This window comes from Phyllobates terribilis, unplaced genomic scaffold (genome assembly GCF_046119375.1).
Source record: "Phyllobates terribilis strain yellow unplaced genomic scaffold, ASM4611937v1 Scaffold_7__3_contigs__length_470593459, whole genome shotgun sequence".
NCBI lineage: Eukaryota > Metazoa > Chordata > Amphibia > Anura > Dendrobatidae > Phyllobates > Phyllobates terribilis.
In genome coordinates, this window is record NW_027362767.1 from 431,536,451 (window position 1) to 431,680,629 (window position 144,179).

General features: G+C 46.8%; 2 protein-coding genes and 1 long non-coding RNA gene across 5 annotated transcripts; 2 read left to right on the top strand and 1 right to left on the bottom strand.

Moving 5' to 3' along the window:
* Nucleotides 1-18,788: 18,788 nt before the first annotated feature.
* On the bottom strand, nt 18,789-38,099 carry LOC141155247 (uncharacterized). 2 transcript variants are annotated; one of them, XR_012247528.1, is made up of 3 exons: nt 37,785-38,099; nt 36,309-36,488; nt 18,789-19,042 (listed from the first exon to the last, which is right to left on the bottom strand). It is a non-coding gene; the product is annotated as an uncharacterized lncRNA (long non-coding RNA). The 2 variants fall into 2 exon arrangements; XR_012247527.1 differs by lacking the exon at nt 18,789-19,042 and adding an exon at nt 21,666-22,499.
* Nucleotides 38,100-48,859: 10,760 nt separating this feature from the next.
* On the top strand, nt 48,860-69,259 carry LOC141155246 (class I histocompatibility antigen, F10 alpha chain-like). Its single transcript, XM_073642047.1, has 5 exons — nt 48,860-49,493; nt 60,275-60,544; nt 61,824-61,913; nt 68,449-68,486; nt 68,599-69,259. Exons 1-5 carry the CDS (start codon nt 49,235-49,237, stop codon nt 68,776-68,778), a joined length of 837 nt encoding a protein of 278 aa, XP_073498148.1. The 5' UTR covers nt 48,860-49,234; the 3' UTR covers nt 68,779-69,259.
* A 6,519-nt stretch (nt 69,260-75,778) lies between these two features.
* On the top strand, nt 75,779-108,137 carry LOC141155249 (class I histocompatibility antigen, F10 alpha chain-like). Of its 2 annotated transcripts, XM_073642048.1 has the most exons (8): nt 75,779-75,921; nt 82,199-82,462; nt 92,101-92,379; nt 95,667-95,939; nt 98,653-98,748; nt 105,924-105,950; nt 106,869-106,900; nt 106,985-108,137. In XM_073642048.1, exons 1-7 carry the CDS (start codon nt 75,852-75,854, stop codon nt 106,892-106,894), a joined length of 1,035 nt encoding a protein of 344 aa, XP_073498149.1. In that variant the 5' UTR covers nt 75,779-75,851; the 3' UTR covers nt 106,895-106,900; nt 106,985-108,137. The 2 variants fall into 2 exon arrangements, with proteins under 2 accessions (XP_073498149.1, XP_073498150.1); XM_073642049.1 differs by lacking the exons at nt 105,924-105,950; nt 106,869-106,900; nt 106,985-108,137 and adding an exon at nt 97,818-97,952.
* The last annotated feature ends 36,042 nt before the right edge of the window (nt 108,138-144,179 follow it).

Consider the following 144,179-nt stretch of genomic DNA (forward strand, 5'->3'; position numbering starts at 1 on the left):
GGCACCAGGAACCACTCAGAGACGGTGCGGTGTAGTTCAGGGTCTTTACTGGTGGCAAAGGTAGACCCTCCCGGGAGTACTGGCTAGCGATCGGGGCCTGGTCAGTCCGTGAGCAGATAGGATCTCCCCCGGCCAGGCGGAGTTGTAGGCCTCCCCAACTTATTGTACTCTCCCTGGCTACCTTGCTAGAAGCGGGTAAAAGTAGCCCACGTCCCTGAGTGTACCGTGTGGTGCTCACCCGTATGGCCGGTGACTCGGGGCCTTCTGGTAGCCTCCGCTCCACAACGGCGGTGCTGGTCCCTTGCGTGTGACCGTGCCTTCGGGTTTCTTGGCCAGAGGACCTGAAATCCCCTGCCGGTCGGTTTCTGCTGCTGGGTATGGATCAGTCCCCACTGCCTCGGACTCCGTGTCCGGTGAGATCTCTTCAGTCAGGACGAGCTCTACAGCTTCCAGTCTCTGACCCCTTTTATCACTGCTCCCACATAGCTCCTGATCTTGCTCTCTCTGTATCTGCTCCACTCCAGACCAGACTGTGTCTCTGTCTGGGACTCCTCTTCCTCTCTCTTAACCCCGCCTCAGCCCTAGTTTATATAGGGGAAGTTCTTCCCCTCCCAGGACTGGGCAGGAAGTGTTGCATGCTTAGGGTTCCTGACCAGGAGACCTCCCACCTGCTCTCAGACGTAATATTGCTATTACTGTGGTAACCAGACGCCTGGGGTGCCACATATACACACACACATTATATACATACACACATTATATTATATACACACGCACATATATATATCGGCAGAGCGGCCCCGGGGAAAATTGAGTAGGCGGTGGGAACGGACCTCGCACCGAGTGAAGCGCAGGATTGGCGCTGAAGGACCTGTGTATGAAGTTCAACCCGAGGGGGCTGAAGGAGCCCCTACCAGAGTGGTTCATCGTAGTATGCTGCGACCCTGTCTGTCTAAAGATGACGAGGATGGAGAAGAATCACCTGCTTCTAGAGAGGGACCTGCCACAGTTGCCCCAAGCCACGATGTGGACGAAGAAGAGTTGTTCTACCTCCGAGCCCCAGCACTCGATTACCTGCAGTCCCCAGTGCAGGCGGCGAGGGAACAACATCGGTTGAAGCCACTGGGCAGGCGGAGATTGGAAATCCGAGTGACCCTGCACCCCACATCGGTCAAACTGAGTTACGCCGGTCAGAACGGACAACAGCAGGAGTGCCTCCTCAACGTTACGAACAAGATCAATTCATATGGTACCGTATCTTCCAAGAATGTGAACATTTGATGAAGGAACTCTCGCCCGTGGAATGGCGAGTAAAAGGAGAGCGGAAGTGTAAGGGGAAGACCGGGGTGTAAGTGCTTTCAGAGCAAAGGATCCGGAACTGCCGGGGCCGTACCTCTTGTTGCAGGAGGAAGACAGACTGCAAGCAGAGGAGTCATGTGACAGGGAAGCAGGGGGTGTGTCGAGAGAGAGCTGGGAGGTCAGGTGACAGAAGGACTCCTGGTGTGATGAGAGAGAGGGAGAGACGAGGACGTTTGCGTGGGAAAGCGGAGCTGAGTCCTGCGGAGCAGAGCAGTGTGAGAGGGTCCAGGCTCCTGGCTACAGGACTTGGAGCAAGGGATCCGAGTGCAGTTGACCGGAGGAGACAAGCTGACTGTAGGGAGAAGAGACGCAGGGTCTGTGGAGCTGAGCACGTGAGGTGCCGTGTTATGGACTAGGGGCTCAGCGGGTAAAATCGGAGACCGCCCGCTGCCGCCAGCACACGGAGCATTGTTTGGGCGGGGAAGCCTGAAGACAGCGTCACCAGCACCAGCTGGCAACTGCCTTGTAGAGGATACAATCAGCTAAGTGAAAAAACTGTCGTTTATTACCCGTTTGACTCTGAAACATCTAGTTAAACTGTAAACTGTCAGTTACAGACTAATACCTGCTATTTCCCCATATTTCCCCCTGTTACTCCCTGCGCAGAGATTCACCTTGTTATCATAAACTTTCCCTGTTTATTAACCCTGTATTGGCTGCTGTGTGCTTCTGTGTCACTGCATCTAAAGTACCTGTGTTACATTATGTCCGCATTGCTTCTGTTGCTACTGTCTTTGTGCTTAGAGCAAGAGCAGCAAGAATCCATCATATCCATGTACGGTATAGACATCATAGTAGCTAATCTCCACCCACTAGCTCAGAGAGGACTGAAAATCAGAGATAGAGCCTGCAGAGGGGAAACTGATGAAAACACACGATTCAAGTCATATAATAACCAGAAATAGTGACAGCCTGTTCTGACTAGTCACCTGAAAGGACAGGTACCCTTTAAAAGGAATCTGTCAGAAGGATTACACGCCTCAAAACTATTTATATGCACATGTAACTCTTGCAAATACAATTACAGTCATTCCTTTTGCTAGAGTTTATTCCTCCGTTACAGAGAAAGCTGCATTTGAATGGATAAGCAAACGAGGCTGAAGCACTTTGGGTGTGTGGAAGCACTTCCCATGCCTCTGCTCTTCCCAGCTGTATTTCCCACCTATTGATGCCTTTTGCTTAACTGTCTCCTTTTGGATTCTGGTCGATCAGATGCCCCTGCAGAGCAGACCCTGGTACATGTGAGTAATTGGTAAAGAGATTACTCACTATTAAAAATCCTGCATACTTAGTATCTTCCCCATTCTTACAATTCTAGGACAAGGGCGCCTCTGCTGCACCAGTATCTGCACCCAAAAGGGCTGTCAAGGTCTCAGGGAAATCTAGAAGCTGTGCTCTCTGCAGTATAAAATTGCCTGGGAAACAGCTATGTGAGAGGTGTACCTCTAAAATCATCAGGGATGAACAGTCTACTTTTCTATCTGACATGAGGTCCATGATTAGAGAGGAGGTGCAAACTTCAATCTCTAATTTCGTTCCCCCACAGACATCTCAGCCAGGTCCCCGTGCTAAGAGACCAAGATGGGAGCCGGAGCTAAGCTCAGAAGAGGACATACAATCCCTTGATTCTGATCAGGATGAGGAAGGCAAGATCTGCTCAGAATACCCACAAGAAGGGAAAAAAGATATTTTTTCTCCTCTGACAACACAGACAAGATCCTACGGGCAGCGCCGGACTGGGGTGTCTGGGGCCCACCAGGGAAATTAACTCCAGGGGCCCACCCCCACCAGGGAAATAAACTCCAGGGGCCCACCCACGGGGCCCACCCCCACCCACCCGGGCCCACCCTTCAGCTATTTGCAGATACCTGTTAGCCGTTATACCCATTATATTGGCGGCTCCTGGCCATCACTGTGCGCTCACCAGAACTGCGATGTACAATTTCTGTAGTTTGCATTAAAGTGTTTTTATTGGTGAAAGCAAGTTCTGAGCGATGCACAGGTTGGGAAGGGGATCACTTATTTATTGGTGGAATCCGCACTGTCAGAAGATTGTGGCACTTTGAGTATTTGGTGAGATTCTTACCTCAGTATTTGTAAGACAAAACCAGGAGTGGAGCAATCTGAGGTAATGTTTTATGCATTTCTCACCCACTCCTGGTTTCGTCTTATAAATACAGAGGTGAAAATCTCACCAAATGCCAACTTGCTTTCTCTGGTGAACCTCTGTAACTGCATCTCTGCTGCTGTGTAATAGTCACAGGACAGGGAGGGGTTAAACATCCAAGTATTTAATATCTATTGGAAATAAAGAGGTTTCCCCTTATTGATATCAGATAAAACAAATGACCAACCACAATCCACTCTACCAAGACCAATATTACCAGATAGAAGGCAGAAATACCACCACACCGTGACCAGATCACATATTACCACCACATAGTGCCCAAATAATGCCACATACAAGACACAAATACCGCCACACCATGACCAAAGCACATAATACCACCACATAGTGATCAAATTCTACCAGATACAAGGTATAAATACTGACACACCATGAGACCACATATTACCACCACATAGTGACCGAATAATACCACATACAAGGGACAAATATCGTCATGTCATGACCAAAGCAGATAATGGCACCACATAGTGACAAATAATACTAAAATAATAAAAATGTAAAAAAGGTTCTGTATATTGGGTCAGTGTACAGGTTACACAGTGATCACCACTGACATTATACACAGGAGCTCTGTATATAGTGTACAGGTTATACAGTCATCACCAGTGACATTATACACAGAAGCTCTGTATATAGTGTCAGTGCACAGGTAATACAGGGATCACCAGTGACATTATACACAGAAGCTCTGTATATAGTGTCAGTGTACAGGTAATGCAATGATCACCAGTGACATTATACATAGGAGCTCTGTATATAGTGTCAGTGTACAGGTAATGCAATGATCACCATTGATATTATACACAGGAGCTCTGTATATAGTGTCAGTGTGCGTGTGTAGGTAATACACATACTCACAAGTTCTTTATCTGTCGCAGACCTATATCACATCTTCTATGCAGGACTTATCTCTGCAGAAAATAACATAGTTAGCTATAACTGATCACTTCCAGAGCACAATCCACACTTTTCCCAAGACTTCTACACTACATGAAATGACAAAAAAGCAACATAGTGCGGCACTACACAGTAACAGAGCTCCAGCGTCATTCTGTGCCTGCTCATCTGTCAGCAGACATATTTGTCTGATGGTAAAGATGTAACAGAGCTGAAGACAGAAGACCCATGGATTACGTCGGAGCGAGGATTTTTTTTCTATTAAAGATGGAGTCCCTTAGGCTACGTTCCCACGCGGCATAATAGCCGCATATTCCTGCTTTTATGCAGCGCTCCTGTCATCAGGATTTTGATAAGTAAACTACAGGCAGTGAAAGGTTGGCACTGTTACACTGATTAAACAAGAACCATAAGACAGATTTCTTCAACCCAGGTATCATTTTAATCTGTGTTTGCAGTTAATGAGATGCTCGTGCTCTGGGCTTAAATAACCTTCCATGACCTTCCTCCTATTTTAAATACTGCACATTTAATATTGTGGTCTTAAAAAAAAAATTTGGCTCCAACAAAATGGCGCCGGTGCATGGACAGTAGCATCTATCTGTACAAGCGCAGTATTTAAAGGTTCAGTGACCTGTCATTTAAGCCCAGAATGATGACAATGAGGCCAGAGAACCCAAAAAAGACCTGCCCACAGGCCGGTCTCGAAGCACAAGCATCTCATTAACTCCAAACTGCAAACACATTAAACAAGAACCACTAGACAGATTTCTTCAAACTGGATATCATTTTAATCAGTGCAACAGAACCAACCTGACAGTGCCTATAGTTTACTTAACAAAATCCTGATGACAGGTTTCCTTTAACGGTAGGGATAAACCTTCTAACAATCTCCCAATAGCTGCCAAAGTCAAACATTAAGCGTTTATGCTACACAGTGTTGAAGCATGGATGTACCTACTTTCAATCAAAGGTGACAAGAGAAACTTTTCTGTTTTACCAACATCTAACCTGTGGTATGTCATTTACTGTTTACCTGTTGAAATGTGGGTGCGGTCTCCAATATGTGAGACGCAACACTCAACAGGTTCACATCAGGTGATGGAGGGGATGTTACACAGATCAGCATTGATAGTGAAGTATACAGTCACCGTGTTCCCACCGCCATCACCCTTGTTATAAGATACCACACAGTGGTTTATATAGAAGCTGGACACTGCACCTCTCATTCATGTCCACTACCAACATTTCTGTACACTGAGGAAGGTCTTACATGACCGAAACGTTTATTTTGTACTACTTTTTCTACTATTAAATTCTCAAAATTCATTGAGTCATCTTGAGTGCCAAGTTTTTCATCTTATTGCAGTCACACAGAGTGACTGCATGTTACGCTCGCGCCCGGACTGACTAGCGTGAGTGTGATTAGTGATCCCACTGTACCACGAACTGATCAGTGCCTGGAGGGGCGTGACTAACTATCAACCCGATCCGACCAAGGTCGCACGGTGGCTCAGTCGACACCGTGAACCAGGGAGGAACCGAGCAGAGGGACCAGGTGCTACTCCAGGTCAGACCCCGGTCACAGCTGTTGACCCACACCGGGAAATGCAGGAACAGGCAGGTTAAACTGGCATATTGACTGGTGGGTACTGGCAGGCACGGCTGGTATGCAGACAGATGGATATTGACAGGCACGGCTGGTATGCAGACAGGTGGGCACTGGCAGGCATGGCTGGCATGCAGACAGGTGGGCACAGGCGGGCACGGCTGACATGCAGACAGGCGGGTACTGGCAAGTAGGAACATAGGCAGGATAGGGACCAGTACAGACTGGGATACAGGAACAGAGCTGCAGGTGCGGTAGACAAGCAGAGCGGAGCAAAACCCGCAGATGCGGTGAACATGCAAAGCAGAGCAAAACCGCAGATGCGGTGAACAAGCAAAGCAGAGCAAAACCCGCAGATGCGGTGAACAAGCAAAGCAGAGCAAAACCGCAGATGCGGTGAGCTAGCAAAGCAGAGCAAAACCCGCAGATGCGGTGAACAAGTAAAGCAGAGCAAAACCGCAGGTGCAGTGAACAAGCAGAGCAAAGCAAAACCCGCAGATGCTTTAGACAGGACAGGGCTCTGTTCACATGGAACATTCTGGAGAACACAAGAAGATAGCTGGAACACAGGAGTTAGATACAGAGGCAGGGAAACAGAACCAGATACACACAAAGTACTTGCAATGAAGTAGCGAGTGGACACAAAACTCACAAACAAAAGTACAGAGACGAGTTGGAGTTAGGTGCAGGTTAAGATACTGCAGGAAAAGGGTAAGGTGCAGACTTAGAGACAAACAGGTAACGGACTAGGACACTGTTCAGACAGAAACTGAACCGGGAACAAGATACAGGAACGAGCCTGGGAACTCAGCCCCCAGGGTGGCGGAAACTGACTAAGGTCACAGGTACAGGTAACAGGCCTGGGTATACAGCCCCCAGGGTGGCAGAAACAGACTAGATACAGGACAGGACCTGGCAACTAAGTTGCAAGAAACACACAGATGGAAAGTGTTGCTCAGGCACCTCCTACTGGGTGGAGGGGGTTTAAGTATCCAGTGACTCACAGCAATAGGCTGGGGACGCATTAGGACTGTGCACACTCAGTAGCTATAAGAAACAAGCAGAAAGCCGCACCGACGCCCTAAGCAATCAGACAAGAGACATGGACACAGCAGGTACTGGAGCAAAGAGTTCAGCATGGACTGACAGGTAAGATTGCGGTCTTGCATGGTGGGGGGTGGTGCACCATGCAAGCACGCTGCCAGGGATGTTACACTGCAGACTTATCAATTTAGACCAGACAATTCCTGTAAAGGGTAAAAAGTAGTCTCTGTGCTGCTTGGTATCATGGTGTGTACCACACTGAACATGGACCAAAGAAATGTAAGGAGAGAGCTGTCTCAGGAAATTAGAAAGAAAACTATAGACAAACATGTTAAACGTAGATGCTATAAGACCATCTCCAAACAAATGTTCCTGTTACAACATTTGTACATATTATTCAGAGCTTTAAGGTCTATGAGGCTGCAGCCAATGTCCCTGGATGTGGCCACAAGAGTAAATTAATGACAAATTGAAGAGATGGATAATTTGAATGGTTACAAAAGAGCCCAGAACAACTTTCAAAGAGATTAAAGGTGAACTCCAAGGTCAGGGTACATTAGTGTCAGATCGCACCGTTTGTCGCTGTCTTGACCAAAGTGAAATTCATGGAAGAAGAGGAGGAGGAAACCATTGTTCAAAGCAAATCAGAAAAAAAGCAAGACAGGAATTTTCCAAAGTTTCTGGGAGAATGTCCTTTGGACAGATGAAACAAACCTGTGCTTTTTGGCAAGTCACATCAGCTCTATGCTCACAGACAGGAAAATGAGAAAATAAAGCAAAAAGTGAAGGCGCGCCATGTGAAGAATGTCCCAGCATATAGATGGAGGGGTGAGAGGTATTCCACTCACCTCTGGTAGTTGTGCATGCCAGACACAAAGCTGATAATAAGCGGTAAATGACTGCGGTCCTGGAGCATTGCAGCACCTTCTGCCCTCTCCGGCATCATGCTCAGGAGCCATGATACAGTGAAAGATAATGAATAGTGGGTGGTAGAGATCCACAGGTCACCACGCTCTGAGTTAGGAACCACCAGGTTAGGCTAGAGAAGTCGATTTATTCAACACATAACGCGTTTCAGAGACGATCTGTCCCCTTCATCAGGTGATTCCAGAATGTATACCACGCTGAGTGCTTTAAATAGATAGGCACTGATGTGATTGATAATTGCATACAGGCTTTAGAAATAAATAAATCTACATATAATTTTCATGATTACAAATAATTAAAACCAATAATACACTAAAAATTAACTCCTTTCTGACGTGTGACCTAATAGTACGTCATGGTGACCCGGGCCGATTGGACCAATGACATACTATTAGGTCATATGGCCATCGCGCCCGCACACAAGCGGTGCAGGGCGATCGCCGCCGGGTGTCAGCTGATAGCACCGGGTATTAGCTGTGACTATGTGCAGCGAGTGGTCCCTCACTGCTCCCGGCACATTAACCCCCTCAATGCTGCGATCGAAGTCGATCGCAGCATTGCGGGGGAAAGGGGAGGTGATCGCATTACTCACCTCGTCTTCCGGCCTCCAGCGCTGTCTACCGCAGCTTCCCGGATGTCGTCATGACAACATCCAGGTCACCAGAAAGCAGGAAGATATTTTGGTCATGCGCAGTACATGACCAAAGTGTCTTCTGCATCTGCAGCGCTGACAGCCTGTATAGCACAGGGATGGTGCTCCATCCCTGTGCTATACCAGTGATCAGAATAAAAAAAGTGAAAGTCCCATAGTGGGAAACAGAATAAAAGTTCAAAAAGTGTTAAAAAATGAAAAAAAATAATTGTAAAAATATTTTAAAAAAATAATCCACCAAAAAAAAAAATATAATGTACCCATCAATAAATATTATTATGAAAAAAACAAAAAAAACAATAAAAGAACACATATTTGGTATCGCCGCGTCCAAAATGACCTGACCTATAAAACTGTCCCACTAGTTAACCCTTTTAGTGAACATGGTAAAAAAAAAAAAAAATCAAAGCAAAAAACAATGCTTTATCATCATACCGCCAAACAAAAAATGGAATAACACGCGATCAAAAAGACAAATGTAAATAAAAATGGTACCACTGAAAACCGTCATCTTGTGCCGCAAAAAACAAGCCGCCATACAGCTCCATCAGCCGGAAAAAAAAAAAAAGTTATAGCTCTCAATATAAAGCGATGCAAAAAAATATTTTTTCTGTAAAATAGCTTTTATTGTGTAAAAACACCAAAACATAGAAATACGATATAAATGTGGTAACACTGTAAACGTACTGACCCGAATAATAAAGCTGCCTTATCAATTTTACCACACGCGGAACAGCAAAAAAAAAACCCCATAAGAACTATTCCGGAATTGCTGGTTTTTGTTTATTCTGCCTCCCAAAAATCGGAATAGAAAGCGATCAAAAAATGTCAAGTGCCTGAAAATGGCACCAATAAAAACGTCAACTCGTCCCGCAAAAAACAAGTTGTCACATGACTCTGTCGGCCAAAATATGGAAAAATTATAGCTCTCAAAATATGGCGATGCAAAAACTAGATTTTACAAAAAAAATTGTCGTTTAGTGTGTGACAGCTGTCAATCATAAAAACCTGATATGATTCTGGTATCACTGTAATCGCACCGACTCGAAGAATAAAGTCGTCTAATCACTTATACCGCACGAGGAACGGCGTGAAAAATAAACTCTAGGGTTAGGGTTGTGTTAGGGTTAGGATTGGGGTTAGGGTTGGGCTAGGGTTAGGGTTGGGCTAGGGTTGGGGTTAGGGTTGGGGTTAGGTTTGGGGCTAGGGTTGGGTCTAGGGTTGGGCTAGGGTTATTGTTGTATTAGGGTTAGGGTTGGGACTAGGGTTAGGGTTGGGCTAGGGTTGGGGTTAGGGTTGGGGTTGGGCTAGGGTTAGGGTTGGGTTGGGGTTGTATTAGAGTTGGGTTTAGGGTTGGCACTAGGGTTGTATTAGGGTTGGGATGTTTTTCAAAAGGAAAAAAAAAAAGATGATGATATGGTGACTAGTAGCATTGAGCGAGCATGCTCGACACTGCTCGGTACTCGCCCGAGCATCTTGCTACTCGAGATGTTCGGCGAGCACCGAGCATTTCCGGGTTACTTGGGCGGGAGCTCGGGTCTCCGTCCTGCACGTCTGGCGCTCTTTACAGAGCCAATGAACATGCAGGGATTGCCAGCCAGTCACTGTAATGCCGCAGCCATGTTGTTTGTGGGCATTACAGTGATTGGCTGGCCGCACAGCGTCAACTCGAGTATTTAAAACCGGGCGCCGCCATCTTGGACACAGTCGCTCCAGATCAGACAGTGTAGGGAGAGTGCTGCTAAGTTCGGGGGAGATATATAGTGTGAAATAGTTAGTGTAGGGTCTGTAAAGCCTGCCAAATCAAACAAACAGTCCTTCTCAGGACTAAGATCCATCCCAGATATCAGGCAGGCAGGCTGTATAGGAGACAGAGTGGTTATACCAGCAAACAGTGCATTACAGTCCTGTGTGCTCCTGCTGGTCAAATTGCTAGACTTATCCCCCGGTCTCAGGGGCCAGGAAAAATCCTTTTTTCATCTAAATCCTGTATTTTTTTTTCCTCAGTCAGACTGTACAAATACGCATCTTATTAACCTTTTAGTATCCCCCCCCCCAAAAAAAAAAAGAAAAATTGAGTGTGTCTGTGACTGTTCAGACACAAATATATCTGTTTAAAATATTCTGGTGTAGGCCAGATAACTAGAAGTTTGGTTTTGCAGTTCCACGGTTCAAATCTCTGTATTATCCAGCTTTTGGCCTTGTTTACATAAAAAAAAACAGTAATAGTGTCTCCCTGACTGTTCAGACACAAATATATCTGTTTAAAAGATTCTGGTGTAGGCCAGAGAAATAGAACTGTGGTTTTCCTCTTCCACGGTTCTAATCTCCTTTCTATTACCCTTCTTCTATTGATAGTGCGAGTGTAAGCTATTTTACTTCATTTACAATGGGCAAGGCGCGTGGCAAGGGACGTGGAACTGGACGTTCTGGTGATGGTGCGTGTAGAGGACGGGGCTGTGGCCAAGGTGAAAATGTGCCACAACTAACAGCCACATCTTCTCGCTCCCACTTCTTGACCGAATTACTAGGGAAGCACACTACAACACCAGTATTGTGAACTGATCAGTGTGAACAGATTATTAATTGGATAGCAGATAATACTTCCAGTTACCTGGGCACCACCACCACCGGTCCGTCTTCCACACGGTCAAGTTTTAGTAGCCGTGAGTCTCAACCGCATACTCCTCCTCACCCTGATGCTCCTTCCTCCCACCATGCCGAGTGTCGTCAGACAGCAACTGTTCCCACAGTTGGACACTCTGAAGAGCTGTTCACTGGTCCATTTCTATATTTGTGCCCCTCGCCTGCTCCACTTGAAGTGGTGGAAGAGGAGATCCCATGTAGCGATGCCCAAATATTTGAACAGCTACGGCCACAGGAAGTCGACGCTGGCAATTTGTCACAAGAGGTGGACGATGACGAGGCACAATTGCCACGAAGTGGGGAGGAGGATCGTGGTGCACAAGTGGAAGAGGAGGATGTGGTGGATGATCTAGTAACTGACCCAACATGGCAGGAGGACACGCAGAGCGAGGCCAGCAGCACACAGGGGGAGGGAGGCAGAGTACCCAAACAGGCAGGAAGAAGCAGTGTGCTGGCCACACACAGAAGGCGGGCAACAGTTCCCCGTAACACCAACACGAGGGACGTTGCCAGTACAACCGGTAGGTCTTCCAGTGTCTGGAATTTTTTTAAACACTCTGCTGATAACCCCAAAAAGGCGATTTATACCACCTGTCATGCCAGCATCAGCCGGGGGGGACAAAACTACCAGCCTGACCACCACCAGCATGATCAGGCACATGTCAGCAAAGCACCGCAGGGTCGAACCGCAGGGTCCACGACCAGTGTCAGCGGGTGTCACCATTGCTTTTTCCGCTGTTGTGCTTGTAAGAGAACCCCCTGTTGTGTGTGCAAGGCAATCCCCTGTCCATACTGCATGCAAAGATGCCCCCTCCTCTCAGTCTTCACTTGTTAAGGCAGTTTCTCAAGAAACAGCATCAACGTCCACGTCCACGTCCCACCGCAGCGTTCAGTTGTCCATATCCCAGACCTTTGAACAAAAGCGCAAATTTGCAGCGAAAGCCCCGCAGGCCACAGTCCTAAATTCGCATATTTCGCGACTGCTTGCGTTAGAAATGCTGCCTTTTAGGCTGGTGGAGACGGAATCCTTCCGCAACCTTATGGTGGTGGCCATACTCGATCCCCAGCCGACACTATTTTGCCTGGGTGTGCCATCCCCGCACTACACAATCACGTGTCCCAAAACATCTGCCGTGCCCTCAACAATGCAGTTACTGGGAGAGTCCACCTGACAACGGACACGTGGACAAGTGCTTGTGGCCAGGGATGGTACATCTACCTGACGGCACACTGGGTAATCATAGTGGAAGCCGGGACCCAGTCGGACCTTGGGACGGAACACATCCTCCCCACACCGAGTATTTCGGGCCCTATGTCAGTCAGAGTTGCCCCCACAGTGTACAGCTCCTGTGTATCATCCTCCTACTCCTCCTCATGTTCAGCCTCCATCTCAGATATCACCACATCAGTTACAAGCTGGAAGCACTGCAGTACTACCTCAGCCAAGCGGCAACAGGCTGTGCTGAAACTCATAAGCTTAGGTGATAAACCTCACACTGCTTGTGAGTTGTGGACAGCTGTGAAAGAGCAGGCAGATCTGTGGCTGAGACCGCTGAACCTACATCCAGGCATGGTCATGTGTGACAATGGTCATAACCTGGTGGCGGCTCTGAGGCGAGGCGAGATCACACACGTACCATGCCTGGCTCATGTGCTTAACCTCGTGGTTCAGCGGTTTCTTAAATCGTACCCCGAGTTGCCAGATCTGCTCGTCAAAGTACGCCGCCTGTCAGCTCATTTTCGGAAGTCGGCTACAGCTTCTGCCGCCCTTGCTGTGTTGCAGCAGCGTTTGCAGCTTCTGGCACACCGACTGGTGTGTGATGTCCCCACACGTTGGAACTCTACCCTCCACATGTTGCAAAGGATTTGTGAGCAGAAGAGAGCAGTTGTGAAGTACCAGCTGCAACAAGGCCGTCGATATTCAGGTCAGACTCCACACATAAGACCTCAGGAGTGGACCTGGATGTCTGACATATGTACCATCCTGACAAACTTTGAGGAGTCCACCAAGATGGTGAGTAGCGATGATGCCATCATTACCGTCAGCATCCCACTTGTCTGTCTTTTGCAACGCTCTCTGCAGAGAATTAAAGAGGAGGCATTGCAGCCAGAGTATGATGAGATGGATCAAGAAGCCGTAACGGGCGATTACACACAGCCCAGCCTCATCTCATCCCAACGTGCATTGGGGGACAATGAGGGAGAGGAGGATGAGGAAGAACAGGAGCTAGTATCATGCGCTGTAGACGGTAGTACCTGTACAACTGTCATACCGTCGGTTCAGCGTGGGTGGCCTGAGGACAGGAGGGAGGAGGAGGAGGAGGAGAGCATGGTCAGTTGTCATCTTGGTGAGGACACGGAAGTCTTGCCCGTTACGTCTGGCACGCATGTCTGACTTTATGTTACGCTGCCTTAACCGTGACCCTTGCGTTGTCAAAATGTTGGGTGACAGTCATTACTGGTTGGTGACACTTTTAGACCCCCGCTACAAGGAGAACTTTCACTCTCTTATTCCTGAGGTGGAGAGGTCTACAAAAATGTAGCAGTACCAGAAGGCCCTTGCAGCAGAACTGTTAAAAAAATTCCCATCTGAACATGCTAGCGGCAGAGGTCACAGTTCGTTGACCAACCAAGGCGTACAGGCGAGAGAAACGCAACTCCAATCCAGCAGAGGCAGGGGAACACTGTCAACATTGTGGGACAGTTTTCTGAGACCCGCCCAGCTTACAGGCCCTGAGGCGCAGGGTACTCTCACAAGGAGTGGAAAGTTTCAAAAGATGGTGAGGGAGTACCTTGCTGACCGTACCAGCGTCCTCCGTGATTCCTCTGTGCCTTTTAATTATTGGGTATCCAAGCTGCACACTTGGAATGAACTCGCTATGTACGCCTTGGAGGTCCTGGCCTGCCCTGCCGCTAGCGTGTTATCGGAGCGTGTTTTTAGTGCCGCTGGGGGAATTATAACTGATAAGCGCACTCGCCTGTCAACTGACAATGCTGGCAAGCTGACCCTTATCAAAATGAACAAGGGCTGGATTTGGCCAGACTTCTCATCACCACAAAATGACAGTAACAAAAAGTCAAATCCACTGTGTTATTTCGGGAGGTGTATTCCCATGCACCGCTTCACACCCACACATGGGTATACGCTTCCTCATTTCGGCTGTATTTTGCTCTTCTCCTTATCCTCAGCCTCCACCACCACTATACCACCAGACCAGAGTGACCGTGGTCCATGTTGCCAGCATTGCACTTCCTCCGTCCTAATTTTTGGCAGCTTTTTCTTGGAAGGCATATGACTAGCCCAGGAGATGGGGATGACTCGGTACCCGGGCCTTGGGGATGTCGCGGTGGTCGGCTCCCGGGCCCATACCCTGGGGTCACTCTTTGAAAGGGCGATTGTATATTAGTTTTAAGAAAGTTTGTGACGCCACCTGTGGCTTCTGGTGAGAACCACCAGCACTGCGCAGTCCACTGAGGCCGATGATAAGGCATCTTGATGGTATAGCTCCCCACAGGTGAAGCTAGGCCTCAGGGCAGTGTATGAAGGGGGATGCAGGACAGGCGAGACCCAGCCGGGTCAGAGCAAGAACAGCGACAGACACGAAAGTCACTTCAGTACCTTTTACTGATGGAAATTCAGGCACATCTGGGAGCACTGTAGGGTGAAGGATGCATATCAGGATCCTCCCCAATGAGCGGGTGTAGGGCCTCCTGTTTGTTGTCTCTGCGTAGTAAGCTTCTGACCTGCCTGGAGATAGGCCTAACTTTGTCTCTGTCTTGCGCTGGCTGACCTTGTGGTAGGGCCTTTTCTTGGAGTGCACGCTCCTCACCTTGCGGGGCCTATGTGTCTCCCGGCTCTGTTACGTATCAGCACTTTAGCGATCCTGGGACTTGTAGTTCTCCAGGGATTCCGGTTATGCCTTATTGGGTCATAGAGATCCTGGTAAGTTTCGGACCCGGTGTCCGGTAACTGCTTCGGGGTGAGCTAGTTAAGCTCCTCTGCCCCCTATGTACTGACTCTCCACTCGCCTTCGGCCTACTCGGGCCCTCACTAGGCTATACACACTAATGGCTGCTTGCCGCGCTTCACCGATCTTATAGCGCCGGCACACCTAAAGCTCACTACTCTGATCTACAACTGAGTCTGGACTGTGCTCAACTGCAGACTGATCTCTCTCAGGCTTCTCTACTGCAGGAACTCTCTCAACAGACTTGGCTCTCTGTCGACTCCAGACCAGACTAACTGCTGCCTGGCTCCACCTTCCCTATTTATCTATCCCTAACGGGCTCCCTCTGCTGGTCTGAGGTGGAAGGTGGAGATGTGTGAATGGTTATGGGGGCCTCTTGTGGAGGAATCCATCAATGCACTCTTCCAGGATCTGTGATGCCAAGCGCAGCTGGGTGTCACACATAGGCAAAGGCTATGGGAGACCCACTCCCCAATAATGGGAGTAATGTTTTGAATATGCTGTACTGCATGGCTCTTGTTTGCCAGCATTGCAAGTTCCTCTGTCCTAATTTTTGGCAGCTTTTGCTTGGAAGGCATAGGCAAAGACTATGGGAGACCCACTCCCCAATAATGGGAATAATGTTTTGAATATGCTGGCTCTTGTAAGGGACATTAAAATAGTCTTGTTAAGCTACTGCGACCTCCACCACTCTTCCAAGGGGCATTGATATTGTCTTTTTATTCCACTGTGACCTCCACGTCTCTTCCAAGGGGCATTAAAACCATCTTGTTAAGCTACTGCGACCTCCACCACTCTTCCAAGGGGCATTAAAACCATCTTGTTAAGCTACTGCGACCTCCACCACTCTTCCAAGGGGCATTGATATTGTTTTTTTATTCCACTGTGACCTCCACGTCTTTTCCAAGTGGCATTAAAACCGTCTTGTTAAGCTACTGCGACCTCCACCACTCTTCCAAGGGGCATTAAAACCGTCTTGTTAAGCTACTGCGACCTCCACCACTCTTCCAAGGGGCATTAAAACCGTCTTATTAAGCTACTGCGACCTCCACCACTCTTCCAAGGTGCATTGAAATTGTCTTTTTATTCCACTGTGACCTCCACGTCTCTTCCAAGGGGCATTAAAACCGTCTTGTTAAGCTACTGTGACCTCCACGTCTCTTCCAAGGGGCATTGAAATGTTGTTTTTAATTACCTCTAACCTCCACCATTCTTCCAACGGACATTGCATTTCCACCTAATTTTAGTCAGCTTTTGCTTTTCAATGCATAGGCGAACACTAAGGGAGACCCACTCCCCAATAATGGGTAGAAGGTTTTTAGTATGCTGTAATCTACTTCTGTTTCAAGGGGCATTGCAGTTCCTCATAATTTTTGGAAAGCCTTCCATTCACTGCTTAGGCCATCAGTGTACAGGAGACCCAGTTGCTATAAATGGAAAAAACATTGCACTCACTGTATGCCCTATAACTGTGTAGCCGAACCGCTCCTTTTGGTACAGAAACATATCCTACAAGACATGTGTGGTTGACTGGTCTGATATTGATGTGAATGGTCCCTGTTCCTCCTGCTCTTTCTCCTTTGCCACCACCTCATCCATCATTCATCACCTGAAGCTTTGTTTTAACAGGAGTCATAGAACTTGGATAGTAGCAGGAAAACATCCAGCAATCCTCGGAGGAAGTAGGATATGTACCAAAACACTGACCACCTCAGGCCTAGCCGCTACTACATACATGCCCTTGCATTCCAAGGAACAGAAAGCTAAGGAGATGGATGGCCTCATGATCATAAATAATTTACTCGTTGTGTAAGAGGCCGACCACTGCTGCTGTCTACTTTCTGAACTTTGTGTTGAAGCCTGATTAACCCAGGACCCGCGATCCTCTATGTCGTGAGGACGTGTTGCATCCCAGTATCCAACTGTGTCCCGGCTTCCACAACATTAACCCAATGTGAAGGCGTCAGTGAGATGGACCATCCCTGACCACATTGACTTGTACACATGTTTGTGGTTAGGCTGTCCTTCAAATAGGGGCGGCTGGGGACCGTTTATGAACAACCGGTCGCCCCCAGGTGGCTGGGGACCGTGTGTGGTCACCCGGCCGCCCCCTGGCGGCTGGGGACTAAGCGTGGACACCCGGCCCGCTGGCGGCTGGGGACTAAGCGTGGACACCCGGCCGCCGGGTGGCTGGGGACTAAGCGTGGACACCCGGCTGCCAGGCAGCTGGGGACTGAGTATGGATAACAGGCCGCCGACGCAGCCATGACACGGTGGCCAGATTCCGCATCCACATGCCTAAAAGGCCCAATTTCAAGTGCAAGCAAGCTAGCAGTATGGTATTGCAGCCTGGGGGTGGGTGGGTGGCAGGCTGCATACTTACACTTGCATTGCAAGGAATGGGGAGGTACAATTGAACACTGCCCTGGGACAAGGACTTGCACGAGGATAGTTGCAAGTCTGCATCTTCTGATGCGGCAAGGATCACTTCTGATGGACACACTTTTAGGCAGTGACCTGGGTGTCAGAAAGGCTTCCAGGGGTCTTCCCCATGCTGTTCCCATGTCTTTTCAGCACTGTATGCATGTGTCACACAGCACATGGCCAGATAAGATTGTAAAATGTTAAAATGACATTTCCCAGTGAATGCATTTGTCACGGTTGAAAGCAATACAAAAGTGCAAAAACGCATAAAAAATGCTACTTGTGAACATAGCCCAAGGTGTGGAGGTGTATTTTTGTTTTTGGTTATTTATTTTACCTTATACACAAGTCTTTACCCTGGAAAGGAAGTTCCTTAACATATTTCACAAGAAAGCAGTTTCAGTTTTGTTTTTGTGAGCCCATAAAAGTGGCTTAATACCTCTGACCATGTTGTTGACAGCAGTGACCTGTGGGTCAGAAATGCTTCCTGGGGCGATCCCCATGCTGTCCCCATGTCATTTGAGCACTGTCACTATCGTTTTGGACACTTTTTAGGCTTTCTACAGACTGCCGGGGGTGCCGCCGCAAAAATGCTTGGGTCTCCTATAGACTAATTGGGCTCGTTGCTCGGGTCGAGCACCCGAGTATCACGGTGAGCTCGGCCCGAGCTTCGAGCACCCGAGCATTTTGGTGCTCGCTCAGCACTAGTGACTAGTGTTGAGCGCAAGTGCTCGCTACTTGAGTTTGCATCGGGTGCTCGGGTATGCACTGAGTATCGCGGGTGCTCGAGTGACATGCTCGAGTCTCCGCCCCATATGCTTCGTGGCCAAAAAAAACTCGCAGGGATTGCCTGCCATGCACGAGCGATCCCCGGATGTTTTTTTTTGGGTGTCTGATAACCGTGAAGCATGCGAGCGGGGATTTGAGCATGTCACTCGAGCACGTGCGATACATGGTGCATACCCGAGTACCCAATGCAAACTCAAGTAGCGAGCACTTGCACTCAAGACTAATGACAACTTATTCAATATGATGACCTAATGTTATCAAATTCTGTGTCATACCTCCGCGTTCAAAATGTTCACTATACCCCTTGATAAAATCCTTGAGGGGTCTAGTTACCAAAATGGGGTCACTTGTGGGGGGTTTCCACTATTTAGGCACATCAGGGGCTCTTCAACTGCAACATGGCGTCCGCTCTCAATTCCAGCCAATTTTGCGTTCAAAAAGTCACACAGTGCTCCTTCCCTTCTGAACTCTGCCGTGCGCCCAAACACTGTATTTTCCTCACATATGGGGTATTGGCGCATTTTTTCCTGTTACCCCTGCGAAAATAAAAAAAATTGTGTCTAAAATAACATTTTTGTGAAAAAAGTTAAATGTTCATTTTTTTCTTCCACATTCCAAAAATTCCTGTGAAGCACCTGAAAGGTTAATAAATTTCTTGAATGGGGTTTTGAGCACCTTGAGGGGTGCAGTTTTTAGAATGGTGTCACTTTTGGGTATTTTCTGTCATAAAGGCCCCTCAAAGTGACTTCAAATGGTTTTGTAAATTTTGTTGGAAAAATGAGAAATCGCTGGTCAATTTTTAACCCTTATCGCTCTCTAATAAAAAAAAAATGTGGTTCCAAAATTGTGCTGATGTAAAGTAGACATGTGGGAAATGTTATTTATCAACTCTTTTGTGTGACATATCTCTCTGATTTAAGGGCATAAAAATTAAAATTTTGAAAATCGCAAAATTTTCAAAATTTTCACCAAATTTCCGTTCACAAATAAACGCAAGTAATATCGAAGAAATTTTACCACAATCATGAAGTACGTTATGTCACGAAAAAACAGTCTCAGAATCAGGGGGATCCATTGAAGTGTTCCAGAGTAATTACCTCATAAAGTGACAGTGGTCAGAATTGTAAAAATTGGCCCGGTCATTAACGTGCAAACCACCCTCGGGGGTAAAGGGGTTACCGTATTTTTCAGACTATAAGACGCACCGAACCATAAGACGCACCTAGGTTTTAAAGGAGGAAAATAGGAAAAAAAAATTAAGCAAAAAATGTGGTCATGATGCCCTGTTATGGGGAGGGGGTCTTCTGCTGACACTGGTATTGGGGTAATGTCCCCCAATTCTGTTAATATCCTCCATCCTGGTATGTATGGCCCCTCCTTCCTGATATAAGTGGCCCCCATCCCATCCTGGTATGCATGGCAGCCCTTTATCCCCCATCCTGGTATGCATGACACCCCTTTATACCCCATGTTGGTATGCATGGCGCCCCTCTGAGCCCCCATCCTGGTATGCATGGCACCACTCGGAGCCCTCATCCTTGTATGTATGGCAACTTCTGAGCCCCCATCCTGGTATGTATGGCACCTTCTGAGCCCCCATCCTGGTATGCATGGCACCCTCTGAGCCCCCATCTTGGTATGCATGGCACCCTCTGAGCCCCCATCCTGGTATGCATGGCACCCTCTGAGCCCCCATCCTGGTATGCATGGCACCCTCTGAGCGCCCATCCTGGTATGTATGGCACCTTCTGAGCACCCATCCTGGTATGCATGGCACCTTCTGAGCCCCCATCCTGGTATATATGGCACCTTCTGAGCCCAATCCTGGTATGTATGGCACCTTCTGAGCACCCATCATGGTATGTATGGCACATTCTGAGCCCCCATCCTGGTATGTATGGCACTCTCTGAGCCCCCATCATGCTTCCTACAAAAAAAAAAAAAAGAACAATCATACCTCCTCTCTCCTCCAGCACTGTCCCGCTCTGCTGCTGACACTCTCACTGTGTGAGCGGCGCATGGCAGGGCGCGCATGGCATCCCTGCCATGCGCCCTCACACAGTGTGAGACGCTGTGCTGGAATAGTCACTGCTCCCCACGCCGGGACTCTGTGTGTGGGTCAGCAGTCTGTTCAATAGCCGGCACACTGTACCGCAGCTATTAAAGACCATAGATATTCACTACAACCCATGGGAGTGGGTTGTAGCTAATATTCATGAGCTTTAATAGCAGGCACACTGACCGCAGAGCGCAGCAGGAGCCGCGCTGCGGCTACAGTGAGCCGGCTATTACGAGAAATGAATATTCATTGTGACGCGCCCCCTGGGCCATGGGATACCCGGTGCCGGGCTAGTAGATACTGGGGGATGTCACAGTGGCGGTGACCCGGTCCATGACCCGTGTCGGTCAATAAAAAGGAGATTATTTACAGGGGATTTATAGTTTATATATAAAGTTGATGACGCCACCTGTGGTATGTGGCTAAGGGAGCCACCGCTGCGGAGCAAGTCCTCTGAAGCTGATGTTACTGCAGCAGGGATTGTGTGGCTCTCCACAGGTAGAGCTTAGCTCCAGGGCAGTGTAGATGGGGTAGGTTGTGCTGGGCGTTGTAGTGCAGGGGTTGTGATGGCGCAGGCAATAATCACAGAGACAGTGGGATGTGACTCGCCCCCTGGGCCGTGGGGCACTCGGATCCGGGCCATAGGGGGAACGATGGGGGTAGTAGTGGCGACCCGGTACCGTGGCTCAGGGTGGTCAGGCCAATGGTAGTCTGCTATGTTCTGCTGATAATGTCCGACTACGCCACCCGTGGATTTGCGGTTATTAGGAACCGCCGCTGCATGCAGACCGCTGGGGCTGATGAGGTGTGCAGCTAGGGTAATGTGACTCCCCACGGGAAGAGTGCGGCCCCAGGGCAGTATAGTGGATGGTGGGAGTGATGATAGTGAGAGTCCCAGTGATGATAGTGCTGGAGGAGCAAGGAGCACACAGACAATAGGTTGTAGTCCAGGGTCTTTACTGAAACAGGTAAACTGACCCATAAACAGTCCCGGCTAGGAGGGGACCTGGATGTCTGAGAGCAACGGGGAAATTGGCCCTGGTCAGGGTGAGGGTGTAGGCCTACCGTGCTTTCTGCGCTCCTTCTGGCTATCTCCTCCTCATAGGATAACAGCCCACGTTTCCGAGCTTTCCGTGCTTTCTCGCCTGTATGGCCTGCGACATGGGTTCCTTTCTGCTCCCAGCCTTGTACGGCTTTACTGGTCCCTTCGGTTGTGGCAGGGCCTCCAGGCTTCTTAGGCCAAGGAATGTACAGTCCCTTGCGGACTGGTTCTCTGCTGGGGGATGTGGAATCCTTCCAGCCTCAGACACCAAAGTCTGGTTAAGTAAGTCTTTTCTCTGCCAAGACAGGCTCACTGCGCCTCTTGTCTCTGGCTTGTGGCTCTTCTCCTGCCACACTTCCTCTTAGGTTACAATGCAACTGTCCCTCTCTGCTCTGGGACCTGAATCCTCAGATAGGTCGTCCAGTTCTCTCTAACCCTGTCCCCAGTACCAGCTTTTTATAGGGGCAGCCTGCTCCCCCTACTGGCCTGAGACAGGAGGCATTGCATGCTAATGTTCCCCTAACCAGAGAACCTCCCCCTTGCTCTCAGACACAGCTTTATTACACTTGTGGCATCCAGGTAGGGTGACACATTCCCCCCTAGTGAAATTTAGTACTCCGGGACTAAACAATAAACAAAGACAATATGCACAACAATAAAACATTAATAGACAGACGACGCACAAATTGAGTTCTTTAGGTCACAGTGTGGTCTGTGACCGGGTGTCCATATCACCAGAACCAACGGGAGCCTTAACCAGGTGGGGGTCTGTCCTTCCCCAAGTCCTTCACAGTCTTAGTTCATTCCTGGGTTAGGCTCAGAATGCAGTCCACACAAGGTCCCGGTTATAAAAAGTCCATAACCTGTGAGTCCTTACGGTTGCTGCAAGAGACTGAAACACACTATTAATAAACATGCAGGTAACTTTGGCAAACATTTTAACATTTGGCAACAGGGTTATTTACAATTTAATACACTCTATATTCTCCAGCGAGCGGGCATCTGTCCCTTTGTGCTCCTGGTTGACCTCCTTAACCCACTGTCTGGTGGTGGACCAACCTGGCTTTCCCCACTAGCGTTAGGGGTACAGCTACCAGCTGGGTGTACAGGTAGGGCAGGCAGCTGTCTGCGGGTTCTTTGGCTTACCGCAGGCATGGCAGGCTCACTGTCAGCAGAGGGTTGACTCTCCTGGGCTGCTGGAACAGGCTCTTCTGCCTCTGGAACCGCTTGCTCCTCTTCACCTTCCGGCTCTGGTGTTGGTTGTTGCTGTGCCGGTTGCAGGAAATGCAGGATGGGTACCACTATGGCATCATTTATGCGAGTCCAGGACTGAGGGAACTCTCCGAGAACGGTGCTGATCATTTCTTCCTTGTCCTCGGCGGGTTCAAGGTCACTCTGATCCTCTTCTGCACTACGGAGTTGCTCGGGGCACCTTTTGAGGTGGTCTCTGGAGACGACACTAGTGGTTTCTCCTCCGTCCTTGGTGATTACGCACACCTTTGGGTTGTCATGGTCAGACTGCAGTACGGTGTAGGGTTCCCTTTCCCACTGGTCGTCCAACTTATGTAGCCTTCTTTTTCGCTTTAGGACTTGCTCACCAGGTTCTAGGGGACCAGCAGGGGCGTGTTGATTGAAGAGTCTTTCTTGCTTCTCTCTCACCTGGGCCAGGCTCTTCTCCACACTCTCCTGTACCTTCTTGTACTGCAGTTGCCTTTCCGTATCCCAGTCCGCATCCGGGGAGGTGTCCTCAGGTATTAGGACTCCCATCTCCAGGTCTACGGGCAGCTTACCTGGTCTAGCTCGCATCAGGTAAGCCGGGGTGCAGTTTGTAGCGTTCACCGGGATGTTGTTGTACATGTCTACCAGGTCCGGCAATTTTTCTGGCCACAGGCTGCGTTCCTCCAGGGGCAACGTCTTCAGGAGATCAATGACTATATTGTTCATCTTCTCACACATCCCGTTGGTTTGGGGGTGGTAAGGCGTTGTCCGAATCTTCTTACAGCCATAGAGGTTGCAGAACTCCTGGAAGATTTCAGCTTCGAACGCTGGACCCTGGTCTGTCAGGACCTGTTCCGGATACCCGTGTGGACGGCAGAAGTATTGCTGGAAGGCACGGGCCGCTGTTTGGGCTGTCAAGTCCTTTACCGGGACCACCACTAGAAAACGGGAATAGTGGTCCACGATTGTCAGGGCATAGATGTATCCGGACCGGCTTGGAGCCAATTTGACGTGGTCCAGAGCTACCAGCTCAAGAGGCTGCGTGGTGACGATGGGCCTCAAGGGTGTCTTCTGGCTGGTGCGGTCCTTCCTCCTCAGGTGACAAGGGCCACAGTCTCTGCACCACTTTTCTACTGCTCCTCTCATGCCGACCCAAAAGAACCTCCCTCTTAGTCGGAACTCCAGTTTCTTCCAACCGAAGTGTCCCGCTCTGTCATGGTAAGCTCCCAGGACCATAGCTGCATCTCGCCTTGGGACCACGACTTGCCAGGTCAGCTCGTGCATCCGGTGGTTGACAATCCTTCTGCACAACTTGCCTTCGTAGAGGAACAGCTTGCTCTTCTCCTTCCATAGCTGCTTGGCTTCCTCTGGGGCATCTGGATCTAGGCGGGCGTCTTCCCGGGTCAGCAGATCTTTCACCAGGCGGACAGCAGGGTCACTATCTTGGGTTTCGGCCCAGCTGTGGTGAGGTAGGGGATTCATCATCACAGTTGTTAGATCCTCCTCCTTCACGCGGTGAGAGTGTTGAGCGGCTCCATACCGGTGAAACGCGGGGAGTTCTACCTCTTCCAGCTCTTCTGGGTCTTCGTCACCTTCAGGTAAGTGAGGCATTCTTGATAGGGCGTCCGCGTTGGCGTTGGTTTTGCCTGCCCGGTACTTGATCACGAAGTCATAGTTGGAGAGACGGGCCATCCACCGCTGTTCCAGGGCACCCAGTCTTGCATTGTCCAGGTGTGTCAACGGGTTGTTGTCCGTGTACACGGTGAACTTTGCGGAGGCCAGGTAATGCTTGAAGCGTTCCGTCACGGCCCACACCACCGCCAAGAATTCTAGCTTGAAGGAGCTGTAATTCTCCGGGTTCCTTTCGGTGGGCCTCAGCTTCCGGCTGGCGTATGCGATCACCCGTTCTCTGCCCTGTTGGTTTTGGGACAGTACGGCTCCCAGTCCCACATTACTGGCATCTGTGTGCAGAATGAAAGGCTGGCCATAATCAGGGTAGGCCAGGATCTCATCCCCAGTGAGGGCCAACTTTAGCTGGCGGAAGGACTCCTCTTCCGGTTTATCCCACTTGAAGGGTGGCTTTTGACTTCTGGACTTGGACTGTCCGATCAGGAGGTCCTGCATAGGAGCTGCCATCTTAGTGAACCCGGGGATGAACCTTCGGTAGTAGCCTACCAACCCGAGAAACTGTCTCACCTCTTTGATGTTCGAGGGGCTTGGCCAGCTCTTGATTGCCGTGACCTTGTCAGGGTCGGGGGCCACTCCTTCCGCGCTTACCACGTGCCCTAGGTACTGGACCTTTGGTTTCAGCAGGTGGCACTTCGATGGTTTCACCTTCAGGCCATAGCCTGCCAGGGCTTCGAACACCTCAGCCAGGTGCTTGAGATGGTCCTCGTAGGTCTTCGAATAGACGATCACGTCGTCCAGGTAAAGGAGGACCGTCTCGAAGTTTCGGTGCCCTAGACAGCATTCCATCAGCCGCTGGAAGGTCCCTGGTGCGTTGCAGAGCCCGAAAGGCATACAGTTGAATTCGCTCAGTCCCATCGGGGTGGTGAAGGCGGTCTTCTCCTTGTCAGCCTCTGCCACAGGAACCTGCCAGTACCCGCTAGTAAGGTCCAAAGTAGAAAAGAAGTTAGCAGATTTTAGTGCGGCTAAAGACTCTTCTATTCTAGGCAGCGGATATGCGTCTTTGTGGGTGATACGGTTGATTTGTCTATAGTCCACGCACATTCTCATGGTGCCGTCTTTCTTTTTGACCAGAACCAAGGGGGCTGCCCAGGGGCTACAGCTGTCTCTAATGACCCCAGCTTCTTTCATCTCCCTTAGCATACCCTTGGCGTTCTGATAATGTGCAGGGGGTACAGGTCTGTGCCTCTCTTTTATTGGTGGGTGGCTCCCTGTGGGGATGTGGTGTTCTATCCCTTTTACTCTGCCGAAGTCTAGCGGGTGCTTACTAAAGACTCTCTCGTACTCCTGTACCACCCGGTAGACTCCTTGTTTTTGGTGCAGGGGAGTGGAGTCAGCACCCACGTGGAGTTTCTGGGAGCCATTACCCTCCGCCTGTGGAGATGGAGGCAAGGGTTCCACGGCCCTGATAGCTTGGTGTTCGACGACAAACAGTTTGGCGAGTGTAGCGTACCTGGGTAAGTGTACTTCCCTGTCCCCAATGTTGAGGATGCGGACGGGCACCCTCCCATGACGGACATCAACCACCCCCCGGGCTGTCAAAATGGTGGGCCTGCTGTCTGAGTACACGGGTTCTACCATGGCTTGGTAGTCTCTACCTCTCAACCCGATTGCAGTCCGACACCAGATCATCATTTCACTTTTGGGAGGCATGGAAATGGGGAATGGATCACTGAGTCTTACGCTACCGATCTCACCACCAGACAGTTCTACCTGCTGCCGTCTCATCAGGGCTTTTATCTCCTTGTTGAGGACTCTATGTTGGATGGAACTAGCATTCACCGCCACCTGTTGTAGAATTACAATTACCTCTGAAAGACAATTTTCAATTATGTTAGTACCCACAGTTATTTTAGGGTGACTTTCACGACGGTCAATGTCCACAATAATCACTCCCTGTGCCGGCAGTTCAACTTTACCAATTTTAATGGTCATCTCCTTGAACCCCATCTGCGGCACGGGTAAGCCATTACTGGCGATGATGCTCAAGTTACTGTCTGGATACCGTGTGATATCAGCATCAGTCCAATACTGCTTAAAAAGTACATAAGGGATTGTGGTTACTTGCGACCCAGTATCCAGCAAGGCGCTCATGGGGATACCGTCCAGTACCACGGGTAAAACCGGGCGCCCCCCAACGTACTTATCACGCCAATTATAAGGGCCTGGTGATCTTATGCCTGGGGGTCGGCCCTCTGCCCCAGGTTGGACCCGTTTAAATTACAGTACCTGGAAATGTGTCCGGGCTGGTTGCATCGACGGCAAATGGGCTGTCCATCCTCTGCGTAGCGGTCTGTGGGCCTCCCTCGGAACGACGGGATCCTCCTCTGTCGACGCCACGGGACATCCTCCGGACTTGAAGCCAGCTCGATGGGTCTTGACGGGTCCACTTGCAACGCCTGGACGGTCCTGGTCAACGCCGCGACGCTCCTGGTCAGCTCCTGGACTTGGTGCTGCAGGCCTTTCGACGGGGCTTGGTTCAGGGCCTGTGCATCAGCCTCCACGGAGTCCATAGAAGAGGGCGCCGCCTCCTGGTGGTGGGTGATAGCAGGGCGCCGGGGGTTTATAGCGCCACTGGTTGCAGATTCACGGAGCACCCTTATGGCCCTGTCCTTAAATTGGGCAAAGGTCAGGTCGGGGTTCTGGAAGAACATGAGGCGCAGCTGGGCCCTGTGGGCGCTGGACAGCAGACCTTCTATGAATTGTTCTGTTAGCAGTTTATCCGTTTCCTGCACACTGCCAGGGTCAGTTTGTTGAATAGCCCTCAAGGCTTCCTGCAAATTTAGGGCATAGTCTCTGATGCTGTCCTGTGCCCGCTGCTTACATCCATAGAACCTCATTTTAATTTCAGCGGAGGTACGCGTATCAAAGGTACCCCGCAGCCGGGCCAGAATACCCTTCACAGTCCCTTTCTCCTCAATGGGCCATGATTTTACCTCCCTTTGGGCTGCGCCAGTTAACTGTCCTGTCAATATGCTGACCTTCTGTCCCTCTGTCAGGGGGTAAACCTGGAACAAGCTGTACAGCCTTTCCTTAAAGTCAGTTAGGGCATGGGGCTCCCCTGAGTACTTGGGCAGCCAGGCCGCTCCCGGGATGTAGGGTAAGGAAAAGGGCATAACCGCTGCTGCAGCTGCGTTGGTGGTAGTGGGCGCCTCTGCGTCCGACATCTTCCTCCCCCCCTAGTGAAGTGTGGCCTACCTTCCGACGATCCTCTTCTGTAGGCCGCGGCTCCGCTGCTGCTCTGGACGAGGACCTGGCGTCGCACTCCGATGATGTCAGCGTCGCTCTCTCTCCCTTCCAGGACCTTGCGCAGCGTCGGTGCGTGGGGCGGAGCTTCGGATCTCGCGCGGTTTTGACGTCCACGCCCCTCTTCTTCCCGCGCGGCGTCCTGAAGATGGCGTCCGATGGCGGGAAACAGCTGCGGATGGCGGGAAGACGGCAGAAGACGGCGGGAAACGGTCCAAGATGGCGTCTGATGGCGGGAATCGGCTCCGGATGGCGGGAAACTTCTCCACAGGTAAGTTTACAACAGTCTTTTTCAGGCACGCAGTACCCGGTGGTTGCGGGCACGAAATCCTGCCGACTACGCCAAAGCTGACTCGCCCCCTGGGCCGTGGGGCACTCGGATCCGGGCCATAGGGGGAACGATGGGGGTAGTAGTGGCGACCCGGTTCCGTGGCTCAGGGTGGTCAGGCCAATGGTAGTCTGCTATGTTCTGCTGATAATGTCCGACTACGCCACCCGTGGATTTGCGGTTATTAGGAACCGCCGCTGCATGCAGACCGCTGGGGCTGATGAGGTGTGCAGCTAGGGTAATGTGACTCCCCACGGGAAGAGTGCGGCCCCAGGGCAGTATAGTGGATGGTGGGAGTGATGATAGTGAGAGTCCCAGTGATGATAGTGCTGGAGGAGCAAGGAGCACACAGACAATAGGTTGTAGTCCAGGGTTTTTACTGAAACAGGTAAACTGACCCATAAACAGTCCCGGCTAGGAGGGGACCTGGATGTCTGAGAGCAACGGGGAAATTGGCCCTGGTCAGGGTGAGGGTGTAGGCCTACCGTGCTTTCTGCGCTCCTTCTGGCTATCTCCTCCTCATAGGATAACAGCCCACATTTCCGAGCTTTCCGTGCTTTCTCGCCTGTATGGCCTGCGACATGGGTTCCTTTCTGCTCCCAGCCTTGTACGGCTTTACTGGTCCCTTCGGTTGTGGCAGGGCCTCCAGGCTTCTTAGGCCAAGGAATGTACAGTCCCTTGCGGACTGGTTCTCTGCTGGGGGATGTGGAATCCTTCCAGCCTCAGACACCAAAGTCTGGTTAAGTAAGTCTTTTCTCTGCCAAGACAGGCTCACTGCGCCTCTTGTCTCTGGCTTGTGGCTTTTCTCCTGCCACACTTCCTCTTAGGTTACAATGCAACTGTCCCTCTCTGCTCTGGGACCTGAATCCTCAGATAGGTCGTCCAGTTCTCTCTAACCCTGTCCCCAGTACCAGCTTTTTATAGGGGCAGCCAGCTCCCCCTACTGGCCTGAGACAGGAGGCATTGGATGCTAATGTTCCCCTGACCAGAGAACCTCCCCCTTGCTCTCAGACACAGCTTTATTACACTTGTGGCATCCAGGTAGGGTGACACAGATGCAGTCTTCCAAGCTTACTCACAGTTCTTAAGTTCTTCAGGCTGCACTGTACATGTACAGCCTCCCACGTCACGCTGCGTTCACCAAGCAGGGGCTCAGCAATCCCCCAGATAATTCAGGAGCACTTAACGGGACCCCTTTCTGTGTGCCTTTCTCAGTCGTCTTCCTGCGCTGGCTCTCGCCCTGCTGCCCTGCGCCTCGCAACCAGTGTCCCAGTCCGGTAGCCTCGGACCTTGTCGGGCGACCTGCAGTCCTCTGGACCCTCTGTGGCCACCTACTCGGCAATATAATTGCGGATGTGGCCATTACACCTTGCAAGTACAGCAGCCTCCAGTTCCTAGCTGAGCCTTGTAGTTCTCCACTAGTTAATGGGCCGGTCCCCTCTGCGGCTCGATCCCTCCACCGCCTGGCAGATTCGGACATACGGGTGGCCTCCAGCACTTCCCGTACCCCTGGGATCCCTTCTTTCCTTCTGGAGCCTTCCTCCCGCTCCTCTCTCTCTCTCTTCAGACTTGGGCCTCACCTCAGGTCCGCTCTGGAGCAGAGCTCCTGCAGAGCCTCTGCTCCCCTCACTTTCCTCCTCTGACTGGCTTGTCTTTCTAAGTTGGCTCCCCTCTTTATACAGCTACTGAAGTGCTCCCCCGATCTACGTCCTCCACCCACACCCACTACATGGTTCCCCCTCACTTGGTCCCCCCCCCCCCACTCCAGCCAGGGACCAGGGACTGTGCTCTCCTGTAGGAGCAATCTCGCCCTGCCCTCTGAAGTGTGGTGTAATGAATGCAGGTGTTAGGGTCCTGGGCAGTACTCCATCCTTAACATCTATTGTTCCTCCCTTATTAAATTTATAAATATCACATAGAGAAGTCATATAAATTAGTTTCATATAAATGCTTTATTTAGACACAGCAAGCAAAAAGTAAATATTTAAAATTTCATCATTCTACCCCTAAAAACACCTATTAAAAATTCCTGGCAGTGTGGTATACATATATCCTCATCCTACTAATATTATAAATGCGAAAGTTTGTGAGTATGTATGTTTGTTACTCTTTCACGAAAAAACTACTGGACGGATTTGCATGAAACTTTACAGTAATATAGATTATACATCGGAATAACATATAGGCTACAATTGGTAATGATTTTATGTAATTTTGGTCGTAATATAACGATACATGTCAATTAAGTCGAAAAAAATCTGGCCTCTGAGAGCTATCTTGGCGTACGCTGCCTAAACCGTTGGAGTTACACAAAGATGATGTACCGTAGAATTGTTTGTCTTGAATAGTTCTAAATAAAAGTCCGCGACAGCATATATCTACCTTTTATGTGGAAGCCACTATGACCAAAATTGTGAACCATAAATTTAATTAAATTAGATACTATTTTACAATTTTACAATGCACATTTTAGTATATTTATCAAACTCTTATATACTGTACACACATACACAGGTGATATTTAAATGGCTGATTTACATCAGTCAGAAGAGATTGATAATACAATAATTTGCCCATAGTGGATCATTGTATAGTGAGGTCACAGTTGTCGCCTGTCCACAGTCAGAATACAGGGGTCATCATATACCGTGGCCAGGTACAAGTGTGGCACAGGGGGTTCACACACGACCCCCAGGGACTGACATTTCCTAGAAACTTTGGCAGCTGTCAGTCATGAGCTCACCCTGATACATTACACTCTGGAAACAGCTGAAGGGAGAAGGATAATTTATGACATTTTCTCAGACTTAAAAAAAAAATAGCCCAGAAAACAGCCCATATGTCAGGAACAGGTTACTAGGGAACTACACGTCCCAGCACGGCCTGCCCGCACCCACAGCCCGGGGGGAGTGTGAAGCTGCTTCCTCCTGCAGGTTGCCCGGGGGCACCGGGCCGTCATTGTCCTCACACAGGGGGTCCCCGCCGCCATTGTCCCTCCACATAACACTCCATATAATAAAACATGCGCTCACCTGCGCCAGCTGCTGCAGCCGGGAAAGTTCCGAGCGCCTCACCTGGGCGGAGGGGAAGTGACTCACACACGGGGAGGGGCAGTAACCTGAGCGCGGCTCCATGGAGGATGCACACACTGCAGCCTGACAGCACCGGCAGCAGCGCTACACAAATGGCGTCCTCCCCTCCTGTGTGCAGCACAGCCCTGTGTGTGTGCAGCGCAGCATGTCACCCACAGCACCAGCAGGCTGCTCTCAGCTCCCACAGAGCACTGGGAATGGTTGCTATGGGTAACCGCGCCACAGCTGCTCCTCATAGACCAGTCATATACAACTGATATCGTCTGTACAGTGATCGTAATATAACTAATTAGATTGTTTTAGTATTTTGTTTGAGCTTTACTAAGTACCTATTTTGTAATTAGTACTTATAAAAATGCCGCGAAAGCGTAAGTCTAACATTTCGCAAAGCTTTAATAAAGCCCGAGCTATGAAAATAATTAGACGTTATGAGACGTCTCAACAAGCCGAGCAACGAAGGCTTGAGCAGGCGGTGCGTTGTGCGGCACATAGAGCTGCAGAGACTCCAGAACAATCCCAAGCCCTACGTGAACGGAATGCGGAGTTTTTGGCATCTCAACGGGCGGCTGAAACTCAAGAACAGTCCCAAGCCCAATGTGAACAGCATGCGGAGTATCTGGGGTCTCAACGGGCTGCTGAAACTCAAGAACAGTCCCAAGCCCGACGTGAACGGAATGCGGAGTTTTTGGCATCTCAACGGGCTGCTGAAACTCCAGAACAGTCCCAAGCCCAATGTGAACAGCATGCGGAGTATCTGGGGTCTCAACGGGCTGCTGAAACTCAAGAACAGTCCCAAGCCCGACGTGAACAGCATGCGGAGTATCTGGCGTCTCAACGGGCTGCTGAAACTCCAGAACAGTCCCAAGCCCAATGTGAACAGCATGCGGAGTATCTGGGGTCTCAACGGGCTGCTGAAACTCAAGAACAGTCCCAAGCCCAATGTGAACAGCATGCGGAGTATCTGGGGTCTCAACGGGCTGCTGAAACTCAAGAACAGTCCCAAGCCCGACGTGAACGGAATGCGGAGTTTTTGGCATCTCAACGGGCTGCTGAAACTCCAGAACAGTCCCAAGCTCGACGTCAGCAGCAAGCGACTTACATGGCGTCCCAAAGAGCCACTGAAACTTATGAAATGGCCGAATCTCGCAGACGCACTGTTGCTGAAAGGGCAGCACAGCGACGTCAAACATTTACAAGAAATACATGGATATTGTTTAATAAAGCTGCATTTGAGTATGACGAGACTCTTGATTATGAAACTCACAAGCTTATAAAAATAGAAGCAATGACCATAGATTGCAAATATTGCGGAGCTCTTAAGTGGAAAGAGGAAGCAGCAGGTATGTGTTGTTTGGGCGGGAAAGTAGCTCTTCCTTATATAGACGAGCCAGTTCAACCTTTAAAAGAGCTTTTCTCTAATGAAACTGATGAATTTCGCCTTTTTCTAAATAATATAAGAAAATACAACATGTGCTTTCATATGACGTCTTTTGGAGCAGATCAAATTGTCTCAATGCCAGGGTTTTGCCCGACCTTTACAATACAAGGACAAGTATACCACCGTATCGGTACTTTAATTCCTACGTCCATTTCGCAACCACAATTTTTACAAGTTTATTTCATAGGTGACGAAGAAGAACAAATCAACAGGCGTACTGAGTGTGTGCAAAGCGTAGAAAGAAACATAGTTAAAAAATTACAACGAGTACTTCACGACCACAACATTTTGGTGCATGAATTTAAAACAGCTAGAGACAGAATGATCAATGACGATCATTTCAAAGTAGTGATTCACCCAGACCGTGTACCACGTGGTCAACATGAGAGACGATTCAATGCCCCTACTACAAATGAAATAGCTGCTGTAATAGTTAGTAGCGAACAAACTATGTCTCGGGACATCGTTGTGCAGCCGCGCGATGGCATGCTCACTAGGGTTCCCGATACACATAGATTCTATGACGCTCTCGAGTACCCAATAATTTTTTGGAAAGGACAAGAGGGGTACAGCATTGATATTCCTCAGATAAATCCAATTACCAAACAAGCAATGCCAAGCAAAAAGGTGTCCTGCAAAGATTTTTATGCCTTTCACTTGATGGTCCGTCGCAGCGATTTTAATTTGATGCTTAAGTGTAGGCTCCTACTTCATCAGTTTCTGGTCGACATGTATGTAAAGATGGAAAGTGAGCGCTTAAGGTTCATTTCTTTAAATAAAAAAAAACTGCGCGCAGAAAATAATATTCACTTGCAAGATGCAATAAGAAATGATGCGGATTTGGATCCAAATAACTTAGGTCAGATGGTGATTCTCCCGTCATCATTTGTAAATAGCCCGAGATACCTACACGAATACACACAAGATGCGTTCACATACGTACGTAATTATGGGAGGCCTGATTTATTTATTACAATGACTTGCAACCCCGCTTGGCCAGAAATCACCAAAGAGCTTATGGCTGGTCAAAATTCAACGGACAGACATGACTTAACAGCCCGAGTATTTAGAATAAAAGTACAGAAGTTGGTAGCTCTACTTACAAAAGGTAACATTTTTGGTGATATGCAATGCTTCATGTACTCGATCGAGTGGCAAAAGCGAGGTTTGCCTCATGTGCACTTACTGCTGTGGTTAAAGGAAAAATTGCATCCGAACCAAATTAATGAAATCATATGTGCTGAGATACCAAACCCAGAAACCGATCAAAAGCTCTATGATACAGTGACAAAGAATATGATTCACGGGCCATGTGGTACATTCAATTCTTCATCGCCATGCATGAAGGAAGGAAAATGTACCAAAAATTATCCGAGGAAGCTTTTAAAAGATACTCAAACCAATGACAAAGGTTATCCTTTGTACAGGCGCAGAGCACCAGAGAATGGTGGACGCACGACGATTATAAAAACCCGTAGAGGAACACAGGAAATATTGGTGGACAATAGCTGGGTGGTCCCATATTCTCCACTCTTATCAAAAAATTTTAATTCTCATTTAAATGTAATACGGTACAGGCGATAAGATATATTTGTAAATATATTAATAAGGGTAGCGACCAGGCTATGTTTAACATCCGCCAGCAAGGGAATGTTAACATTGACCCAAGAGATGAGGTGCAGACCTTTAGAACCGGCCGATATGTTAGTAGTAACGAAGCAGCGTGGCGGATCTTAGGTCTGCCTCTGCACGAGAGACACCCAACCGTCACTCATCTCGCGATTCATTTACCCAATGGCGAGAGGGTTTACTTTACGGAAAATAATTTTAGAGAGAGATTAGAAGCACCACCTAAAACTACACTAACTGCATTTTTCCTGTTGTGCCAAAGTGATACGTTTGCAAAAACATTACTTTACATTGACGTGCCTTGCTGCTATACTTGGAATGTGGCACGGAAGCAATGGAAACGTCGTTTACAAGGAACACCTGTCGATGGCTGGCCAGATGTGAAGGCAGGAGACGCTCTAGGTCGCATTTACATGGTGCACGTTAGCAATTTTGAATGTTATGGCTTCTGAATGTAATAAGGGGTCCAACCAACTTCTCGAATTTAAAAACATTTGAAGGTCAAGAACTTGCTACTTTTCGGCAGGTGTGTGAGAAGATGGGGTTGTTGGAAGATGATAACCACTGGGATACCACCTTAGAAGAGGCCGTGCTATGTCGCTCACCGGCGCAAATAAGAGAGCTGTTTGCCATATTGATATGCACTTGCGGTTTATCCAATCCTCTACAACTCTGGCACAAGTATAAAACTGCGTTATCAGAGGATATCATGCACAGATTTGAAAGAATGGATCACGTTAACAATGATCTCTGTTTCAATGAGGCATTGGGGCTTATCGAGGACAAAATATTAATAATTTCTGGAAAGAAATTGTTCGATTTTGGTCTACCCTCACCGCGGCGTAGAGGAGAGCTGTCGAACGAGTTGATAAAAGAGCTAAGCTATGATACCAACAAGTTAGACGCTCATGTTTGCGAAACTGAGCCACCTTTGCTACCTGATCAAAGAGAGATTTATCACAAAATAGTAGGACGAGTTGAGAATGGTGAAGGCGGACTTTTTTTCCTTGATGCCCCGGGTGGTACAGGAAAAACTTTCTTGCTTAATTTACTTTTAGCAAAAATTCATAGCGGTCATAACGTTGCATTAGCTGTGGCTTCCTCTGGAATTGCTGCAACATTGCTAAGCGGTGGACAGACGGCACATTCAGTCTTTAAATTACCTCTTAATCTGGTGAACGAAGAAACCCCATCGTGTAATATCAGCAAGAGCAGCGCCCGTGGCCTCCTGTTGCAACAGTGCAAACTAATCGTGTGGGCGAGTGCACAATGTCACACAAACGCGCCATCGAAGCTTTTGATCGTTGTCTACAAGACTTACACAGTAAACAAACAATAATGGGTGGTGTGGTTGTTTTATTGGCTGGGGACTTTAGGCAAACTTTGCCTGTTATCGAGCGAGGCACTGCAGCAGACGAAATTAACGCATGTCTGAAATCCTCATATTTATGGACCAAAGTTGAAAAGCTGCACCTCACCACCAACATGCGTGTCCAGTTATTCAGTGATCTAGAGTCGGGCGCGTACGCTGAGAAACTGCTCGAGATCGGTGAAGGTCGAATCGAAACTGACGAAGAAGGTATGGTTCTATTCACTAACCAATTTTGTCATGTTGTGGATTCGGAAGACGCACTTATTGCTCAAGTTTTTCCAAATTTGCAACAAAACATCCACGATGAAAATTGGCTATGTGAAAGAACTATACTAGCACCTAGAAATGAAACAGTTGCAAAAATCAATAAAATTATCTTGGACCAAGTAACCAGCGATGCAACAACCTACAACTCCATCGACACAGTCATGTCATCTGAAGACTGTAAGAGCTACCCCGTGGAGTTTCTTAACTCTTTGGAGCTATCTGGGGTCCCATCTCATAAGCTCGATTAAAGGTCGGTATATCCGTTTTGTTAATGCGCAACTTGGACGCCCCGAGATTATGTAATGGCACTAGATTGCGAGTCACTGAACTAGGCAGGCACATTGTAAAGGCCACAATATTAACTGGAGAAACTAAGGGTGAAAATATTCTTATACCACGCATCCCAATAATACCCAATAACTTACCCTTTAATTTCAAACGTTTGCAGTTCCCACTTAAAGTTGCATTTTCAATGACCATCAATAAATCGCAAGGGCAAACTTTGAAGGTAGCGGGGATACATTTAGGCACGCCCTGTTTTTCCCACGGTCAGCTATACGTAGCTTGCTCACGTGTTTCTAAATCGCAAAATCTACATATTTTCGCTGAACGAAAGAAATGAAATAACATAGTTTACAGGAGTATATTGCAGTAAAAACACATAGATAAATTACCTGCAGATGTCCATTATTCCAATTACATACTAATTCTTTACTAACACGAACAATATTAAACGCAAGTAACTTCAGTCCGTCCTGTTTATTAATCAGTGTTTAGTAATCCGTTTGTGATGAAATTGGATATGGATAATTTCAAGCCTGGGGAAGGACATGGGGCTACTTTTTATAAACACACCATACAGGCGAAGATTATATAAAACTGTAAACCTGATTGACTGACACACCAAGCGGTCAACGCACAGCCGAAACCACTGAACTTAGCATCTTGAAATTTGCAGATAGGTTCTATTATAGCTTAAATGAGCACTAAGAAAGGAATTTTGATAATTCCACCCTCAAGAGTTTCCCTCTTCATATTATAGGGGTTCAAAGATTGTATGGAATCCGTCAGTTTTGAAGTTAGACATCTGAAATTTTGGATGTACGAGTAACTAAATAAGATTATTTTTTTTTACTATTAAAATGATCTGTCACGAAACTTAATGTGGCAGACCAAATTCCACGCAAGCGAAGCCGCGGGTAAAAGCTAGTACATTATATATGTACTCTATGTAACATGTCACACATCCTACATATCAATGTACATGTGTAAAGGTGGAGAAGTTGTTCTGACACCGTCTTTGAAGTTTTCTTGTATTAATGTATTACCATAACCTGTTTTGTATGTGATTCTTTATGTACTTTGCTCTGCAGCAGTTTGTTAGGCTGTGACAGGGTTAACAGTCAGTACCTGCCCAGGTGGGGAGGAGTTACATGGGCACATAGGCAGTTAGTTCCTGATTGTGATGCAGTTATTGTTAAGCTACTGAGGAGATAGGAAGCATTGTCTATTAGATGGTCACAAGTTGAAGAATGTGTAGCGACAGAAGAATTTAAGGGTTAAAGAAAGTTCTAGAATAAGTTCTACATCAAGTAATTACTACCTAAACAGCTGGAGTGCAGAGATAGAAGAAGTAGCAAGAAAGTATGGCCCGGACTGTATCCCCTCATAGGGGGCTTAAGGGGAGGGCCGCATGACTCAGGAGGTCTGCTAGGCCGTAATTTGGGGTGGTAAGGGGTTAATCTAAGGAATAGAGTTTTGGACGCAAATTTGTAGGGGAGGAGTATAGGGGCAGGGGGATAGTGCGGGGTTATCTGATTGGCTAGTGGGGGGTATCTCTGTGGGGGGTATATAAGGTGAGGGGTGGTAGGGGTAGTCCATTCGGGAAAAGTTTAACGTACGTGAATCTACGTCGGGTCCTGAGGAATGGAGGCTCTTTTCCAGGAGATCCGTTCCTTGGCTGAGAGCAGGGGACAGCTGTGGCTCGAGGATCAGCTGCAGCGATGGAAAACTGAAGGGATGGCCGGAGAGGTGGCTGCACCCGCAGCACCTCAGAGAGGTGCAAGGAGGTCCAGGCTGCCGGAGAGACTCAGCCCGGAAGGGACTCCCCGGACCAGGCGCCGGTTGCAAAGCCCCTCCAGGGACCCCTCCGGATCACAGGCACAACCCCAGCCCCCATCTGCCGCACGCCGCTCTGGAAGAAGCTCTCAGCGTCAGCATCATCCAGAGGCCGGGGTGAGTGACGTCGTTGGCTCCGCCCCCCTGTGAGGTCATCCCGGTCATGTGGCACCACTATCCAGGAAGTGCAGGCTGCTCAGGAGAGCAGGGCCTCTGCTACTCAAGGAGGGAGAGATACATTATATGAACGGCCGGGGCATCCACTTCGGGTCCAGCGAGCAGCCAGGGGAAGGAGAGCTGAGCCTGAAGGATGCCGGACCCAGGGAGCAGAAGGAGGCAGGAGGGTGAATAGGTCAGCCGGAGCTATTTCAGGTGAGCGGCAGGCACAGCCGTTCCGGGCCCATGCAGCAGGGAAAGCAAAGGAGTACCGGTCAGTTGGAGCTGACCCAGAAGAACGGCAGATGCAACCGCACCGGGCCCAGGCGTCAGGATCAGCAGGACCCCGGCGGCGGAGATCGGGAAGACCAGTGCGGGGGGCCAGGAGACGACCCACCCAGGATGTCGGTAGCACCGAGGACCGGTGCGATGTCCATGGGAGAGGGCAGATTGCTGCTAGGGATGCGGGCTGCAGGCGTGCAGCTGAAGTCTCTCCTCCTCCCAGACAGCGCGCTATTGTGGATAGGAGGTCCAGGTCTAGCGGTGGGTTGACTCCGTTGGGTTTACCTGGCGATGTCCCCGAGCCTGCCTCTGCCTCTGAAGAAGAGGGCCAGATTTCATCTGGCAGTGAAGAGAGTGGGGACGATAGCCGCGGAGGACACGAAACGGCTGTTCCGAGGCTTCCTCGTAGTCGGCCTGGTAAGTCACATGGTTTAAATGCGCCTCGGGGGAATGCGGATGATGTAGATCAGAGGGAGCGGTATTTTCAGAGGGGCTTGGCGGCTGATAGGGCGACGGGTAGTGAACGGGTGAGCGATGTTGTGTCGGAATTTCTTAGCATGGTGCGGGGTTTTTTGTCACCTGCGGCAGGACCTAGCGGAGTTTGGCAGGGTGGTGCTGAAGGTTCAGGGGCAGTTGCGGAGACCCCTGCAGTTGTGAGTGGAGGGATTCCCGCGCCAGTTGCAGCTAATGAGATGGTTGCTGCACCAGCGGCTGCGGCGACTCCAGTGGATACAGTGCGGTTGGATGACAGAGCGAGGGGCGAGGTTTATGTGTGCTTTGATGGCCCCTTGGGAGCTCATTTTAAGCAGGAGGTGCGAGAAAAAATATGGAAGGATGAGTACGTGGAAATTTTTTCTTTGTTACCATTGGAGAAGTTTAATTTGGACAGGGTAAAGCCAGATGAGAGTAAGAAGGATCAGGAGGAGCGCAGGCATTATCGTCTGATTCCTCGCACTTTTCAAAATTGGCTGCAGGCGTTTACCACACTAGCGAGTGTCATTGGGGAGAAAGCTCCAGAGAAGTGTGCTGCGTTATTTTGTGATTTAGATTCGATTAGTGAAGCATACCGTGTTTATGGCGGGACGGCCTGGCTGAGGTATGATGAACAGTTTAGGCAAAGAAAGGCGGTCCGTCCAAGTTTACGGTGGGACCACAAGGAAATTAGTTTGTGGTTGCGATTGATGGCAGCACCAAAGTCGTCCTCGCAGTCCTTTCCTGGGAGTAGCGGGGGTTCTGCCAATTCGGCGGCATCCTCGTCAGGCTCCAGGAAGGGGCTGTGCTGGCAGTTTAACAAGCAGGAATGCCGTTTTGGCGCAGGCTGTAAGTTTAAGCACGAATGTTCAGGCTGCGGAGAGTCTCACAGCCATTCCAAGTGCTTTAAGAAAGGAAAGAAAAAATCAAGCGACTCTTTTTCAAAAAGGTAGGACACCAGTGAGAATAGATCGGATGCTTCCGTTTCTAAGTAGGTATCCGGATAAGGAAGCAGCTGTGTTGTTGAGGGATGGTTTTAATTTTGGCTTCAGGATTCCGTCAGCAGTTGTGCCACGTACGGTGCGGCCTAAGAATTTGATTTCGGCTCGGATGCATGCAGCAGTTGTTAAGGAAAAATTGGATAAGGAAATTAAGTTAGGTCGTATGACTGGTCCTTTTTTAGAACCTCCGTTGCCTTGTTTATGTGTTTCTCCTCTGGGCATTGTGCCCAAAAGGGAGCCTAACAAGTTTCGGTTAATCCATCACTTGTCGTATCCTCATGGTAGTTCAGTTAATGATGGTATTGATTCAGATTTGGCATCTGTATCGTATGTTTCTTTTGACAAGGCCGTGGACTGGGTGCGGAGGCTGAGAAAAGGATCTCTCATGGCAAAAACGGACATTGAGTCTGCTTTTCGTCTGCTTCCTGTGCACCCAGACAGTTTTCATTTACTTGGTTGTTTTTGGGACGGTCATTATTACGTGGATTGTTGTCTACCAATGGGATGTTCGATCTCGTGTTCCTACTTTAAAAAGTTCAGTTGTTTCATTGAAATCCGGAGGAATCCCGGCTTGGACTTCGTATTGCACTATTTAGATGACTTTTTGTTTATTGGGCCAGCTGGGTCCTCAGTTTGTTCTTTGCTGCTTAGAGCGGTTGAGCAGGTAGCATCTCGCTTTGGCATTCCGTTGGCCCCGGAGAAAACGGAGGGTCCCTCCACGGTTTTGAAGTTTTTGGGCATTGAATTGGATTCCGCTTGCCAGAGACAAGTTGTTAGATCTGAAGTCTTGTGTCCAAGAGGCTTTGCGGGCAAAGAAATTGCGCCTGCGCCAACTACAATCTCTTTTGGGTAAGTTAAATTTTGCGTGCAGGATTTTACCTATGGGAAGAGTTTTTTCACGTAGGTTGGCTCAGGCAACAGCAGGCATTAAGCATCCGTTGCATTTTGTAAGATTGAATTCGGAACACAAGGCGGATTTGTCCATTTGGGCGGATTTTCTTCAATCTTATAATGGCAGGTCGGTTTGGATGGATCAAGTCGTTTCTAATGTGGATCTGGCTTTGTTTACAGACGCGTCAGGTTCTTATGGTTTTGGGGCCTATTTCGGTGGAAAATGGTGTGTGGGAGAGTGGCCGGAATCATGGAAGGATGCAGGTTTGACAAGAAACATGGCATTGCTGGAAATGTTTCCTATTGTGGTGGCTTTGGAGGTTTGGGGCTCTGAGCTGAGGAACAAGAAAGTGCGTTTCTTCTGTGACAACTTGAGTGTAGTGCATTGTATTAACAACTTGTCAGCTGTTTCATTGCCGGTTCTGTCTCTTTTGCGCCATCTAGTGCTCAGATATTTGTATTTTAATGTCTGGTTTTGTGCTGTTCATATATCAGGTGTTCAGAATTCAATAACTGATGCATTGTCTCGCTTCCAGTGGGATCGTTTTCGAGAACTGGCGCCGGACGCGGAGCAGTTGGAAACCCATTGGCCCCGGTGGTTGTGGGATCTAGTGTCCGTGCAGCGTTGAATTTGGTGAGGTGTTCTGTTAACCCCAGTACTTGGTCTCCATATGTTTCTGCGTGGCGTCTTTGGCAGGAGCTAGAGGAGTCGGCAGGTGAGCAGGTGACCGTGCCTATTTATTGTTGTATATGATCGGCAGGGCATTTCAGGAGGGTTTATCGGGCTCAGCTGTAGCTGGTAGGTTAGCAGGTTTGGCCTTCTTCTTTAAGTTAAGTGGTTGGAGGGACTTTACCAAGGATTTCTTGGTTCGCCAGGTGATGAAGGCATTTCGGAGGAGCTATCCGGTACGAGATTGGCGGCGCCCGGTATCGTTTGAAATACTGGGTCAGCTTTTGCGTTGCCTTAGCGGTGTGTGTAGTTCTGAATATGAATGTCGGCTATTTGGGGCGGCCTTTGTTCTGGTGTTTTTTGGGGCATTTAGGGTAAGCGAATTGGTGAGCAAGAATGTTAAGTGTCATGGCGGGCTGTTATCACAGGATGTAGTGTGCTTGGAGGAAGCAGTACGGTGTTATTTGAGGCGGTCAAAAACCGATACAGCCGGCAAGGGTTGTTTGGTGGAATTGTGGGCTGTGGACGGTTTGTTTGAATGACCGGTGAGATGAGTTTCTGCATTTCTGGAGGTGAGAGGTCCATCATCGGGTGCCTTTTTGTTACATCAAGATGGATCTGCATTATCGGTGTATCAGTTTATTACCATCTTCAGGCGGGGTTTAGCTAGTTGTGGTCTGAATGGTTTGGAGTTTGGTTCTCATTCGTTTCGGATTGGGGCCGCCACTGAGGCTGCTCGCTGGAGTTTGGGGGTTAAAGCTGTGAAAAAGATTGGTCGCTGGGAGTCGGCGAGGTATCGGTCTTATGTCCGGCCTCATATGTTATAAGATTTTCCCCCAATTTTTGATAGCGTTATTATTTGGTAACGAGTTTCTTTTCTTTTTACATCTCCCCCCTTTGTTTTATGTTTCAGGACCCCCTCGGTTGATCTGGGTGCTAGGTCACTCGTATGTATATTGGGGTTCCATTCGAGCCGACGCAAGACCGGCGGGGCGCCAGTTGACCATAATGAAGGATGTTGCGATGGTTCGGTGGATCGGTATCAGGGGTTTGCTGTGGAGCCGGGTAATGCCCGAATTTCAGTTTTATGCTGAAGATTGACACCATCAGACAAAACTTTGGCCTAAAGTCCACACAACCCCTCCTCATATCTACTCAACCCTCCTCCTCCAAACCCCACTTCTCCACCATTACAGAAGGTCAAGTCTCCTCTTTACTCTCCAAATCACACCTCACCACCTGCGAACTTGACCCAATCCCATCCCACCTCATCACTAACCTCACCTCAGTCTTCATCCCAACCCTAACCCACCTCTTCAATCTATCACTAACAACCGGAGTCTTCCCCTCATGTTTCAAACATGCCGCAATCACACCCATCCTCAAAAAGCCCTCCCTTGACCCTTCCTCTCTGACCAGCTACCCCCCCATATCACTCCTCCCCTTTGCCTCAAAACTTCTAGAACAACATGTCCACCTTGAACTGTCCTCCCACCTCTCCTCCTGCTCCCTCTTCGACCGTCTACAATCTGGCTTCCGACCGCATCACTCGACTGAAACTGCCCTGACCAAAGTCACCAACGACCTACTAAATGCCAAATCCAAGCGACACTACTCCATCCTCCTCCTTCTGGACCTGTCATCTGCCTTTGACACAGTGGACCATTCCCTCTTACTCCAGATTCTCTCATCTCTTGGCATCACGGACTTGGCTCTATCTTGGATCTCCTCATACTTAACAGACAGGACATTCAGCGTCTCCCACTCACGCACCACCTCCTCATCTCGCCCCCTATCTGTCGGTGTCCCCCAAGGTTCAGTTCTAGGACCTCTGCTCTTCTCCATCTACACCTTCGGCCTGGGACAGCTCATAGAGTCTCACGGCTTTCAGTATCACCTCTATGCTGACGACACACAGATCTACCTCTCTGGACCCGATATCTCCTCCCTACTAACCAGAATCCCACAATGTCTGTCCGCCATCTCATCCTTCTTCTCCGACAGGTTTCTAAAACTCAACATGGATAAAACAGAGTTCATCATCTTTCCACCCTCTCATTCACATCCCCCATCCGACCTATCCATCAACGTCAATGGCTGTTCACTCTCCCCAGTCCCACAAGCTCGCTGCCTTGGGGTAACCCTGGACTCTGATCTCTCCTTCAAGCCACATATTCAAGCCCTTTCCACCTCCTGCCGACTCCAACTCAAAAACATCTCCCGGATCCGTGCATTCCTCAGCAAAGACTCTGCAAAAACACTAGTGCATGCCCTCATCATATCCCACCTCGACTACTGCAACCTCCTGCTCCGTGGCATCCCTTCCAACACTCTTGCACCTCTCCAATCTATCCTAAACTCTGCTGCTCGACTAATCCACCTGTCCCCCCACTATTCCCCGGCCTCTCCTCTCTGTCAATCCCTTCACTGGCTCCCTATTGCCCAGAGAATTCAGTTCAAAACTCTAACCATGGCATACAAAGCCATCCACAACCTGTCTCCCCCATACATCTGTGACCTAGTCTCCCGGTACTTACCTGCACGCAACCTCCGATCCTCACAAGATCTCCTGCTCTACTCCCCTCTTATCTCCTCCTCCCACAATCGTATACAAGATTTCTCCCGTGCTTCCTCCCTACTCTGGAACTCTCTACCCCAACATATCAGACTCTCGCCGACCGTGGAAACCTTCAAAAGGAACCTGAAGACCCACCTCTTCCGACAAGCCTACAACCTGCAGTAAACACCACTGCACGACCAGCTCTACCATCACCTACTGTATCCTCACCCATCCCTTGTAGACTGTGAGCCCTCGCGGGCAGGGTCCTCGCTCCTCCTGTACCAGTCGCTGACTCGTTTTGTTAAGATTATGTAAATGCTTTTGTTATGTATATCCCTATCACATGTAAAGCGCCATGGAATAAATGGCGCTATAATAATAAATAATAATAATAATAATAATAATAATTTGGATAGGCCCCCGGATATACCGTATATTCCGGCGTATAAGACGACTTTTGAAGACTGAAAAATCTTCTGTCTAGTCTGGGGTCGTCTTATACGCCGGTAATGCTTTTGAACTTTCAGAAATTGACATGCGGGGATACTCTGGGGGTGTTAATAAGCTGCCGTGGCCGTATCCCTGCCATGTCGGAGTTAATATAAGGTGGAGGGAGTTAAAATACGGCGGCGGTAGGTCCAGACAGTCAACGCTTCTGTGCTGAAACTGACACATCGGTGCGTATTCCCAGCTCCGGACACAGCGCAGGACTTCTGTGCCGACAGCTTTCACTTGTCACAGAAGCGCTGCGCTGTGTCCGGAGCAGGGAAGTTCGCATCGCTTCTGTGACAATATATGAAAAGCCGGCAATTCAGCAGCGGCATAAGCCGGCACCCGACAATTTAGAATATAAAGAATAGAGCTTCACACATAGATTAGATAGATAGAAACATGTCAGTCACATATATATGAAGTACAGTGACAGTATTGCTTACTGTACTTGTCATTTAGTGTAAAGGATTTATTAAAACAAATAATAGTGTTTTCATGCACCGTCTCTTTAAAAAAGCCGGCCGGCAATTCAGCAGCGGTACCCGACAATTTATAACAGACAGAATAGAGCTTCACACATAGATTAGATAGATAGAAACATGTCAGTCACATATATATGAAGTACAGTGATAGTGTTGGTTACTGTACTTGTCATTTAGTATTAAAATAAAGGATTTATTATTAAAAAAATTGGCGTGGGGTTCCCAGTAATTTTAGGCTCTAGCGGAGGTTAAGCAGACGGCTGGGGCAGATGTTTGAAGCCTGGGAAGGGGGTAATACCCACGGAGCTTCCCAGGCTACTAATATCAGCCCCCAGCTGAATATCTAGCCTTTACTAGCTGTTAAAATGGGGGCCCCAAAAAAAAAATGATGTGGGGTCCCCCCTATTTTAATAGCTAGCAAAGGCTAGGCAGACAGCTGGGGGCTGATATTAATAGCCCAGGAAGGGAGCCATGAATATTGGCCCCCTCCCAGGCTAGAAACACCAGCCGTCAGCCGCCCCAGAAATGGCGCATTCATAGGATGCGCCAATTCTGGCACTTAGCCTCGCTCTTCCACGCTGCCCTGGTGCGGTGACAGTGGGGTAATAGGGTTGGGGTTGATGTCAGCTTATAATGCCAGCTGACATCAAGCCCAGGTTAGTAATGGAGAGGCGTCTATAAGACACCCCCATTACTAACCCCATAGTCAAAGTTAAAAAAAACACAAACACCCAGAATAAAGTCCTTTAATTGAAATAAACACACAATTCTTTATTGTTCTAAATTAAACCATACTTACCATCACGCCCATTCCAGCTGAAGCCAACGATCTCCTGCAATAAAAGAAAAATAATAAACCAACCTCATCCTTACCTCTCCATAGTTCCCAGGACAGCTTCAGCTCTGCTACATCGAGATGACAGGCTGGACCGCAGCAGAACGCCGCCATCCAGCCTGTCATCCCGCAGACACTGAGAAGCGCAGGCTTGCTTGCGCTCCTCAGTGTCTCGCTGTGACGGCATCCAGATGAGCCGACAATGAACTCAGCTCACCTCCTGGACGTCCGTCACTGACAGCGTGGGAAACTTCTACTGCGCATGCGGGGAGCAGGAGAATTTTCCCACGCTGTCAGTGACGTGCATGAGGTGAGCCGAGTTCAATGGACATGATCTCGGCTCATCTGGATGCCGTCACAGTCAGACACTGAGGAGCACAAGCATGCCTGCGCTTCTCAATGTCTGCCGCATGGCAAGCTGAACGGCAGCGTTCTGCTGCGGTGCAGCTTGTCATGTGAATGTAGCAGAGCTGGACCGGTCCTGGGAACCATGGAAAGGTAAGGATGAGGTTGGTTTATTATTTTACTTTTATTGCAGGAGATCGTTGGCTTCAGCTGGAATGGGCGTGATGGTAAGTATGGTTTAATTTAGAACATTAAAAAATTGTGTCTTTATTTCAATTAAAGGACTTTATTCTGGGTGTTTGTGTTTTTTTTAATTACTTTACTAGAAATTCATGGTGGTCATGTCTAATATTGGCGTGACCCCATGAATTTCGGGCTTAGGGCCAGCTGATAATACCAAGCTGGCCCTAACCCCTTTATTACCCAGTGAGCCACCGCACCTGGGCCCTGGATGAGTTGGGTACAGCGCCAGAAGATGGCGCTTCTATGAATGCGCCATTTTCCGGGGTGGCTGCGGACTGCAATTTGCAGCGGGGGGGGCCCAGAAAGCTTGGGTCTCCCTGCGCTGCAGATTCCAGCCCCCATCTGCCTAGTTGTACCTGGCTGGACACAAAAATAGGGCGAAGCCCCACGTCTTTTTTTTTTAATTATTTCATGAAATAATTAAAAAAAAAAGGGCTTCCCTATATTGTTGTGTCCGGCCAGGTACAAATAGGCAGCTGGTGGTTGGGGGCAGCCCGTTCCTGCCTGCTGTACCTGGCTGGACACAAAAATATGGCGAAGCCCACGTCAACATTTTTGGGAAAAATTAATTACAAAATTAATAATAATTTAGGGACTGCATCTTTATTAACCCCTCAATTGTCATTTAGTGTTAAAATAAAGGATTTTTTAAAAAGAAAATTGGCGTGGGATCCACCATCATTATAGTCTCTAGCGGAGGTTAAGCAGACGGCTGGGGCAGATGTTTGAAGTCTGGGAAGGGGGTAATACCCACGGAGCTTCCCAGGCTACTAATATCAGCCCCCAGCTGAATACCTAGCCTTTACTAGCTATTAGAATGGGGGACCCCCCCAAAAAATGACGTGGGGTCCCCCCTATTTTAATATGTTTATGAGTGACAGTTTTCCTGCTATATACCTGCATGTCATAAGAATTTAAATTAAAAAAGGACCATGTTAAATTCAAATCTGTTTTTTTTAAATTTTTACCGGTGTTTGGTATGCGTTGGAAAAGGGGTAGTCTTATACGGTGAATATATCCTAAACTCTATATTTTAACAGGAAAGTAGGGGGGTCGTCTTATACACCAGGTCGTCTTATACGCCGGAATATACGGTACTCGTTTTGCATGCGGGTGGGAATGACTTGGGCTCCAGGACATCTAGAGACTTGATCCATGACGTCAAGTTTGACTGCCTGAGGCTTTTGGAAACCTATCCGAGATTAGTGCTCGTATGGTCGGACATCGTTGCACGCCTGGCATGGCGACACCCCAGGTCAGTCGAAAGGATAAATAAAGCTCGGAGCAAGGTGAATAGGGAGGTTTCCCGATTCATTGCTCGGCATGGGGGGGTTGTGGTTCGTCATCGGGATCTGGAAGTTCCGTCTAGGGAATTTCTGCGGTCTGATGGGGTCCATTTGAATGATATTGGCATAGATATGTGGGCATTAGCATTGATGGAGGGAGTTGAAAAGACACTTTTGGTATGGCGGGACTCTCAGGCATAAGGTGTCATGACTGCTCGCTATGGCAGAAAAGGAGGGGGGTTTTGAAGGTGGTTGCTTACATCGAAGGAGGACGGGGGAGCCTACTGCAGGGATGGGTGACTCCCATTGGTGTTAAGCGGGTGTTAAAATTTAAAACGGGTCCCTACTGAGCGAGGTCTCAGCGGGACATTTCTGGATGGGCAACAGTCAGCTGGGTCCCCCTGGGCCGGTTGCGGTGCGGCTAGGGGTGACATGGTGGAGCTGTTTGTTGCAGTTTTTCAAAATGTATGGGCAACAGTCAGCTGGGTCCCTCTGGGCTGGTTGTGGTGCGGCCGGGGGTGGCATGGTGGAGCTGTTTGTTGCAGTTTTTCTCCAAAAATGGTGGAGCCTTCATTTCCCCTCCTCCTTTTTCTGAGTTAATTTAATGTTAATTAATGTTATTTATGTTTATATGCTGTTATATAATAAATGAGGCTGCTGTGGCCCTTATATCCAATGTCACAGTGTGGTGGTTTTTATTTATAGTAAGTGGGGGGGTTTCAGTGGGCTGCGTATAGTAGGCCGTATAGTCATACATTCCGAAGTCAGGTTCCTTTCATTATCAGTAACTTTGTGCAGTAGCATTAAACAGCTGAGGGAGGCACATTTCCCCTAGCAGCTAGAAGGAGTTGGCTACATAAAGGCAACATGTAAACCAGCTCTGGAGGTCTAGAGAAGTCCTATTCCAACCACACAGGAACACGGGGTACTGCACTGTAGTGGAGGAGATAGAAAGTGGAAAGTCAACTGAACATCATTATGCTATTTGCAACACAACTTAAATATAAGCCTTTGCCTAACGGCGCAGTCAGATGGCCATATACTGTAATTTGGCCGAAGATCACAACCCAATGCTCGGACTGGCCGTTGGCTCTCCTGACCTGAGCTGTCATGCTTGGGTCAGGAGAGCCGATGGCCAGTCCGAGCGTTGTGATGCGATCCTCGACCGAGTTATACAGTCATCTGACTGTGCCCAAATGCAGAAGAAATGTTTAGGAAACTTTACGCCAATTACCAATTGTTGAAGCCCTATTTGAAGAATTCTAGTAAATAGTAAAGACGTATATAAAACGGATCCTGGTCTCACTGGTTTGTCGCAGATATTTAAGGTCTCCATACCATCATATCACTTATGGCCCAAGAAGGTGTGATCAGTAAACCGCACACACACTCAGAAGTACCATAACAGGGTGTTTAGGGACCTCAAAGCAAACCTTGCCTCCATGGGTCTCATACAAATGCCTTATATATGTGCTGTATGTAACATGTGCCGTGTGCAGGTTTCCATGTCTACCAGGTGATGTACGGCTGTGAGCTGAGAGATGACGGCTCCATCACAGGATACTATCAGGATGGATATGACGGGAAAGAGTTGCTGGCTCTGGACACACAGACCAGCACATTTGTTGCCACCATGGCGCAGGCGCAGATCACCACACAGAGATGGAACAGTCTGGATGTACATAAGGGAGAGAGATACAATCTTTTTCTGGAGAATTACTGTATCACATTGCTGAAGAAACATGTGGAGGATGGGAGAGAAGATCTGGAGAGGAGAGGTGAGCGCTCAGCACTGCAGATGTGCCATCTGCTTCTGACACATGTCCATAGGCAAGAGGGTAACGGGAGATCTATCACTCTCCCAGCGATCACCTCGTGGTGCAGTTTGTTCAAAAACATGAGTTAAACACAAAATCTTTCTACTAGTTTTTATTTCCAGCATTGGGAACATTGCACACTGTTTTCTAATTCAAAACATGAAGAGAAATTTATATAATTTTTAACTACTTTACAGAAAATATCAAAAAATGAACATTGGGCTCTTCTAAAAAAAATAGCAGTGTCTGCATTTGTCTTTACAAACTCACAATATGTCTTTTTTTTTAGTATTTAGCATTCCTGTGAATCACTAATCTAATATTTAGGTGTTACCCACAGTTTTTTAGAACTGCTTCACATCTACGTTGCATAGAGTTAACCAACTTCTGGCACCTGTCATCTGTTAGTGCAGCCCAGGATGCTTTGACTACATCCCACAATTTTTTGCCATTTGTTGGCTTTGCCTCAGAAACAGCATTTTTATGTCACCCCACAAGTGTTCTTGTAGCACCCTGAGGATTCGGCTGCTACAGGGGTATTGCACCTCAACCCAGAGGTGTGATATTCCACTCCCGGGTAAGGATGGAGTGTGGAACTGAGCTCAGTTAGCTGCATGCACTACACACATCCCATTTCCGAGGAACAGACCGATGGTACTCCCACTAGAGAAATGTGCAGGTACGACAGTGTCTGTTCCTGGCTGGAGTGGGAGGGGGGTGGAACATCCCAGTAGTGTAGGGGCAGATAGGGGGAGCAGTCTGGGTAAAGTTAGGAGCTCATTGGGTGCTGGTCACCTGAGCTCACACATAGAGGGAGTATATAAGGTGGGCACCATCTTAGATCAGGGTCTTTGTAGAGGAAGAGAGCAGAGGAGAAGAGCAGCTCCAAGGCCAAGAGAGAGAGAGAGGAGAAAGAAAGATCCAGAGGGGGAGACAGAAGGAACTCCAAGAGCCCAAATTAGACCAGAGGGTGAAGAGTTGGCAACAGGGTACCGGATCCCAAGCTGGCAGAGGCTACAGCACACCTTAGCCAGGAACCGGAGGTCGTGGGCAGGATCTGCCACGATCACCCACTAAATCCACCCGGAAGGCAGACCAGGAATAGGGTCAGGGAACCCAGAGACAAGGGTTTACCACCAAAAGGCCCGAGGGAGCCAGACATAGGTGGATCCCTGGTGGGGAAGGCCAGAGAAGAGGACAGGACAGAAAGGGAGCTCAGGACCACGCTCCAGAATCACCTGGGGGTTGGCCGAGTCCGGGACCTGGTGGACGCAGCGCGGTTCGGGTGGTCACTTAAGGCCGGAGTGACCAGAACAACTGCAGTAAGTAAACAAACCCTGAACTGCACAGCCCGACTCTGAGTCTCATTTCCATCCCTGCTGCACCACCACAACCTCCATCCTCTGCAACTGACCCCCTGAGGCTATACCCCTCCCGTTGGGGGTTATACTACCTGAGCTGCACATACATCACCAGCCTCAGCGGACCCTGCTGCAGCGGCGGCCGTACTGACCGCAAATCAACGGGTGGCGTAGTCGACACAAAAGAACATCTAGTAACATCATAAGGACTGCCACACACTGAGCTTGACACCCTGGGCACGGACCGGGTCACAGCCACTCGGAGACTACAACCCCCATCTGATCCGGCTCCGGGTATCCCCAACAACACTGGCCCAGGGGGCGCGTCAACTTTGGCGTAGTCGGCAGGATAACGTGCCCGCAACAACCGGGTACTGCGTGCCTGAAGAAAAGTTCACCGTTACCTTAAAAAGAAGTCTCCCGCCGGTTCCGGAGGGTCCCCGCCATCAGGCCCCATCACAGGTCGTTTCCCGCCGGTTGTCCGCCATTTGCAGCTTTTTCCCGCCATCCATGGAGTTTCCCGCCACTGGGAGACGATTCCCGCCATTTCCGAAGATTTCCCGCCTTGGAAGAGCGAACGCCATTATGGGCGTGCCAGAGGGTGGCAAGAGGTCACCTCCCATCGTGGGCCAGGTCGAAGAATGGCGCCAAAAGCGGAAACCGCGCCCACCAACAGAGACTGTGATGCTGGAAGTGTCCATCAGCGTAAGAGAACTGCCCCTGGAACTGACAATCACAAAGTTGCCCCGGGACCACCCTCAATGTGGGCGGAGACAGAACAAGAGAACAAAGATGGGTGTCGCCTGGAGCAGTCTGGAGAGAGCGCACCCGGAGACAAAACGTCTGGAAGAGAGTCCAGAGAGAGCGTACCCGGAGATGGAGGGAGAGACAGGCAGCACCGACCCAGTGGTCAGGAGCCTGCTGCAAGCAACAACCCCACTAGGCTTAGTGGAGATCCTGGCACAGCTCCCCCGAGACCGGGAGTGTGCACAGACCGCGCTGGAGGGCCTCGCACGGAGGATGGCCCGGGTACAGCGAGAGACGTTGGCGGAGTGGAGCCGAGAGATGGCCCAGCAGACCGAAACCCGACAGCGGAGCACGCCACCCGAGACGAGGAGACAGACCGCCTCTGAGGATGGCGCAGGAGGAATGAAGGCAGGAGACGGCGCCGAGAAGGGAGCTGAACGGACGGAGGCAGGTAAAGGGGACGTCTCTACCCCGAGCCGGGAAACCGCGTGCCTGCCCCAGCTCCCCGTCGCAGAGCCCGAAGTTCCCCCTGCCGTGCCCGCGCTGCATCGTCACCGCCGCCGACTAGGCCTCAGCCGGAAACCGCGGCCGCGACCCCTGTGACGTCACACGCCTCGACCTCGAGCGTGGCCAAGCAGGAAATACCACCGGCCTGGTCGCAAGGCCTAGTACCCCCGGGCGCCGCAATACCAACAGCGCCCCCTACCTCCGCGGAGCCACCGGCCTGGTCGCAGGGCCGAATAACCCAGGGCGCCGCCGTTCTTACGGTGCCCTTTGCCTTTAGGGTGCCCCAAGCCTGGTCACAAGGCCTGGTCAACCCGGGCGCCGCTACCATCAACGCGCCCTCAACATCTAGAGTGCCGCACCTGGGTGAAGATCTATTCGCCCAGCATACGTGCCCGGATGGGCAGCCCTTTGTATGGCCCCAGGAGTACATTCAGCTGGAACTCCAGAGAGCAAGGCCCATGTGCGAGCCCCTGATTCCGGCTCCGAAGCCCGTAAAGAGGACCTCGCCCCCACTGGAGGAGATCCAGTTCGAGTGGGACCCCACCGGAGAAGACCTCATGGGGTTCACTCAGGAGACTCGGGCGGCCGCAGCAGAGCGTGCAGAGTGCTGCCGGCAGCAGCTCGAGGTCTTCGAGAGGGAGCGGAGAGAGAGGCGGGTCCGGGAACAGCAAATGCAGATAAGGAGCGCGGAGCAGAAGAGCCGGACCAGGAGGAATCCCCGTGCAGCACATGGTCCCCCTTCCACCGGGACTGTGATAAAATTCAACATGCAGCACGGATGGGGCTTTATCAGAGACCATCATACCCCCGGCGACGTCTTTGTGACCCGCAGAGACGTAGAAAGCCATCTGCCGGAGGGACACAGAGGTCGTGACCTGTACGTAGGGGACGAGGTCACCTTCACCCGGCACAAGTGTGCCAAAGGACCCTACGCCCTCCATGTGCATCGCCTGACGGAGGAGGAGCTGCGGTGTGAGGAGGAGCAAGAGGACCCGGACGGGTCTGAAACTGAAACCAACCAACAAGAAAGAGCAGGAGGACGCCGTCGTTGAAGTACGGTAGAGAGAGACTGTACATAGTTACCCATCAGGGTATAAGAACTGTTCTAGTTAAAATATAGTCCCCGTTGGGACCAGCCAAGAGTGAACTGTTAACCCCGTGTGTCCCTATTCCCACTGACCGAGGACTGAGAGCGGTCAATCCTCCCTAATACCTGGCCGAGGACTGAGAGCGGCCATATCCCCTTGTATATAGTTGCGCTTCCTAAAGCGCCCCCTACCGGTTTTATAAGAAACTGTTTTCTTCCAAGAGAGACTGTCGCACTTTACCCGGTCACAAGTTGCACCGTGACCGGAGGAACCAGAAACAAGAATGTTTATATGAAAAGTTTATTGCTGCTGATGATGTTTTATATGTTTTATATGTTTATGTTTTATGAAAAAAAATGTATGTTTGTGGATGTTTATATCTTACAGCCCGAGGACGTGCTGTGATTTACCAGGGGGGAATGTAGCACCCTGAGGATTCGGCTGCTACAGGGGTATTGCACCTCAACCCAGAGGTGTGATATTCCACTCCCGGGTAAGGATGGATTGTGGAACTGAGCTCAGTTAGCTGCATGCACTACACACATCCCATTTCCGAGGAACAGACCGATGGTACTCCCACTAGAGAAATGTGCAGGTACGACAGTGTCTGTTCCTGGCTGGAGTGGGAGGGGGGTGGAACATCCCAGTAGTGTAGGGGCAGATAGGGGGAGCAGTCTGGGTAAAGTTAGGAGCTCATTGGGTGCTGGTCACCTGAGCTCACACATAGAGGGAGTATATAAGGTGGGCACCATCTTAGATCAGGGTCTTTGTAGAGGAAGAGAGCAGAGGAGAAGAGCAGCTCCAAGGCCAAGAGAGAGAGAGAGGAGAAAGAAAGATCCAGAGGGGGAGACAGAAGGAACTCCAAGAGCCCAAATTAGACCAGAGGGTGAAGAGTTGGCAACAGGGTACCGGATCCCAAGCTGGCAGAGGCTACAGCACACCTTAGCCAGGAACCAGAGGTCATGGGCAGGATCTGCCACGTTCACCCACTAAATCCACCCGGAAGGCAGACCAGGAATAGGGTCAGGGAACCCAGAGACAAGGGTTTACCACCAAGAGGCCCGAGGGAGCCGGACATAGGTGGATCCCTGGTGGGGAAGGCCAGAGAAGAGGACAGGACAGAAAGGGAGCTCAGGACCACGCTCCAGAATCACCTGGGGGTTGGCCGAGTCCGGGACCTGGTGGACGCAGCGCGGCTCGGGTGGTCACTTAATGCCGGAGTGACCAGAACAACTGCAGTAAGTAAACAAACCCTGAACTGCACAGCCCGACTCTGAGTCTCATTTCCATCCCTGCTGCACCACCACAACCCCCATCCTCTGCAACTGACCCCCTGAGGCTATACCCCTCCCGTTGGGGGTTATACTACCTGAGCTGCACATACATCACCAGCCTCAGCGGACCCTGCTGCAGCGGCGGCCGTACTGACCGCAAATCAACGGGTGGCGTAGTCGACACAAAAGAACATCTAGTAACATCATAAGGACTGCCACACACTGAGCTTGACACCCTGGGCACGGACCGGGTCACAGCCACTCGGAGACTACAACCCCCATCTGATCCGGCTCCGGGTATCCCCAACAACACTGGCCCAGGGGGCGCGTCATTCTATTGGATTAAGGTCCGGGGATTGGGCTGGTCACTCCATAACCTCAATTTTTTTGGGACTGGAACAAAGATTTTGCTTGTTTACTGGTGTGTTTAGGGTCGTTGTCTTGTTGAAACACCCATTTCAAGGGCATATCCTCTTCACTGTAAGGCAACATGACTTCTTCAAGTATTTTAATATACAGTACAGACCAAAAGTTTGGACACACCTTCTCATCCCATCACAATGACTTGACTCAGTGTGAATGCCTGTATATTCACTGATCTATATGTTTAGGGTTCTCATTACTGGGGTGTCCCACGCCTGCTCCATACACGTGCATCCACTGTACATGTATGACAGATATCAGAAAGGGGATAGATGCAGCTTTGGACACATGGGAGCAGTGTACAAATGGGATGTGTGTGCACGTGTGTTTGTATATTACCACAATACTGTGACAGCGATCAGTGTCATTGATGTAGAGAGGATTTTAGAGATCTTCACAGTTTACATCATTAATGTACAGTAGTGTTAAAAATGGGAATTGGATGTTTCGCCCCCAGCAGTTCGCCCCCAGCAATTCGCCCCCGGGTACATTTCGCCCCCGCACATTTCGTCCCCAGCATTTGGCCCACAAGATGTTTTGCTCCCGCACATTTCACCCCCGCACATATCGCCCCCCGTTCGCCCCCGGATGTTTCGCCCCGAGCAGTTCGCCCCCGGATGTTTCGTGTAGGGTGAGGCCTACTGATTCCAACTATGCCTCACTTGTTTAGTTGCAGTCTGATTCTCTGCTCAGCTTCAAAGTAGAAGTCCTGCCTTTGAGATACAGTGGTCTGCCATATTCATAAGCAGAGTGGTAACCTTGTCCACCAACCATGATTTGCAGGTATCCAGCCATTGTCAATCACAGCCAGAGGACAAGGTAGTCGCATCAAACCCGCATCACTAGATATCAATTTTAGTGTAGAATTTTCTGCTATAAAATAGCTGCAGATTGTCTGCTGCAACTACTTAGTGCATGTGAATGTACCTTAAGGATTCATTAACATGTTTCCTAACCTCTGTGGATTATCCACAACTGTAGATATACAGCTATTCTAGTGTAGATAATTCTACACCAAAATCTCCATTTAGCTCTATGGATTTAGGTGCAGGTTTTAGTGCAGAATTTTAGCCCCTTGTCTGAATGGCTAGAATCTTCGAAACGTCCGGGGGCGAAACGTGCGGGTGCGAAATGGGCGGGGGCAAATCTTACTGGGGGCAAAATGATAGGGGCGAAATGTGCGGGGGGCGAAATGTACCTGGGGGCGAACTGATGGGGGCGAACTGCTGGGGGTGAACTGCTGGGGGCGAAACTTCCTATAACCGTTAAAAATAATAGCAGTCCAATATGACTAACCAGATTAATCACTGTTTTTGGTATAGATTATATTAGCACATGTCAAACATTTCATCAGTTGGTGCAGTAGATTCTAAGAAAACCACCAGACTCCGCATTCATGATCTTCAGGTTTTTGAGTCTATGTATTTGAATAATTAATTGTACGGGGTGTGTTCAAATTAATAGCAGTGTGGAGGTCAATCAGTGAGGTCAATCATTCTGTGAAGAAACAGGTGTGAATCAGGGGGCCCTTATTTAAGGGTGAAGCCAGCACATGTTGTACACGCATTTCTCCTTGAAAGCCTGAGAAATATGGTTTGTTTGAGACATTGTTCAGAAGAACAGCGTACTTTGATTAAAAAGTTGATTGGAGAAGGTAAAACTTATAGAGAAGGGCAGACAATCATCGGCTGTTCAGCTATACTGATCTCCAGTGCTTTAAAATGGAAAGCAAAACCAGAGAGAGGTGGAAGAAAACGGAAGACTACCATTTGAATGGATGGAAGAATAGCTTGATTGGCAAAGGGTCAGCCAATGATCAGCTCCAGGATGATCACAGACAGTCTCCAGTTACCTGTGAGGACTGTGACAGTTAGAAGATGCCTGTGTGAAGCTAATCTCTTAGCAAGAAGTCCCCGCAAAGTTCCACTGATAAAAAAAGACATCTACTGAGGCAAACACAATTTGAGAAAGAACACATCAACTGGCCTAAAGAGAAATGGAGAAACATTTTGTGGACTGATGAAAGTAAAATTGTTCTTTTTGGGTCCAAGGGCTTCATCAGACGACCCCCAAACTCTGCATTCAGCCACAGTACACCCTGAAGACAGTGAAGCATGGTGGTGAAGCATCATGATATGGGCATGTTTCTCTTACTATGCTGCCGGACCTATTTACCACATACCAGGGATCATGGACCAGTTTGCATACAGTACAGACCAAAAGTTTGGACACACCTTCTCATTTAAAGATTTTTCTGTATTTTCATGACTATGAAAATTGTACATTCACAATGAAGGCATCAAAACTATGAATTAACACATGTGGAATTATATATTTAACAAAAAAAGTGTGAAACAACTGAAAATATGTCTTATATTCTAGGTTCTTCAAAGTCGCCATCTTTTGCTTTGATGACTGCTTTGCACACTCTTGGCATTCTCTTGATGAGCTTCAAGAAGTAGTCACTGGAAATGGTCTTCACTTCACAGGTGTGCCCTGACAGGTTTAATAAGTGGGATTTCTTGCCTTATAAATGGGGTTGGGACCATCAGTTGTGTTGTGCAGAAGTCTGGTGGATAGTCCTACTGATAGTCCAGCTGATAGTCCTACTGAATAGACTGTTAGAATTTGTATTATGGCAAGAAAAAAGCAGCTAAGTAAAGAAAAACGAGTGGCCATCATTACTTTAAGTAATGAAGGTCAGTCAGTGCGAATAATTGGGAAAACTTTGAAAATGTCCCCAAGTGCAGTTGCAAAAACCATCAAGCGCTACAAAGAAACTGGCTCACATGAGGACCACCCTAGGAAAGGAAGACCAAGAGTCACCCCTGCTTCTGAGGATGAGTTTATCCGAGTCACCAGCCTCAGAAATCGCAGGTTAACAGCAGCTAAGATTAGAGACCAGGTCAATGCCACACAGAGTTCTAGCAGCAGACACATCTCTTCAACAACTGTTAAGAGGAGACTTTGTGCAGCAGGCCTTCATGGTAAAATAGCTGTTAGGAAACCACTGCTAAGGACAGGCAACAAGCAGAAGAGACTTGTTTGGGCTAAAGAACACAAGGAATGGACATTAGACCAGTGGAAATCTGTGCTTTGGTCTGATGAGTCCAAATTTGAGATCTTTGGTTCCAACCACCGTGTCTTTGTGCGACGCAGAAAAGGTGAACGGATGGACTCTACATGCCTGGTTCCCACCGTGAAGCATGGTGGAGGAGGTGTGATGGTGTGGGGGTGCTTTGCTGGTGACACTGTTGGGGATATATTCAAAATTGAAGGCATACTGAACCAGCATGGCTACCACAGCATCTTGCAGCGGCATGCTATTCCATCCGGTTTGCATTTAGCTGGATCATCATTTATTTTTCAACAGGACAATGATCCCAAACACACCTCCAGGCTGTGTAAGGGCTATTTGACCAAGAAGGAGAGTGATGGGGTGCTACACCAGATGACCTGGCCTCCACAGTCACCAGACCTGAACCCAATCGAGATGGTTTGGGGTCAGCTGGACCGCAGAGTGAAGGCAAAAGGGCCAACAAGTGCTAAGCATCTCTGGGAACTCCTTCAAGCTTGTTGGAAGACCATTTCCGGTGACTACCTCTTGAAGCTCATCAAGAGAATGCCAAGAGTGTGCAAAGCAGTCATCAAGGCAAAAGGTGGCTACTTTGAAGAACCTAGAATATAAGACATATTTTCAGTTGTTTCACACTTTTTTGTAAAGTATATAATTACACATGTGTTAATTCATAGTTTTGATGCCTTCAGTGTGAATGTACAATTTACATAGTCATGAAAATACAGAAAAATCTTTAAATGAGAAGGTGTGTCCAAACTTTTGGTCTGTACTGTATGCAAACTGGTCCATGATCCCTGGTATGCGGTAAATAGGTCCGGCAGCATAGTAAGAGAAACATGCCCATATCATGATGCTTCACCACCAAGCTTCACTGTCTTCAGGGTGTACTGTGGCTGAATGCAGAGTTTGGGGGTCGTCTGATGAACTGTCTGCAGCCCTTGGACCCAAAAAGAACAATTTTACTTTCATCAGTCCACAAAATGTTTATCCATTTCTCTTTAGGCCAGCTGATGTGTTCTTTGGCAAATTGTGTTTGCTTCAGTGCATGTCTTTTTTTTAACAGTGGAACTTTGCGAGGACTTTTTGCTAAGAGATTAGCTTCACACAGGCGTCTTCTAACTGTCACAATCCTCACAGGTAGGAGCTGATCATTGGCTAAGCCTTTGCCATTCTGGCTATTCTTCCACCCATTCAAATGGTAGTCTTCCGTTTTCTACCACGTCTCTCTGGTTTTGCTTTCCATTATAAAGTATTGGAGATCATATTAGCTGAACAGCCGATCATTGTCTGCACTTCTTTATAAGTTTTACCCTCTCCAATCAACTTTATAATCAAAGTACGCTGTTCTTCTGAACAATGTCTCAAACAAACCATATTTTTCAGGCTTTCAAGGAGAAATGCGTGTACAACATGTGCTGGCTTCACCCTTAAATAAGGGCCCCCTGATTCACACCTGTTTCTTCACAGAATGATTGACCTCACTGATTGACCTTCACACTACTGTTAATTTGAACTCACCCAGTACAATTAATTATTCAAATACACAGACTCAAAAACCTGCAGATCATGAATGCGGAGTCTGGTGGTTTTCTTAGAATCTACTGCACCAACTGATAAAATTGTTTGACATTTGGTGATATAATCTATACCAAAAACAGTGATTAATCTGGTTAGTCATATTGGACTGCTATTATTTTTAACACTACTGTACATTAACGATGTAAACTGTGAAGATCTCCAAAATCCTCCCTACATCAATGACACTGATCACTGTCACAGTATTGTGGTGATATACAAACACACGTGCACACACATCCCATTTGTACACTGCTCCCATGAGTCCAAAGCTGCATCTATCCCCTTTCTGATATCTGTCATACATGTACAGTGGATGCACGTGTATGGAGCAGGCGTGGGACACCCCACTAATGAGAACCCTCCACATATATATCAGTGAATAGACAGGCGTTCACACTGAGTCAAGTCATTGTGATGGGATGTTAGTTAGAAATAGACCATCATGTCTGCAGATTGTGGGCAGGACTGGGCAAATGTGCAGCTTCATGTGCTCGTCTAGCTCACACACGTGCAATATCAGACTGGTGCACGCTGCGGTATTGTGCGCACAGACTGGAAATCCGCTCATGTGAACGTAGCTTTCTAAAAAAGTACAGGGGGCTCTGCTGATTGTACAGACCACCAAAGAGGAGGACAGGTCAGATCTGTGCTGCACGGACTCCATTTCTCTCTTCTTCCCTCTCAGTTCGGCCCCAGGTGAAGGTGTCAGGTCAGGAGAAAGGAGACACCATGAAGCTTCACTGCCAGGTGTACGGATTTCACCCCCGAGCTGTGGATGTGAAGTGGATGAACGGGGAGGACGAGGTTCACTTATATGAGACCACACGCGTCCTCCCCAATCCTGACGGCACCTATCAGATCAGGGTCAGCGCGGAAGTGACCCCCAAAGAGGGCGACAAACACTCCTGTAAGGTGGATCACAGCAGCCTGGAGGAGCCACTCCTTGTACAATGGGGTGAGTAGTGTCCGTACAGGGCAGATAACTCATCAACATAGGCTGACGTTTCCAATTTTAGGAGGATTGACTGATGACACTAGACTTATGTCATCACTATAGAGGAGAATGATGTGAGTGATACATGAGATAGAGATGTAGATGTACATGTATGTAATACTATACACTATACATACATCATCACCACAGAGGAGACTAATATGAGAGACACATAAGATAGAGAGGTAGATGTACCTGTATGTAATACTATATACTACACATACATCATCACCACAGAGGAGACTAATGTGAGTGACACATGAGATAGAGATGTACATGTATGTAATACTATACACTACACATACGTCATCACCACAGAGGAGACTAATGTGAGTGACACATGAGATAGAGATGTACATGTATGTAATACTATATACTACACATACATCATCACCACAGAGGAGACTAATGTGAGTGACACATAAGATAGAGATGTAGATGTACATGTATGTAATACTATACACTACACATACGTCATCACCACAGAGAAGACTAATGTGAGTGACACATAAGATAGAGATGTAGATGTATATGTATGTAATACTATACACTACACATACGTCATCACCACAGAGGAGACTGATGTGAGTGACACATAAGATAGAGATGTAGATGTATATGCATGTAATACTATACACTACACATACTTCATCACAGAGGAGACTAATGTGAGTGACACATAAGATAGAGAGGTACATGTACATGTATGTAATACTATATACTACACATACATCATCACCACAGAGGAGACTAATGTGAGTGACACATGAGATAGAGATGTACATGTATGTAATACTATATACTACACATACATCATCACCACAGAGGAGACTAATGTGAGTGACACATAAGATAGAGATGTAGATGTATGTAATACTATACACTACACATACATCATCACCACAGAGGAGACTAATGTGAGTGACACATGAGATAGAGATGTACATGTATGTAATACTATATACTACACATACATCATCACCACAGGGGAGACTAATGTGAATGATACATAAGATAGAGATGTAGCTGTAAATGTATGTAATACTATACACTACACATACGTCATCACCACAGAGGAGACTGATGTGAGTGACACATGAGATAGAGATGTAGATGTACATGTATGTAATACTATATACACTACACATACGTCATCACCACAGAGGAGACTGATGTGAGTGATACATGATGCTCTCAGTATAATCTGTAGCTTTTATTTGCCTTTCTGTTTTCTACGCAGAACCACAAACCTCCACTGTCTGGGTCATAGCTGTGGCCATCATTGTGGGGGTCGTCATTCTCGGCATTGTTGGATTTCTCCTATATAAATGTAAGTTTTGTGTTCCGCATATATTTATGTATATATCATATTATTATTAACCCATGAATGTGCTAATAAAAGGTTCATTTCATCGGATGTGTTGCCTCATGCTCCATATTTGTCGCTGACTGTTGGATCCAATCCTCAAAAGTGTCAGCTCCTCTTTCACTTTGCCAGTGCTCCTGCATTTCCTTTAGTTAAACATATATATATATGTACATTTGTATATTACAAAATGACCTCTGATAATAGCGTCAGGCTGCATTCAATTGCGTATTTGCTCTGTTTAGCATATACACCATAAAAGCTCCCAACAAACACACTGAAAGTGTTCATAGGGGTCCATTAGTTACTCAAACGCAAAAAGAGGGTCCTTATGGCCACTGTCTGGCAGTATACATATAGCGCAGAAAGAAGAGTATTGAATAGTGTCATAGACAATGCCACTCCATTCATCAGTGCGCAGTATAAAACGTGATGGGCAATGGATACCACTGTATGGCATTGCCCACAAGTACGGTATATATACTGTATATATACAGTACAGACCAAAAGTTTGGACACACCTTCTCATTTAAAGATTTTTCTGTATTTTGATGACTATGAAAATTGTACATTCACACTGAAGGCATCAAAACCATGAATTAACACATGTGGAATTATATACTTAACAAAAAAGTGTGAAACAACTGAAAATATGTCTTATATTCTAGGTTCTTCAAAGTAGCCACCTTTTCCTTTGATGACTGCTTTGCACACTCTTGGCATTCTCTTGATGAGCTTCAAGAGGTAGTCACCGGAAATGGTCTTCCAACAATCTTGAAGGAGTTCCCAGAGATGCTTAGCACTTGTTGGCCCTTTTGCCTTCACTCTGCGGTCCAGCTCACCCCAAACCATCTCGATTGGGTTCAGGTCTGGTGACTGTGGAGGCCAGGTCATCTGGCGTAGCACCCCATCACTCTCCTTCTTGGTCAAATAGCCCTTACACAGCCTGGAGGTGTGTTTGGGGTCATTGTCCTGTTGAAAAATAAATGATGGTCCAACTAAACGCAAACCGGATGGAATAGCATGCCGCTGCGAGATGCTGTGGTAGCCATGCTGGTTCAGTATGCCTTCAATTTTGAATAAATCCCCAACAGTGTCACCAGCAAAGCACCCCCACACCATCACACCTCCTCCTCCATGCATCACGGTGGGACCCAGGCATGTAGAGTCCATCCGTTCGCCTTTTTTGCGTCGCACAAAGACACGGTGGTCGGATCCAAAGATCTCAAATTTGGACACATCAGACCAAAGCACAGATTTCCACTGGTCTAATGTCCATTCCTTGTGTTCTTTAGCCCAAACAAGTCTCTTCTGCTTGTTGCCCGTCCTTAGCAGTGGTTTCCTAGCAGCTATTTTACCATGAAGGCCTGCTGCACAAAGTCTCCTCTTAACAGTTGTTGTAGAGATGTGTCTGCTGCTAGAACTCTGTGTGACATTGACCTGGTCTCTAATCTGAGCTGCTGTTAACCTGCGATTTCTGAGGCTGATGATTCGGATAAACTTATCCTCAGAAGTAGAGGTGACTCTTGGTCTTCCTTTCCTGGGGTGGTCCTCATGTGAGCCAGTTTCTTTGTAGCGCTTGATGGTTTTTGCAACTGCACTTGGGGACACTTTCAAACTTTTCCCAATTTCTCGCACTGACTGACCTTCATTTCTTAAAGTAATGATGGCCACTCGTTTTTCTTTACTTAGCTGCTTTTTTCTTGCCATAATACAAATTCTAACAGTCTCTTCAGTAGGACTATCAGCTGTGTATTCACCAGACTTCTGCACAACACAACTGATGGTCCCAACCCCATTTATAAGGCAAGAAATCCCACTTATTAAACCTGACAGGGCACACCTGTGAAGTGAAAACCATTTCCGGTGACTACCTCTTGACGCTCATCAAGAGAATGCCAAGAGTGTGCAAAGCAGTCATCAAAGCAAAAGGTGGCTACTTTGAAGAACCTAGAATATAAGACATATTTTCAGTTGTTTCACACTTTTTTGTTAAGTATATAATTCCACATGTGTTAATTCATAGTTTTGATGCCTTCAGTGTGAATGTACAATTTTCATAGTCATGAAAATACAGAAAAATCTTTAAATGAGAAGGTGTGTCCAAACTTTTGGTCTGTACTGTATATGTACTGGTGTACATGACGCGCCCCCTGGGCCAGTGCTGTTTGGGGATTACCCGGAGCCGGATCTGATGGGGGTTGTAGTCTCCGAGTGGCGGCGACCCGGTCCGTACCCAGGGTGTCAAACTCAGTGTGTGGCAGTCCTACAGATGTTATTAGAGTTCTTTGTGTCGACTACGCCACCCGTTGATTTGCGGTCAAAAGGCCGCCGCTGCAGCAGGGTCCGCTGAGGCTGTTGGTATGTGTGCAGCTTTGGTAGTATAACCCCCAACGGGAGGGGTATAGCCTCAGGGGGTCAGCCGTGGAGGATGGTGGTTGTGAAGGTGCAGCAAGGAGACTCAGAGGTATAAAATGCAGTTCCAGGGTTTTACTTACTGGTGTTGCTCGGGTCACTGTGTACAGCAGTGAACACCCGAGCCGTGCTGCGTCCACCAGGTCCTGACTCGGTCAACTCCCGGGCAATTCTTGAGTATGGTCCTGAGCTCCTTTCTGACTCTCCCTTCTTCTGGCCGTTCCCACCAGGGATCCACTTTTGGCCGGCTCCCTCGGGTCTCTTGGTGGTCAAGCCTCCTCTGGGCTCCCTGACCCTATGCTTGGTATGCCTTTCTAGTGGATTTGGTGAGGGTCGTGGCAGATCCTGCCCACGACCTCCGGTTCCTGGCTAAGGTGTGCTGTAGCCTCTGCCAGCTTGGGATCCGGTACCCTTTTGCCGACCCTTCACCCTTTTGTCCTTATTCTGGGATCTTGGGGTCCCCTCTGCGCCTCTGGGTCTCTCTTCCTTCTCCTCTGCTCTGCTTCTCAGGCTCTCAGACAGACTGTCTGACTGGCTGACTGACTGACGTCTCACAGACTGACCCTGATCTAAGATGGTTCCCACCTTATATACTCCCTCTATGTGTGAGCTCAGGTGACCAGCACCCAATGAGCTCCTAGCTTTACCCAGGCTGCTCCCCCTATCTGCCCCTACACTACTGGGATGTTCCACCCCCCTCCCACTCCAGCCAGGAACAGACACTGTCGTACCTGCACATTTCTCTAGTGGGAGTACCATCGGTCTGTTCCCCGGAAATGGGATGTGTGCAGTGCATGCAGCTAACTGAGCTCAGTTCCACACTCCATCCTTACCCGGGAGTGGAATACCACACCTCTGGCTTGAGGTGTAATACCCCTGTAGCAGCCGAGTCCTCAGGGTGCTACATACACATTAAACAGAAGCCATAAATATCATCTTACAAAGGCAATTGACCCCTATGAGTAAATAGCTGCCCAGCTACAGTATGTAGCACTAACTGAATAATTAAGGGGAAGGTGCCATGTATCAGTGCAGAGCCGACTGTCAGTGCTGTGAGCGGTGACTGTAATTGCTCCGGGTTCCCGGCTCCCATATGACTAAAATCTGGCGGCTCCCGGGAGAAATAAAGTTCATGTTCTCCCGAGTGCTGCAGTTTAAATATTACGGCACGGCCGAGCCAAGCACATTCACATATAGGGTTAATCTAAATATCTGAAACACCCAATAGTTGTGCATCATAATTAATACTCAACAACAATTAAATTCAAATTAGATGCACCTGGACTGAACAGTATAGGGATGCAATCGCTAATTAACATCAGACAGCAAAAGAAAAGAACAACGAAAAAAAATCCCAAAAGTCAGAGGAAAAGTATAAAACCTCATCTTTATTGAAACTAGTAATAAGAGTTCACATAGTGCAATAGAGCAAGTAGTAACGTAGCGTTCAAGTAGAAAACAAGGGACGTACTGCACATCCAGGGACAGTGAATACATTTAAACATCTATCAGATATCTAACCCAAATGTGGGACTTACTATAGAGTGAGCCAGCTACACATTCCCCACACATTGGTGAGGGTTCATACAATATATCAAATGCCAATAGGTACCCAATAACAATGTTGTAAACTCTCAAATTCATATGAATTACCTACTGGAGTCAAGAGATGTGGTCACACTCTCCCTGGGTGGGCGCATGTCCACCCCTACGCGCGTTTCACATATAAGGTTAATCTGCAGGTTTATAGCATTAGAGGACCTAACAGGTTAACGTTAATGTAAATAAATACTATCTCACTACCAGGTAAACTAAGCAGAAGACCACTGGCACAGCCCATCCCTGTGCAGCTCATCGGACAGGTAGCAGCTGACAGTCACAGCTCGCCATCAGCACACTGATTTCATCCACATAACCGACTAAGTACAGCCAGGTCGACACCCTAGTCACATATACAGTGCCATCCCTTATGTTATACAATGTCCTCCCTTATTATTATATACAGTGTTTTTAATTAAAACTTCAGAAAGTGTTGTCCCTTATTATATATTATATCCATTCCTTACTATGAACAGTGTCATCACTTATGATTATGTACAACTTTGTCTCTTATTATGTATAATGTCCTCTTTTGTATATTCAATATAATCATATATCACATATATTGTGTTACTTGGTATAATATGCAGTGTCCTCCCTTATTACTGCATACAGTGTCATTCCAATTTACATACAGTAAAAACATGTTGAGTGTATGTGGCAAATCACCATAAAAGCACAGCCGGATGCATTACATTGTGGTTATTTGTGGAAATAAAAGCTGCTTGAACAATGTAATGATTGTAATGGCCTTTGCTTCTCTTTACGTGGATTTCTGCTAAACAGATCGAGACTGAGACTGAAATTCAGCCCTGGCATTAGAAGGTCCACAAGGCCCATGCTGCCCCCCTTACTTTCGCCAGATGGGGGTCTCTATTACAAATATTGAAAATCAGGATTTACTGTAAAATAAATTTCACCGCTGTATAAAATTAAATAATACTGCAACGCTCTGACTATACAATACCAGCACATAGTGACAGAATAATGGCATCATATTTACTCTTTAAGAGACAGTCCACTCCTTAAGATTTGGCAAGCTGCATGACTTGCCAAAGTTTTACTAACAATGTGTGTTTAATATATTTGTTATGTATATATTTTTGGGATTATTGGAGATTTTCCGGGTATCCTGCGCTGCAGGTATAAATCCAATCGATGAGTCAGATAAAACATGTACAACATTGCGGTTTTAATCTCTATGCATTTTGATGAAACCCAACTTCTTCTCCAGGAGAACCATGAAGATATCACAATTCACAATTTTCAAACTCTAAATGTATTTTCAATTTTGAAGTTATGTTGAGGGTATGTGGAAACTATGTTTTTTTTTCAGGCAGATTCCATCTGGAACCCGTCTGAAAAAGTGGCACAAACCTGCTGCAAAAAAATGAACATTATGCTCTCTTATCCACTTAGTCGAGTACGACTCTCGGTCAGTCTATCGATCATCGCAGTTCTATCCTGCGATGCTTCTTTTAGTTCGCCAATGGTCATTCCCATGTCGCTCTTTATGGTGTTGATCAAGCGATTTCTTATTGCCTACACCTGTTACTTGCCACAGGTGAGTTTGAACGAGCATCACATGCTTGAAACAAAGTTGTTTACCCACAAATTTGGAAAGGTGCAAACAATTTTGTCTGGCCCATGTTTGGGATTTTGTGTGAAATTATTTCCAATTTGCCTTTTTTCTCTGTTTTTTTTTGTGGCCAATACACACAAAGGAAATAAACCTGTGTATAACAAAACATGTGGAATTGCTATCATTTTCTGGGAGAAATATTTCATTTTCTGGAACAATTTCAAGGGCGCCAACACTTTCGGCCATGACTGTATATTGGAAAACCCACAAAAATGATGCAATTTGAAAAACTGCACCCGTCAAAATATTCAATACTGCTGTCAAGAAGTTTAACCCTTCAGGTGCTTTACAGGAAGTAACGCAAAGTGGAATGAAAAAATGAAAAATTATTATTTTTTTTTTACTACAATATTGTTTTAGCCCCAAATTTGTCATTTTCACAGTACCAGGGGAAAATGGACCCCACCATTTACGCAAATACTTTCAAGTGCAGCAATACCCCCAATATGTGCGGAAACTGCCAAAAAAGTTTTTTAAAAAAAGGGGGTGTGGCTCATAGGGTTCTATGGGGGCGTGTCTTTGGACTGCTCTGCATAATTACCTTTTGAGCACCGCCCCTTTGGAAAAGACCAGAAAAATGAGCAAATTGGGTGCACTGAATGAAAAGGCTCAGATCGATGGAACCGTAGGGAGAATTTAAAAAAAGAAAAAAATGGAATATTCAGAGGAGCAACGGGAATAAAATAAGAGCACAAACTGGACAGACCCTTATTAAATAAGAATTTATTTAGGTGCAATCTATAAGTGCATGGGCAGAACTGAGATAAGAAATAATTTGGGTTTATTTATTGTAATTCTGCCATTTTCTGCTGTTATTTTTCATTATAAACTTCTTTTTCTCAGCTTCAGACCTGTCCTGTGACTCTGAGACCTGCGAGACTGTAAGTGAATATCTGGATCTTGATAATAAAGGCTCTGTAATAAAATATTATCGGCCATAGGCTTTTATAGGAACGGTATATATAACTCTGTTTTCTATCATTTTATCTCTAGGTGGAGATAAGGGATTCTGAGACGTTCATTCACAAAAATTCTATACTTAGAAATATTGTAAGGGAATGGTTTACAGGGAAGGTTCAATCACTGCGACCTTCTGATCACCGATCACCATCATCGATGCAGGGGAGGTCACATTATTATTCAGTATTACTGATACAGCATCTGTTACTTTAAATTGTCTTTAACCAGTTCAATACCGCCTCCAGTTTTTCCCCGGTTATGATCAGGAACATTTTCATATTTTTTTCCTACCTGCGGTTTCAAGAGCTCTCAATTTTTTTCTTGATTTGGACTTTCAAATCATTTTTTGTTTGTCTATTTTTCACTTTTTTAATTTTTTTTCAACCACAAAGGGCTAAAATATATTTTATATTGTGTTTCCCTTTTCTGTAGCAATTATTTTATGTATTGGAAACATGTTTTTTCCTATGGAGGAGAGGCTAGAAACAGCAATTTGGACTGAAGGTGCCTTATTTTTTTTATTTATTTTGTTTTTATTTAGTTTTTCTTATTTATTAGGGCTATAAAAGGTCATAAAATATTTTTGGGTGGGCATTAGTGTTCAGCGAACGTGCTCGGATAAGGTGTTATCCAAACACGCTCGAGTCCTAACCACATCAATCTCCCCCCTGATTGATTGGATTGTGGTTGGTGTTTCGCCGCATGTCGCAGCCCAGTATCCAGCGTGCGCTTTCCCTCTTTCTTCTGCTTTCATTGGCTGCAAGCGCGCGCTGGATACTGGGCTGTGACATGCAGCGAAACACCATCGACAACCCAATCAATCAAGGGGGGTGCGTGCAACTGGGTCACGCTTGGGTGATGCAAAGAAGTCCGGAAGTTGACGTGACATCAGTGGCGGCTGCACCGGGGTCAAGTGATGCAGACTGAGCAAGCAGCAATAGCGCCGCTCACAGGCAACATAAGGTATTTACAAAAATACTTATTTAATAAGGTTTAAATCAATGGGCGAATTATACATTGTAGTGGAGCACTTCTTCAATGTTGTGGAGAAGTTTGAAGCAGCTAATAAAAGAAAAAAAATGAAGGAAGATTTTTTGGGCAATTATGTTTTATTTATTCTTGTTTTTTACTAGTAAACTGCAATGTGTTACTGATGCATCTATCTGCTATAGTAGTACTAATAGGTACAGTTTCTATTGGCACAGTATATATGTATTATTAATATTCCATTTAAGTGTTTATTTTGTTACCTGCGATGTAGATACACAGTATTAATATATGGGGCAATGAATATCACCTCTGTAATGCAAGGTCTGCTCTGTCATAAGCTATTCTTCAAATAAAGCTTTTATTCATAGGAAACCAAATCTGTCAGAGTTTCTATATTGACATATAATAAGCTCAACACAGTTAACTCACATTAGAGCACATTACAATTATGAGGGTAAGCTCAAGTACGAACAATATTAGACATTGCACGTAACAAACTAAAACAATAGGAGTGAGGTCCTTGCCCACAAGAGCTTACAATCTATAAGAAGTAACATGTATTGTAACACTGGACACTCCCTCGGAGCAGATTCTGACATCTTCTGTAACCGCTGACGCATTTCAGGTTCACATGTAATTATTAACACAGTAAATACTTTTTACTTTGCATTTGAGTTTCTTATAAACTTCTGGTCTAACAAACACAAAACCCAGCAAAGTTAACGGAAAACAGTTTACTTCTTGTAGGGACGTTTCATATTTTGATGTTTGATTGCTTAGAAAATAAAAAAATAAAAAAAATCACTGTGCGAGTCAAAGCAGAAAAACTGTTTCATCAGTTTATAATTAAAAATATAAAAAAATTGATCAAAAAGTGATCAGAAATAATCCCTTTAGGCGGCATATTTCTAAGTGTTATAATTATTATACCATGTTCTTGGTGCTATTACATTGAAATTAGATTTTTTATTCTCTTGTTGAAGAAACACCATCACTTTTTCTAACATTTGTCATTTTTTGCTTGTATGTTAGATAGAAGAGGGGTGAATCTTTCACAGACGATCGTTTTTCATCTACGTGTTATATCCATGGGTTTCACTGATAGAACACGGACCCATTATAGTCTATGTCACGTGTCCGTTTTATTATCAGCGTCACGGATGAAAAGTAAGAATACAACTCTATGGGTCTGTGAACATCACAGACAGCACGTGGATGGCATCAGCGTACAGTCTGTGGTCCGTCTATGATTAACATTGCAAGGATAGGAGAAGCTTTGTAATGTATTTATTTTTTCTCTCATACGTGAAAAACACTGTTGGTAATAACGGACACACGGACCGTACACTGAGGACACACTGACCAAAACACTGGTGACACTAGGACCAATTTTTGGTGTACATGACAAATCACTGACGTCTGAATGAGGCCTAAACCAAAGTCTTTCATAAACATACAAACTTATTACTTAGTAAATATTTTCTTATGAATAGAACATGGATATGAGCAAATGACAGCTCACTCCACCGGCCAGCAGTTTCTCCATGTGTGGGATCGAACCTTTGAGCCTGTGTTTTGTGGTCAGCTTCTCTGTCCGCCAAGTCACAGCAGACACACCTTTTTTAGGTTTAGGTTCTGTTATTTTGGCTGCAGTCTGTTTAGCATAACACAGATGTTTTAATTTGCCCTATCGCCTTTTAGGTGCGGCTTTATATCCTTTCCCCTGCTGGTATTTCCTGCTGGTGATAGTCTCATTTGGATGTTCAGTCATTCTGTTGACATTTAAAGCCAGTCAGTGAAATTCCAGCTAGGGTTTATCTCTTTCCAGTTTGTTTCTTTACTTTGCACCTATCTTATGTTTCTTTTTGGGAAGTAGGTGGCATATTATGTAACTGTGTGTACTTCATACTTAACTTTGTATTTAGTGGTTTATTTTACTCACTCTGGGATCTTTACTTTTTTCAGCATACAAGTGCTTCTCGCTAAATTAGAATATCATCAAAATAATTTATTTCAGTTCTTCAATACAAAAAGTGAAACTCATATATATATAGAGTCATTACACACAGAGGGATCTATTATATAGAGTCATTACACACAGAGGGATCTATTATATAGAGTCATTACACACAGAGGGATCTATTATATAGAGTCATTACACAGAGGGATCTATTATATAGAGTCATTACACACAGAGGGATCTATTATATAGAGTCATTACACACAGAGGGATCTATTATATAGAGTCATTACACGCAGAGGGATCTATTATATAGAGTCATTACATGCAGAGGGATCTATTATATAGAGTCATTACACACAGAGGGATCTATTATATAGAGTCATTACACACAGAGTGATCTATTATATAGAGTCATTACACACAGAGGGATCTATTATATAGAGTCATTACACACAGAGGGATCTATTATATAGAGTCATTACACACAGAGGGATCTATTATATAGAGTCATTACACACAGAGGGATCTATTATATAGAGTCATTACACAGAGGGATCTATTATATAGAGTCATTACACACAGAGGGATCTATTATATAGAGTCATTACACGCAGAGGGATCTATTATATAGAGTCATTACACACAGAGGGATCTATTATATAGAGTCATTACACGCAGAGGGATCTATTATATAGAGTCATTACACACAGAGGGATCTATTATATAGAGTCATTACACACAGAGGGATCTATTATATAGAGTCATTACACACAGAGGGATCTATTATATAGTCATTACACACAGAGGGATCTATTATATAGAGTCATTACACACAGAGTGATCTATTATATAGAGTCATTACACACAGAGGGATCTATTATATAGAGTCATTGCACACAGAGTGATCTATTTCAAGTGTTTATTTCTGTTAATGTTGATGATTATGGCTTACAGCCAATGAAAATACAAAAGTCATTATCTCAGTAAATTAGAATACTTTATAACAACTGCTTGAAATATGTTTTTAAAATCTGAAATGTTGTCCTACTGAAATGTCTGGTCAGTAAATGCCCTCAATACTTCGTCGGCCTCCTTGTGCATCAATTACTGCATCAATGCGGCAATGTGCCACGGAGGCGATCAGCCTGTGGCCTGGAGGGATCAGCCTGTGGCCCTGCTGAGGTGTTTTTGGAAGCCCAGGTGGCTTTGATAGCAGCCTTCAGCTCGTCTGCATTGTTGGGTCTGGTGTCTCATCTTCCTCTTGACAATACCCTATAGCTGGAAAACTATGAAGGCGGCAGGTGAGTATCAGACAGGAGGCAGGGGACTTACATTTAAAGTTCCATTCCAGTGGAGCAATAAAAAAAACGACTGGAGTGGTGCTTTAAATATAGTTCATAAAAAGAGTAGAGAAAAAGCGTCACTCACCAATCCGTTAAAATAAAATCAAGCCATTTATTCCAAAATCCAGGACATGGACATGGTATGCAGGGGGTGTGGGGCGAGAGGAGAGGACGACGTCCGTTTTGCGTTATTAGACTACAACACTTCTACGGGTCCATTCAGTACATTACCTGTAATTGAAATAGTGCTGTTAAAATAAACTCAATTTTCAATCACTGATGACACACTGACCATTTTTTTTTGTGTGTATGTGAAAAACACTGACGTCTGAATAAGGTCTTCTATCTATAGCTGATAAGGAAACATTGTCAAAGAGGCTAGAGCTAAAGAATTCAGGTCTATAATGTTGTTTATATTGCAGAGAATAATTTTAGAGAGTGGTGGTAAAAAAAATTCTCTGTGCATACTAGATAAAAGTTGGAAATGTGATTGATCGGCAAATGATCCCTTTTTCTCTCTCACATTAACATGCCAGATGTAAGTGGCCAAGCAGTACATGGTTCAAAGCATAGCGCTCAACTATCAAGGATCCAGAGGGCAGTCCAGGTTTGGAAGGGCTGTCCCGGGAGGTCAAGGCAATGTACCAAATTCCACTCATTCTGTGCGATGTATCTGTCCTGCCGACTGTCATCTTCACTGCTCTGTAAGTCCTCCTCCTCCCCTGACTCAAGGAAGCGCGGGGCAGCATCTTTCTACTTTATACTCACCATCAATTAAATAGCTAATTTTTCTCTTTTCTTGAGATCTGAACTCCCAGGGATTCTAACACCCAACCTTTATATTTGCAGGCAGCAGCAAAAGGTATGAGCCACAGCCTGCACTGTTAAACGTGGGAGAACTTTCTGTACATGAATGTGCATTGCATTCTCCAAAATTACAGGCAAATGTTACTGGCATGTAGAGATACAGTTCTATGTACCAGTGCATTTATATATACACCTTTATTCTAGGGGTAAAATAAAAGTAAGATTTTTTTCTTCCTAAACTACTAAAAAATAATGAAAAAACAATTACAATAATGACAATTTTAATGCACTTTTAAACAAATTATATTTGGTGTCTCTGTAATGTACAATACAGTAAACAGATTTACAGTGATCAGTAAATGGCGCAAAAGAAATGGCGTGATTGATCTTTTTCTTCATTAAAACCATAAAAATGTAATAAAAATGTAACACTGAGGCCATAATGTACCGTAAATGCTGTTGTTCTTTTTATCTGCATGTTTCTTGCAGGTGTCCTCACCTAACTACGCAATAACAATCTTCTCTGATTAGTGCATTTTCTGCGTTTTCAATGCCTTCTCCCCCCTTACTTTGATGCAGATTTGAAACAGCATTTTTAATGCTTTTTTATAGAAAAGCTTTGATTCTACACTTAAAAATGCAACTGCGTATATTTCCATGCGTTTTTTTTCAGGCCCCACATAGAAGCTTATAGAAAAAAAAGCACCAAAACCGCAAAGTTCAACAGCGTCTCTAGACGTACTGTGAGTGGAGTTTTCATGAAATCACACATTGGACATTCAGGCCGTGTTCACATGTAGCATAAGTGCTGCATTTTTTTTGTTCAGAAATTCTGTTATTTCATGAAAACTGCACTCAGTGCATCTAAAGACTCTGCTGAATTGTGCAGTTTTGGTCCTTTTTTTCTCTACAGGCGTCTATGGGAAAACTGACAAAAATACATGTAAAAAACACAGTTGCTTTTTTTTTTTAAGTGCAGAATCAAAGCTGCTTCAAATCTGCAAAGAAGGGTGAAAATACTGAAACAAACGCAGTAAAAATGCAATAACCTAGGAAGATTGTTATTGCATAATTTGGTGCAGACACCTGCAGAAAATGTGCAGAAAAAAACTCGCAGTATTTACGCAACGTGTGAACACAGCATAACACACACGAAAAAAGCAAGACCTCATACAGTATAATGAAGCCTACGTAAAAATTGGAAAGTTCTGGCTACAACGACGAATGAAGGGACAAAAAAAGAAATGCATAGGTCCCAACCGTCCTGGATGCATGGACAGTCCCAGATTTGGGTCCACATCCTGCAGTCCTGGGTGTCTGCTGAATGTCCCTCACTGCCACCACTCCTCTAAATATTCTCCTGCCAGGGTAGAAAAAAATGGTGAATGGGTGTGGTTTGGGGTGTCGTCAGGGGCGCGGTTAGAATTTTCCGTGGCACTTCACAAACACCTACAGATATCTTGTTGCAGACGTCAGTATTACTTTCCATGTTTCATATTTTTGACCACAAAAAAAAACAACAATCCGCATTTTAAATTGAGTTTTAAGTGAATTTTAATCCCGCTCCTACATTGGATTGAGCCCTAAATGACCACATCTTAAAGGGAACCTGTCAGCATGAAAGTACCATAATCTAGAGCAGGAGGAGCGGAGAAGACTGATATATAGTTTTGTGAGAAAAAAATCATTTTAACCTGGTTTTAATCATTTAATCCTCTGCTCTTTCTGAGATTTTTGGTCCTATGGTCCTATCAGTGACTGACAGCTATCTCTGTACTGCGAGGCCCACTGGACCAAACACCCCGAGAATGCAGAGGATGAAATAGTTAAAACACGAATTAGACGGAATATTTTATCACAAAACTATATATCAATCTACTCAGCCCCCCGACCCTCACTCTATAACATGAGGCCTGTGGATACTGTAGGACGGCATTTCCCATGGTGACAGGTTCCCTTTAATTACTGAAGAATATCATACTTTCACTTTTACTTTGGAACCACTCCTTTAGTCTGCCCGGCAACTGCTGATCATTTTCAGACTAATTTTCCTATTGGAGTAAATGTAACAACCGTCCAATCAGAGCACAGCTCCTTCCCTTATATATAGTACGGCCCAGTTTTGTGTTTTGCAGTTTAGCCTCACGCTTCTCCCTGGCAACTTCATTGAGATCGTAATTAATATGACATACAGGATGGAGAAGGTGTGCGCCGTCACCGTGATGTTTCTGAGTGTGTCTGGAGCGTATTCTGGTGAGTACGGAGACGCCTGTTATATTACTATCCATTATATTCTTCATTATAAGGTCGGCTGCCACCACTTTTATATCATAAATAATTAATGATCTGTTGTCAAACTGTTTCAAATGGCCGCAGTGTCTATCTGTTTGTCTTTAAACATATATTTTGCATCCTTTTTTTAAAAAAATTACATGGAGGGGAAGTATCAGGAGATCATGACACTTGTTTTCTTGGGGGGGGGGGGGGAAAGCATGAGAAAAAACAGAAAAAAGTGATGAAAGCGCATGACAAAGTTACATCAGCTTTCCATAGCTTGTGGTGTTCTAAAAACGGATCACTTTTTTTTCTTTACGGATGAAAAAGTGCAGAGGATGGTATATTTTATACACTGTAAAAATGATGTGATTGTGCGCTCTGCTCTTTTAGTATAATAAAAGGTAGGTTCACACTAATAAATCATACAGACATGGGTCTCCCAACCCGACCTGTAAATTAGGTTACTTGTGTTATTTCACTGTGTTTTTTATCACTTTTTTTTCAGCTGCAGTTTTTTATCTCTTTTTGGTCATATTTTAAATAAAATTGCTTTTTCTCTGGAAACTTCCTGTTACTTAACTTTGATATAACTCTATAGAAAAAGTCATGTGTAGAAATACAATAAAAATACATATGCATTGTTTATCTGCGGTTTTCCTCATTTCATTCCAGTCTATGCACATTTTAACTGCAAGAGAAATTAACAAGTTTCAGATTTGGCTATTGCACCGCAGGTGAATTTCTGTAGGTTAAAAAAAAGTTCATTGGGTATGAGATGTATTTCAATCCCATCCATTTTGCTGGAACTGTAATTTGCTGCATTATTTGCACACAAAAATATGCAGCAGAAAAAAACACCAGATATTCATTGTGGGCACTTAGCCCTATACTTCCTTAGTTTATCCTCATATCTACTATAAAGTCTAAAAAAAACTAAATAAAACATCAGAAGTAACAAACAAAATACTAATGAAATCAAACAATTCACCGTAATGTTGATCTATGTCCAGGCATACATACATTCATGGCCAAAAGTTTTAAAACTGACACAAATGTTTTCACATTTTTCAGCTTCTGTGTTTTTTCGCTCTTTGAGTCGAATGTTTCTCTGGTTACTGATGGACAATTATAAACATTTCATAAGTTTTTACACTTTTATTGAAAAATCCATGAAGTTTCTGTGACTCCTCAATGGTCCCAGTACTGTCCCCTTATTCTCCAGACTTCTGCCCTTCACCCCGGCAGATGGATATCGGCTTCTGGGCAGATCCTGACTGATGGCCGCCCGTTCTTGCCTCATCAGAGCTCGGAGTTATCACAATTTCTAGGTTTTGTTTGTCACTTTTTGAGGATTGACCGCAGGTTCTCACTGAGACTGAGATCTGGGGAGTTTTCTGGTCATGGACCCAAAATATCAATGTTTTATGCACCAAGCCATTTACCGTAGCCTTTTGCCTTGTCACATGATCTCTATTATACTGTTAAAACCATCATCTCCACTTTGTCCTGGATGATCCTATTCTTTATTCATAGACATGTTTTTAGGTATAATTGTGAGAATCCCTGACACATGAAGGGTCTCAGAAGACTTTACTGTTTCATGACACACGACTCATGGCAGTGTCACCTTTTCTTCTCTGGACAATCATTCTTCCCAGTGTCCCAAACAGTCGAAAGGCTTCATCATAGAAATAGCTTTACCACAGTCTTCTGCTGTCCGATTCTTGTAGAATGTTGGTCTGTACGTGATGGTATTCTTTACAGAGAAGTTGCTTCTTTGCTGCACTTCTTGACACCAGGCAGCCTCCATAAACCTTTGCCTCACTGTGCATGCAGATGCACTGACACCGGCCTGCAGTTGTTCCTGAGCAAGATCTGCACTAGTCTTGAACCAATCCCGTAGCTGAATCTTCTTCAGGAGTCAGTCATGGCACTTGCTGGACTTTCTTGGGTGTCCTGTAGTCTTCTTCACACAAATGGAATCTTTCTCTTTGATATTCTTGAAGATCTGATAAATGCTTGATATAGGGACAATCTTACAAGCAGCAATGTCCTTGCCTGTAAAGCCCTTTTCATGCAAAGCAATGATAACTGCCAAGCGTTTCCTTGGAGGTACCCATGGTTAACAGAAGAAGACAATAATTTCAAAAACCAGCCCCCTTTTAAAGCAAACATTCAGCATGGTGATATCAGCTACCTTGTCATTGTTAACACTTTCTCCTGCCTAAACTAACAAGAAGATCTCTGAAATGATGTAAACAGGTCATTTTGTGCCAGGGCTGAAATTCAGTGGAAATGGGGTTTCTGTGATTAGTTAATTTTCAAGGCAAGGAATGACTTTGCAATCTGATCACTCTTCATAACAATCTGGAGTTGATGTAAATTGCCACAGCAAAAACTGAAGCTGCAAAGTTTGTGAAAAAACAAAATTTGTTTCAGTCTCAAGACTTTTGGCCACAGCTGTATGTTAAATGTTGTGTCTGAACATGGTGAGAAACTAGGTGTAAAAGGAAGAGATAAAGAGCAACACATGATAAAAGGAGAAGCAGAAGGCATGAGTAGAAGGCCGGTTTCACATGTCATTTTTCTCTAATACTTGAAAATGGCCTGTGTTTTTTTCAGTGTGCTGGATCCATTTTTTTGTCTGTGTGTCAGTTTTTAAAATTCTTCTTGCATACGTTTCTCATGTGAAAAAAAGGATTCTTAGCTCCCACGACTATACTGTACAATAAAGACAGCACACAGGTGACATCAGAGGGACGTGTTGCAGCATGGGAAGGGGCAGTAATTGTGCCCCTATTGAAGTCCCTCTGCGTTTTCGCCTACTACGATATGCCTTTCATGGCTCCCTTTGATTATGTCCACCAGCATACAGTATGATACACCCACAGTGAATTCCCCCACAAAAGCACTGTATGAAGACCCCAGAGGAGCCCCAGCAAAGTGTATTGCTCTAACAACACAGTATAATATTCGCACAACTCCCCTACATATAGTATGATGCCCCCACAGCTCCCTATATATAGTATGATGGCCCACAGCTCCCCATATACAGTATGATGGCCCCACAGCTTCCCATATATAGTATGATGTCCCCAAAGCTACCTCTATACAGCTTGATGTCCCCACAGGTCCCTATATGCAGTATGATGTCTCCACAGCCCTTATATATAGTTAGACTGCCCGACAGCCCCCTATATACAGTATGATGTCCCCAATGCTCCCTATATACAGTATGACATCCCCACAGCTCCCTATATACTGTCTAGCATCCACACAACTCCCTATAAACAGTATAATGCCATCACCTTTCCCTATATACATTATTATGTTCTCACAGTACCATATATACAATATGATGTCTCCACCATTCCCGATATACAGTATTATGGCCCCACAGCTCTCTAAATACAGAATAATGTCCCTGCAGCTCCCCTATTCTCAGTATGATGCTATCACAGCTTCCTATATACAGTATAGTTGCCCCACAGCTCCCCTATGTACAGAATGCTGGCCGCACAGCTTCCAATATACAGTATTATGGCCCCACAGATTTTTATGTACAGTAGTATGTTCACACAGCTCCCTATATTCAGTATGATGTTCCCACAACTTCCTATATACAGTGTGATTGCCCCACAGTTCCCCATATATAGTATGCTGCCCCCAAAGCTCCATATACACAGTATGATTCCCACATACGTCTCTATATATAGTATGATGTATCTACAGCTCTCTATATGCAATGTTTGACAGTCCGACATTGGTTATAATTAATGAAATATTATAATGTTTATCCCATGGTTTCGATGCCAAACCCTCAAACAAAGATGGCAAAATTGCTGTTTTTTTTTACTTTACCTCCTCCAAAAAATGGAAGAAATAGAGATTAGAAAGTCATATCGCCCCCAAAATGTTACCACTAACAACTACAGTTTGTACTGCAAAATAACAAGCCTCGATATAACTCTTATCGACTGAAAAATAAAAAAAAGTTATAGCTCTTGGATGGCGAGAAGACAAATTGAAAGCAAACAAGAAGCCATCCCTAAGCGTGGGTCACTGTGATACGTTTGGAGAATTTTAACTGTCTAGTCTAAATTAATGATGGATACATATTTATCCATTGTCTGAGGGTCCTGGAATCATGATTACCCTTTCTGGCTGTTTATTGTGTCAGTGATTGATAGTATTGATCATTCCTTGGCCCTTCACACTGGCTGAGCATTAATCAATGGATTGCTACATTAAATTATAGTAAAACTAAACAGCAAAAAGCCATCATGGTATATTGTGGAAATAATAAAAAGACATATCCAGTTGGATGGTTTGTGTTTTTGGATGAAAAAAATCTGTTACAAAAAAAATGTCATACTTAGATAACCCCTAAAACATACAGTATAGATGAGCCTCGCATTTCAGACTCCCCTTGGATTGTCCCATAGATCTCTAGAAGACTTTCCCAGTGATTTTTCCTGATTACCGGGCCCTCGTCTCTTTCAGAAGAGAATTCCAGTTGAGTCCACGATTAGCCAGACGGTACAGACACATACAGTACAGACCAAAAGTTTGGACACACCTTCTCATTTAAAGATTTTTCTGGATTTTCATGACTATGAAAATTGTACATTCACACTGAAGGCATCAAAACTATGAATTAACACATGTGGAATTATATACTTAACAAAAAAGTGTGAAACAACTGAAAATATGTCTTATATTCTAGGTTCTTCAAAGTAGCCACCTTTTGCTTTGATGACTGCTTTGCACACTCTTGACATTCTCTTGATGAGCTTCAAGAGGTAGTCACCGGAAATGGTCTTCTAACAATCTTGAAGGAGTTCCCAGAGATGCTTAGCACTTGTTGGCCCTTTTGCCTTCACTCTGCAGTCCAGCTCACCCCAAACCATGTCGATTGGGTTCAGGTCTGGTGACTGTGGAGGCCAGGTCATCTGGCATAGCACCCCATCACTCTCCTTCTTGGTCAAATAGCCCTTACACAGCCTTGAGATGTGTTTAGGGTCATTGTCCTGTTGAAAAATAAATGATGGTCCAACTAAACGCAAACCGGATGGAATAGCATGCCGCTGCAAGATGCTATGGTAGCCATGCTGGTTCATTTTGCCTTCAATTTTGAATAAATCCCCAACAGTGTCACCAGCAAAGCACCCCCACACCATCACACCTCCTCCATGCTTCACGGTGGGAACCAGACAAGTAGAGTCTATTCGTTCACCTTTTCTGCGTCGCACAAAGACACGGTGGTTGGAACCAAAGATCTCAAATTTGGACTCATCAGACCAAAGCAGATTTCCACTGGTCTCATGTCCATTTCTTTTGTTCCTTAGCCCAAACAAGTCTCTTCTGCTTGTTGCCTGTCCTTAGCAGTGGTGTCCTAGCAGCTATTTTATCATGAAGGCCTGCTGCACAAAGTCTCCTCTTAACAGTTGTTGTAGAGATGTGTCTGCTGCTAGAACTCTGTGTGGCATTGACCTGGTCTCTAATCTGAGCTGCTGTTAACCTGTGATTTCTGAGGCTGATGACTCGGATAAACTTATCCTCAGAAGCAGAGGTGACTCTTGGTCTTCCTTTCCTGGGGCGGTCCTCATGTGAGCCAGTTTCTTTGTAGCGCTTGATGGTTTTTGCAACTGCACTTGGGGACACATTCAAAGTTTTCCCAATTTTTCAGACTGACTGACCTTGATTTCTTAAAGTAATGATGGCCACTCGTTTTTCTTTACTTTGCTGCTTTTTTCTTGCCGTAATACAAATTCTAACAGTCTATTCAGTAGGACTATCAGCTGTGTATCCACCTGACTTCTTCACAACACAACTGATGGTCCCAACCCCATTTCTAAGGCAAGAAATCCCACTTATTAAACCTGACAGGGCTCACCTGTGAAGTGAAAACCATTTCTGGTGACTACCTCTTGAAGCTCATCAAGAGAATGCCAAGAGTGTGCAAAGCAGTCATCAAAGCAAAAGGTGGCTACTTTGACGGACCTAGAATATAAGACATATTTTCAGTTGTTTCACACCTTTTTGTTAAGTATATAATTCCACATGTGTTAATTCATAGTTTTGATGCCTTCAGTGTGAATGTACAATTTTCAAAGTCATGAAAATCCAGAAAAATCTTTAAATGAGAAGGTGTGTCCAAACTTTTGGTCTGTACTGTATATGAGTATTGTATTATCCTGTAGTAGATGATAATATGATCGGTACAGTATGTAACACTCTGTATGTCTCTCAGACAGTCACTCTCTGCGCTATTATTACACGGGGGTCTCAGTCCCTTTACCTGGAATACCCGAGTTCTCCATAATTGGATATCTGGATGATCAGTTGACTGAGTTATACAGTAGTGATATTCAGGAACGTATCCCTGTGGCTGCATGGATGAAGGAGTACAAGGATCCAGAGTACTGGGAGAGAACAACACAGGTTTGTAAAAGAGACGAGGCGTTGTTCAGACACGAAGTGAAGACAGTGATGAAGAGATTCAACCACACCGGAGGTGAGACATCCAATACCCTATATAATCACTATACTGTAATATACATGATTCTTCTATACCCAGAAAAATATACTCTGCCACCCATTTTTCTGCAACTTCGTTTAAGGACTTCATTAGTCCCAGAAATTCAGTGCAAATCGATTTTCTAGTAATTTGTTCTCAGGAAGCCATGGTTAGATCAGAGGCAGGGTTCCACCGAGAGTTGTCTCTGCCACCATGAGATTGGTGCCCTAGGATCACAAATCTACCTCCTGGTATCTCAACTTGCCCCATTGCTCCAAGATGAAAAGACTTAAAATGAGTAATAATTCTCATTTCCTTTTGTAAACAAATATGTTCATTGGAGTCTATCAGATTGGGGATAGGTAGGGGTGATGTCTGCAGTGTTGGAGCCTGAGAAGAATGGAGTTAACATTTTCTGGTATATGGGACCAATGGATTTTTGAGTTTGAAGGCGTTAATGAGGACCTTTCATCTGTTTTAGCATATTAAACTGGCCACATCATGGAATAGTGGCCTCAAAGCTGAATAAAACATCATTTATTTTTTTAAATTTTTCCTATATGTTGTGGAGATATTACGTAGCTTGTAAATTTTAGGTTATAATTTATGATAAGTACAAGAGGTCGTTACCAGGGATTCTTCTCAGGGTATGTGTACCTTTTCCCCAGCATGATTGTGAAGACATGGGGTCTTCTGTGGGCATAGTACCACTCAGACAACACAGAGTGATGGAAAAACAGTGTGGCAATATTTTATTGAACCACCAAACGGACAATAAACACATAGAACATTCCCAGCAAATACTCAAGATGGTACAACATTACACAGTCTCACCCTTCCGCTGGCCCTCCCGGGATAGCACAGCTGCGACTTTGAGACTTCCAAGGCCAACTACCTCAACCAGTGGCCCCCCGCTTTTGGCGGGCCCCCACAGAGAGAAGGTAGCGGCAAGCATAGGAAGTTGACAGCCCATCGACGTACAAGGCCAGGAGACCCAAGGGTCCCACCCTTGCCTCTCCGAGAATTTCCATGGTGCCAGATGACCAGTAGGTCCCAATCTGGCTTCTCTGAATGTCTCCATGGGTTCCATGCGACCGGAGGGTCCTATCTGGCAACCACAAACAACATATCCATGGGGCCAGGTGACTTCATCATCCCAACCTGGTCTCCCCAAATGTATCCATGATACATGATCTCTGATGGTCAATGGAGCAGATCCGTATGTTTCCAGTCAGGGGTGTATACCCTTAGACTGGAATTATGTAGAATCCAAATCTGTGTCTCTTTGGATAAAGCCATGCTACCAAGCTGATGGTCTGAAGAAAGTCTCATCTTTGATTCTCCTTGTAAATTCTCTTTCAATTCTCGGTTTCAAATCCACCTGCTACAGAGGCATATGTTCCTTAAATAGTTCACATTTGTTCTTCCAAGTACACATCCACATGGCAAGGGTTAAGGAGGGTATTATTCCACAGGGCTCATGTCTCACTGTTTGAAAATGTAATCAATGTACAGTACAGACCAAAAGTTTGGACACACCTTCTCATTTAAAGATTTTTCTGTATTTTCATGACTTTGAAAATTGTACATTCACCTTGAAGGCATCAAAACTATGAATTAACACATGTGGAATTATATACTTAATAAAAAAGTGTGAAACAACTGAAAATATGTCTTATATTCTACGTTCTTCAAAGTAGCCACCTTTTGCTTTGATGACTGCTTTGCACACTCTTGGCATTCTCTTGATGAGCTTCAAGAGGTAGTCACCGGAAATGGTTTTCACTTCACAGGTGTGCCCTGTCAGGTTTAATAAGTGGGATTTCTTGCCTTATAAATGGGGTTGGGACCATCAGTTGTGTTGTGCAGAAGTCAGGTGGATACACAGCTGATAGTCCTACTGAATAGACTGTTAGAATTTGTATCATGGCAAGAAAAAAGCAGCTAAGTAAAGAAAAACGAGTGGCCATCATTACTTTAAGAAATGAAGGTCAGTCAGTCTGAAAAATTGGGCAAACTTTGAATGTGTCCCCAAGTGCAGTTGCAAAAACTATCAAACGCTACAAAGAAACTGGCTCACATGAGGACCGCCCCAGGAAAGGAAGACCAAGAGTCACCTCTGCTTCTGAGGATAAGTTTATCCGAGTCACCAGCCCCAGAAATCGCAGGTTAACAGCAGCTCAGATTAGAGACTTGGTCAATGCCACACAGAGTTCTAGCAGCAGACACATCTCTACAACAACTGTTAAGAGGAGACTTTGTGCAGCAGGCCTTCATGGTAAAATAGCTGCTAGGAAACCACTGCTAAGGACAGGCAACAAGCAGAAGAGAGTTGTTTGGGCTAAAGAACACAAGGAATGGACATTAGACCAGTGGAAATCTGTGCTTTGGTCTGATAAGTCCAAATTTTAGATCTTTGGTTCCAACCACCATGTCTTTGTGCGATGCAGAAAAGGTGAACGGATGGACTCTACATGCCTGGTTCCCACCATGAAGCATGGAGGAGGAGGTGTGATGGTGTGGGGGTGCTTTGCTGGTGACACTGTTGGGGATTTATTCAAAATTGAAGGCATACTGAACCAGCATGGCTACCACAGCATCTTGCAGTGGCATGCTATTCCATCCGTTTTGCGTTTAGTTGGACCATCATTTATTTTTCAACAGGACAATGACCAGAAACACACCTCCAGGCTGTCTAGGGGCTATTTGACCAAGAAGGAGAGTGATGGGGTGCTACGCCAGATGACCTGGCCTCCACAGTCACCAGACCTGAACCCAATCGAGATGGTTTGGGGTGAGCTGGACCGCAGAGTGAAGGCAAAAGGGCCAACAAGTGCTAAGCATCTCTGGGAACTCCTTCAAGATTGTTGGAAGACCATTTCTGGTGACTACCTCTTGAAGCTCATCAAGAGAATGCCAAGAGTGTGCAAAGCAGTCATCAAAGCAAAAGGTGGCTACTTTGAAGAACCTAGAATATAAGACATATTTTCAGCTGTTTCACACTTTTTTGTTAACTATATAATTCCACATGTGGTAATTCATAGTTTTGATGCCTTCAGTGTGAATGTACAATTTTCATAGTCATGAAAATACCGAAAAATCTTTAAATGAGAAGGTGTGTCCAAACTTTTGGTCTGTACTGTACATAGTTGGTATAGGAGGGGGCTCTTGTAAATAAACATCTAGCTGACTTTGATACAATATGCAATTAGCATAGTAGCAAACATCATTGTTTCAGAACCAAGAGAAGACAACATTCAGGGTTATACAAATATGTCCTCCTTGACCAATCACAGAAATACACATACATTTACAAGTCAACACAAACACAATAGTGTATTTCTCTTGGCTTAACAAATCTAGACGTCTGGCTGATTAAGATAAGAAGCTGTTTTATCATAATGATGTTGACCAATCAGAATCAGGAGATGTCATGAAGGCGGAAAAAAGAACACTTCTACAGAAAGTCAGGTTCTGTGAGATGTAGTGATAAACATCCCTGCTATCAGCTCTGAGCTCTGCAATTGCTGTGTAAAATATAGCAGAGTTGAGTGTGATGAAAAACCCTTTAGACTTTTATGCCACAGCAGTCATTGTGGCATGACTGCCAGGAGATGAAAGCTGAAGGTGTTTGTAATCACACTCCACTCTGCTCTATACTGCACAGTAGCTGCAGAGATCAGGACTGAGAGCAGGTCAGTCTGTAATTACATATCTCACAGGAGAAGGCTTTTTTTTTTGACCATCTGGGAACCTGTTCTTTTTTCCTTGCATAACACCTCCTGCTTATGATTGGTCAACATCATGCAGGGGGAAAAATACACACCCCCAGAGAAGAATCTCTGGTAATGCCCATCTAACTTACCATAATTTAGAGTCTAAAAGATGTTTTATTCAGCTTTGCAGCCAGTATTCCATGATGTGGGCAAGTTAAAATGCTGATGCTGGTGACAGTTCCACTTTAAGTAGGGCCTAAGGATGTGTGAGGCTAGGGAGTGTTTCATTAATCATTTCTAGGGCTGTATTGTGATTCTGAGGAATATGGCCCGATGTCAGGTCTGTGTCACAAAATAATAATCCCCTGTCACTTTTATAAGGGTCTCACTGGTCAAGGTATAGCGCTGCAACGTCCGATACCAGTGAAACTGGTTACTTTGATTTGATTCTGGTATCCCTCACCTGGGCCACATACTCTATGTTGGTATAGGAACCCCCGGTTTATGCAGTATAAAATAAAGATCTCAGTCCACTTTGTTAACATAGAATATTCTTTAATGTTGGAACCGGTATAACATATATAGAGTAGGTAGCAGCTACACGGCTTGGTGTTCACTTCATCTTCTGATTTACACAGAGCAGTGGCGTAACTAGAGTCTGATGGGCCCCGGTGCAAGATTTGGACATGGCCCCCCCATCCTGAATAAATTACCATTCTGGTATATATATCACTCATTCTGCTATATGTTCCTTATCTCGGGCCCCATCCTGGTATATATATCCCCCATCCTGTTATATCTGTCCCATGTTCTGCTACTGTTATTTAATGTATAGAAGAAAATAAACCTTATACTCACCAGGAGCGTACATAGAAGTCATGGGGCTCAATAGAGGAAGTATAATGCACCCCCCCATAGTACTCCATATAATATAATGCATCCCATAGTGCTCCATATAATATACTGCACAGTCCATAGTAATCCATAAAGTATAATTCACAGCACATGGTCATCCATATTATAATGAACCACCATAGTCATCCATATTATATTGAACCACCATAGTCATCCATAGTAAAGTGCGCCACCATAGTCATCCTATAAAGTATAATGCACAGTCCTCCATATAATATAATGCACCCCATAGTCATCCATAGTAGTATAATGCACCCCATAGTCATCCTATAAAGTATAATGCACCGTCCACAGTTCTTCATATAGTATAATGCACCCCCATAGTCATCATAGTAGTATAATGCACCCCCATAGACATCCTATAAAGTGTAATGCACAGTCCACAGTCCTCTATATAATATAATGCACCCCGAAGTCATCCATAGTAGTATGGCCACTGTTTTTGTTTTTTTTATAATAAATATTCACTGTTCCTTCTCTCATGCACTGCGCGTGTCCTCTTGTGGAGCCAGCACGACTCGCCATGCGACAGGAGCGTGTGACGTCACTGCCATGCGCCCCGTCACGTGCATGCCGACATCAGCTGCTGGCCTCTGATTGACCGGCAGCATGTATTGTGGCGCTCGGACCCGCTGACACAGAGGCACAGACATTTTCAATTACACAGCATAAATAACTTGAACTCTCTATCTCCATGTTTCTTCTTTCTGTCGCTGTATAGCCCACTTCTGCAGTAGTACCCGTGCACCGACCTGGTCAGCTTAGTCTTGTTCCTAGGACTCCAAGACTGGCTAATACGTTGCCTCTTCAGCCCCACTCCTTTACTAGCTGCCTTGGGCCCACAACTCACAACTCTATTTCTGGCTTCAGGCCATACTAACTACAACTGGCTCCCTCCTCTCATGCCCACTTCTCAGTGCCTAGGATCTTCCGTCTGTGTCTGGATATTTCTGCCACTTTCTATCCAGTATAATGAATTTCAAGGCTTGTTGCCTCAGTAATATTTATAGTCATCGTCATATATTTGCTATTACATTATGCATTACAATCATCATCATATCTTCAGGGGGGATCTTTCATCTTCTGACATATTCTTAGATCTTGTTTTGATGTCTGTGGTGACTAATCTCAGGTCAAAAGGAGCCCAGGTTTTCACCCGTAAACCTCTATATGGAGAGGTGGAGTTTGCAGTATTCCAAGAGTGGACTGGAGTGTCGTTAGATGGAGCCAGGTGTCATTTCCAGTACGGTGCAACTTCAAGTTCCAGGACTGGTGTTCAAAGCATAAAGAAGGAGAGAGGTCAGAAGGCGGGTATAGAACTACAGGTAACTAGTGATGAGAAGACCTATGCAAGTTCGAGTTCTGATACCTCACCTGTACTGGAACTTGAACCAGAACCTGGGCCCTATTGAAAACAATCAGGATCCAAATTTTTGAGCTGGAAAATTTCTCTCTCTCCTTCCTCCGGAACTCCAAACATTGCAACAGACTTCAGGGACAAATCTGTGTTCGGCGTTTAGCACCGGACACTAACTGTCCTGTACGAACACTGAACTTTGAAGTTCGGGTTCGCTAATCTCTACAGGTAACTCCCCAGGACTGGACAATAGGAATAGAGCTAGCTGATGCACAGGTGATCAAACTGGAACATGACTGGCTAGAGGCAGACACTGAACTGAACTGACACTCAGGCAGCTGATGAGTGAGCTGCCTGGATTATATATCTACCATTGAACTCATCTTAGAAGCAGCCAATGGTGGGTATTTCTTAAAATCAACAAAGCACAGCACTACAGGAATTAACCAGCATAAACTACAGAAAGAGATTGTGGTCACAAACCCAAGAAAAACAGAGAAGCATAACATTCATGTCAGTTGCCTGCGGATTCATATTTGTCATAGACACAGATTGCCAGCAATACAGCACAACCACCACAAGAACGTCAAAGGGAATCACACCAGGTTTTTGCTGCCCCATCTGCAAGCAGAATGACGTAGGACAGAGACCCTGATTCCAGCAATGTGTTACTTACTGGGCTGCTTGATACAGTTTTGATTAAATCAGTTTTATCTGCTGCAGTTCTGTAGTCCTCTAATGCTGAGCTCTGTATAACCCCGCTCACAGCACTGCTGCCAATCAAGTTTCCTAGTCCTCTAGTGATAATGTCCTGCTGATAAAACAGTGATTTTAAAAAATCTGCAGCAAGCAGCCCAGTAAGTGGCACATTGCTGGCATCAGTCTCTGCTCTTACATTATGCTGCTGTAGTGCGGCGCGGGGACGTAGCCATGGGCGAGGCACTCGTCTCCTCCTTTTACACCCTGGCACTCTACATGAAAGTGTAGGTCCTATCTTGGTGTTGGTTTTAGTGCTGTGAGGGCCGTACGTCCGGCCAGGACCATATGTTCCATCGTTCAAAAAAGGAGACTTCCATTCAAAAATAAAGTCTTTACTGAACAGTAACTTGGTAAGGGTTAGGTATAAGGGATAGCAGGCACAAAGTCTTATGGACTTTTCTTTTACAGTACAAAGTGTAACATACCTGGTGGCGGGCTTGCATAGTGCACTATGTCTCACTATGCAAGATCGCAAACTTGATCTTCAGTCCAGTCTGCTAGCCTGGCTTCTATTCATGCTGTCTGTTTGTCTCTGTTCTGACTGCTTAGGGCGGTGGCCCGGTTACTTCCTGATTCTTGTAGCTGCTGTGGGCACACCCCTAATGCGTCCTCAGCCTATTGCTCTCTGTCACTGGATATTTAAACCAGCTTCACCTGGAAGCTGATGCCTGAGCAACGCTTTCATTCAGTGTGCTCCTTGACTCTGAATGTGCCAGGTCCTGTCCTGTTCTGTTCTTGTCTGTTTCCGCCACTCTGGGGACTGTATTCCCAGACTGGCTCCTGTATCTCTTTCAGTAGCTGTTCCTGTCTGAACTGTACCATTGCCTGTTCGTCCCGCCTTCTAGGGGCCGCATACCTAGATCTGTTATCTGTGTTTTCTTGCCTGTCTGTCCGCCTTCCTGGAGGCTGTATTTCCAGGCCTGTCTGAACACGCTCCTAGCCTGTTCGTTTCTGCCTCTGGGGGCCGTATACCCAGGCTCGTTCCTGTATTTCGCTGCAGTAACAGTTCCTGTCTGAACTGTCTCCTAACCTGTTACTTGTTTTGTCTCTATGTCAGTTTCCTCCCTTTTGCTGCAGTGTCTGAACCAGCTCTTGGCTATACCTAGGCTCGTTCCTGTATTTCGTTGCAGTACAGTTCCTGTCTGAACTGTCTCCTAACCTGTTACCTGTTTTGTCCCTTTGTCCGTTTCCTCTCTTTTTCTGCAGAGTCTGTACCTGCACCTAACTCCTACTCGTTTTCGCTGTACTTCTGTTTGTGAGTTTGGAGTCCACTCGCTACTTCTTTGCAAGTACCTTGTGTGTATCAGGTTCTGCCTTTCCCTTCCAGTCTGTTCCGTGTGAACAGAGCCCTGTCCCCTCTGCTCTGTCTTTGCTCACCGCTTTGGCGGTTTATCTCTGCTCTGCCTTACTTACCGCTCTGGCGGTTTCTGCCCGCTCTGCTCTGCTTTGTCCACCGCACTTGCGGTTTCGCTCTGCTCAGCCTTGTCCACCGCATCTGCGGTTTCGCTCTGCTCTGCCTTGTCCACCGCACCTGCGGTTTTGCTCTGCTCAGCCTTGTCCACCCCACCTTGGGGTTTCGCTTTACTCTGCTTGATTAACGCATCTGCGGCTCTGAACCCGTCTCCTAGTCCGTACTGGACCCTACCTAGCCTGTGCTCTAACCTGCCTGTTCCTGTATTCCCCGGTGTGGGTCAACAGCCATGTCCGGGGTCTGACCTGGAGTCGCACCTGGTCCCTCTGCTCGGTTCCTCCCTGGTGCACTGGCGTCGTTAGCCGTCATGCGACCTTGGTCGGATCGGGTAGATACTTAGTTACGCCCCTCCAGGCACTCTCTGGTTTATGGTCCAGTGGGATCACTAAACACGCACACGCCAGTCAGTCTGGGCGTGTGCATAACACAAAGCATTTTCATTCACACAGTATCCTTCCTCTGTAGTGTACCCTAGGGCTAGTGAGGCACACTGTTTGGCCCTACTTCGTGACAACCCATCTTCTATGCCACAGTCATGATCAGCACGTCTTTCTCCTCGCTCAGCGGTTTCGCTTCCTATTCCTTTCACTAACTGCGCCCTGGATCTACCGCTCGTGACCCCCACTAGTCCCACGAACTCAGTCCTGTTTAGGTCCATTACCTTCAGGGTCTGAAATCTCTTTGCTTTCGTGGCTCAACGTCCTTTCCAAGGACCCTTTTCTGGAAAAAACACTCTCGTCAGTTACTTCAGGATCCCACTATTCCCCTTTCCTTAGTCTCCTCTTGCTCAGGATCACCCTTAAGGCAGCTCTGCTCACTTTGCACTTCCTACTCGCACTTGAAATCAAACTATCTACAGGAAGCAGTCTCTTTTCCAAACACTAATCCCCTCCCACTATAGGCTAGTCCCAAACAGTAATGCGATCCTATCTTACCCTAATGTCACTAGCTAAACTACAGTAACCTATCTACATATACTGTACATTTCTAACACTACCTTTTAACATTATGCATTACCGTTACATTACAGTCACACTACACAATATATACAAAGACACAAAACATAATACACATTACACTACAACACATAACACGATTGGTGTCTTCAGGGGTAGGAACGTGACAGCATCGTGCACCATCCTTGCGCTACTGTTAGATTAGGCAGCAAAAACCTGGTGACAGATTCCCTTTAAAGAGCGATGTTTGAAGTGGAGATGGCACTGACGGTGACACCACTTATGTAGTCCATCAAAAGACATCTGGAGAAATTGCAGAAAAGCACAATGTGCATGAAGATGTGGAGACTACTCTGCAATTTCCTGAAGCATACATTTATCACATCCCTTTTCATAATTCTTAGGTAGGGTAAATATGGTGTCCATATTCTGCGTGTAACTTGTTCCTGTCTTTTGTGCAGGTTTACATATTGTGCAGGTGATGACCAGCTGTGAGCTGAGAGATGACGGCAGCGTCTCAGGGTATCAGCAGTACAGATATGATGGGACAGAGTACATGTTCTTCGACACACAGAGAGTGACCTATATCCCTACAATGCGTGAGGCTGAGATCACCACACAGAGATGGAACAGTCTGAATGTAAGAATGGGGGAGGCAGCCAAGAATTTCCTAGAGAATACCTGTATTGATCGTCTGAAGAAATTCATTAAGTTCGGAAAAGAAGATCTGGAGCGGAGAGGTAGTAATAATGCTTCACATGTGGCATTTTGATGCAGTTTTTGAAAGCAAAACTAGAAGTGGATTCAAAGAAAGTAAATTAGGACCTTTCTTCTCAATCTTGCCCAGACCACCAATAAGACTTCTCCTTGATACATCCCTGCAGAGTTTGGCACCAACACATTTTGTCTAACTTGCATAAACTTCTAATAGTGCCACACACTGTTCCCCTGAATGCAATGATGATGATGCCAAGACACCTTTCCAACCCCCAACCCTGATTGATAAGGCCACAGTCCCCTTTGAAAATAGCTATCATAAAAGAAAAAAAAGTACATTCATCAGTTTCTTCTGGACTTGTGAAGCTATGTCAGTTCAGGGGCATACATAAAAATGAAGGGGCACCATAGCAAAAGTCCTAATTGGGCTTCCACCTCCCCCTCCAAAACAAGATAAATTGGTAAAGTAGGTGAGGTCACAGTGCATTGGCAGTCACAGAGGGGCATACCTCCCAACTTTTAAAGACAGGGGCGACGGACATGAATTGGGGCATTTCAAAAGTAATTTTGCCCCTATTGAAGCCACTCATTGTCACAGGTCAAAGTCAGAGACCCCATAGTGGCCATGTGGTCTGCCATTTATAGCAGTATGTCACTGTGTCATAGAAACATTTTTGCTGGCTGTGACTTTCTGTTATTTTTATTGCTGATGTCTATCAGTTAAATCAGTTAAGTCTCTCTCCCTGGGGTCAGGCAAAAATCTGAGGGCAAAAGTAATAAAAGCCAAAGAGTTTTTTTTTGTAAACCTTAAGCACCCCATACACTTTAGATAACTGTCTGCTGAATGATGGTCCGGCTGGTATTTCAACCGACAGTTTTCTTGGTCGTCTCTCACATACAAAGGAGCACTCTGCTGCTCTGTGTTCTCTATGAGACAGCTGAACACTGACATAAAAGCTTTGAAAATTCACAAAACTTGTGTAATGACCCATGTGTGGTCAGAAACTAATGTTTTGGCATCCAGCGGGGTTCCAAAAAGAAGGAGCGCCATTTTAATTTTGGGCACAATTTTGGCTGGAATAGACTGCAGATGCCATGTCGCATATGCAGACCAAGAGGTACCAAAACACCAGAAACCCCCCACAAGAGACCCCATTTTGGAAACTTGAGGAATTTATCTAGGGATGTGGTTAGCATCTTTAATGCCCCAAAGTGCTTCACAGAGTTCTATAACAATGGGGCGTGAAAATGAAAAATTGAATTTTTTTTCCACTAAAATGTTGCTTTAGCCCCAAATATTTTATTTTTACAGAGGTAACGGGAGTCACTCGATCTCCCAATATGTTACACAATTTCTCCTAAATATGGCAACAGCCATTATGTGGTGAGAAACTAATGTTTAAGCACTCGACAGGGATTCGAAAGGAAGGAGCGCTTTTTCGAAGTGCAGATTTTTGCTGTAATATTATTTGGGCGCCAGGTCACATTAGCAGAGACCCTCAGGTGTCAGAACAGCACATCCCCCTCCCCCCAAAAGTGACTGCATTTTACAAACTACGCCTCTTAATTAATTCATCTTGGGGTGCAGCAAGCATCTTGACCTCACAGGCATTTCACATAATTTAAAAAAATAGAGGAGTGAAAATGAAAAATGTCTTTTTGCCACAAAAAAAATTGCTTTAGTCCCAAGTTTTTCATTTTCATAAGGCATAACGGGAGGAAAAGAAGCTCATGGTTTGAATGTGACTTGTCCTGAGTTCACCAGTCGGTCAGTATGTGGTGTGAATTTATTGCATAGCTCAGAATAGAAGGCGCGCCATTTTGGACAGCAGCTTTTGCTGGAATGGGTGTCAGGTGACCAAATATTAAGAAGCCCCCCAAACGTGACACTAAGTTATAAAATGATCTGGGGAGATAATGAGATAGTAGCTTTATATGGGGTCATTGCGGAATATGTAAGTTGTGTTGAGTATATAAAAGTTAATAAGGTGATGCAAGAACAGTGTAAATCAGAAATAAGATGAACAATCAATGGATATGTGGTAGACTTTGAAACGTTCCTTGATATAGAGACCATGTTTTCCAGAGCAGGTTTCTCAATGTTGCATGGTGTCCTTTCATATCCCCGTATTTCGCACACTCTGCACATTCTGTGTTATTACCTTCTTTGTTGTTTGAGGGACCTCCCCAAAAAGATGTTGCCCTGGTGCAACGTGGGCACCTTCATTTCCAGAGGGAATGGGGCTCTCCCCTACATCTCCCCTACTACATGAGTGGAACAGGCGGCCACGAGAGGTGGTGAGTTCTCCTTCAATGGAAGTCCTCAAACAGAGACTGGACAGACATCTGTCTGAGATGGTTTAGTGAATCCTGCATTGAGCAGGGGGTTGGACACGAGGACCCTGAAGGTCCCTTCCAACTCTAACATTCTAGGATTCTATGACCTTGAAATTGGAGGGATTTGCCAGTCTGGACTCCACATCGGGATAGTAAGCGTTGTACATTGCCATCTGCACCATGCGCACGGCCGGCTTTATGTACCACACTTTAGTTTTCTGCATAGCACTGTAAGGCAGGAGGACCTAATCTGAGAGCTCAACCCCTGCCATGAATTATAATCCCGGATACAATCTGGCCATTGTGGTGAAATCATGGATGCAGATTGGAGTTGGATGGAATAGAAAGCATAGGCTTCGTACTGGCTCCAAACTCAATTCTGTATATAGGCAGGAGCTATCTGCTTCTGACTCCGGAGCAGCGCACCTCTCTTAGCATTTTTGAGAGTCTGTTGGGGTCTCAGGACCTGCAACCCCATTAATCTATTTGTAATGAAGAGACCTACAACATATAAAAACTCTTAGCCACACTTTAAATCGGAACTCGCAGTCTATGAGTAATTTATGCAAACTTTGTCAACAACACTGACTTACGTGAAATGTAAATTCAATCATGAGCACATCCAAAAGCCTTCATAAGTTCGATGTTCATAAAGCCAGCTAGCTACAGTTGTTTTTGGGGGAGGAGGATTTTTTTCTTGAAATAACTGGTGCATTTTATGTCACTGTACCCATGGCTGTCCCATCCTTTGTTGACCCAATCTCAACAAATCTGGCATTTTTGGTTCATACATAGGGTTTTGTAGTAGGGGACATATAAGGTCACTAATTGGATCTACTGTTCCAGCGAGGAAGACCAGTGGATTTCCATCCCATGATGATTATTTTACAGGCATAAAAAGTAGATTTCATAGGTGCTAAAGGCTTTGGTGTCAATATAGGTTTGATTTTATGTTTTTTATTTTCCCTCTTAGTTCGGCCGAGGGTGAAGGTCACAGGTCGGGTATCAGGAAAGGTCACAAAGCTTCACTGCCAGGTGTACGGATTTCACCCCCGAGCTGTGGATGTGAAGTGGATGAAGAACGGGGAGGACGAGGTTCACTCATATGAGACCACACACGTCCTCCCCAATCCTGACGGCACCTATCAGATCAGGGTCAGCGCAGAAGTGACCCCCAAAGAGGGTGACAGATACTCCTGTTATGTGGATCACAGCAGCCTGGAGGAGGAGCTGAACATCGTGTGGGGTGAGTGCGATCTATGTGGCCTGTATGTCAGAAGGAAAACTGTAATATGGACTGTAATATGGCACCAGCTACGCAGACGAGACTTTAAAAAATCTAATTTATACATTGCAGAATTTTTTTGGTGGATAAAATGACCTCTGGTGCAGATTGTGAAATTCGCAGCATGTCAAATTTTTAAGAGGATTTTTATTGTGGATATTACCCTTTGAGGTGGATTCACAAATAGCAGATATTGTTGTTGTTAGAATCTATGTTGTTTTACTATCGGCCATCTTGTTGTGGCATGCTAACTTCTAGTCTTTTCCTCTGGTGCTGGGTGTCTTGGCCACGTGATCTCTTCACTCTTTATTACTCAGCATCTGTCTACCATTCCCCGCTGGACATCAGTGTTGTTATGCTTGTGCTCTGGCTAAGTTGCCTTGTTAAGTTCTTTGTGCTTTGGACAATTGATATCCTGGGACTTCTTGTTCCACCAGTTTTGTTCCCTTTAATCTTCGTTTCTGCAACTAACTTTTCTGTTAGGAGGCCTCCTGTTTTTGCTCCCAGTCCTTAGATCTTTTAGGGACCCCTTTCCCCTTCCTTCAGGTCTTCGTTTGAGTTCAGTGCAGGAGTTTCAGTGGGGCTATTCACAAGGAATAGGGCACCCAACCCAGCATAGGGTTAAGCTGAGTCTCAGTGCAGGGACAGCTTTTCCCTCCTATTCCTTAGTTCTAAGTTGCAGAACATAACAGTTGTAAGTGTTGTTCAGATGAATAGCGCGGATTTCCGCATGTAGAAATTTCTGGAAAAAAATCTTCCACATGTGAATCCTCCGTTGCAATGTAAACACGTATGGCTATGCTGAAAAAATGTATGAGATCTGCAACCTCTGTAGATGATTCTTCTTCCTCCTCCTCTTCCTCCTTCCTCCTTCCTTCTTTCTTCTTCTTTCTTCCTCCCATTGACCATCACTGTAGTAGCAGTGTTTCATTCATTTACTGAGATAGCAGCATTTCTTGTTTTGTTGTTGTTGTTGCCTTTTTTTTTCAAAATTAACTAGATGGAAGTGCAGCCATATTAATTGTCTGCAATAAAACAGCTGTAAGGGTTAATCATACATGGAAGATTGGCAGCTCTTAATGGAGTTTCCAAGCACAGAGTTTGTATAAACCATTCTGCTTAGCAGGTACCGTGGCCTTCACCCTTTAACCCTTATATAGGGATCTGGACTTACAACAGGGGGTCCTCCAGCTAGTGTCCACAGAGTAGCTGCTGGCCGGTGGAGTGAGCTGGCTGAGAAGAGTCGTTTAGCTGGGTCAAAACCAGGAAGGCCAGATACAGGATAACATCAGGAGTCAGAGACAAAGTCAGGAGATAGCCGAGGTCAGGACAAGGATGTGACAGAGTCAGAGGCAAATCGATAGTTAAGTAAGTTCAGAGTCAGCAACAGGTATCAAACAAGCTGGGTCAGATATTTGGGTGAAGCAGGAGACAAGGACCAGGGTCAGGATAAACTTTTATATAACTGTCAACACCCAGCAGTATACAGTAGGGTGTCTGCCCCATTAGCTACAGCTATAGCTTCTGTACCGTACACACACTCCTCCTGCCTAGCTGGGTGGTGCCACTGGTCCCGCCACTCCAGTAACTCCAGCTGCACAGTGCCTGGAGCTCTTGGCCATGATGCCTCCTTCCTCACCACTGCCACCTGCTGAATGATTGCAGGAGCACATGGTGATATATGGTTCAGGTAAAGATGCAACAGGTTCATGTAGGTAGCCCCTATTAGGAGACCCTATGGTTCAGGCTCATCAAAAAATGAAATAATGACATTTCTTGATTAGGTTTTGATGTTACTAGATGAAACCAGTTTACAGTTATCATAGTTTCTCTATGCAGATGTAATTATTCTGGAAAAGAAGTCGCATGGACAGAGCCGAGTAAGAGATGGTGTACTTTGTGATTACACTGCTCCAACTGCAACCTCTGAGGCATCGACCTCCACTACAAAAAGGAAAGCTTAGACTCCCCGAGGTATCCAGTTGACAACGTCAGCCCCTTTTTAGTCAAGTCACTCAATGGTTTGATAATCTTGGAAAAAAATGTAATACATTTACAATAGTAATACTGTGTAAGGGTTAAAAGGGTGGTCCGAAACTAACACTACTTTAATTCTAAATATCGGTCTGTTAATTGTAACAATCTAATTGATTTTCTAATATGATTTAATTAAGACGTCCCTACCATTCCCTCTCTACTCTCTCTAACTTCTTTAGTTTATTTTAGCCTTTCTCCCGACCTTGAAACAAAGTGTCATCAGTATGTCGATTTCAGGGCCTCGACTAGTCTCTGCTCTCCTTGGCATTCGTCGGTTGTTAATTCCGACGTATGCTCAGTAGGATCATGTCACTGTGCAATATTGTTTTCAATGTGCAGTGACAGTGCGCTCCCTCGTCGTCTGTGATGAGAAGTTACAAGTCGGCAAGAGAGCGCACTGTCTGTGTGCATTGTAAGGAGATAACCCGGCACGAAGAGAGAACAGAGACCAGTGCTGGCCCCCGAGAGTGACATTGGTTTTGGGGGCGGGGATGGTCTGTTTCCTGCTCGCTCTCCTTACATTGTGCACTGACAGTTTCTGGTAGGAAGGTGACATTAGCTTCTCAGAAATTGATCAATATGTGTATATAGGTCATTTCAGATCATTATATCAGATTCTCCTTCTTTTATCCTTTAGAACCTCCTCAGACCTCTCATCTGACTGTGATCATCTCTGCGGCCTCCATCGTTCTTATTCTCACACCTGTCATTGCTGGAGTCATTATATATATGAGTAAGTACAGGAATAAAGGGCTCAGTGCAGCGGGACCCCCCACAAATTAGGGGATCATCACTGTACACACAGTAAAGACCATTCAAACTGCTGCAGTCTTGACGGGTACTAAGGCTGTGTTCACATGGGGCTGTCACTGAGTCGTCCTTCCATCTGGCGTTTAACAAAGATGCTGTGAACGTTTCATGTGAGGTTCGGACCTGGCTCTGGTCCAGCCCCTGGCCGTGAATAGTGATGGATTTTAAGGGTATGTGCACACTACGACTTTTTCAGGTGTATTCTGCCTGGAATCCGCATGAACAAGCGCTGCAAAACCGCCACAAAAAATGAACATATTACACAGCAATGTAAAAACAAGATTGCTGTGCACATGTTCCATGACTTATTACTACTTTTAAGCAATTTAAAAGAAGTAATGATCATTCTTCCACTTAGTAGTTGTTCACCGCTGTAATGGAAATCATAGAGAAACGACGCAGAAAAATACGGCAAAGCCGCCAGCAAAGCAGCTTCAGGAAAAAGGAAAGCTTGACGACTCTGGAGCAAAGACGTAGTGTGCACACAGCCTTACATGAGTGCGGCCATCAGTTATGATCCATTCATAGTGATGCAAAGGATATACGTGAGCGCAGCCTAAGAGCGCGTTCAGACCTACGAATGCCGACATGTGAAGATCGGAGAGCGCACCGACCAATGTTATTCCACAGGACAGGGAGGGAGTATGGATGATAATACCGATGACACGCGGAGGGAATATGGATGATAATACTGATGACACACGGGGGAGTATGGATGATAATACTGATGACACACGGAGGGAATATGGATGATAATACTGATGACACACGGGGGAGTATGGATGATAATACTGATGACACACGGGGGAGTATGGATGATAATACCGATGACACACGGGGGAGTATGGATGATAATACTGATGACACACGGGGGAGTATGGATGATAATACTGATGACACACGGGGGAGTATGGATGATAATACCGATGACACACGGAGGGAATATGGATGATAATACTGATGACACACGGGGGAATATGGATGATAATACTGATGACACACGGGGGAATATGGATGATAATACTGATGACACGCGGAGGGAATATGGATGATAATACTGATGACACACGGGGGAATATGGATGATAATACTGATGACACGCGGAGGGAATATGGATGATAATACCGATGACACACGGAGGGAATATGGATGATAATACTGATGACACGCGGAGGGAATATGGATGATAATACTGATGACACGCGGAGGGAATATGGATGATAATACCGATGACACGCGGAGGGAATATGGATGATAATACTGATGACACACGGGGGAATATGGATGATAATACTGATGACACACGGGGGAATATGGATGATAATACTGATGACACGCGGAGGGAATATGGATGATAATACCGATGACACACGGAGGGAATATGGATGATAATACTGATGACACACGGGGGAATATGGATGATAATACCGATGACACGCGGAGGGAATATGGATGATAATACTGATGACACACGGAGGGAATATGGATAATAATACTGATGACACACGGGGGAATATGGATGATAATACTGATGACACACGGAGGGAATATGGATGATAATACTGATGACACACGGAGGGAATATGGATAATAATACTGATGACACACGGGGGAATATGGATGATAATACTGATGACACACGGAGGGAATATGGATGATAATACCGATGACACGCGGAGGGAATATGGATGATAATACTGATGACACACGGGGGAATATGGATGATAATACTGATGACACGCGGAGGGAATATGGATGATAATACTGATGACACACGGGGGAATATGGATGATAATACTGATGACACACGGAGGGAATATGGATGATAATACTGATGACACACGGGGGAATATGGATGATAATACTGATGACACACGGAGGGAATATGGATGATAATACTGATGACACACGGAGGGAATATGGATGATAATACCGATGACACACGGAGGGAATATGGATGATAATACTGATGACACACGGGGGAATATGGATGATAATACCGATGACACGCGGAGGGAATATGGATGATAATACTGATGACACACGGAGGGAATATGGATGATAATACTGATGACACACGGAGGGAATATGGATGATAATACCGATGACACACGGAGGGAATATGGATGATAATACTGATGACACACGGGGGAATATGGATGATAATACCGATGACACGCGGAGGGAATATGGATGATAATACTGATGACACACGGAGGGAATATGGATAATAATACTGATGACACACGGGGGAATATGGATGATAATACTGATGACACACGGAGGGAATATGGATGATAATACTGATGACACACGGAGGGAATATGGATAATAATACTGATGACACACGGGGGAATATGGATGATAATACCGATGACACACGGAGGGAATATGGATGATAATACTGATGACACACGGGGGAATATGGATGATAATACTGATGACACACGGGGGAATATGGATGATAATACTGATGACACGCGGAGGGAATATGGATGATAATACCGATGACACACGGAGGGAATATGGATGATAATACTGATGACACACGGGGGAATATGGATGATAATACCGATGACACGCGGAGGGAATATGGATGATAATACTGATGACACACGGAGGGAATATGGATAATAATACTGATGACACACGGGGGAATATGGATGATAATACTGATGACACACGGAGGGAATATGGATGATAATACTGATGACACACGGGGGAATATGGATGATAATACTGATGACACACGGGGGAATATGGATGATAATACCGATGACACACGGGGGAGTATGGATGATAATACTGATGACACACGGGGGAATATGGATGATAATACCGATGACACACGGGGGAGTATGGATGATAATACTGATGACACACGGAGGGAATATGGATGATAATACCGATGACACACGGAGGGAGTATGGATGATAATACCGATGACACACGGGGGAATATGGATGATAATACTGATGACACACGGAGGGAATATGGATGATAATACTGATGACACACGGGGGAATATGGATGATAATACTGATGACACGCGGAGGGAATATGGATGATAATACTGATGACACACAGAGGGAATATGGATGATAATACTGATGACACACGGGGGAATATGGATGATAATACTGATGACACACGGGGGAATATGGATGATAATACTGATGACACACGGAGGGAATATGGATGATAATACTGATGACACACGGAGGGAATATGGATGATAATACTGATGACACACGGGGGAATATGGATGATAATACTGATGACACACGGGGGAATATGGATGATAATACTGATGACACGCGGAGGGAATATGGATGATAATACTGATGACACACAGAGGGAATATGGATGATAATACTGATGACACACGGGGGAATATGGATGATAATACTGATGACACACGGGGGAATATGGATGATAATACCGATGACACGCGGAGGGAATATGGATGATAATACTGATGACACACGGAGGGAATATGGATGATAATACCGATGACACGCGGAGGGAGTATGGATGATAATACCGATGACACACGGGGGAATATGGATGATAATACTGATGACACGCGGAGGGAATATGGATGATAATACTGATGACACACGGAGGGAATATGGATGATAATACTGATGACACACGGGGGAATATGGATGATAATACTGATGACACGCGGAGGGAATATGGATGATAATACTGATGACACACAGAGGGAATATGGATGATAATACTGATGACACACGGGGGAATATGGATGATAATACTGATGACACACGGGGGAATATGGATGATAATACTGATGACACACGGAGGGAATATGGATGATAATACTGATGACACACGGAGGGAATATGGATGATAATACTGATGACACACGGGGGAATATGGATGATAATACTGATGACACACGGGGAAATATGGATGATAATACTGATGACACGCGGAGGGAATATGGATGATAATACTGATGACACACAGAGGGAATATGGATGATAATACTGATGACACACGGGGGAATATGGATGATAATACTGATGACACACGGGGGAATATGGATGATAATACCGATGACACGCGGAGGGAATATGGATGATAATACTGATGACACGCGGCGGGAATATGGATGATAATACTGATGACACACGGGGGAATATGGATGATAATACTGATGACACGCGGAGGGAATATGGATGATAATACCGATGACACGCGGAGGGAATATGGATGATAATACTGATGACACACAGAGGGAATATTGATGATAATGCCGATGACACACGGGGGAATATGGATGATAATACCGATGACACACGGAGGGAATATGGATGATAATACCGATGACACACGGGGGAATATGGATGATAATACCGATGACACGCGGAGGGAATATGGATGATAATACTGATGACACACAGAGGGAATATTGATGATAATACCGATGACACACGGGGGAATATGGATGATAATACCGATGACACACGGAGGGAATATGGATGATAATACTGATGACACGCGGAGGGAATATGGATGATAATACCGATGACACGCGGAGGGAATATGGATGATAATACTGATGACACACAGAGGGAATATTGATGATAATACCGATGACACACGGGGGAATATGGATGATAATACCGATGACACACGGGGGAATATGGATGATAATACCGATGACACGCGGAGGGAATATGGATGATAATACCGATGACACACGGAGGGAATATTGATGATAATACCGATGACACACGGAGGGAATATGGATGATAATACTGATGACACACAGAGGGAATATGGATGATAATACTGATGACACACGGGGGAATATGGATGATAATACTGATGACACGCGGAGGGAATATGGATGATAATACCGATGACACGCGGAGGGAATATGGATGATAATACTGATGACACACAGAGGGAATATTGATGATAATACCGATGACACACGGGGGAATATGGATGATAATACCGATGACACACGGAGGGAATATGGATGATAATACCGATGACACACGGGGGAATATGGATGATAATACCGATGACACGCGGAGGGAATATGGATGATAATACTGATGACACACAGAGGGAATATTGATGATAATACCGATGACACACGGGGGAATATGGATGATAATACCGATGACACACGGGGGAATATGGATGATAATACCGATGACACGCGGAGGGAATATGGATGATAATACTGATGACACGCGGAGGGAATATGGATGATAATACCGATGACACGCGGAGGGAATATGGATGATAATACTGATGACACGCGGAGGGAATATGGATGATAATACTGATGACACGCGGAGGGAATATGGATGATAATACTGATGACACGCGGAGGGAATATGGATGATAATACTGATGACACGCGGAGGGAATATGGATGATAATACTGATGACACGCGGAGGGAATATGGATGATAATACTGATGACACGCGGAGGGAATATGGATGATAATACTGATGACACGCGGAGGGAATATGGATGATAATACTGATGACACGCGGAGGGAATATGGATGATAATACTGATGACACGCGGAGGGAATATGGATGATAATACTGATGACACACGGAGGGAATATGGATGATAATACTGATGACACACGGAGGGAATATGGATGATAATAGTCGGTTTTTGATGAATAAAATCAGATGATATTTCAGACACTCGGATGATCCCGGCCTGAAGCTGCAGTCGCTCATCTGTGTAACATGGACGGTTTTTCATCCTTGTGTCATTTGTTTCTTCTACGGTTTTCTTCCGTGTTGCAGCCTCTTTTTTTCTCATTTCTCATTTGTTTTTAAAAACAGAAGGAGTTTAGTCTTTCTGAACTTTCCTTTATCCATTTTTAATGGCTTCCCATTGACTTTAATGGCCAATTCTGTAAAACGTCTGAGAAGACGATGTTCTCGGAGCCGACACTGATCTGTTCTTACAATGGACGTGTGTATGGACGAATGAAGCTCTACTGGTCAATGTGCTGTCCGAGAAAACACGGCGTCAGCCGGATGTGTCACTGTGATGTGTGAATGAAGATGACCGAGAGCCGAGACATCCGAGGCGATGGCCGAGAGCCGAGACGTGCGAGGCGATGGCCGAGAGCCGAGACGTGCGAGGCGATGGCCGAGAGCCGAGACGTCCGAGGCGATGGCCGAGAGCCGAGACGTCCGAGGCGATGACAGAGAGCCGAGATGTCCGAGGCGATGACAGAGAGCCGAGACGTCCGAGGCGATGGCCGAGAGCCGAGACGTGCGAGGCGATGACCGAGAGCCGAGACGTCCGAGGCGATGGCCGAGAGCCGAGACGTCCGAGGCGATGACAGAGAGCCGAGATGTCCGAGGCGATGACAGAGAGCCGAGACGTCCGAGGCGATGGCCGAGAGCCGAGACGTCCGAGGCGATGGCCGAGAGCCGAGACGTCCGAGGCGGTGACCGAGAGCCGAGACGTCCGAGGCGAAGACCGAGAGCCGAGACGTCCGAGGCGATGACAGAGAGCCGAGATGTCCGAGGCGATGACAGAGAGCCGAGACGTCCGAGGCGATGGCCGAGAGCCGAGACGTCCGAGGCGATGGCCGAGAGCCGAGACGTCCGAGGCGGTGACCGAGAGCCGAGACGTCCGAGGCGAAGACCGAGAGCCGAGACGTCCGAGGCGGTGACCGAGAGCCGAGACGTCTGAGGCAATGACTGAGAGCCGAGACGTCCGAGGCGAAGACCGAGAGCCGAGATGTCCGAGGTGATGGCCGAGAGCCGAGACGTCCGAGGCGAAGACCGAGAGCCGAGACGTCCGAGGCGGTGACCGAGAGCCGAGACGTCCGAGGCGGTGACCGAGAGCCGAGACGTCCGAGGCGAAGACCGAGAGCCGAGGAAAGATGAGAGAAGCTCAAATCAGTCCAAGATACAGTAGAGAAATAAACGTCTCCATGATCGTGTTATCTGTAGAAAATTATATTATATATACACTTATATACTCAGAAGGAAAGAGGATCTTTGTAACTTTCTTAAAACTAATTTTGTTCCTGAGTTTTCTGTATTTAATCCCATCTCCTCTTCTTATTTCAGAAAGGCAGAATTACATGGCAGCCGGCAGTGAGTATTCAGCTCTGGGCTCTGATCCCGGCATTCACTATTATGGGTCTAATATACATATTTTTAGTCTCTTATTTAGCGCCATTAATTCCAGACCTCATCATCACTGTCCCCATTGGGGCTCACAATCTACATTCCCTCTCAGTATGTCTTGGGGTATTACTGCTATTATATTTATATCCAGTGCGGTAGCGTATGTGATGGTTAGATACGGTACTTTTATTAGTTCGGGGCACTTGTGATGGGGGTTAGATAGTTTTTAGGACTGCGGGAAGTTGTAAGGATCTGTCATAGATTAGCAAGAAGAAACGCCTTATCTACAGATCTTCTCTGGCTGGAAATGTCCTTCCCTCCGCCGCACCGCCACTGTGATGGCGGACTAATAGTGTAGTAATATCACCACCGGGGGCGTCCGCTGGTCCTACAAGTATATAGTATACACCGTGTTCAGTGGAGTAAGATCTGACCATGAATACGACATAATAACAAGTAATCGAAGGCCAAAACTTATTAATCTGCAAATCTCGTAGGCCAAAACTTACGTCCCTTATTAATCTGCAAATCTCAGAACTGATTTCTGACCGTTACTAAAAAAAAAATATTATTTTGCAGCAAAATTTCTCATTTATTAAGTGTTTAACAACCAGAAACCTAAAATCACAGCTCGGGGCCATGTGCTGCATTAAGGCTTCATATTATCACCCCTTAGAATATAACATAATGGTGACCAAGAAAAAGCAAGAAAATCCGCCTCATCCAATGAGAAGATTATTATATAAGTGCTATATTCTGTATAATAACGGCCCAGACGGAGCTCGGAGAAGCAGATATGAAATCCTTTCTGCATTTATCAATGTCGTTCTTCAGTTTTTCTGCTGTTATTTTACAAGACAAATATTTTTTTTGCATTTTTCACAGCTTCGGACGCGTCGCCTGATTTATAACTGTAGGTAAATATCCGGACCCTGATAATAAAGACTCTCGACCTCTGACATGAAGGATATAAATGACTCTTATTATCATTTAATCTCTAGGAGCAGAAGATCGGAGCCTCCATTGCCATCGGCTGTGACGTTCCCCTTCATCTGCCATTCCTCACATGCGCTCGATCTTGGGCGCGTCGTCCTGAAGAAGGCGCAATATGTCCGAAAGAAGTTTAGGGCAATTTGTCAGATATTTTTTATTTATTCTTGTTTTCACCGACGCACCTGTCTCCTATAGGAGATCCAGTAGGGAACGTTTCCCTCGGCTCAGTATTTCCTATAGATGTTGAATAGAGATGAGCTGACCTGACGTTCGTTTCGGGCTGATTTTCTTGCAGCGGACGGTATATACTATTCAGTTTAAATAAGTTCAGGCCGAAACAAAAAAAAAAAAACATTTGCCATTTATTATTTATTATAATCTGAGGTCTCACCAGACACCGAGGCATTATAAACGGGGGGCTGGGAGGGGATTAATAAATGCGGACATCCTCCCGTGTCCTGCAGTCTTCCCATAGCTGTAGATGGGGGTGATTGTTCTTCGCTCTCCTTCACCTTCCAGCACGTGACTACTTTCACAGACAGAACATGAACCCATTACAGTCTATTGGGGCTGTTCACATGTCCAAGTTATTCTGCAGACATGTGTTCATGGATTAAAATTACCATTGAAGTGTATGGATCCGTGGAAATCACTGATAGCACACGGACGCCTTGTGCCGCCCTTGATTAACATTACAGTGAATAGCAGAAGATTTACTATTTATTTATTGTTTTACTATGTGAAAATCACTGGAGAAAAACCGACACATTGACCAATATGTAATAAGCTAAACTCCATTAATTAACTTTCTAATATTATAAATAGTATAACAGCTAACATTAATGGTTAATATTATTATCTACCAGAAGAGGGAGCTCTAGCTCATTGATTTCTATAGCAGGAAAACATTAATTCACCACAAGAGGGAGCTCTTGCTCATTTATTTCTATATCAGAAAAACATTAATGTAATCTACCACAAGAGGGAGCTCCTGCTCATTGATTTTTATAGGCCCTCTCCCCTCTGTACCAGTCGGTCATTGTTAATTTGTTCACTGTAACTTATATTTGTGTTTTGTATGTGCAGCAACATGGAATCAATAGTGCTCTAAAATTAAATACTAATAATATATTGTGAAAAAATAATATATATATGCCGCCAGAGGAGGGAGCTCCTGCCCATTGATTTCTATATTGTTAAAATATTAATACAATCCACCACAAGAGGGAGCTCCTGCTCATTGATTTCTATAGTGTGAAAACATTAATACAATCCACCACAAGAGGGAGCTCCTGCTCATTGATTTCTATAGTGTGAAAACATTAATACAATCCACCACAAGAGGGAGCTCCCACTCCCCGCTATGTAATCTGAAGACAGCAGGAGATAGAGGCTAAAACACAGAATCCAGGGACACCTAAGCAACTGCAATGCCCTGTGTATGAGGTAAGCAACATAGGTTATCAGGAGAACTATACAACATTTCTAATTGAAGGTATTTGCTAATATTATTAATATTATTACACCTACTACAAATTGGGGATAGGATATTGGAGATGGGAATACCCTTTTAATACAATCCACCACAAGAGGGAGCTCCTGCTCATTCATTTCTATAATGTGAAAAAATTAATATAATCCACCACAAGAGGGAGCTCCTGCTCATTGATTTCTATATCAGAAAAACATTAAAGGGAATCTGTCAACAGGAGATAGAGGCTGAGGCACAGCATTCAGGGATACTGAAGCAACTGCAATGCCATGCACATGGGCTAAGTAACATAGGTTATCAGGAGAACTATACTACATTTCTAATTGAAGGTATTTGCTAATATTATTAATATTATTACACCTACTACTTAATGGGGATAGGATCTTGGAGATGGGAATACCCTTTTAATACAATCCACCACAAGAGGGAGCTGCTGCTCAATGATTTCTATATTGTGAAACTATTAATATAATCCACCACAAGAGGGAGCTCCCGCTCGTTATTTCTATACCCCTTCTTGAACTAAATGTTTGACCCCGATAAAATAAGAAAAGCTATGCTCACCACCCATGCTTGTGCCGATCCCATGGTGTCGGCAGTCGCTGTCCCGGGGCTCCCGTTCGGTCGTTGTGACACATGAGCCAGACGCCCAATCAGCGCTGGCCTCACTGTCTCCGCCTACATAAGGATTGACCATGAAGAGTGAGTCAGAGATCGGCTGCAGCCCGGACCTCCTCTTCATGTTCAATCCGTACACAGGTGGGGACAGTACCGCCAGCCCTGATTGGGCGTCGGCATCATGTGTCACAACAACAGCGCGGGAGCCCCGGAGAGAGCGAGTGCCGACACCGCAGGGACGGCGCCAGCATTGGAGGTGAGTATAATTTTTTTTATTTTATTGGGGCCAAACATTTAGTTCGAGAAGGGGTTGTCTTAGCAGTGGAGAAGCCATTTAACCCCTTTCTGACGTGTGTCGTAATAGTACGACACATGTCGGCTCTTTCCCTTTGGTGCGGGTTCCAGAGCTGAGCCCGCTCCTTTCCGGGCACATGACAGCTGATCTGTACAGCTGTCATTTGCCCCAACAGCCGCGGGTGGAATCGCGATCCACCCGCGGCTGTTAACTAGTTAAATCTCTGACAGCTGCATTTAACTCGATCTTACAGGAAGCGCGTCACTAACGCTGCCCATCGGCGCCCGTGTCACATGACCGTGGGTCGCTGATCGGTTGGCATGACAACCCGGGGTCTGCAGGAGACCTCTGTGGTTGTCATTGCCGGGATGAAGCTCTGCTGTGTGTAGCACAGGCGATCAGACACCTGCAGCTTCTAGTTTCCCATGGAGACTATTGAAGCATGCAAAAAGAAGTGGAAAAAAAAAGTTTTTAAAAATAATAAAAAAAATATAAAATAAAATATAACAATAAAAAAAAAAAATCAAATATACACATATTTGGTATCACCGCACTCAGAATCTCCCGATCTATCAATATATAAAAAGAATTAATCCAATCGGTAAACGGCGTAACGAGAAAAAAATTAAAAACGCCAGAATTACGTTTTTTTTGGTCGCCGCAACATTGCAATAAAATACAATAACGAGCGATCAAAACATCGGATCTACCCCATAATGGTATCAATAAAAACGTCAGCCCAACGCGCAAAAAATAAGCCCTCACCCGGCCCCAGATCACGAAAAATGGAAACGCTACGGGTCTTGGAAAATGGCGCCATTTATTTTTTTTTACAAATTTGGATATTTTTTTTTCACCACTTAAATAAAAAAGACCCTAAAGAACCTATACATGTTTGGTGTCTACGAACTCGTAATGACCTGGAGAATCATAATGGCAGGGTAGTTTAAGCATTTAGTGAACAATAAAAAAAAAAACAATAGTGGAATTGCACTTTTTTTTCAGTTTCACCACACTTGGAATTTTTTTCCCATTTTCCAGTACACAATATGGTAAAACCAATGGTATGGCTCAAAAGTACAACTCGTCTTGCAAAAGACAAGCCCTCACATGGCCTCATATTGACTGAAAAATAAAAAAGTTATGGCTCTGGGAAGAAGGGGAGCAAAAAATGAAAACGAAAAAACGGAAAATAGCCCGGTCATGAAGGAGTTAATACAATCCACCACAATAGGGGGCTCCTGCTCATTGATTTCTTTGTTGTGAACACATTCATAAAATCCGACACAAGAGAGAGCTCCTGCTCATTAATTTCTATATCAGAAAAACATTAATATAATCCACCACAAGAGGGAGCTCCTGCTCATTGATTTCTATATTGTGAAAAAAATAATATAATCCGCCACAAGAGGGAGCTCCTGCTCATTGATTTCTGTAACATACCTGGCGGCGTCCTTGCATAGTGGTCCATCTCCCACTGTGCAAGAGCGCGCACTTGATCTCCAGTCCAGTCTGCTAGCCTGGCTTCCCTCCATGCTGTTTGCTTGCCTCTGTTTCTGCTGCTTAAGGGTGGTGCCCGATCACTTCCTGTTTCTTGTACCTGCTGCGGGCACACCCCTTGTGCGTCCTCAGCCTATTGCTGTCTGTCACCTGGTATTTAACCCAGCTCCTCCCAGGAAACCCTGCCTGAGCATTGTGTTTCATTCAGTGTGCTCTTTCACTCTGAATGTGCCTGGTCCCTTTCTGTGTTTGCTTGCCTGCCTTTCCTGGAGGCTGTATTTCTAGGCCTGTCTGAACACGCTCCTTGCCTGTTCCTTCCGCCTTCTAGGGGCTGCATACCTAGACCCGCTCCTGTATCTCGTCTGTCCTGTCTGAACACGCTCCTAGCCTGTTCCTTCCACCTTCTAGGGGCTGCATACCTAGACCCGCTCCTGTATCTTGCTACTGTGTCTGTTCTTGTCTGTATACTCTTCTAGCCTGTTTCCTGTTTTTCTCTATGTCCGTACCTTTCCTTTTTCTGCAGAGTCCGAACTCGTACCTAAATCCTGTTCGTTGTCACTGTACTCCCGTTTGTGAGTTTGTGGTCCACTCGCTATTTCACTGCAAGTACCTTGTGGGTATCTGGTTCTGCCTTTCCCTTCCTGTCTGTTCCATGTGAACAGAGCCCTGTCCCCTCTGCCCTGCCTCGCTCTCCGCTCCTGCGGTTCTTGCTCCGCTCTGACCCTTTGCTCGCTGCTCCGGCAGTCTCGCTCTGCTCTGACTCTTTGCTCGCTGCTCCGGCAGTCTCGCTCTGCTCTGACCCTTTGCTCGCTGCTCCGGCAGTCTCGCTCTGCTCTGACCCTTTGCTCGCAGTTCCGGCAGTCTCGCTCTGCTCTGACCCTTTGCTCGCTGCTCCGGCAGTCTCGCTCTGCTCTGACCCTTTGCTCGCTGCTCCGGCAGTCTCGCTCTGCTCTGACCCTTTGCTCGCTGCTCCGGCAGTCTCGCTCTACTCTGACCCTTTGCTCGCTGCTCCGGCAGTCTCGCTCTGCTCTGACCCTTTGCTCGCTGCTCCGGCAGTCTCGCTCTGCTCTGACCATTTGCTCGCTGCTCCGGCAGTCTCGCTCTGCTCTGACCCTTTGCTCGCTGCTCTGGCAGTCTCGCTCTGCTCTGACCCTTTGCTCGCTGCTCCGGCAGTCTCGCTCTGCTCTGACCCTTTGCTCGCTGCTCCGGCAGTCTCGCTCTGCTCTGACCCTTTGCTCACCGCTCCAGGCGGTCTCGTCCTGCTCTACTCTTGCTCACCGCTCCAGGCGGCCTCGTCCTGCTCTACTCTTGCTCACCGCTCCAGGCGGTCTCGTCCTGCTCTACTCTTGCTCACCGCTCCAGGAGATCTCGTCCTGCTCTACTCTTGCTCACCGCTCCAGGCGGCCTTGTCCTGCTCTACTCTTGCTCACCGCTCCAGGCGGCCTTGTCCTGCTCTACTCTTGCTCACCGCTCCAGGCGGCCTCGTCCTGCTCTACTCTTGCTCACCGCTCCAGGCGATCTCGTCCTGCTCTACTCTTGCTCACCGCTCCAGGCGATCTCGTCCTGCTCTACTCTTGCTCACCGCTCCAGGCGGCCTTGTCCTGCTCTACTCTTGCTCACCGCTCCAGGCGGCCTCGTCCTGCTCTACTCTTGCTCAGCGCTCCAGGCGGTCTCGTCCTGCTCTACTTTTGCTCACCGCTCCAGGCGATCTCGTCCTGCTCTACTCTTGCTCACCGCTCCAGGTGATCTCGTCCTGCTCTACTCTTGCTCACCGCTCCAGGCGGCCTTGTCCTGCTCTACTCTTGCTCACTGCTCCAGGCGGCCTTGTCCTGCTCTACTCTTGCTCACCGCTCCAGGTGGCCTCGTCCTGCTCTACTCTTGCTCACCGCTCCAGGCGGCCTCGTCCTGCTCTACTCTCGCTCACCGCTCCAGGTGGCCTCGTCCTGCTCTTCTCTCGCTCACCGCTCTTGGCGGTCTCGTCTTGCCCTGCTCTCGCTCACCACTCTGGGCGGCCTCACTCTGCTGAGTTTGTCCGCCACGTCTGTGGTTCTGTTCCTGAGTCCCAGTGTGTACTGGGTCCTATCCCGCCTGTGTTCCTACCTGCTAGTGCCTCCCTGTCTGCACTCTAGCCGTGCTTGCCTGTACCCCCCTGCCTGCATACCCGCCTGCCTGCATAACAGTCGTGCCTGCCTATTCCCACCAGTCTGTGTGCCAGCCTAGCCTGTCTGTTCCTGTATTCCCCTGTGTGGGTCAACAGCCGTGTCCGGGGTCTGTCCTGGAGTAGCACCTGGTCCCTCTGCTCGGTTCCTCCTTGGTGCACTGGCATCGTATGCCGTCGTGCGACCCTGGTCGGATCGGGTGAATACCTAGTTATGACCCTCCAGGCATTCACTCTCTGGCACGGTCCAGTGGAATCACTACATATACACGCACACGCCGCTCAGGCTGGGCGTGTGCATTACAATTTCTATATTGTGAAAAAAATAATATAATCCGCCACAAGAGGGAGCTCCGGATCATTGACTTCTATAGCAGAAAAACAATAATATAATCCACCACAAGAGGGAGCTCCCACTGATTAATTTCTATGTCAGGAAAACATTAATTCACCACAAGAGGGAGCTCCTGCTCATTGATTTCTATATTGTGAAAACATTAATTCACCACAAGAGGGAGCTCCTGCTCATTGATTTCTATGTTGTGAAAAAAATTAAATATTCAGGCCGAAGAGGGAGCTCCTGCGCAATAGTTTCTATATTGTGAAAACATTATACAATCGGCCACAAGAGGGAGCTCCTGCTCATTGATTTCTATACTGTAAAACATTAACAGAATTAACCTCAAGAGGGAGCTCCTACTAAATTATTTCTATATTGTGAAAACAGAAGGGGCTCCTGCTCATTGATATCTATATCAAAAATACATTAATATAATCTACCACAAGAGGGAGCTCCTGCTTACTGATTTCTACATTGTGAAATTGTCGTAGAGAAAAATTGTAAAATCCAGAAAGACCATCTCCAGAGAGGGGACATATCACCCTCACATTGTACATATGGGATTAATTATTATTGGGGAAGTGAAAAAGAGCTGACACTTAAACCTCCATTGAAGTAGGACATCTTGCCGCGAAAAGATAATTACAGCAGAGATCTGTTGAGAACCAGCCAACAAGTCCAGGATTCGTATCCTCAGAGGTGGAGAAGCGCAGGGGCTCGACTGTTCAACATAATTATCTCAGCCTGTCTGGAGCCGGGGGTCAGTGATGAATATTGGGGTTTGCATCGATCTGATATTTATGGGAGATATATTTTTGGCATCGTAGCGAAGGGACAAATGTACCGTATTGTTTTGTTCCCATTTTGTAACATCTTTGCATATTTTTTATAAACACTGCCCCAACCCTTCCGGATTAAATATATAAATGTAATGTAAACCGCACCCCTGAAGCCGTACGCTGCCTGTAACCGCTGTCCAAACGGCCTGTATAAAGGATTGGTGGTGGCAGGTGGTAGTCCTTTTGTTATTGTGGAGGAGTTGGCAGTGATGGTATCGGGATATATATATATATACTAGATGGTGGCCCGATTCTAACGCATCGGGTATTCTAGAATAGGTATGCGGCCGACCAGGCGCAATCAGCAGAGCGGTATTTAAATTTGGCGCCAAAATCGCTGATTGGTCGATGCCGGCAACCGCGACCAATTAGCAAAGCGAGGTTTAAATTTGGCGCCAATACTGCTGATTGGTCGCGGCCGGAGACCGCGACCAATCAGCAGAGCGGTGTTTCAAATTGGCACCAAAATCGCTGAATGGTCGCGGCCGGCCACCGCGACCAATCAGCAGAGCGGCGTTTAAATTTGCCGCCCATCTCGCTGATTGGTTGCGGTCGGCCGGCCACCGCGACCAATCAGCAGAGCGGCGTTTAAATTTGCCGCCCATCTCGCTGATTGGTTGCGGTCGGCCGGCCACCGCGACCAATCAGCGTCGTATTAGTGTGGGCCCGGGAGCGGCGCTGCTTGTGTGGCTCCGTATTAGCGAGGACCGGGGAGCGGCGCTGCCTGTGCGGCTCCTTCTGCTGCGAGAAGCCGGGAGATGAGCGGCTACTCGCAGCAGAAGCATCCCGACCGGCGGCGCCGCTCCCCGGTCCTCCGTTCACACTTGCTGTCGGGAGATCAGCGGGCCAAGCCGCTGATCTTCCGACGTTAGCCGCATGGAGGTCAGCGGCGCCGGTCGGGGTAGTTGTGCTGCTAGCGCCGCTCATCTCCCCACTGCATCGCCGCTGACCTCCGTCCGCCAAATGAGCCGCTAACGGCCGCCATCTTTTTTCAGAAATCCCGCGGCGCTGATTGGCCAATGAGCGACACGGGATTTCCAGGACAGACAGAAAGACGGGATAAGACAATTATATAGTAGATTCCATGTGTTTTAGAATCAGAGGTGTATATGTAATGCCGGTGTCTGAATGCAACAGCGGAGACAAATGGCCGGATCAACAATCTACTTCTACTTTGTTCACTTAACAGGGTTAAATGCGGGAACGATTATTATCGTCGTTTTTTTCCTATTTTCTAGAGTAGTAATGTAACTCAAATATCATATATTTCATGATTACATGCTTTACCGTAAAAAAAATACAGAGTGCAACTTTATTTGTTAGTTGCGACAGTTTGTGATGGACCGGGAGCCAAGGGAGGGCGCACAGATTGCCGATACCTATGAGGCCAACTATACACCTGAGGTGCGGAAGTCTGCCCTCGCCAGCTAGAAAGGGGGTAAGCCGACACCCAATGCCCCTACCAGCCGGTCCTCGGGGGGTCTCACCCCATCTTCCAGCACCCGGCCTGCATCTGACTGCCGCCGGTGCTATACCTGCGACCGACCTGCATCTGACTCCCGCCGGTGCTATACCTGCGACGCACCTGCATCTGACTCCCGCCGGTGCTATACCTGCGACGGACCTGCATCTGACTCCTGCCAGTGCTATACCTGCGACGGACCTGCATCTGACTCCCGCCGGTGCTATACCTGCGACGCACCTGCATCTGACTCCTGCCAGTGCTATACCTGCGACGGATCTGCATCTGACTCCCGCCGGTGCTATACCTGCGACGGACCTGCATCTGACTCCCGCCGGTGCTATACCTACCACGGACCAGCATCTGACTCCTGCCTGTGCTATACCTGCGACGGACCTGCATCTGACTCCCGCCGGTGCTATACCTGCCAAGGACCTGCATCTGACTCCCGCCAGTGCTATACCTGCGACGAACCTGCATCCGACTCCCGCCGGTGCTATACACCTGAACATATTAGCATCACCTGCCCGGAGAGGCAGAAGAGGAACCCCACATCCGAGGCCCAGGGTCCTAATATGACAGTCCTTTTTGTGGGTGGAGCGATTGCGAGGGCCCGTGAAAACTTGCAACCGGTTACTGTGGGCAACATCGTCACTGTGGGGCTCAAGGACACCGATGCAGAATGAACTCTCACGGGCCCTGAATTTGGGTTCCCTGAAGAACTTATCCCTGGGAAGACCCTTACTGTCACCGGGATTGGGGGTGTTCGCCGACCTTTACCAATGACCCGGATTTTCCTAGACTGAGGTGCTGAGAGGGGGTTAAGGGAAGAAGAGGTATTCAAGAATCTCCGCACAAATTTTTTATTGGGGACCGATCTGGAACAGTTGGCTGCTTAATGCGCTCCTGACAACCCCCCCAGATCCGGCCTTCATGTGATTCAAATGAAGATAACTTGGATGTCAATGTGATGCATAATGATAAGGTGTCTCGTGGTATAGGAGAACTCAGCTACGTCACGCTGCGGGGATCAGGAGCAGCCATGGGGATCATGAAGCAAGTGGTCTTGTGCAGCAGACCAGTGTCACGACGGACTTTGACATGGCCGGTGGTAGCTGCCCCATGATTAGCACTGCTCCTGAGGTATCAGGGAAGGCAGGAAATGTTTTTTCCACAGCCTGTCAGGATGGTGGGAAAGTGTGTCCCACAGCCTGTCAGGGTGAAGGAAATGTGTTGCCCACAGCCTGTCAGGGTGATCGGAAAGCAGTACCCATACCCTGTCAGCATGTTTGTTGGGAAAATGTGTCCCACAGTCTGTCAGGGTGAGAGGAAAGTGTTACCCATAGCCTGTCAGAGTGATGGGAAAGTGGTATCCGCTGTCTGTCAGGGTAAAGGGAAAGGGTTACTGTGAGGGTCATGGGTGGGTTGTTATCCCCCGGGGCGACAGCCTACTTATCCGCTGTCACCCGCAGTCAGTGTGCCCAGAATGCTGCCTTCTGGATCCTCATCATCCAGCGGTGTAACAGAACCAGTTACTGACCCCCGAGCATGTCCCAGACGGTTCCTATCAGGTTGGGGCCTTAACGCTTCTGGCTACCTCTGCCCAGGAGTTTCAGACTTCACTGCCCATACCGTAGTGTTCAAAATAATAGCAATATGACTAACCAGATGAATCACTATTTTTGTTATAGATTATATCACCACATGTCAAACAATTTACCAGTTGGTGCAGTAGATTGTAAGAAAACCCCCAGACTCCGCATTCATGATCTGCAGGTTTTTGTGTATTTGAATAATTAATTGTACGGATGTGTTCAAAATAATAGCAGTGTGGAGGTCAATTAGTGAGGTCAATCATTATGTGAGGAAACAGGTGTGAATCAGGTGGCCCTTATGTAAGGGTGAAGCCAGCACATGTTGTACATGCATTTCTCCTTGAAAGCCTGAGAAATATGGGTCGTTTGAGACATTGTTCAGAAGAACAGCGTACTTTGATTAAAAAGTTGATTGGAGAGGGTAAAACTTATAAAGCAGTGCAGACAATGATCGGCTGTTCAGCTAAAATGATCTCCAATGCTTTAATGAAACGTAAAACCAGAGAGACGTGGAAGAAAACGGAAGACTACCATTCGTATGGATAGAAGAATAGCTAGAATGTGAAAGGCTCAGCCAATGATCAGCTCCAGGATGATCACAGACAGTCCCAAGTTACCTGTGAGGACTGTGACAGTTAGAAGACGCCTGTGTGAAGCTAATCTCTTAGCAAGAAGTCCCCGCAAAGTCCCACTGTTAAAAAAAAGACATGTACTGAAGCGGATACAAATTGCCAAAGAAAACATCAACTGGCCTAAAGGGAAATGGAGAAACATTTTGCGGACTGATGAAAGTAAAATAGTTCTTTGGTCCAAGGGCAGCAGACAGTTCGTCAGACGACCCCCAAACTCTGCAATCTACCATCAGATGGCGCTCTGTATATTTTGTAAGCTAATAATAAAGTATCTAATTTAAAGTGAACCTGTCAAGTGAAAAAATGCCATTAACCTGCATCTATGAGGTTAATCTGCAGGTTAATAGCGTTGTGAACGTATCTGATATAAAAAGTTATTCTCATCCGATAAAAAATCTATCCTTTATTAATACCTTATTAAAAAGGAAACTTCCTATATGTTCCCAGTCAAGAAGCAACAATCACACAATATATAGTGGCAATCCTGTGTACAAACACAAGGCCGCACATAGAAACACAGGGACCTTCCGTTTGCATTCACAGACCCCTAATGGGTTAAATGAACAACTGAATTTTGGATGCTTTATTTAAAAATGTTCCCCTCTTTTTTCGTTGTCTGAGAGGCAACCTACAGTATGTTGGAGGATTTTGAACACTCAGTGGGCTGCATTATTTATCCTGTTTATCTTTAGCCAAAATATTGCCTTACATTAGCCCAAAATGTGGGGCACCTTCGAAATCCATCAGATATTTCGCAACCCTGATTGGGTTACACGTATACAGTATATATCTATCACCATCTGATTCTCTTTTTGTATCCTTTATATGTGTATATATGTATATACAGTGGGGAAAATAAGTATTTGATACACTACTGATTTTCTAGGTTCCACCTACAAAGAATGGAGAGGGCTGTAATTTTTATCATAGATCACTTCACCTGTGAGAGACAGAATCTAAAAAGAAAAAAAAGAAAATCACATTGTATGATTTTTACATGATTAAATTGCATTTTATTGCATGAAATAAGTATTTGATCAGCTACCAACCAGCAAGAATTCTGGCTCTCACACACCTGTTAGTTTTTCTTTAAGAAGCCCTCCTACTATGCACTCATTACCTTTATTAATTCCACCTGTTTGAACTCGTTACCTGTATAAAAGACACCTGTCCACACAATCAATCAATCACACTCCAACCTCTCCACCATGGCCAAGACCAAAGAGCTGTCTAAGGACACCAGGGACAAAATTTTAGACCTGCACAAAGCTGGGATGGGCTACAGGACAAAAGGCAGCAGCTTGGTGAGAAGGCAACAACTGTTGGCACAATTATTAGAAAGTGGAATAAATGCTAGATGACTTCACAATCTTTTTCTGTCTGGGGCTCCATGCAAGATCTCGCCTCGTGGGGTAAGGAGGATTCTGAGAAAGGTCAGGAATCAGCCCAGAACTACACAGGAGGACACATGGTCAATGACCTATAGAGAGCTGGCACCACAGTCTTAAACATTACTGTTAGTAACACACTACACCGTCATGGATTTAAATCCTGCGGGGCACGCAAGGTCCCCCTGCTCACGCTAGCACATGTCCAGGCCCGTTTGAAGTTCACCAATGACCATCTGGGAGAAGGTCATATGGTCAGATGAGACCAAAACAGAACTTTTTGGTATCAACTCCACTCGCCGTGTTTGGAGTAAGAAGAAGAATGAGTATAACCCCAAGAACACCGTCCCAACCGTGAAGCATGGTGTGTGAAACATCATATTTTGGGGGTGCTTTTCTGCAAAGGGGACTGGACAACTGCACCGTATTGAAGGAAGGATGGATGGGGCCAGGTTTCGCGAGATTTTGTCCAACAACCTCCTTCCCGCAGTAAGAGCATTGAAGATGGGTCATGGCTGGGTTTTCCAGCATGACAATGGCCCAAAACACACAGCCAGGGCAACTAAGGAGTGGGTCTGTAAGAAGCATCTAAAGGTCCTGGAGTGGCCTAGTCAGTCTCCAGACCTGAACCCAATAGAAAATCTTTGGAGGGAGCTGAAACTCAATGTTGCCCAGTGACAGCCCCGAAACCTGAGAGATCTGGAGAAGATCCGTATGGAGGAGAGAGCCAAAATCCCTGCTTTATTGTGTGCAAACTTGGTCAAGAACTACAGGAAATATCTGACCTCTGTAATTGCAAACAAAGGTTTCTGTACCAAATATTAAGTTCTATTTTTCTATTGGATCAAATACTTATTTTATGCAATAAAATGCAAATTAATTATGTAAAAATCATACAATGTGATTTTTCTGGATTTTATTTTTAAACTCGGTCTCTCACAGGTGAAGTGTACCTACGATAAAAATTACAGACCTCTCCATTCATTGTAGGTGGGAAAACCTGCAAAATCGGCAGTGCATTAAATACTTAAAGTCCTGCTCATCGTTATTGGCCCCATGAAGTTTAACTACATAATGTGGAATATCTCCTGGAAAAAAATGAAAATGAATCAAGTGAAACAGTTTTCTGTATAGAGACTCGTGTTAAATACAAAAGAGCAAATGATAAACAATAATTTTAAACCAAAAACAATGGGAGAGAAAAATAGAAAAACCTAAAGCTGCTGTCACTGGTATTGGTACCTTTACATTAATTTAGTATGGAAACACATTTTGACTCGCCTGAGGTAAATCACAATAGAGATTCACCTGTGATTAATTGTCGGTGTCCATGTGACATGAATTAGCCAATAAGCCACATGGTAGGCCCTGTTCCTTTGTCACAGTGGTGAAGACAAAGGAGCTGTCTGAGGACATCAGAACTGCTATCTTTAGCAAACACAAAACTTCCAAAGGGTATAAGGCCATCTCCAAAGACCTTTATATCCCAGTTTCAACAGTGTGCAATGTTATTAAGAAGTTTGTCAAGTTTGGAACCGTCAGGAACCTCCATGGATGTGGGGAAAAGAGGATGTCTTCGAAGGTTTGTGCGAATGGTGGAAAAAACACCACGTCAAACATCCAAAGACCTGAAGGCCAAACTGGAGCAGTCTGGGGTCATGGTTTCAACAAGTACCATATGCTGCACACTAAAGCAAGCAGAGCTTTATGGGTGAATGCCAAGGAAGAAACCATAGATGAAGAAAAGACATAAAAAGGAACGACTGAACTTTGCCAAAGAGTACCTTGACAAACCACAATCCTTCTGGGAAAATGTTCTGTGGACAGATGAAACAAAAATAGAGCTTTTTGGCAATGCAAAGCAACAGTTTGTTTACAGATGGTGCAATGAAGTTTATAAGGAAAAGAACACCTTACCAACAGTTAAGAATGGTGGAGGATCCATATTGCTTGTGGGGTAGCTTTGGTGCATCTGGTACTGGAGGTCTTGACAGTATCACAGGAATCAAGAGATTAGAGAATTATCAAGAGATTTTAGAGGTAAATGTCCTACCCAGTGTAAGAAAACTTGGTTTGAGTTGAAGATCATGGGTTCTCCAGCAAGACAATGACCCAAAGCACACATCCAAAAGTACACAGGAATGGTTGGAAAAGAAAAAATGGACTGTTTTAAAATGGCCAGCGATGAGTCCTGACCTCAATCCCATTGAAAATCTTTGGGGTGAGCTGAAATCTGCCATTGGGAAAAAGAACCTGCAAACATTCAAGAGCTTGAACAAACTGCAAAGGAAGATGGGAGAAAACTCCAGCTGAGAAGTGCAAGAAGCTTACAGATGGCTGCAAGAAACGTGTGAAGGCCGTCAGCAATGTCAAAGGGTGTGCAACCAAGTATTAATTAGGGGGGCAACCAAGTATTAATTAGGGGGGCCTTTATTGCTGCATGTACTGTTTATTCTGTTTGTTTTTTTTCTTTAAAATTGCAACATGGAAGTTGAAAAACAATGTTTTATTGTTGTATTACTTTGGACCATTAATTAAAAAATCCTGAGGATATAACTTTGGTACATTTCTATTTATTTCTGAAGATATTGTACAGTCTATGAAAAAAATAAAGGATGCCAATAATGGTGAGCAGCACTTTATTTTCTCCACATTATGGGCTCTCGCATGGCCCTCGGAGTGACCCATTGTGGCGCTGATGCGATGATGAACATATATGCATTGGAATATTTCTTTTCTCACCCAGTATGAATGTGAGGATCAGTGGCATAACAACCCACGAGACGCCAGCAGAAACTTCAACTGGATGTGCGTCCTGCATTGCATTGTAGCTGAAAAGGTGGGAATCTACAGATTGGCCTCTTGAGTAAAAACTGTCCTGAAATGTCCCCGTTGTTCCTGCTCCTAAATATTTGATGCCACACACACCCATCTTTTCCTTGTTCTTGTCTAGTTCCTTTAGCACAAGTGTCTCCTTTGAGGCTCTGTCACCAACTGAACTAAGATGGATGCCCCCAACTCCCAGAATCCCTCAGTTTAATTGCCTTCCCGGCCTAAACCGGTTAACTAGGCAAAGTGAAACTAACTTTAAATACAATAAGTACATTGCTGCCATCTAATGGCCGTACAATAAATAACACATATTTATATTAGGACACAATAAAACATTATCAGAGGAGCATAGGAAACCTTGACCACCCACTCACATATCTAAGAGGGTTCTTATTCCTCAACTTCCTGCCACATATATGACGTGCCCAAGGGATGGGGACTCGGCGCCCGGGCCTGGCTGTTTGGTTTTGGGGGATGCCGCGGTGGCCGGCTCCCGGGGCTGTACCCTGGGGTCACTCTTAAAAGAAGGAAGGGATAATGGGGGGAAGGTGTATGGGATAGGAAAAGTTTGTGACGCCACCCGTGGTGTCTGGTGAGGATCACCAGCGCTGCTACAGTCCTCTGAGGCCGGTAGTCAGGCAGCTTAGTTGGTGCGGCTCCCCACAGGTGGAGCGGGGCCTCAGGGCAGCGTAGGAAAAGGGATGCAGGATAGAGGGGACCCAGCCGGGTCAGGAGAAGAATAGGCACACTCACAACAGTTCACTTCAGTACCTTTACTGGTGGTGTTTCAGGCACGATCCAGGGCACTGTAGGGTGAAGGGTGCATTTCAGGACTCTCCCCAGTGAGTGGGTGTGGGGCCTCCTGTTTCTTGCCTTTTTCTGATAAGTTTATGACTTGCCTGGAGCTAGGCCTAACTTGGTCTCTGTCTTGCACCTGCTGACCTGGTGGTAGGGCCTTCCATTGGAGATCACATTCCCTGGTCTCTTGGGCCTCTGTGATTCCTGACCCTGGGATAACCATCAGCTTCTGGTGTTCCTGGGACATGTAGTTCTCCAGGGGTTCCGGTTGTTTCTGCTGGTCCTAGAGATCCTTGCAGACACGGACCCGGTGTCCGGTATATGGTCTTGGGGTGAGGTGGCTAAGCTCCTCTGCCCCTTATGTAGCTCGCTTACTCCACTCACCTTCAGCCATGCTCGGGGCCCTCACTAGGCTTCACACTGGCAGTAGGCCTCGCTACTCTTCACCGCTCTTATAGCATCGGCACGCCTTTGGCTCACAAGTCTGAGCTTTATGAGTCTGAACTCTCTCTAGAGGGACTGGAACTACCTCTGTCCCCTGAGGAAACTGTTCTCTAGACTGCTTACAGACTTGACTGACTGACTGCCTAGCTCCACCTTCCCTATTTATATCCCTATTCGGGCTCCCTCTGAAGGTCTGAGGTGGAAGGTGGAGGTGTGTGTATGCTATGAGGGCCTCTTGTGGAGGAATCTGTCCATGCACCCCTCTAGGATCTGTGGCACCAATGCACAACAGGGCGCCACATATATATTATTTTTTAATTCTGTTCTGAGGGTCTTGCGCGTGCGTCACTGATAAATTCCTGGTTAAGTGGCCGGGATGTAAAGTATCCATTCACACATGTGCAAAAGCCACCACCTGATAGGCGGAGGATTGGGGCACTTGTGGCACGCACTGGTAATCCTCACACGCCATTACACGTGCGGGGGACGCTCACTGGCATCACCGCACATGCGCTGGGGGAGGCATCTGATTGGCTGGTGCGGCCATTCTTCAATGGAGCGCTTCTGTGGTGTGCATGCCCTGTGACTCTCCTCTAATTGGTTGATTGCAATAATGACATGCCCTCTAAGCTATAAAGGATTTCCCCTGATTGGCAAATGACGGCCCTTTTTGAAGCATGCAAATGAATCGGTGTATCACTATTAAATTGGAATTGCATTACTGCTTTAGAAAATAGGAAAAAATGAAAATTCTTATCATATAATTTGGCCAATTCATGTGTGCCCATTAGCCAGGACAAGGCAATATTGTTTTGCTGGGAACCTATCCTAATGTGATTCCTCTCTTGGGCTAAAGCTGACATTTATATGGGTAGGTATGATCCTACTGTAATTTAAACCAGCACGGGCTGATGGGTGAAGTGCCCAGTCATAGGGCCTATGCATATAAATACCAGAGACTGACCGTCACTTCCAAACAGAACACTGGTCTGAACAGGCGCATACAAATGAAGTTGCGCTCTGTATTTTTTAACGATAAAGCATGTAAACATGAAATCTGTGAAATTCGTATTGCATTACTTGCTCTACAGAATAGGAAAAAAGAAAGATACTTAGCACTAATTTGGCCAATTCATGACTACTCTTAGTATGCACACTGTCACATCCCTGGCGGCATGCCGGCATGGCATCCCATCTCCCGCCATGCAAGGTCGCCGACTTATTCACCAGTCTGCATTCTTGCATCCTGGCTCTGTCTGTCCCGTTACCCTGTCCCTGTATTTATCCTCTTTGTACTTGCTATTTTTCTGTGCTTTCCGGACCCTGTCTGTTCCATGTGAACAGAGCACTGTTTTGCCTGACCGCTCCTGCAGTATTCCTGCCTGACCGTGCCTGCAGTACTCCTGCCGAGCGCTCTTGTGGTATCCCTGCCTGACCACACTTGCGGTATCCCTGCCTGTCCGTGCCTGTAGTTCCGGTTCACACCTGCGAATCGGTTCCTGTATTCCAGTCTGTACCTGGCCCTATCGTTCCTGTATTCCAGTCTGTACTGGGCCCTATTGTTCCTGTATTCCAGTCTGTACTGGGCCCTATCCATTCCTGTATTCCAGTCTGTACTGGGCCCTATCCATTCCTGTATTCCAGTCTGTACTGGGCCCTACCCAGCCTGTCTATCTACCCGTCTGTACACCAGCCATGACCGACAGTACCTACCTGCCTGCCTGTATACCAGCCGTCCTCAACTGTACCTGCCTGTCTGTATACCAGCCATGCCCGCTACCACCTGGCCGTCTGTATACCAGTCATGCCCACCAGTACTTACCTGCATACCCGCCAGACCTGCCTGCACCTGCCAGTGCGTATCTGCATACCAGCCGAATCTCGTTGTGGGTCAGAAGCCGTGTGACCGAGGTCTGCCCTGGTGTAGTACCTGGTCCACCTCCTTCATCCCTCCTCGGATCATGGAGTGGTCAAGGTCGGATTCGGTGAGGTTCCTAGTCACGCCCCTCCAGACACTCCTCAGTCTGTGGCCCAGTGGGACCACAATCCACGCTCATGTTAAACAGTCAATGCGCGTGCGTTACACACCTGTTCAGACCAGTGTTCTGTTTGGAAGTAACGGTCAGTCTTTTGTTATTTATGACTTTTTGAAACCAGAGTGGATTTTCTACCTCCTGAAAAGTTACCTCTCAAAAGCCTCCAGTTGAACCATGAACAGAAATGGAGAAATGCGTTGAGGTCGCGGTAAACTGGTAGCTATGTGGGGTTTCTATATTCAGTGACAGGCTGAGATTTACTACTATTGCTTTGGATCTATGTACTCACATTTTCATTATAAAATAGGGTCTGCTCCCTCTGTGATGCCACTCGAGCACAACTAGCAATTTATTATGGGCACTGACATTTGGTATTAAGTTTTTTGGTTTATGATCCTTACTGTATTTGTGAAAGTATATATTGTGGTATTGCCACTAATTTTGTCTTATGTCCTGTCACTTTATTCAGGTCATTTTCTGCATCTCTGTATACCCCATTCTTCTGGGGTGTATATATCCTTTCCTCCTGTGAGGGGTCCTAGTGCCTAGGATCATCTAGGGCTTACCAGGGCAAGATGATGGTGAGCGGTGGCACCATAACTTGTGTTCTTTATTAGGGTGCCAACCTCCGCAGTCAGGTAGAGGCGTCAATAGGGGAAAGTTACAACGAAAAGTACTGAGGTCTATTTTTTTCTCCCCCTAACCCCACCTACCTTGAAGCCCTGTGTTTCTATGTGTGACCTTGTGTTTGTACACAGGATTGCCACTATATATTGTATGATTGTTGCTTCTTGGCCGGGAACATATAGGAAGTTTCCTTTTTAATAAGGTATTAATAAAGTATAGATTTTTATTGGATGAGAATAACTTTTTTGTTAGACACGTTTAATGGTCTCCACTTTATCACTATATATGTTAGTGGTTGTGAACCTGCCCACTCTCAGTGCCAGCGCCGGTGGCTTTGACGAAACGTGCGTCTTCCCTCATCGAAGCCACCAGAGAAATGTGCGTCGGGAACCTGCTCAGGGTGTGAGGTCTGTACACATGTACTATTACTTTCTATTCATCTGATTGTTTCTTTTTAATAGTTCTGTTCCTTTTGTTCTGTAAACCGCACCCCTGAAACCATATGCTACCGATAATGGGTGTCCAGTCGGCCTGAAAATGATTGGTGGTGGCAGCTAATAATCTCTTTTCGGTTATTGTGGAGTTAGCAGTGACCGTAATGGAGCAGCTGGATGACCTGTACTACCTGGATGGGCCGCAGGTATGGCTTTATGCTACCAGAAGTCATGAGGACAATAGCAAGGTGCAAAACTAGAGAAGAATCAGCCAGGAAGGAGATGCACAGAGGACTTGTCTGTGGCCACCACTCGCACCGTTCCTTTTTTGGGGGTCATGTTACTGTTGCCTCACTAGGGTTCCTGTTGTCACTTTCATTTGCACCAAAGCTGGAGAAATCAGATAAAGTGTTTTACTACAAGTAAATAAAGGAGGGGAGGAACTAACATCGGCCCTCGGTGCCGGTCTGACCAGTGTTGATGAGACCCAGATTTCTCTGATTTTTGCAGTGGGTTCATTTTGTAGGGAAAAATCCTCTGCATCAGGTTACAACCTGTTCCCCTCCGGTGAAGCTCAAGATACAAAAGCAGCAACAACAGAACTTTTGTTTCCTGCTCAGAACTTGCTGAATCATCTCATATTTTCACTTTTCTTCTTCCTCACTTTCACTTCACAATCACTTGCTGATCACCTACAGCGCCGGCCGTGCGCCCAGAGCTCAGCGCCCCCCAGTATTTACACACGGATCTTATTGGTTTCTGCTTCTTCCTGGGAAATCTTTGTACTTTGTATCACAGACAAGATGGAGAATATGTTCGTCCTCCCCCTGATCCTTCTGACCAGGGTCGGACTGGGGTGCCTAGGGCCCACCAGGGGAACTGACTCTAGGGGCCCACACTACAGCCCACCATAAACGGTTTTATTACTTGTTATGCTTGTCTATAATGCACTATAGTTACATGATTGGCCGCGCTGTGAAGCACTGAGCGGCAGGACTTTGTTCGAACAGTCATTCCGTACTGCCAGAGTCCCTTTAATGGTAACTTGTCACCTTGAAAAACGCTATTTATCTGCAGATATAGGGGTAATCTGCAGGTAAATAGGGTTTAAAGCCTGGTTAGACGGCTTATTGGAAAAGCGTTGGCTACACAGAGAAAATTACATTTTATTCTCCCTGCCGCCACTCGCTTCCTGTCATAGGATCGGTGCAAGGAGGGAGACATTACAGTCACTGCGAACTACAAAGTGAGGGTGCTGCAATAACGTCCAGCACCTGGATTGTGACACTTCCATGGAGCCCAACCTCAGGCTGAGCTTCATTGAACGACTAACATGGCAGCAGCACCTGGTAACTAGTGCTGAGCGAGAATGGTCAGATAAGGTGTGATCCCAGCATGCTCGGGTGTTATCCAGGTATCTTGTAGTGCTCTGCTAATATGCTCGAGTCCCCAGGGTAGCATGTTTTGCGGCGGTAGACAGACGCAACACATGCAGGAATTGCCTGTTTGTTAGGTAATCCCTGCATATGTTGCTTCTGTCTACCGCCGCAAAACATGTTACCGCAGGGACTCGAGCATATTAGCAGAGCACTACAAGATACCTGGATAACACCCGAGCATGCTGGGATAACACCTTATCCGACCACGCTCACTCAGCACTACTGGCAACCCATCAGCAATCTGCAACTGCGTCACAGGGGGCAGAAGGGAGCAGGTGACTGCATGTGCGACACCCCAGGGGTCTGGTTGCCGCAGTAATAGAGATATTATGTCTGAGAGCAAGTGGGAGGTTTCTCTGGTCAGGATCCCTAAGCATGCAACACGGTCCGCCCAGACCTGGGAGGGGAGGAATCTGCCCTTTTAAAACTGGGTCTGGGGCGGGATTAGAGCAGTCAGAGTGAAGCTGCAGACAGAGTCAGAGCCTGAACAGGGAAAGGAAGAACTAGGAGCTCTGTAGGAGCAGTAGCAGAAGTCCAGGGGCTGGAGCTGTGAGCAGAGCTCGCCCTGGATGAAGACACTAAGACCGGACACAGGAGTCCGAGGCTGTGGGGACTGATATACACCCAGCAGCAGAAACCAGCCGGCAGGGGATTCCAGGTCCTCTGGCCATAGAAGCCCGGAGGCTCAGTCACAAGGAAGGGACCAGCGCCGCCATCCAGGAGCGGAGGCTAACAGAAGGCCCCAAGTCACCAGCCATACGGGTGAGCACCACACGGTATACTCAGGGACGTGGGCTACTTGTAACCGCTGACAGCAAGGTAGCCAGGAAGAGTGCAGATAAAAGGGGAGGCCTACAACTCCACCTGGCCAGGGGAACTCCTGCTTGCTCGCAGACTGACCAGGCCCCTTATACTAGCCAGTACTCCCGGGAGGGTCTGCCTTGTACCATCAGTAAAGACCCTAAACTGCACCTCCCGTCTCTGTGATTCCTTGCCGCTCCTGCACCATTAGCACTGGGACCCTCACACCATTACTCCCATCATCTCCCACATTAGCTGCCCTGAGGCAATACTTCTCCCGTGGGGAGTCATCCCATACTCAGCTGCGCAAACAACATCAGCCTCAGCGGTCTGCAGCGCAGCGGCGGTCCCCACTGACCGCATTCCACGGGTGGCGTAGTCGGACACTTATTACAATACAAATAGACTGCCACTGGTTTGACCACCCTGGGCATGGACCGGGTCACCGCCACACGGAGACTACAACCCCCAGCATCTCAGCGATCCGGCTCCGGGTATTCCCCTGCACAGCACAGGCCCAGGGGGCACGTCAACTTTGGCGTAGTCGGCAGGATTTCGTGCCCGCAACCACCGGGTACTGCGTGCCTGAAAAAGAGACTTTTATACTTACCTGTGGTGAAGTTTCCCGCCGTCCGGAGTCGTTTCCCGCCATCCGGAGCCAATTCCCGCCATCAGACGCCATCTTGGACGGTTTCCCGCCGAAAGCGCGCGAGATCCGAAGCTCCGCCCCACGCTCTGACGCTGTTATGTTCTGCTACCAGAGCTAAGGAAAGAGAGGAGATCTGTCCCTACGATAGAACTCAGCTGAATCCCTACGATGTAACAGGGGACCTGATCCTGCGATCAGACCTGCTAAAGTCCTAAGCTAGTCTGTACGGAGACCTATAGATGTGGGGATGGAATCCCTACAAGTACTAAGGACTGGGAGGAAAATGGACACCTCCTAACAGAAATAGTAGCAGACAGACGAACATACAAAATACATAGAACATAGAGGTCCGTAGACCAAGCAAACTAACAGAGTTGGATACAGAGCACAGGCTAGCTAGAAAGTAGTTATACAATGAAGTCCAGCAAAGCCAGAAGGGCGGAGCAGGATTAAATAGGCCAACAAGGTCATGTGACCAGCAGAGGAAAAAACCTAACAGTACCCCCCCTTCTAAGAGGATCCTCCGGATCCCCTAGGACCAGGCTTATCAGGAAATCTCCTGTGAAACGCTCTGATAAGTCTGGACGCGGAAACATCATCTGACCTCACCCAAGAGTTATCCTCGGGTCCGAAACCTTTCCAGGCCACAAGATACTGCAAACTACCTCTATACCGTCTAGAGTTAAGGATGCGAGAAATTTCATATTCCCCGTCCTCCACCACCGGAGGAACAGAGGCAGAGGCGTCACCATCCGACACAACAGCTTTTTTTAACAGAGAGACATGAAATACCGGATTAATTCTCCAGGAGGTAGGAACCTCCAACCTAACAGCAGATTGGTTGACAACCTGAAGCACCTTAAAGGGCCCTACAAACTTGGGACCCAATTTCTTAGAAGGAATCCTCAACCGCAGATTCCTAGAGGACAACCAAACCATGTCACCAACAGCGAACAAAACCTCCTGTCGTTTCCTATCAAAGTAGTCTTTAGATTTTCTGTTGGCCTCCTGAAGATTACCACGCACATCCGTCCAAACTCTCTCCAAATCACCGGAAAAATTCTCCTCCTCAGGCACGGCAGATCCCAACTTGGAGAACGACCCAAACGACGGATGTCTCCCAGAACAACAAAAAAAAGGCGAACAACCAGCAGAAGAAGATGTATGATTGTTCAGAGCAAATTCAGCAAGTGGCAGAAACTCAGACCACCCCTCTTGATTGTCTGCCACAAAACAACGCAAGAACTGCTCAACATCCTGGTTTTTCCTTTCTGTCTGGCCATTAGATTCAGGATGATATCCGGACGAGAACGATAAATGAACTCCCAACCTGTCACAAAAGGCACGCCAAAAACGAGCCACGAACTGAGGACCCCTATCAGAAACAATGTCAGTAGGAACGCCATGAAGTCTGACAATTTCCTTGACAAAGGCCTTAGCGAGAGTTTTAGCGCAGGGCAGTTTGACGAAGGGAACCAAGTGACACATCTTGCTAAAACGGTCCACGACCACCCAGATGACAGTAAAACCCTCAGAGGGGGGAAGGTCAGTTATAAAGTCCATAGCCAAATGTGTCCAAGGAGCACTGGGAACCTCCAAAGGACAAAGCAACCCCGCAGCAGGAGTATGTGAGGACTTAGATCTAGCACATATAGTACATTGACGCACCCACTTAATGACTTCCTTCTGCCATCCAGGCCACCAAAAACTGCGACCCACCAGTCTCTTGGTCTCAGAGATTCCGGGATGACCTGCCAACCGAGATTCGTGACACTCAACAAACAAATCTCTCCTAAAGGTCCCAGGCACAAACAACCTCCCATGAGGATTGTTAGATGGGGCATTCTCCTGTGCTTTAAGAATCTCATCTTCCAAAACGGAGTCCAAAGCAGCTATCACAACACCTTCTTGTAAAATGTTCTCCTCTTTCTCAGCACCGACTATGGGAGAAAAACTGCGAGATAAGGCATCCGCCTTAACATTCTTAGTACCAGGGATGTAAGTAACGGAGAAATTAAACCGCGAGAAAAACAGTGCCCACCTAGCCTGACGGGCATTCAGGCGCTTGGCAGCATCAAGATATATCAGATTTTTATGATCCGTAAGAACCTGAACGGGAAATTCCGCACCTTCCAAGAAGTGGCGCCAGTGTTCAAATGCGAGTTTAATAGCCAATAATTCCCGATTACCAATATCGTAATTCAGTTCAGTCTCCGAAAATTTTTTTGAAAAAAAGGCACAGGGATGTAATCCATCCCCGTTATCCTGAGACAATACTGCGCCAACCCCCACAGAGGAAGCATCAACCTCAACCAAAAACGGCTTAGTCACATCAGGCTGCATAAGGATGGGAGCAGAGGTGAACCTCTCCTTGAGATACACAAAAGCTTCAATAGCCTCAGAAGACCACTGAACCGCATCAGCACCTTTCCTTGTGAGATCGGTCAGAGGTTTGACAATACTAGAAAATTTTTTTATGAATTTTCTATAATAATTGGCGAAACCTAAAAACCTCTGTATCGATTTCAAACCAATAGGCCTAGGCCATTCCTGTACAGCTTGAACTTTAACCGGGTCCATCTCAAAACCTTCGCTGGAGACAATGTAACCCAAAAAACTAATTCTCTGTACAGCGAACTCACATTTCTCCAGCTTAGCAAAAAGCGAATTGTCCATTAACAACTGTAATACCTCACGTACGCTCCGCCAATGAGACTCCAGATCCGGCGAATAAATCAAAAAGTCATCCAAATACACAACCACATTTTTGCCGATCAAAGGTCTAAGGATGTCATTAATAAGATTCTGAAAAAATGCAGGAGCATTGGTAAGACCAAAAGGCATCACCAGATTCTCAAAATGACCCACAGGAGTGTTAAAAGCAGTCTTCCATTCGTCACCCTCCTTCATGCGCAACAGATTGTATGCCCCCTTAAGGTCAATTTTAGAGAACCACTTGGCCCCCATTAACTGGTTAAATAAATCAGGAATCAATGGCAGTGGGTAAGGATTGCGTACAGTAATTTTGTTAATCTCACGAAAATCCAGACAAGGACGTAAACCGCCGTCCTTTTTTTTTACAAAAAAAAATCCAACCGCCACAGGAGACTTAGAAGGCCTAATGTGACCGGCGGCCAAACTTGTCTGTATGTATTCCTCCAAAGCCTTCCTCTCAGGAATAGTAAGGTTAAATAAACGACTTTTAGGAAGAGTCGCTCCAGGGACAAATTCAATAGAACAATCATAGTCTCTATGGGGAGGCAAAACCTGCGATTCCTTCTCAGAAAAAACTCTCCAAAAATCCTGAATAGGAACAGGCAATTCTCCCCTATCCAAAGCTGCAATACGCCCGTTACAACACTTGTCATAACATTTATGGCTCCAGGATTTAATTTCACTGGTAGACCAATCCAGTACAGGATTGTGAAATTTTAACCAGGGCAATCCCAATATTACTGGAGAAGGCAAGTTATTCAACACTACCAAATCCAATTTCTCATGGTGAACACCATTAATAGTGAGAGGAAATTCACAGACCTTGAGAGTAATATTCTTCAAAGGGGAACCATCCACAGAAACCACAGCAATGGGGGATGATAAAGGTTCGGGTTTTAAATTGAGTCTTTCCAAGAATCCCCCATCAATTACATTCAGAGTAGACCCACAATCGACAAACACCCGAAATTCCATTAATTTTTCCTGAGCAATCGTGGAAGCAGCTAAAAATACACCCTTGGAATTTAAACAGGCAATACGGGCATGACTGACCATTTTTTTTTTTCTTTCTTCATACGAAGCTCACAGCCTTTAATCAAATGACCAGATTTTCCGCAATAGAAACACAAGCCTTCAAAAAGTCTACGGTCTTTTTCTTGAGAGCGAGGTGCCACCGATCCAATCTCCATCGGTTCACCACTGTTAGTACACACATTCTCATAACCAGAAACTGACATAGCAGAGGATTTGCTCTCATTAACCCTTGCACGCAGTCTCCTATCCACCCGTATAGCTTATTGCATAGCCTGTTGCAAATCTTCAGGTGTAGGATAAGCAATTAGCAGGTCTTTAACCCTTTCATTGAGCCCAGCAAGAAATAGACTTTTCAGAGCAGAATCGTTCCACCCTGTTTGAGTAGACCAACGACGGAAATGAGTACAATATTTTTCCACATTACCTGATCCCTGTCTCAAACATCTTAACTCAGTCTCAGCTGATGAGACACGGTCAGGATCATCATATAATAGCCCCAAAGCAGAAAAAAAACTATCCACTGATCTGAAGCATGTATCACTAGGTTGCAAAGAAAAGGCCCACTCCTGAGGCTCTTTGCGCAAAAGTGACATTATGAACCCTATGCGCTGGGATTCATCCCCAGAGGACTTGGGTCTCAAACGAAAATACAATAAGCAAGCATTTTTAAATGAAAAAAATTCTCGGTGTTCACCAAAAAATAAATCCGGCAAACATACCTTAGGCTCCAAGAAATGTGCTCCAGGACAGTTACTCACGTGCTGACGGAGCTCGGCCACCTCCAGAGAGAGTCCCTGCAGGCGATGAGCCAAATCCTGAACCGACACCATGATGGAACAGAAAAATCTTTCCTTAGAGAATTTGCAGGCTGGACTTACTGTTAAGTTCTGCTACCAGAGCTAAGGAAAGAGAGGAGATCTGTCCCTACGATAGAACTCAGCTTAATCCCTACGATGTAACAGGGGACCTGATCCTGCGATCAGACCTGCTAAAGTCCTAAGCTAGTCTGTACGGAGACCTATAGATGTGGGGAAGGAATCCCTACAAGTACTAAGGACTGGGAGGAAAATGGGACACCTCCTAACAGAAATAGTAGCAGACAGACGAACAAACAAAATATAAAGAACACAGAGGTCCGTAGACCAAGCAAACTAACAGAGTTAAATACAGAGCACAGGCTAGCTAGAAAGTAGTTATACAATGAAGTCCAGCAAAGCCAGAAGGGCGGAGCAGGATTAAATAGGCCAACAAGGTCATGTGACCAGCAAAGGAAAAAACCTAAGAGCAAGGTTCTAAAACTAAGATCATCAGGCCCATCGAACTGGCGTGACAAATACTTAGGGGGAAGTCCGGTCTTGCCTGTGGTACTGGACGGCATTCCTATGAGTGCCCTACTAGACACCGGGTCACAGGTTACCACAATCCCGTACGTGCTCTTTAAGCGGTACTGGAATGACTCGGACATAACCCGCTACCCAGATGACGACCTGAGCATTATCGCCAGCAATGGTCAGCCCGTGCCACAGATAGGATTTAAGGAAGTGACCATCAAGGTCGGTAAAGTTGAACTGCCGGCACAAGGACTTATCATTGTGGACATTGACCGTCGCGAGAGTCACCCAAAAATAACCCTAGGTACTAACGTAATTGAAAACTGTCTTGCAGAGGTGATTCTTATTTTGCAACAGGTTGCCAAGAACGCCAGTTCCAGCCAGCAGCGTGTGCTCCAAAAAGAGATCCGGGCACTGATGAAACGGCAACAAGTGGAACTATCTGGTCGTGAGATAGGTAGCGTGAGAATGTGTGACCCGTTCCCTGTTGCCATGCCCCTAAAAAGTGAGATGATGATTTGGTGCCGGGCAGCTATTGGTCTAAGAGGTAGAGACTACCAAGCAATGGTAGAACCCGTCTACTCAGACAGTAGGCCCACCATTTTGACAGCACGGGGGGTGGTCGATGTACGCCATGGGAGGGTGCCCGTCCACATCATAAATATCGGGGAGAGAGAAGTATACCTGCCCCGGTATGCCACGCTAGCCAAATTGTTCACCATCAACCAGAACTCTGTACAGGCCGTAGAACCCTTGCCTCCATCTCAACCAGAGGAAGGTAACGGCTCTAAGAAACCAATGGAGGACTGGTGTCAGCAACTGCATTTGGGTACTGACTCCACTCCCTCACACCAAAAACAGGGAGTCTATCGGGTGGTTCAAGAGTACGAGAGAGTGTTTAGTAAACACCTGCTGGACTTCGGGCGAGTAAAGGGGGTAGAACATCACATCCCCACCATCCTCCCATAAAGGAGAGATACCGACCCGTACCCCCTGCACACTATCAACACGCCAAGGGGATGCTAAAAGACATGAAGGAGGTTGGGGTAATTAGGGACAGCTGTAGCCCCTGGGCAGCTCCACTAGTCTTAGTAAAAAAGAAAGACAACACCATGAGAATGTGTGTAGACTACATGAAGGTCAACCGTATCACACACAAAGATGCGTACCCGTTACCAAGGATAGAAGAGTCCTTAGCTGCATTAAAATCTGCTAACTTCTTCTCTACTTTGGATCTCACTAGCGGGTACTGGCAGGTTCCTGTAGCAGAGGCGGACCGGGAGAAGACCGCATTCACAACCCCGATGGGACTCAGCGAATTTAACTGTATGCCGTTCGGGCTCTGCAACGCACCAGGTACCTTCCAACGGTTGATGGAATGCTGTCTGGGACACCGGAACTTCGAGACGGTCCTATTATACCTGGACGATGTCATCGTCTATTCCAAGACCTATGAGGACCATCTGGAACACCTGGCTGAAGTGTTTGAAGCTCTGGCAAACTACGGCTTAAAGGTAAAACCCTCAAAGTGTCATCTACTGAAGCCAAAGGTACAGTACCTGGGACACGTGGTGAGTGCTGACGGAGTGGCTCCCGACCCTGATAAGATCTCCGTGATTAAGGACTGGCCAAGACCCTCCAGCATAAAGGAAGTGCGGCAGTTCCTCGGGTTGGTAGGCTACTACCGAAAATTCATTCGCAGTTTTACCAAGAAGGCAGCTCCTATGCAGGACCTCCTGATAGGCCAGTCCAGGAAGGCCAAAAACCAGAAGCCACCCTTCAAATGGGAAAAGCTGGAAGAGGAGTCCTTCCGCCAGCTGAAGATGGCCCTCACGGGGGATGAAATCCTGGCGTACCCTGATTACAGCCAGCCCTTTGTCCTCCACACGGACGCAAGCAACATCGGGCTAGGAGCCGTGCTGTCCCAGATCCAGCAGGGGAGAGAACGGGTAATTGCTTACGCCAGCCAAAAACTGCGACCCACGGAAAGAAACCCTGAGAATTACAGCTCGTTCAAGCTAGAGTTCCTGGCAGTGGTGTGGGCAGTAACCGAGCGTTTCAAGCATTACCTTACCTCTTCCAGGTTCACCGTGTACACGGACAACAACCCGTTGACACACCTGGACACTGCAAGACTGGGTGCCTTGGAGCAGAGATGGATGGCCCGCCTGTCCAATTATGAGTTCACGATCAAATACTGGGCAGGACGCTCCAATACCAACGCGTCGCCCTGTCCAGGATGCCAAACCTACCGGACGGAGGGGAAGATCCAGAAAAACTGGAAGAGGTCGAACTCCCTGCGTTCCACCGTCATGGGATTACCCAGTATTCCCACCATGTGAGGGGCCAGCGATCCGCTACGTTCAACCCCTTACCCCACTACAACTGGGCGGAGACGCAAGACAGTGACCCCGCAGTCCGTCTGGTGAAGGAGATGCTGACCCAGGCTGACGCCCGCCTGGACCCAGACGCTCCGGAAGAGACCAAGCAACTGTGGATGGAAAAGAGCAGACTGTTCCTCTACAAGGAGAAGTTGTGCAGCAGAATGGTCAATTCCCGGACACATGAACTGATCTGCCAGGTTGTGGTACCGCGACGGGACGCAGCTATGGTGCTGGAGGCCTACCACAATGGGGCAGGGAACTTCGGATGGAAGAAGCTGGAGTTCCTGCTGCGTGAACGGTTCTACTGGATAGGCATGAGAGGAGCCATTGAGAGATGGTGTAGAGACTGTGGCCCGTGCAATCTAAGAATAAGGGACCATGCCAGCCAGAGGACACCCCTGCAGCCCATCATCACCAGGCAGCCGCTGGAACTGGTCGCTCTGGACCATGTTAAACTGGCTCCAAGCAGAAGCGGGTATGTCTACGCCCTAACCATCATAGATCACTACTCCCGGTTCCTGGTGGTGGTCCCTGTCAAAGACTTGACGGCTCAGACAGCAGCCAGAGCCTTCCAGCTGCACTTCTGCCGCCCACACGGCTACCCGGATCAAGTGCTGACGGACCAAGGACCAGCCTTCGAAGCGGAGGTCTTCCAGGAGTTCTGCAACCTGTATGGCTGCAAGAAGATAAGAACAACGCCCTATCACCCCCAAACCAATGGACTCTGCGAGAAGATGAACCAGGTGGTGATAGATCTGCTAAAAACATTGCCCCTGGAAGAACACAGTCTGTGGCCTGAGAAACTGCCCGATCTGGTGGACCTGTATAACCACATCCCGGTAGGTTCCACCAACTGTACCCCGGCTTACCTAATGCGAGCAAGACCTGGTAAGCTGCCTGTTGACCTGGATATGGGAGTCCTGACGACCGAGGACACCTCACCAGAGACAGACTGGGATACAGAACGGCAGCAGCAGTACAGGAAAGTACAGGAGAGCGTCGAGCGAAGTCTCTGTCAATCGAGAGAAAGGCAGGAGAGGACTTATAACCAACATGCTCCCACTGTTCCCCTGGTACCTGGAGAGCAGGTTTTGAAAAGAAAAAGGCAGCTCCATAAGTTGGACGACCAGTGGGAAAAGGACCCGTACACCGTACTGCCCTCAAGCCACAATAATCCAAAGGTGTACGTCATCAGCAAGGATGGAGGAGAGACCACAGCCACTGTCTCCAGAGACCACCTGAAAAAGTGCCCCGAGAAGTTGCAAAGCACGGATGAAGATCAGGAAGACCCTCAACCCGTAGAGGAAAAGGAGGAAATGATCACCACCGTACTCGGAGACTTTCCCCGGTCCTGGACACAAGTAAACAACGCTATCGTGGTGCCCGTCCTCACCTTTCTCCAGCCAGCCCCTCAAGTGCCTACAGAAGACCAGGTAGAGCTGGAAGAGCAGCCGGCCCAGGAGGCAGAAAATCCATACCAGCAGACCAGGAGAATCAACCCTCTGCTAGTAGTGAGCCTGCCGTGCCCCTAGTGAGCCAAAGAGTGCGCAGACAGCTGCCCAGCTTACCCATAACACCTCCTACACCCTGTAGTGCAGAACCAGTTAGTGAGCTCCGTAGGTCCACTAGAGTCACTAGAGGTCAGATGCCCGCTCGCTGGAAAATCTAAACTAATGCACTGTGAATTTATCTGTTTAACTGTTTATGGTTTATGTTTGTTGCCTGTTATTAATTATGTTTCTCAGTTACCCTGCAGATTTCTATGGGCTAACAGGTTATGGACACTGGATAACCGGAACAATTCTTGTAGATAGTTGCACCTTGGTGCCTCTTGCGAAGACGGCCGCGGAAGAGAAAACCTGTCTGGCGTGGCCTCCTTGCGGCCCAAAGTAGCTAGCTTCAGCCTTGCAGCCACGCCCAAGGCCAATGCAAGGGGTTTGCTTTGGACAGGTCCCCTACCTCGCTTAAGACTTCACCTTGGGTGATATGGACTCCCGGTTGCGGACACGCCGTGACCTTTAAAGAACTAAAGCTTCTTGTAAATATGTTATAGTATTATTGTTTACACCCTGCATTTATGTTTCTTTAAAAATGTGTTTAGTCCCGGAGTACTAAAATTTACTAGGGGGGAATGTGGCACCCCAGGGGTCTGGTTGCCACAGTAATAGAAATATTATGTCTGAGAGCAAGTGGGAGGTTTCTCTGGTCAGGAGCCCTAAGCATGCAACACGGCCCACCCAGACCTGGGAGGGGAGGAATCTGCCCTTATAAACTGGGTCTGGGGCGGGATTAGGTGAGACAGAGCCTGCAGAACAAGCAGAGCAGTCAGAGCCTAGAGTGAAGTCCCAGACAGAGACGCAGTCAGGTCTGGAGGACAGCAGACACAGGGAAAGCAAGAACTAGGAGCTCTGTAGGAGCAGGAGCGAGTGCCAGAGGCTGGAAGCTAGATAGCTCGCCTTGGCTGAAGACACTAAACCCGGACACGGAGTCCGAGGCTGTGGGGACATCCAGGTCCAGCAGCAGAATCCAACCGGCAGGGGATTCCATGTCCTCTGGCTATAGAAGCCCAAAGGCACGGTCACAAGCAAGGGACCAGCACCGCCATCCAGGAGCGGAGGCTAACAGAAGGCCCCAAGTCACCGGCCATACGGGTGAGCACCACACGGTATACTCAGGGACGTGGGCTACTTCTACCCGCACACAGCAAGGTAGCCAGGAAAGAGTGCAGATAGACGGGGAGGCCTACAACTCCACCTGGCCAGGGGAGATCCTGCTAGCTCTCAGACTGACCAGGCCTCTACTGCTAGCCAGTACTCCCGGGAGGGTCTGCTTTATACCATCAGTAAAGACCCTGAACTGCAACACACGTCTCTGTGTTTCATCGCCGCACCAGCACCATTAGTACTGGGACGCTCACACCATCACTCCCATCATCTACACTAGCTGCCCTGAGGCAATACTTCTCCCGTGGGGAGTTATCCCATACTTGGCTGCGCATACAACATCAGCCTCAGCGGTCTGCAGCGCAGCGGCGGTCCCCACTGACCGCAATACACGGGTGGCGTAGTCGGACATTTATTATAACACAAAGACTGCCACTGGTTTGACCGCCCTGGGCACGGACCGGGTCACAGCCATGGAAGACTACAACCCCCAGCGATCCGGCTCCGGGTGTCCCCTGCACAGCACAGGCCCAGGGGGCGCGTCATATGCACCACCCCACACACTTTGTATACGCCGTACACACCACACACACACACTGTATACGCCGTACACACCACCACACACACGCACTCTGTATACACCGTAAACACCACACACACGCACTCTGTATACACCGTTGTGGCTCCCCTGAGGGTTCAGTCGCCACAGAGGTACTGCACCTCACCCAGAGGTGTGGTGTCTCCTTCTCTCAGATAAGGAGGGAGTGCTGCCTGGAACCCCAACACCCGCATTCAACACTACACTGCTCCAGGCCGGCTGGAAGGGCAAGATGCAATGTATGTTTCTGCTGAGCCCTGACCCTGGCTGGAGTGGGGGGAACCAAGGGTAGGGGGAACCAGTAGTGGGTGTGGTGGAGGAAGTAGAGTAGGGGAGCACCATAGTAGGAGGTATATAAAGGGAGGCCATCTTAGGGTGGCAGGTCAGTCAGTGGAGAACAGTCAGTGAGCAGTCTGAGGAGCAGAGTCTCTTTAGGAGCTCTGCTCCACAATTGGGGCCTAGTGATAGAGGCCCAGGAGGGGAGCAGAGGAGAAAGGCTCCATTCTATAGAAGGGATCCCAGGGGGTACGGCGAGTGCAGGACGGCACCCGTACACCCCGAATCTGTCAGAAGACAGAGGGATCAGGCCGCAAGAAGGGGACCGGCCCCAGGACCAGGTCTCGGCTGGAAAAAACGGAGGCTTCTGCACTTCCATGGTGCAGTTGCCACAGTCTCATCCTAGTCACCGTGAGGGTCAAGCAGGACCAGGAACTTCAGGTTGCCCAGAGGGACTTCAGAGCACCCGATCGGGACTGTGAGTGGGGAAGCGCAGGGCAGGAGGGAGAAGACCCAGCGTGAGAAGTTGGTCTAGCAAGGAACATAAGGAAAGCGGGGTTCCGTCAAGCGCTCCTGACATATCTGAGGAAGAGCTGAACCCCCTGGTCTGGTGAACGCAGCGTGACATGGGAGGCTGACACCCGTACAGTGTACCTGTGGAACTTACATGAGAACTGTGAGTAAAAACTGGGATGACTGCACTGCACTGCCTCCGTCAGTTATTTCAGCTGCGCCATCTCTCCCTCTGCACTACAAGTTCCAGCATCACCACCCACCATCAAAGTCCACACAGCCCTCTCCGCCTGTGGGGAGCAGAAACACCTCAGCTGCCATTCCAACACCCCCGGAGGTCTGCAGCAGCGCTGTTAATCCTTACCAGGTACCACAGGTGGCGTCACGAGCTATTTACTTTATTCTTATTTTCTATCCAAGTTCCAATCCCCTTTTTCAAGAGTGACCCCAGGGTACGGGCCCGGGAGCGACCACCGCGACACCCCCAAAACCAGGCAAAGGCCCGGGTACCGAGTCAACCCCATCCCCTGGGCGCGTCACCGTACGCACAACACACACACTGTATACGCCGTACACACCACACACACACTGTATACGCCGTACACACCACACACACACTGTATACACCATACACACCACACACACACTGTATACACCGTACACACCACACACTGTATACACCATACACAACACACACACACTGTATATACCGTACACACCACACACACTGTATACACCGTACACACCACACACACACTGTATACACCGTACACACCACACACACACTGTATACGCCGTACACACCACCACACACTGTACACGCCGTACACACCACACACACACTGTATACACCATACACACCACACACACACACACTGTATACACCATACACAACACACACACACACACACACTGTATACACCAGGGGTCTTAAACACGCGGCCCGCGGGCCGCATGCGGCCCCTGAGGCTGCTTTATGCGGCCCGCAGGCACAGACCCCTTGACGATCCCGACCAGGTCCAGGAGGAGCCGCCGACAGCAGCGCTGCATTGCCGCACAGAGACTGTTTCCCAGCACAGCATTTCCAATGCCAGCCGCTGGCCAATCAGAGGCCAGCAGCTGATATCTGCGTGTCGGCGCAGCGAGTATGACGTCATTGCCATACGCAGCTATCAGCTGCTGGCCTCTGATTGGCCAGCGGCTGGCATTGGAAATGCAGTGCTGGGAGACAGTCTCTGTGCGGCAATGCAGCGCTGCTGTCGGCGGCTCCTCCTGGACCAGGTCGGGATCGTCAAGGGGTCGGACTCTGTGGTGCCTGCGGGCCACATCTGCAGGAAGGCCGCCGAGGGAACGGAGGACAGGTGAGAATCATCTTTTTTTTTTTTTCTATTTTATGTGTGTGAAGAACAGGGGGCACATAGCCACAAGAGGGGACCTGGATGGGGCACATAGCCACAAGATGGGGACCTGGATGGGGCACATAGCCACAGGATGGGGACCTGCATGGGGCACATAACCACAGGATGGGGACCTGCATGGGGCACATAACCACAGGATGGGGACCTGCATGGGGCACATAACCACAAGATGAAGACCTGGATGGGGCACATAGCCACAAGAGGGGACCTGAATGGGGCACATAGCCACAAGATGGGGACCTGGATGGGGCACATAGCCACAGGATGGGGACCTGGATGGGGCACATAGCCACAGGATGGGGACCTGCATGGGTCACATAGCCACAGGATGGGGACCTGGATGGGGCACATAGCCACAGAATGGGGACCTGGATGGGGCACATAGCCACAGGATGGGGACCTGGATGGGGCACATAGCCACAGGATGGGGACCTGGATGGGGCACATAGCCACAGGATGGGGACCTGGATGGGGCACATAGCCACAGGATGGGGACCTGGATGGGGCACATAGCCACAAGATGGGGACCTGGATGGGGCACATAGCCACAGGATGGGGACCTGGATGGGGCACATAGCCACAAGATGGGGACCTGGATGAGGCACATAGCCACAGGATGGGGACCTGGATGGGGCACATAGCCACAGGATGGGGACCTGGATGGGGCACATAGCCACAAGATGGGGACCTGGATGGGGCACATTACTACAAGATGTTTGCCATTATTACTATATGATGCTAATTGTAAGACAATATTACTGAATGTGGCCAATTGGGGGAAACAAAATTGTAAAAATCAAAAAATTAAAAATAAAGCATGAAAAAATATTGGGCACTAAAAATGCTGTTTTATATGTAAACTAAAGTAAACACAAAAAAGTGCACGTTTATTATCGCCACATCCATAACGACCCAAGCCATAAAAAAATAAACACGGAAAAAATGTTCAAAAAGTGTATACAAAAAAAAATGGTATCACTAAAAATGTCACATTGAACAAAGAATGCGGCCCCCCAAATTCAATTTTTTTCCATGTGCGGCCCATATACCCAGCCGAGTTTGAGACCCCTGGTATAAACCATACACACCACACACACACTGTATATACCGTACACACCACACACACTGTATACACCGTACACACCACACACACACTGTATACACCGTACACACCACACACACACTGTATACGCCGTACACACCACACACACACACACACTGTATACGCCGTACACACCACACACACTGTATACGCCGTACACACCACACACACACACACTGTATACGCCGTACGCACCACACACACACTGTATACTCCGTACACACCACACACACACTGTATACTCCGTACACACCACACACACACACTGTATACACCATACACAACACACACACACTGTATACGCCGTACACACCACACACACTGTATACACCATACACAACACACACACACTGTATACGCCGTACACAACACACACACACTGTATATGCCGTACACACCACACACACTGTATACGCCGTACACACCACACACACACTGTATACGCCGTACACACCACACACACAAACTGTATACGCCGTACACACCACACACACTGTATACGCCGTACACACCACACACACACTGTATACGCCGTACACACCACACACACACTGTATACGCCGTACACAACACACACACACTGTATACACCATACACAACACACACACACACACTGTATACACCATACACACCACACACACTGTATATACCGTACACACCACACACACACTGTATACACCATACACACCACACACACACTGTATACGCCGTACACACCACACACTGTATACACCATACACACCACACACACTGTATACACCATACACACCACACACACTGTATATACCG

Excerpts from the sequence above, each read along its gene's own strand:
- LOC141155246 (XM_073642047.1), top strand. The coding sequence starts at position 49,235 with ATGTACGGCTGTGAGCTGAGAGATGACGGCTCCATCACAGGATACTAT. Across the intron at positions 60,545-61,823 it reads GCCACTCCTTGTACAATGGG|AACCACAAACCTCCACTGTC; the intron begins GTGAGTAGTGTC and ends TTTTCTACGCAG. Across the intron at positions 68,487-68,598 it reads ACTCTGAGACCTGCGAGACT|GTGGAGATAAGGGATTCTGA; the intron begins GTAAGTGAATAT and ends TTTTATCTCTAG.
- LOC141155249 (XM_073642048.1), top strand. The coding sequence starts at position 75,852 with ATGACATACAGGATGGAGAAGGTGTGCGCCGTCACCGTGATGTTTCTG. Across the intron at positions 75,922-82,198 it reads TGTGTCTGGAGCGTATTCTG|ACAGTCACTCTCTGCGCTAT; the intron begins GTGAGTACGGAG and ends TATGTCTCTCAG. Across the intron at positions 82,463-92,100 it reads GAGATTCAACCACACCGGAG|GTTTACATATTGTGCAGGTG; the intron begins GTGAGACATCCA and ends TCTTTTGTGCAG.